At 41.2% G+C, this 142,475-nt stretch overlaps 6 protein-coding genes across 7 annotated transcripts in view; 5 read left to right on the top strand and 1 right to left on the bottom strand.

Annotated features, from left to right (window-relative positions):
• cfl2 (cofilin 2 (muscle)) overlaps positions 1-4,731 on the top strand; it is a 4,755-nt gene extending 24 nt beyond the window's left edge. Inside the window, exons 1-4 of the mRNA XM_060933095.1 lie at positions 1-176; positions 1,942-2,249; positions 2,358-2,434; positions 3,091-4,731. The exon at positions 1-176 is cut by the window's left edge and continues 24 nt beyond it. Coding sequence (XP_060789078.1) covers positions 174-176; positions 1,942-2,249; positions 2,358-2,434; positions 3,091-3,203 — 501 coding nt within the window. The 5' untranslated portion in view covers positions 1-173 and the 3' untranslated portion in view covers positions 3,204-4,731. The remainder of the gene's footprint in view (positions 177-1,941; positions 2,250-2,357; positions 2,435-3,090) is intronic.
• A 16,345-nt stretch (positions 4,732-21,076) lies between these two features.
• snx6 (sorting nexin 6) lies at positions 21,077-38,508 on the top strand. Its single transcript, XM_060934367.1, has 14 exons — positions 21,077-21,148; positions 21,289-21,339; positions 24,720-24,824; positions 25,640-25,750; positions 27,777-27,898; positions 28,001-28,124; positions 31,431-31,526; positions 31,771-31,876; positions 33,370-33,445; positions 34,752-34,791; positions 35,061-35,147; positions 37,194-37,353; positions 37,493-37,578; positions 37,674-38,508. Exons 1-14 carry the CDS (start codon positions 21,143-21,145, stop codon positions 37,725-37,727), a joined length of 1,224 nt encoding a protein of 407 aa, XP_060790350.1. The 5' UTR covers positions 21,077-21,142; the 3' UTR covers positions 37,728-38,508.
• Positions 38,509-41,226: 2,718 nt separating this feature from the next.
• On the top strand, positions 41,227-55,528 carry eapp (e2f-associated phosphoprotein). The gene is made up of 6 exons (XM_060934366.1): positions 41,227-41,382; positions 48,326-48,510; positions 48,585-48,695; positions 48,797-48,911; positions 52,382-52,507; positions 52,623-55,528. Exons 1-6 carry the CDS (start codon positions 41,312-41,314, stop codon positions 52,969-52,971), a joined length of 957 nt encoding a protein of 318 aa, XP_060790349.1. The 5' UTR covers positions 41,227-41,311; the 3' UTR covers positions 52,972-55,528.
• A 3,114-nt stretch (positions 55,529-58,642) lies between these two features.
• sptssa (serine palmitoyltransferase, small subunit A) lies at positions 58,643-73,985 on the top strand. The gene is made up of 2 exons (XM_060934365.1): positions 58,643-58,802; positions 73,244-73,985. Exons 1-2 carry the CDS (start codon positions 58,700-58,702, stop codon positions 73,345-73,347), a joined length of 207 nt encoding a protein of 68 aa, XP_060790348.1. The 5' UTR covers positions 58,643-58,699; the 3' UTR covers positions 73,348-73,985.
• Positions 73,986-88,943: 14,958 nt separating this feature from the next.
• egln3 (egl-9 family hypoxia-inducible factor 3) lies at positions 88,944-102,694 on the top strand. The gene is made up of 5 exons (XM_060934364.1): positions 88,944-89,589; positions 100,865-100,984; positions 101,081-101,217; positions 101,332-101,405; positions 101,502-102,694. The coding sequence occupies exons 1-5, from the start codon at positions 89,230-89,232 to the stop codon at positions 101,528-101,530; spliced, it is 720 nt and encodes a 239-aa protein (XP_060790347.1). The 5' UTR covers positions 88,944-89,229; the 3' UTR covers positions 101,531-102,694.
• A 38,663-nt stretch (positions 102,695-141,357) lies between these two features.
• Positions 141,358-142,475, bottom strand: part of LOC132894488 (neuronal PAS domain-containing protein 3) — a 430,383-nt gene continuing 429,265 nt past the window's right edge. For both annotated transcript variants that reach the window (XM_060934362.1, XM_060934363.1), the window contains one exon: positions 141,358-142,475. This exon is cut by the window's right edge and continues 736 nt beyond it. In XM_060934362.1, coding sequence (XP_060790345.1) covers positions 141,818-142,475 — 658 coding nt within the window. In that variant the 3' untranslated portion in view covers positions 141,358-141,817.

Below are 142,475 nucleotides of genomic sequence, written 5' to 3'. Positions count from 1 at the left end.
CTCATTCGCACTGCGACGGTGCAGTGATTAGCGCGCCCGCGTGCGCGCTCCCCTCTCTCTCTCTCCCTCCCCCCTCGTGGTCTCGGACACTCACAGTCGCGCGCTCACATTCCCCCATAGAAGTTACCAAGAAAATTCACCCATTCAGCGGCGAACAGAGCCCGGCGGACAGCATGGTGAGTGCTAAAGGCCTTTCAGTCATTACACTAAGGATATTTGATTGCTCGGCAGAAATTAGTAATACATAATATTTTAACAACTCTTAGATGATTTTTGAACTTCTGTCGCTCGCTGATCGCCGCTCAGTCCGCCGGACCGGACCGGACCGGACCGGACCGGAGCACGCGGTACCGCTATGATGACCGTTTCTCGGTTGCCGGTGTGTCGCGGTATCTGTGCGGTGTTCACTTGTGTCCCCGCACCAGTCGCTAATTAAATCAGTTCCAGTTTGGGAACGGTCAGGGCCTTGAGCCTTAGGCGGCCATTTTAACTTAATTTTAGCTCCTACTTTAAAACGCTAATCACTTTTAATCTAGGCAGCTTTTGTTTGTTTATTTATTCAGTAAACTGTCTGGAACATTTTATACCGAAAGCCAAACTGACACAGTGACTGAGCGAGAGGGATTTTCTGTCGGGTGTAAATTAAACTTTCCTACTGAACAAGCTATTTGTGGCCATGATGACTCTTGCAGGGTTTAGCTGTCCCTGTACACACACACACACACACCCCTGTACACACACACACACACCGCGCCGGCTGCTTTACTGCGAGCTAATTCATGGCTACCTCACAGACTCTTCATGGAGCGAAGTGCTGAGCTGGTCACATGTAAGAGCGGCTCTTCACTTCCAAATGAAGACTCCAGATTGATCTGAATATAAATATAGTTAATCCCTGCTAGGAACAACAATAAACCCCCCAGGCCCGTCTGTTTCCTCCCACTGTGTGTTCATGGTGCCTCAGGCAAAGTGAGTTCACTAAAGCTACAGCTAGCAATCCAGGGCTCAGTGCTAACATGAACTCTCTGAAGTGAAGGGACACAACTGAAGAGCAAGTACCAGGCTACAGGAGCAGAACAAACCATAATGAGCAGTAATTATCACTTTGTTTTTCCTTCAACATGTGATTCTTATGTCAGGTGTTTACCTGTAGCTATTACTAGATTAGATTAGATAGAACTTCCCTTTGGGAGGGTTCCCTCAGGGAAATTAAGATTCCAGCAGCATCATTACAGGATAAACAGAGAATAGAAAATTAGAATAAGATTTGGGGAAGAAAGGAAGAGGGGCCAGCAGGAGAGATATTGCACATTGTCCGGTATTGCTTATTGTCAGGCTAGGCGACTGCTCCTTCCCGTCCCTCCCAGACAGGAGTTGTACAGTCTGATGGCGTGAGGGACGAAGGAGTTTTTAAGTCTGTTCGTCCTGCACTTGGGAAGGAGCATTCTGGCTCCTCTGGTTGCTGATGACGGTGTGCAGAGGGTAACTGGCATCATCCATGATGTTCAATAGTTTGTCCATAGTCCTCTTCTCTGCCACCGTCACCAGAGAGTCCAGCTTCATGCCGGCCCACCTGATCAGTTTGTCCAGCCTGGATGTGTCCTCCTTGGATGTGCTTCCCCCCCCAGCACACCACGGTGTAAAACAGGACACTGGCGACCACGGACTGATAGAACATCCACAGGAGTTTCCTGCAGATGTTAAAGGACCGCAGCCTCCTAAGGAAGTATAGCCTGCTCTGTCCCTTCCTGTATAAGTGATTGGTGTTGCAAGTCCAGTCCAGCTTGCTTGCTATATTAACCCTTTCATCATGTCTGCACCATATCTACTCTAACATTGGGAAGAACATAAGACTCACCTCTGGAACCACCTGCTTTAGTTATGTGCAACCTTTTTATGTGAGATTTTGTATCTTACACATCACTGTCTCTACACCTGCAGGCTTCAGGAGTCACTGTTAATGATGAAGTCATTAAGGTCTTCAACGACATGAAAGTGCGAAAGTCCTCAACCTCGGACGAGGTAAAAAAGCGCAAAAAAGCAGTGCTGTTCTGCCTCAGTGATGACAAGAAGAAGATTATTGTAGAGGAGGACAAGCAAATCCTCGTTGGCGATATCGGAGAGACTGTTGATGATCCGTATGCCTGTTTTGTAAAGCTCCTACCTCTAAACGACTGCAGATATGGCTTGTATGATGCCACTTATGAAACTAAAGAGTCCAAGAAAGAAGACTTGGTATTTATATTTTGGTATGTGACCCCCTCTGTTGTCATAAGAATGAGCTCATTTTATCCATAAATTCTTAATGAATCTTGGTAAACAAAGTGTCACTGTATTTGATCTGTGTGTATATCCAGGGCCCCTGAAGGTGCGCCATTAAAAAGCAAGATGATATATGCTAGTTCTAAAGACGCCATTAAAAAGAAATTTACAGGTGAGGTCTCATCTGTGTATCTCAGTATTTTATTTAGTTATTTTTAATATATCACATAGTATGCATATATTTGATATATTGATCATTTTGAAGTGGTTCACAGTTTTGTGATGGTGAATAATTCAAATTATTCTATCCATGTTCACTGGATATGAGCAAACGTGCGCTGTGATTGGCTACAATACTAATAGGCTATCAGGTCATATACCGTGAGTAGAGAAAAACAAAATGGCTAAGCATTTTGCTGAACCGAGGATGAAATAAAAACTCTACTCGAAAACAAAAAAAAAAAATACAAAAAAGCAACAGGGTATGGAATGAAAGTATTTGATGGTAAGAACACATCATTTTTTTTTCAAGAATTATTATTGCATTTTTCACAAATTGCTACTGTCATTTCACCAGTTTAAGTGGAAATTATTTTGTCAGACATTTTGTATAAAGTTTTTATTTATTGGATTTGCAAACAATTAAAATGCTCTTTCTCAAAATCCAGTGAATGTGGATAGAATAAAACAATTATTCCACTCAATCTCGTTGTACATGGCTTAATAGCCGACTTGGCGCTACATGCCTCGTCGGCTATCCGCTTGCGTACGACTCAGTTTTGTGACGTAATTGTTAAATATTCACTGTATATGTGGCATTGTTTGCAGGTATCAAACATGAATGGCAAGTCAATGGCTTGGATGACATTCAGGACCACTCAACCCTGGCAGAAAAATTGGGAGGCAATGTGGTTGTATCGTTGGAAGGGCGACCATTGTAAACTGAATAGACACCGGCCATCTGGATTCCACTCCCTTTCCTACTTAGCACCTGTATTTTGATCCTTATGGAAGTTTTAGGTGTTCTCTCTTTTTTTTTTTTTTTTTTTAAGTTTTGTTTGTTTTTTTCCATATGAAAGTGATCTCATTAACATATTCAGTTCTAGTGGTTTATTGCCAGCTGATGTTTTCAAACCCTGGTTTTGTATGTCCCCATAAAAGTTTATCTTGGAGCACATTTTGCCTAACAGCAATGCCATGTATCAGTATTATAAGTTCAGTCCTCCTTGCACAAACATACAATGTCCAGTGTTTAACATTTTGTATCATGGAGATATTCTGTACTACTCTAACCGACATGAGAATGCTTTCTGTTAATGCTTCACAGGGTTGCATTAACCAGTTGTGAGCACTTTGCACTCTACGTTTTGACATTTATTTGAACTGTTCTACCTAATTGGCCTAATTTGACATGGCTAATATGTTGAGTACTATGCAGCTATGAAAGCACTTGCTTATACACTACAAGTTGAGACAAACCTGGGCATGGGGTCTATAGAATTGTTGTGTTTGTCACCAAATGGAAGTTACCACCGTCTTTATTCCTGCAATGCATATGGACAGCCTTATTTTCATTTGAATGAAATGTACACCACTGAATAAGGAGGAGGTGCTGCTTGGTTGTTTGTTTTTTAGACACTAAAAGAATGCATAATACCTGTGAAGATGGCAGTATCTGTTTGCAGCCTTAAACATTTTTTGAGATCTATGAAGTTGCCACTTTGCAATAAAACCTTGTGGCATTGACACAGCCTGTCTCTGGTCTGCCTGGTTTACCGTTTCACTGACGTTTACATGTTTAGGCGTACTAATAACTTGTCTTTTTTTAGATTTACTCAATTTGTAGTCCAAATAAAATGCAAGATGTGTGTTGATTCACAAACCTAAATGATATATTTTTCTTTACTATGTATAATTTACTTAAGGTAGTGCAGTAATTTAACAACAGTTGACTGCATTTATTTTTAACACTAATGTGGTTTGCCTATACTATGTACAACATACGTATATGTCTGTAGTGTAATACTCTTGCATAGTGCATACTGAACAAAATAGCACTCATTTTTATCATCAAGTTTCTGTCCTACTTGATGTTACCAGTTGTGATCTGGTCTGACACATTTTTTTGATGTTTTGCAAGTTTAAATGGACCAGCTGTCCAGGCTCATGTGCTTCAAGTGTTTCTGTGAAAATGCTATGTGTCGTCCAGTTGAACTGGGCTTAAGGCCAGGGGCTGCTTCTCCCTTTGGAGAATTTGATCTACTGGTAGCAAGCAGACCTCTGCTGCTTGGTGCTATTTATGGCCAACATGCTTTTGTGTCTTGTCATCGTTATCCACAAATGGCAAAACTGAACATGCTTCCAAAGAGCTGCGAAAGGGAAGCCTGCTTGAGCAGCCTGGGCATGGTTACAAAGAGTGTTTTTTGCACTTATGAATGGTGGCAATAAACAGTGTTGCATTTAAATTCACATCAATCTGCTTCATAATTAAAAGTCAGTGTCAGTGCTAATACTGCTTACTTGTTAAAATAAATAAGACATGATTATGTCAGCAGCAGAATTTTTCAGATCACAGGTAAAAATAGTGTGTAGGAATGAAAAACATGTAAGGCATATAGTGTTTTGATAGAGTTGCCTGGGACTGTCACTACTGGGTATCTCAGATGATCAGGAACTTTTTAGTAGTGATTATGCAACTACCCAAGCTGCACCCCAGACACATGCAGCAGGGCTGGGTCTAACCCCATGGCTTTCTGTATAAGAAGTGTTAACCCTTTTATCTGAAGCACTTTTATCACCAACTCTCGACTATTATAGTTCTTTGGTCTCTGAGTGCTTTATCCCGTGCAATGAATCAACCATAAACTTTCAAAATGGCCTTTCATCATATAAAGAGAAGAAAAATAATGTTAGAAAATAATTTTACAATACTTTTAAACCAATACTTCCAGTAAAGATATAAAGATGTTAGTGTTATATGAATACATTTAATACATAATTATTTAGGGCCTTTATGTGCTTGAAACAAAGGACCTTTTATATTAGTCCTGCATCTGTTTGAACAAGCGAGCTGAAAATAAACAAGTGACCTCTCCTTGCTCTCTCCATGCTCTGAACAAGACTGTGCCCTCTGAAAGGCTGTGCGGTGTGAGCACAAGTTGCAATAGCGGTTACAAGGTGTACAAGAATGTTAGTCATGTTCCTGAAATTCCATCTATTTTAAACAGAGATGATGAGTAAGAGGAGTAGTAAGAAGGCAACTGACGGGGTTCAGAGCAAGGATGATGGAACCTAATTAGAGATGGTGAATATTCACCTAGAACATGGTTTTCCAACGAGTCTCTCAATGGTGTTTCTTCTACAGTAGCTCTGGAACATGGCAAATAATAGCCCAACAGCTGTATGCCTACTGCTAAATGTTGCTGATTTAATCCTTCATTCTATGCATAAGTAACATGTTATGAGAATGTTTATTTGGAGAGAAACATGACCCACGCAGGGAAAATGGACACTCTAGAGTCACAAGATTAAACCCCTGCGCAAAGTTACTCAATGTGTTATTACAGAGGATGACAGCTGGGGTGAGGCTTAAATGATCTTAATGTTGTTTTGTTGCAGTTGGGTCAAGTCCGTCCCATATAAAATAGACATATGGATATTGGCTTTATTAATATTATCAAGTCAAGTAAAGTGTATTTACAACCCTAATTCCAAATAAGTTGGGATGCTGTGTAAAACAATTAAAAACAGAATGCAATGATTTGCAAATCCTTTTCAACCTACAGTACCAGTCAAACGTTTCGACATACCTGCTCAATCACAGGTTCTGTATTTGGACAATTTTGTACATTGTAGAATAGGGTGCATCAGTTGCCCTCACTTTCATAAAATCTGATGCATTTTTGTTTGGGTGTTCCTTTTCACCAATAAAGACATCCTGTACATTTTTTGACCATATTCAAAAGTCTAATGGTGGCACCATGAGGTTCATTTTTTGCCAAAAAACACTTATTTTATGTTTTCGCGTAGAGTTTGAATCACAATGTTGGACTCCATTTATTGATTTCTTGTGACCCAGAGATCATGTTAAGAACCTTTGCAAGGGATTGAGAAGCATTAATGTGATTCATAATACATTTGTATTGTTTAAAAGTAGTTGAACAATGATTCAATGAACTCCATTTCCCCTTGACAGGTGCCGGGATATATTAGGCAGCAAGAGAACAGTCAGTTCTTGAAGTTGATGTATTGGAATCAGGAAATATGGGCAAGCGTAAGGATCTGAGCGACTTTGACAAAGGCCGAATTGTGATGGCTAGATGACTGGGTCTGAACATCTCCAAAATGGTACATCTTGTGGGGTGTTCCCGGTATGCAGGGGTTAGTACCTACCAAAAGTGGTCCAAGGAAGGACAACTGGTGAACCGGTGACAGGGTCATGGGTGTCGAAGGATCACTGATTCGCATGGGGCATGACAGCTAGCCCATATGGTCCAATCCCACAGAAGAGCAACTGTAGCACAAACTGCTGAAAAAGTTAATGCTGGCTAAAACAGGAGACACTGCTGAGTTGTGTAACTCTATGATCCTCATCTGCACCAAGCTCCTTGGACTGCCCATTGTATTGCGTTTGCTCAATACAATGAATGCTGTCAAGCAACCCCTTTTTATGTTGGCACAGAGAAGCTACTAGCTGTAGTCAGTAATGATCACTAAGAGGAAGTTAGGAGGCCTTGGCATTGGCAACAACTTCTTCAATAATTCCAGTTTTACTTCTGACCTGTCAGATTCTTGGCCATGAAAGATACTAAACACAGTCTCAGAAATGTGCTGATTTTTTGTAATTTAACCCTCTTGATATCTGTTAGTTTTGAGAAAATCACTGGGATTTTTTATTATTTTGTGTAATACACCACCCATCAAACTATCTTCTGTTCTTCTAGTTTTATTGATAACCAAAGCATTTTACACTGGGTTTTGCTACACATATTTGATAAACTCCATTTTCCTTGAGCACCTAAAGAGAGAACAACAAGAAGTTTAATTTATATAGCACCTTTCACCAATCCAAGCTTACTTGAGAACATAATCAGTATTCCCTGATCAATTCCACGTCAGTGTAAGAATAAGCGAATAATAATAATAATAATAATAATAATAATAATAATAATAATAATTGCTTATTCTAATATAAGTCTATCAGGAGTTATGCTTTGTGTGTGTGTGTGTGTGTGTGTGTTGGCAGAAGCAGTGTAGTCCTATATACATAATACTTGAAATGCCGCCTAGTGGTTATACTGAAAACGCTTCATGTTGGAAGTCATGCAAACGCCCGCATCAGGCAAAACAGATACAGTGCCCTCCACAATTATTGGCACCCCTTGTAAAGATGAGGAAAAAGGGTTAGAAGAAAAATACACCTTTTGTTGAAATATCTTCATCTCACACTGAAAAAACGAGGAAAAATCCAACTTTTAATTGAAATAAATTTATTCAGAGAAAAACAAGGCGGCACGGTGGTGTAGTGGTTAGCGCTGTTGCCTCACAGCAAGAAGGTCCTGGGTTCGAGCCCCGGGGCTGGCGAGGGCCTTTCTGTGTGAAGTTTGCATGTTCTCCCCGTGTCCGCGTGGGTTTCCTCCGGGTGCTCCGGTTTCCCCCACAGTCCAAAGACATGCAGGTTAGGTTAACTGGTGACTCTAAAATTGACCGTAGGTGTGAATGTGAGTATGAATGGTTGTCTGTGTCTATGTGTCAGCCCTGTGATGACCTGGCGACTTGTCCAGGGTGTACCCCGCCTTTCGCCCGTAGTCAGCTGGGATAGGCTCCAGCTTGCCTGCGACCCTGTAGAAGGAAAAGCGGCTAGAGATAATGAGATGAGATGAGATGAGTGTGAGGTAAAGCCACTTCACCAAAAGGTGGATTTTTTCCTAGCCCTTTTTACTCATCTTTACAAGGGGTGCCAATAATTGTGGAGGGCACTTTATATACTGTAGAGGACAGGCCAAAATACTTCATACTTTTACTGTTCTATAAATAGAGATCCTTATGAGTCTGTGCTTCTTGAAACAAGCCAAATATTTCACCCAGTGTCTTTAAATGCAATCTAAGGGCAGTGTAACGTAGTAAAGGTTCTCAGCTAGTGATCACACTGTTCACCTGTAGGACTGGCAGTGTTGGAGGAGCTGCTTTGCAACTGTTACTTGTAACCTGACCAAGGCCTCAGAGAGTTCTCACTCCTCATGGTTCAGTTCTAGATAGCTAGTTCATGCTTCTCGGGAACAAAAAGCTACTCATAATTTAAAATGGCTAAACCACAGCCAAATGGCCTTTTTGATAATGTTAAAGCTACTTTGTCAAATTGAGGAAACCTGTGACAACTACACTCACCGGCCACGTTAATAGGAACCTGTTCTTGATTCGAAGATTCCTGTTCTTGGCTGGCAGGAGTGGAACCTAATGTGGTCTTCTACTGTTGCATGCTGAGATGCTTTCCTGCTCACCACGGTTGTAAAGAATTGCTATGAGTTGCTCTATCCTTCCTGGCAGCTCAAAACCAATCTGGCCATTTTCTTCTGACCTCTCTTATCAACAAGGCGTTTGTTTCCACCCACAGAACTGTCGCTCACTCAATGTTTTTTGTTTTTCGCACCATTCTGTATAAACTCTAGAGACTGTTGTGTGTGAAAACCCCAGGAGATCAGCAGTTTCTGAAATACTCAAACCAGTCCATCTGGCACCAACACTCATGCCACAGTGAGTCACAGAAATCACAATTTTTCCCATTCTGATGTTTGAAATGAACATTAACTGAAGCTCTTGATTTGTATCTGCATGATTTGATGCATTGTGCTGCTGTCAAGGGATCGGGTGATTAGATAACTGCATAAAACTGTAGGTTTTCAGTTTATTAGGTGTTCCTAATAAAGTGGCTGATGAGTGTATGACATTTTCATTTTATTATGCAGCTAATATCCATCCATCCATCCATTATCTGCAGCCGCTTATCCTGTCCTACAGGGTCGCAGGCAAGCTGGAGCCTATCCCAGCTGACTATGGGCGAGAAGCGGGGTACACCCTGGACAAGTCGCCAGGTCATCACAAGGCTAACACATAGACACAGACAACCATTCACACTCACATTCACACCTACGGTCAATTTAGAGCCACCAGTTAACCTAACCTGCATGTCTTTGGACTGTGGGGGAAACCGGAGCACCCGGAGGAAACCCACACAGACACGGGGAGAACATGCAAACTCCACACAGAAAGGCCCTCGTCGGCCACTTGGGTCGAACCCAGGACCTTCTTGCTGTGAGGTGACAGCGCTAACCACTACACCACCGTGCCGCCTGCAGCTAATATAATGCACAAAATACAATATACAGTGAGAGTAAAAAGTATTTGATCCCTTGCTGATTTTGTTGGTTTGCCCACTAATAAAGACATGATCATTCTATACTTTTAATGGTAAATGTATTCTAACATGGAGAGACAGAATATCAAAAAGAAAATCCAGAAAATAACTTTAAAGAATATATTTTAATTGATTTGTATTTCATTGAGGGAAATAAGTATGTGATCCCTCTAGCCAAAAGCACTTAATACTTGGTGGCAAAGCCTTTGTTTGCAAGCACAGCGGACAGACGTTTGTTGTAGTTAACCACAAGGTTAGCACACATATCAGGGGGAATTTTGGCCCACTCTTCTTTGCAGATCCTCTCTAAATCATTAAGGTTGGTGGGCTGTCGCTTGGCAACTCGGACCTTCAGCTCCCTCCATAGATTTTCGATTGGATTGAGGTCCGGAGACTGGCTGGGCCACTCCATGACCTTAATGTGGTTCTTCTTGAGCCACTCCTTTGTTGCCTTTGGTGTATGCTTCGGGTCGTTGTCATGTTGGAAGACCCAACCACGGCCCATTTTCAACTTCCTGGCAGAGGGGAGGAGGTTGTCCCTCAGGACTGCATGGTACATGGCTCCATCCATCTTCCCACTGATGCGGTGAAGTAGCCCTGTGCCCTTGGCAGAGAAACACCCCCAAAACATAATGCTTCTACCTCCATGCTTGACGGTGGGCACAGTGTTCCTGGGGTCATAGGCAGCATTTTTCTTCCTCTACACATGACGAGTAGAGTTTAGGCCAAATAGTTCAATTTTGGTCTCGTCTGACCACAGAACCTTCTCCCAATCACTTTGTACATCTTTGAGGTGATCATTGGCATACTTTAGGCGGGCCTCCACATGTGCCTTCTTACGCAGGGGTACCTTTCGGGCACTGCAGGATTTTAATCCATTGTGGCGCAAAGTGTTGCCAGTTGTTTTCCTGGTGACTGTGGTCCCAGCTGCCTTGAGGTCATTCACTAACTCCCGCTGTGTGGTTGCAGGCCGATTTCTCACAGTTCTCATGATCATTGCCACCCCACGAGGTGAAATCCTCTGTGGAGCACCAGACCGAGGTCTATTGATGGTCATGTTATACTTCTTAAATTTTCTCACAATTGCACCAATGGTTGTTACTTTAATACCTAGCATCTTGCTAATGTTTTTGTAGCCCATTCCAGATTTGTGCAGGTCAACAATCCTGTCTCTGAGGTCCTGAGAGAGTTCTTTGGTCTTACCCATGTTGGAGAGTTTGGAATCTGTCTGATTGTCTGATTCTGTGAACAGGTGTCTTTCATACAGGTGATTAGTTAGAACAGGTGTCTTCAATTCAGGTAACAAGTTGATTGGGAGTGTCTAACTGGTCTGTGAAAGCCAGAACTCCTAATGCATACTAGGGGATCAAATACTTATTTCCCTCAATGAAATACAAATCTCTCATCTCATCTCATTATCTGTAGCCGCTTTATCCTTCTACAGGGTCGCAGGCAAGCTGGAGCCTATCCCAGCTGACTATGGGCGAAAGGCGGGGTACACCCTGGACAAGTCGCCAGGTCATCACAGGGCTGACACATAGACACAGACAACCATTCACACTCACATTCACACCTACGGTCAATTTAGAGTCACCAGTTAACCTAACCTGCATGTCTTTGGACTGTGGGGGAAACCGGAGCACCCAGAGGAAACCCACGCAGACAACATGCAAACTCCGCGCAGAAGGGCCCTCGCCGGCCCCGGGGCTCGAACCCAGGACCTTCTTGCTGTGAGGCGACAGCGCTAACCACTACACCACCGTACCGCCCTTGAAATACAAATCAATTAATATATATTCTTTAAAGTTATTTTCTGGATTTTCGTTTTGATATTCTGTCTCTCCATGTTAGAATACATCTACCATTAAAAGTATAGAATGATCATGTCTTTATTAGTGGGCAAACCAACAAAATCAGCAAGGGATCAAATACTTTTTACTCTCACTGTACATATACAGAGAGTACAATGTCCGTAGTATTTCATTACAAATAGATTTTGCTTTTCTGTTCATAAACCAGTTCTTGTAAAAAGCAGTTAACATTATGTAAGTGTAAAACATAATAAAACTGTATGTATTTAACTATTTTTGTTTATTTTGAAAATAATTTAACTACTGGATACTCCTAAAAAAAGTGTAGTCAAGCTATTAACGTATTAGCATCACTACCTAACAATGATGCTTGAAAGGCATGTATCAGCTTTAAGTTCCTGAAGTCCCTGCATAAGAAACTGCCAAATAAATAACAAAGTAAAATAATCTACATTAAGGAAAAAGTGAAAAAAGTAGTGCACAGCCTGAGGAATATTTGAAAATGAAATCCAGATGATGCAACATTATGGGAAAGGAAAGAAGTAGTGTATGTTCATGATGATTTTGTTCAGTTTGGAACAAAGAAGTAGATTCACTGTTGTGCTCACTGACTAAGTGTTTATAACACACAAACTTTTCCTTACAGTATAAAAAACAGAGGTAATGACACTGCAGTTCTAATAATCGTAGTTCAGACGTACACCTTTATCTGAAACAATATTTCCTTATTACATGGTTCAGAGCCTCATGCAAATACAGTGTATACATAGAGTACAATAAATGCCAAAGTAGGAGGTGCACTTCATTTCTACTTCACTTAAATTACATAAATATTTCCCCTTTACACCTACCTGCCAAATATTCTGTGCTACAACAAGATAATGAGATTTGCTGCCACTGATTCATTAAAACTGAAGCACAATTATTTTCATATCATAATTATGTCATTGCAGCAGGTAGCATTGCTGCCTCACAGCTCCAGGTACTGTGTGTGGGGAGTTTCTGTGCACGTTTTCCCCTTATCCATGTGGGTTTCCTCTGGTTTCCTCCTGAAATATGTCAGTGAGTAAATTAGTTGTGCTAAATTGTGAATGCATGTGTGAATGTGTATGCATGGTGCTCTGTGATGGACTGGGGCTCTCCGATGGTCTTGTTCTCTATTACCCCTTTTCCACCAAATCAGTTCCAGGGCTGGTTCGGGGCCAGTGCTGGTGCTGGTTCACAACTCATTCAACTTGCAAGCCAGCTGAGAACCAGTTTGCTTTTCCATAGCTCGCGGTGCTAAGCGGAGCCACGTCATTAAGTCGCTGTATACGTCAGTTACGTCGCTGTATACGTCAGTTACGTTGCTGTATGCGTCAGTTATGGCGCTACGTTTACATAAACCTTGGAGCGAATATCAAAGCAAAAACAACACGGAAGAAGCAGCAGCGGCAACAACAACAACAGTAATAATAATGGATGACTTCGCGTTTGTACAGCTGCTGCTTCTCGTCGCTTAAAAATGGCGATCTTTCGCGGTCTTGTTATTGTTGTTGGTCTTAACAACCATACATTCCAGTTCAAAAATAAAATATTAAAAGAAGGGAGTATAAATAAGAAAAATAATTCCAATAGAGAAAAGGAAAAAAAAGAAAGAAAATAAAATAAATTTAAATTTGTGGGTGGCATGGTGGTGTAAGTGGTTAGCACAGTTGCCTCACAGCAAGAAGGTTCTGGGTTCAAGCTCAGCGGCTGGTGAAGCCTTTCTGTGTGGAGTTTGCATGTTTTCCCTGTGTCTGTGTGGGTTTCCTCTGGTTTCCCCCACAGTTCAAAGACATGCGGTTAGGTTAATATGGGATGGTCTTGGGCTGAGGTGCCCTTGAGTGAGGCACCTAACTCCTGATTGCTCCGCGGGTGCTGTTAGCATGGCTGCCCACTGCTCTGGGTATGTGTGTGTGTTCACTGCTTCAGATGGGTTAAATGCAGAGAGGAGTTTCACAAGTGTGTGATGAATAAAGTTGTGCTTTCTTTCTTTCTTAAAAATGGTATAAGTGACAGACATGTTCAATTAAAACAATCTGAATAGAATTTGATAACAGATAAACTTTTCTTTTATATATATTAGAGACTCAGAATAATATTTTATTTCAGTTAAAAATAAAATGATGTTTTTGATATTTTGGCTTCGTGAAAAATGTGAAATTTTCCTAACAAAATGAAAAGGTTTATAATGTTAAAAATGTTGTTATTCTGAAACACAAAACCGGAAATAATGTTTTTTCCCCTTCAATACAAATCTTTCTTGAAGTATTGTTTAAAATATAACACAAAACGAGCAATTACAAAATAAATTAAAGCCGCTAGCGGCCTTGACGGGCCCTCGCACGTGTGGTTCCGCAACCCAGGACATTCCGCCACCCAACAAAACAGTCACATGTCATATATTCATCAAATGTTCAAAGGTGATGTGCATGTTGCAAATGCCATGACTGGTTGATTGATTTGGATTGATTGCTTTATTCCGAACAGTAAAGAAGATATAAAAATAAATAAAAAAATTAAAAAAATTAAAAATGCAATCATCAAAACATCGTCATAAACAAACAGAATAGCGTAGCCACAAGGCAATAACATAATAATGTTCGGAAAGGATTAGGAAGAAGTAAATAACTTATCAAATCCTAACCCTCTATACCACCATTAATCAAACGTCACCTTCCATCATAATAAACTATATATACAGAAGAAAGCGAAATAAAAAAAAAACATACCAACATGGTATAATATCGACCAAATCAAATCATATATACAAATATTTATGTTATGCATACAATACATATATACAGTACATACCTATAACTATACACATCCATACGTACACAGACACCCATATCATAACTATGCATATTATGCTTATATATTTTATACAATTATGCATATATATATAAATACACACACACACACACACACACACACACACACACACACACACAAATACTCACTTTTTATATAATATATCCGTATGTACCCATACCCACATATATACACTTATATTATCAATAGCATGTTATTGTAATTCCTCCTCCCTATACCTCATAAAGATCTGTTCCTTATACCTTTTTTTGAACTGGTTTATAGTTGTACATTTCATGAGCTCCACATCCAAACTGTTCCATCGCTTTACTCCACAAATAGAAATACTGAACATTTTTAACATTGTCCTAGCACTGCGAATTTTAAATTTCAATTTCCCCCTAAAATTTGACAGATGAGAGATAGACGGATGAGAGATAGACAGACAAAGACTGTAAGTGTGTGTGTGTGTGTGTGTGTGTGTGTGTGTGTGTGTGTGTGTGTGTGTGTGTGTGTGTGTTTCTGTGGTGTGAAAATGTACATTTATATATGTACAAAACTATACATGTGTCTCCTCCTTATCTCTATCTCACACTGTAATCTTAAGTCATCTTAGCTTTCCTGTGTCTGCAGTGTGTGTGTGTGTGTGTGTGTACATGCAGAGTTTTCATATGTCTGCAACAAAATGCACAATGATGGCAGGTCACTATTATTGTGTGTGTCTGTTTGTCAGAGGGAGAGAGAGATAAGGAGGATACACGTATAGTTTTGTACATATGTAGTTTGAAATTCTTAAATTCAAAATGTTTAAAATTCAGGGATATTATAGAATATAAAACTGCCTTAGTAATGTACAAAGTAAGGAATTATAAAGTACCAAGGAATATCTAAATAATGTTCTTGGATAGAGAGGGGGGCTATAATTTTAGGGGGAAATTGAAATTTAAAATTCGCAGTGCTAGGACAACGTTAAAAATGTTCAGTATCTCTATTTGTGGAGTAAAGCGATGGAACAGTTTGAATGTGGAGCTCATGAAATGTACAACTATAAACCAGTTCAAAAAAAGGTATAAGGAACAGATCTTTACTAGGTATAGGGAGGAGGAATTACAATAACATGCTACTGATAATATAAGTGTATATAGAGGTTTTCGACGTGACGTCACAGGTGACATGACGCCCCGGTGTCCGCCATTTTGAAGGTCAAGCTAGCTAATGTCAACAACAGTAGCTAGTATGTTACTGTAGCAATGTTTATGTTCAGTCATTTGGATGACTGTTAAAACCTTTCAGTCTCAAGTTTTTCCTTTACTGTATTTACTAGTTTACTGAGCTAGCGCGCTAGCTCCCAGCCTGCCCGAGCGCGCTAGCTCAGTAAACTAGTAAATACAGTAAAGGAAAAACTTGAGACTGAAAGGTTTTAACAGTCATCCAAATGACGGAACGTAAACATTGCTACAGTAACATACCAGCTATGATGTTGTTGACATTAGCTAGTGCTAACAGCTAGCTGCTAGTAAACTGCTACAACACAGACACCGACCCTAATAATACAGTTCTTGGTCATTGCCTGGTAACAGCAAATTTATAACGGGCCATGTCTCAACAGACTAAGAAGTTATTTCAATGACATTTAATAACATTTTGTTTATCCTGAGGACCGAAAGTAAATGAAAATGTGAACAAACCTTAGCTGTAATAAGATGGCGACCACCGGCTCCAGGGACGACCCGCTGATGTAGGCATGTTACCCAGCCTGGTTTTTAACGACATAGGTATACAGATCATGTGGGCCAAAGTCAGGTAAAGACGAGGGCTTGGTGTACTTCCGTACGTCAGTGAACAATCCTGGTGGAAGCAGGTAAACGTCGTTCTCTAAGCCTGCTAACCTCAATTTTTGCAAATACCTCTCCCTCTGCTCGCCCTGTAAATGCCCTACGTCGCTGGATAGTGAAGGTGTTTTCTGCATCTCGCTCCTTTTTCTTTTATGTTTTTTCCCTGGTATTTCCCACACGCCTGACTGCAGGTCAGGAAGATCACCCGCGCTGCAGCGCTGCAAAGCCAGAAAAAGATAGCCTGGTAACGTGTACGGATCACGTACACCAGCATCATTGATTTTCTGGTGATATCGCTTCTTACTCGCGTCATCTAGGCTGGATAAAATACTCGACAATGAGACTTCGTCATGATCAACAGTGTATCGCTACCGGTAGTCGCCATATTTGTGACCGTCAAAATGGCGCCAGCTACTTGTTGACATGGCAACGGTCACGTGGGTCGAAAACCTCTATATGTGGGTATGAGCACATACGGATATATTATATAAAAAGTGAGTATTTGCATATGTATGTATGTATGTATAGTGCATAACTGTATATAATATATAAGCATAATATGCATAATTATGATATGGGTGTCTGTGTATGTATGGATGTGTATAGTTATAGGTATGTGTATTTGTATGTACTGTATATATGTATTGTATGTGTGTATATATGCATAGCATAAGTATTTCTATATATATGATTTGATTTGGGCGATATTATACAACCCCGATTCCAAAAAAGTTGGGACAAAGTACAAATTGTAAATAAAACCGGAATGCAATAATTTACAAATCTCAAAAACTGATATTGTATTCACAATAGAACATAGACAACATATCAAATATCGAAAGTGAGACATTTTGAAATTTCATGCCAAATATTGGCTCATTTGAAATTTCATGACAGCAACACATCTCAAAAAAGTTGGGACAGGGGCAATAAGAGGCTGGAAAAGTTAAAGGTACAAAAAAGGAACAGCTGGAGGACCAAATTGCAACTCATTAGGTCAATTGGCAATAGGTCATTAACATGACTGGGTATAAAAAGAGCATCTTGGAGTGGCAGCGGCTCTCAGAAGTAAAGATGGGAAGAGGATCACCAATCCCCCTAATTCTGCGCCGACAAATAGTGGAGCAATATCAGAAAGGAGTTCGACAGTGTAAAATTGCAAAGAGTTTGAACATATCATCATCTACAGTACATAATATCATCAAAAGATTCAGAGAATCTGGAAGAATCTCTGTGCGTAAGGGTCAAGGCCAGAAAACCATACTGGGTGCCCGTGATCTTCGGGCCCTTAGACGGCACTGCATCACATACAGGCATGCTTCTGTATTGGAAATCACAAAATGGGCTCAGGAATATTTCCAGAGAACATTATCTGTGAACACAATTCACCGTGCCATCCGCCGTTGCCAGCTAAAACTCTATAGTTCAAAGAAGAAGCCGTATCTAAACATGATCCAGAAGCGCAGACGTCTTCGCTGGACCAAGGCTCATTTAAAATGGACTGTGGCAAAGTGGAAAACTGTTCTGTGGTCAGACGAATCAAAATTTGAAGTTCTTTATGGAAATCAGGGACGCCATGTCATTCGGACTAAAGAGGAGAAGGACGACCCGAGTTGTTATCAGCGCTCAGTTCAGAAGCCTGCATCTCTGATGGTATGGGGTTGCATTAGTGCGTCTGGCATGGGCAGCTTACACATCTGGAAAGACACCATCAATGCTGAAAGGTATATCCAGGTTCTAGAGCAACATATGCTCCCATCTAGACGACGTCTCTTTCAGGGAAGACCTTGCATTTTCCAACATGACAATGCCAAACCACATACTGCATCAATTACAGCATCATGGCTGCGTAGAAGAAGGGTCCAGGTACTGAACTGGCCAGCCTGCAGTCCAGATCTTTCACCCATAGAAAACATTTGGCGCATCATAAAACGGAAGATACGACAAAAAAGACCTAAGACAGTTGAGCAACTAGAATCCTACATTAGACAAGAATGGGTTAACATTCCTATCCCTAAACTTGAGCAACTTGTCTCCTCAGTCCCCAGACGTTTACAGACTGTTGTAAAGAGAAAAGGGGATGTCTCACAGTGGTAAACATGGCCTTGTCCCAACTTTTTTTGAGATGTTTTGTTGTCATGAAATTTAAAATCACCTAATTTTTGTCTTTAAATGATACATTTTCTCAGTTTAAACATTTGATATGTCATCTATGTTCTATTCTGAATAAAATATGGAATTTTGAAACTTCCACATCATTGCATTCCATTTTTATTTAAAATTTGTACTTTGTCCCAACTTTTTTGGAATCGGGGTTGTACCATGTTAGTATGTCTTGGTATGTTGGTATGGTTTTTTTTGTTGATTTTGCTTTCTTTTGTATATATAGTTTATTATGGTGGAAAGTGACGTTTGATTAACGGTGGTATAGAGGGTTAGGATTTGATAAGTTATTTACTTCTTCCGGGGCGGCACGGTGGTGTAGTGGTTAGCGCTGTCGCCTCACAGTAAGAAGGTCCTGGGTTCGAGCCCCGGGGCCGGCAAGGGCCTTTCTGTGCGGAGTTTGCATGTTCTCCGTGTGGGTTTCCTCCGGGTGCTCTGGTTTCCCCCACAGTCCAAAGACATACAGGTTAGGTTAACTGGTGACTCTAAATTGACCATAGGTGTGAATGGTTGTCTGTGTCTATGTGTCAGCCCTGTGATGACCTAGCGACTTGTCCAGGGTGTACCCCGCCTTTCGCCCGTAGTCAGCTGGGATAGGCTCCAGCTTGCCTGCGACCCTGTAGAAGGATAAAGCGGCTAGAGATGATGAGATTTACTTCTTCCTAATCCTTTCCGAACATTATTATGTTATTGCCTTGTGGCTACGCTATTCTGTTTATGACGATGTTTTGATGATTACATTTTTTATTTTTGTTTTATATCTTCTTTACTGGCGGCACGGTGGTGTAGCGGTTAGCGCTGTCGCCTCACAGCAAGAAGGTCCGGGTTTGAGCCCCGTGGCCGGCGATGGCCTTTCTGTGTGGAGTTTGCATGTTCTCCCCGTGTCCGCGTGGGTTTCCTCCGGGTGCTCCGGTTTCCCCCACAGTCCAAAGACATGCAGGTTAGGTTAACTGGTGACTCTAAATTGACCGTAGGTGTGAATGTGAGTGTGAATGGTTGTCTGTGTCTATGTGTCAGCCCTGTGATGACCTGGCGACTTGTCCAGGGTGTACCCCGCCTTTCGCCCGTAGTCAGCTGGGATAGGCTCCAGCTTGCCTGCGACCCTGTAGAAGGATAAAGCGGCTAGAGATAATGAGATGAGATGAGATCTTCTTTACTGTTCGGAATAAAGCAATCAATCAATCAATCAATCAATCAATCAATCAAAAGGTTTTGAATGTTTTGCTTGACAGGCATCTCCTCTAGTAAGATCTTATGAAGTTGCTAGGACAACTATCATGATTCATGTCATTTGTGTCAACCTGCCCTCCATTCAAGACTTATACTTGTCCAGAGTCAGGAAACGGGCAGGTAACATCTCTGCAGACCCATCACACTCTGGTCACAATCTGTTTAACAACCAGACACAAGAACAGTTTCTTCCCTCAGGCTGTCTCTGTGATGAACAGCTAAAATACAGATTCACATATCAGTAATATCACTTGCAAAATATCTGCACACTCATACTGTCATTCTGTGCTCACTGTTACTTATATTTATACTTATTTAAATTTACTATTCATCTTTGCACTAGGGGCGGCACGGTGGTGTAGTGGTTAGCGCTGTCGCCTCACAGCAAGAAGGTCCGGGTTCGAGCCCCGTGGCCGACGAGGGCCTTTCTGTGCGGAGTTTGCATGTTCTCCCCGTGTCCGCGTGGGTTTCCTCCGGGTGCTCCGGTTTCCCCCACAGTCCAAAGACATGCAGGTTAGGTTAACTGGTGACTCTAAATTGACCGTAGGTGTGAATGTGAGTGTGAATGGTTGTCTGTGTCTATGTGTCAGCCCTGTGATGACCTGGCGACTTGTCCAGGGTGTACCCCGCCTTTCGCCCGTAGTCAGCTGGGATAGGCTCCAGCTCGCCTGCGACCCTGTAGAACAGGATAAAGCGGCTACAGATAATGAGATGAGATGAGATCTTTGCACTATGCACCATATTGCACCAAAAGGGAAATCCTTTCTGTGATAAACAGCTAAAATCCAGATTCATATATCAGTAATATCACTTGTAAAATAACTGAACACTTATACTGTCATTCTGTGCACACTGTATACTTTATATTTATTTAACTATTCCATACTTACCTGGATTACTTTGCACTATGCACCTATTTTTGTTGTTGTTTGCTTGTTTGTTTGATTTTGTGTCTACGCTTTTTTTTATCTGTTTTGTACTATGAGAGCTAAGTGAACCGGAGTCAAATTCCTCGTGTGTGTCCACATACCTGGCAATTAAAGTGTTTCTGATTCTGAGTAAGGTTCTAGCCGTATGTTCTGAAGAGTTTTGTTTCGATTAGGGGGCGCTATGAAGGCCCGGGGCCAGGCCCGGGGCCAAACGTCTGTGGTTACAATGATTGATGTGTGTATCAAATTTCATGAGTTTTCGTGCATGGGAAATGCCTCAAAACAGCCAAGCGCGACCACAAAAAAATGATAATCATAAGAATAATCCTTCGAAAAACGGTGCTCGGGCCCTAATGAACAATATCCTTTTTTTTTTTTTTTTTTCAGTTTTACAGAAAGACCATGCCATGTTTCTAAAAATCTACAAAGGTAAGCATTTGTTGGATAGATGTTATGTAAAAATTTTCAGATATAGTTCTTTAATTTTGTTTGAAATTAAAAATTTAAAAGGAACAAGCCACACCCCACGCATATGAAGTGTGCTAGCTCAAGCATTAGCAGCTAGCTCTGGTGACGCTTTTCAAGGCTCCGCCCACTGTGTTCGCGGCCTCACGTGACGTCACACCCCATCGCCGGATCTGTACTCCACCCGCAGGAGCAGCCATGATGGTGGGTTTTTCGTGACAATTTCTCTATCCTGCTCAGTGTTTTTAGTTTCTATGTTTACTCTGTATATTTCCTCAAACGTGCGCTGTCGAGAAAATGTCTAAGCGATGCATTTTGTGCTCTCTGTGCCTTCTTTTTGGCAGCAAGAAGGGCTGGATGATGGTCCCGATTTCCTCTCTGAAGAGGACAGAGGAGTAAGTTGTTTGGGTTTTTTTTTTCTTTTTAAATTTATTTTCTTGTTTACCAATCCTGAAGCGTTTTTGGATATTTCTTTTATGCATCGTTGACTGGGTAATATATTAGGTTTAGCCGTGCAAACACGTCACTCCACGGTCAGTGTCGTTCAGTGCTACAGGCTATTAGCCAGGTGCTGAGAGTCAGTTGACTTCCTGCTGCGAGTTGACTAGCTGCTATCACGGTTGGGCAACAAACGCAAACATGCCGAACCGTTAACCCAGTTAATCCTTTAACTCGTTTAATCCACTGGCAGCGGGTTTCTACAGCAGTCTGGGCCGGTTTCATATTGTTCTTTTGTGTCTACATTAGCTTGTTTTGTACCTTTAGGCTAGCAAACAAGCAGCTAGGGAACTGTTAGCAGTGCCACAGAGTGCTAACAGTAATGTTATCGAAGCTACACGGATTGATTCTCAAGTCCTTCCTCTGTCATTCTTCCACAACTTCCTCACACCAAACCTGTTTGTTTTCTTTTCGTTTTTAGTTCTAGTCGTGGTCAGGGCTGTAGTGCGTACAGAGCGTATCTTAGGAAAACTGGGCCTGAAGAGAGAATATACCTTTTATATGGTACAGAAATCCCTAACACCTTCCCACACCTGGCATGGTTTTGGGAGGTATGAGGGCGGTGGAGAACCCAGAGCAGGCCTGCAAGGAAATGGAGAGAACATGCACAGACAGTAACCCAAGCTCAGAATTGAAATGAGGAACCAAGAGCTGTAAAACAGCAATGCTACTAGTCCTGTATTTTAGTTTATTTTTTTTAAATTTGCTCTTCTGATATGCAGTACTGTGCAAATCTTAGGCATCCTATTTTTTTTTTTAGTACAAACTTTTTATTTTATGACTTTGGGCGGCACGGTGGTGTTGTGGTTAGTGCTGTCGCCTCACAGCAAGAAGGTCCGGGTTCGAGCCCTGTGGCCGGCGAGGGCCTTTCTGTGTGGAGTTTGCATGTTCTCCCCGTGTCCGCGTGGGTTTCCTCCGGGTGCTCCGGTTTCCCCCACAGTCCAAAGACATGCAGGTTAGGTTAACTGGTGACTCTAAATTGACCGTAGGTGTGAATGTGAGTGTGAATGGTTGTCTATTGGCCCTTTTCCACTACCCTTTCTCAGCTCACTTCAGCCCAACACGGCTCGCGTTTCGACTACCTCAGAACAGCACGACTCAGCTCGCTTCAGCCTTACTCAGCACCCAAAACACGCACGGTTTTGAAGTGGGGCTGAAGCGAGCCAAACCGAGCCGAGTGGGGCTAGGGGCGTGAGGAGACACTCCCCTGTGCACTGATTGGTGAGGAGGAGTGTCCTCACGCACCCCGCGAGCACGCTGGGATCTGTAAACACCGTAAACCCGGAAGAAGAAGAATTACGAGAATTTCTGAAGCCTTATGTGCCTTGCCTCATCTATACGCTCTTGCCAGTATCTGTTGGCGTTGTCGGTGACAACAAGCTACAGCACCAAGACCAGCAACACTAACGACTCCATGTCCTCCATGTTTGTTTACTCTCCGGGTCGTGAGACTACCACTTAAAAGGTCACTGATGTCACTGTTTGCGCCGCCTAACGACATCACGTGACGTCCACCCACTTTCGCTAACTCCACCCAATGTGTCCACCCACTTCCAGCCAGCACGGTTCAGCGCGGTTGTAGTCGAAATGCAACTCCAACAGCCCCACTCAGCTCGACTCAGCCGCATTGGTAGTGGAAAAGCGGCATGTGTCAGCCCTGTGATGACCTGGCGACTTGTCCAGGGTGTACCCCACCTTTCGCCTGTAGTCAGCTGGGATAGGGTCCAGCTTGCCTGCGACCCTGTAGAACAGGATAAAGCAGCTAGAGATAATGTGATGAGATATACAGTACTGTGCAAGTCTTAGGTACCCTATTATTTTTTTTAGTACAAATTTTGTATTTTTATTTTATGACTTCTACATTATTGGGCGGCACGGTGGTGTAGTGGTTAGCACGGTCACTTCACAGCAAGGAGGTTCCAGGTTCGAGCCCAGCGGCCGGTGAGGGCCTTTCTGTGTGGAGTTTGCATGTTCTCCCCGTGTCTGCGTGGGTTTCCTCCTGGTGCTCCAGTTTCCCCCATGATCCAAAGACATGCAGTTAGGTTGACGTGGGGTGGCCTTGGGCTGAGGTGCCCTTGAGCAAGGTACCTGACCACTGACTGCACCCCAGGCGCTCTGGTGTGGCTGCCCACTGCTCTGGGTGTGTGTGTGTGTGTGTTCACTGCTTCAGATGGGTTAAATGCAGAGGGTGAATTTCACTGTGCTTGAAGTGTGCATGTGACAAAGGTTTCTTTCTTATTGAGTCATCCGTTATCTGTAGCCGCTTATCCTGTTCTACACGGTCGCAGGTAAGCTGGAGCCTATCCTAACTGATGGGGTAGAGGCGGGGTACATCCTGGACAAGTCGCCAGGTTATCGCAGGGCTGACAGAGACAAACAACCATTCACATTCACGGTCAATTTAGAGCCACCAATTAGCCTAACCTGCATGTCTTTTTTGGACTGTGGGGGAAACCGGAGCACCCGGAGGAAACCCATACAGACACGGGGAGAACATGCAAACTCCACCCAGAGAGACCCTCGTCGGCCGCTGGGCTCGAACCCAGGACCTTCTTTCTGTGAGGCGACAGTGCTAACCACTACACCACCGTGCCACCTCACTCAAGCATTTCAAATTTTAAAAAGTTTTACCACATGATAGGAAATGTTACAGGAAAAAAAATTGTATGTAAAGAAAGCAATATGTTACATAAGGGACTGCTTTTCAGACAAAAACATAATGAAGGCTGCTGGCTTTTACTGCAAAAATAAGAAGCAAGTGTGGTGGTCATTGTATCCAGAAGAACTGTGACTGGTTCTGTAAAACGTACCAGCTAATGTCCTCAGAACACTGCACTCCTTGTACCTGAGACTGATTGTTTTTTTTTTTAAAGCAAAGGGTCATGGCATCAAATGTAGGCTTTGTTTCATTTATTAGTGTTTTTTATTACTTTTATAGAGTTTATTTAAATGTAAACTGTAGGTACAATTTGTGTAATGAGGAAATGAGCTAGTAAGTTTTACTCAGCATCTTGCAGAACCAGCCACAGTTCTTCTGGAGTTTGTATGCATTTTCAGTTTCAAGCCCTCAGTCCAGTGGGAGTAATTAGAGCAAAGTATCAGAACCGATACTTCAGAATAACTCTAGAAATAACAATATAAATTCTACATCGTGCACGATAAGCACACAACTCAAATATTAGGAAGACTCCTTGTAAACACTCCATGGTCCATTGTGAACTGAAGTGTGTTTGTGCGTGTGATTTTGAATAATCAAAATTTATTCAATGATTTACAGCCAAGGGCTGTTAATGTGGACCTTCAGACCGATGCTACGTTACAAGTGGACATTTCCGATGCTCTGAGTGAGAGAGACAAAGTGAAATTCACCGTCCATACAAAGGTATGCAAATGATGTGTAAAAATAAGGCTGGGTGTTAAAAATAATTTTATCATGTTACAATTTTGATTAGATGTTTACCTCACATCTGCAAACAAAAATAAACAAAGGGAGTGGGGGAGATGAATCAATCAACAGCAAACCAGAGTAAAATCCAGTCAGCTTTATGCCACTGTGAGTAGCAGAGGTACAACACTTGTGGTACTGTCAGAAATGTGTATTATGAGAGAATTTATTGCAGTGTTGTCATAGTTCGGACCCATGCAAACATACAAATTATGTTTAAACCAGGCAATAATTGTAATTCTAGACATTGTGGTCAATTCTTCAGCAGAGAGGCCAAAACTATGAAATTAAGATTGCCTTAACTTGTCAGCTCAGTGATATTGCTAAAGTATGGAATCCGAGGCAAAATGTACTGAAAACCAGATTTAAAAATCACCTCAATTACAACAGTGTTGCTTCAGAGAAATCTCGGTTTGAATTTTAAGAAATGAAAGTTCAGTTTTTTTCTGACGTAATTCTGTAACTGACTTTTCTTTCCTCATAAAAGCTGTTGCGTTCAGAGTTAAACAGCCAACTTTTCTATGCTTTTTTTTTTTTGGAGTCAAAAGATATCTCGTACAGTGTGAGACTTTTGTTTAATACCATTATCTTGAGTACTGAAACTAAGTCACCACATTTTGCTGTGAATGTAATTCTGTTATTGAAGACCTACCCTTATACAGTACCAATTCTGATGATAAATAGTCTTTTTGGATTAAACGTTTAACTTTTTTTTTTTTTTTTTTTTCCCCCCCTTTGTCATGATTTTCTAGAGCACTCTTCCCAACTTCAAGCAGAATGAGTTCTCTGTGGTGAGACAACATGAAGAGTTCATCTGGCTTCATGACTCCTTTGTGGAGAATGAGGAATATGCTGGGTTTATTGTAAGTACAGCAAAAATGTAGAACAGACATTTTCAAGTTGGGCCCTAGAAGCCTGCAGTTTCAAAGTTTACCTGCTTCAAATGAACCTGATCCAGTTCACAAGCTTAAAGTGCCATTCCACCATTGGATGTATTCTTTGGCATAAAATACAATATATTTTGACAACATATATAAATGGTATCACTAGATAGAGAAGGCGGCACGGTGGTGTAGTGGTTAGCGCTGTCGCCTCACAGCAAGAAGGTCCTGAGTTCGAGCCCCGGGGCCGGCGAGGGCCTTTCTGTGCGGAGTTTGCATGTTCTCCCCGTGTCCGCGTGGGTTTCCTCCGGGTGCTCCGGTTTCCCCCACAGTCCAAAGACATGCAGGTTAGGTTAACTGGTGGCTCTAAATTGACCGTAGGTGTGAATGTGAGTGTGAATGGTTGTCTGTGTCTATGTGTCAGCCCTGTGATGACCTGGCGACTTGTCCAGGGTGTACCCCGCCTTTCGCCCGTAGTCAGCTGGGATAGGCTCCAGCTTGCCTGCGACCCTGTAGAAGGATAAAGCGGCTAGAGATAATGAGATGACATGAGACTAGATAGAGAAATCTTTTAGCTTCAAAATGATATATCAAACATAATTTTTTGACAGCGACAAGTGTATTAATTTTGCGACCAAAGTCACCTACCCTTTTAATTTCCGCACGTGATGTCATCGGCAGGTTCCCCTTCTTGTGTACCACGTGACGTGGCACATATTATCAGCAATGGCGGATAGAACGCGATAAAAATAATACCAATAAATCTAGCTAATACCAATAAATCTAGCTAACTGAAAGATTAACTCAATTTTTCGCAATTTTTTTGGCCCCCATATACGAGGAGAAATGACTCTCACTTTGGGGGTTTCCTGGTCTAAAAATAGACTGACATGTGGTACACAAGAAGGGGAACCTGACGATGACATCACGTTTCACTACCGCGCGGAAATTAAAAGGGTAGGTGACTTTGGTTGCAAAATTAATATACTTGTCATTGTCAAAAAATTATGTTTGATATATCATTTTGAAGCTAAAAGATTTCTCTGTCTAGTCATGTTGTCATAAAATATCTTGTATTTTATGCGAAAGAATACATCCAATGGTGGAATGGCACTTTAAGTTCAAGTGTGTTTTGTGATTAGAGAAAACATAAAACTGTGCAGGGCAGTGGGCAAAATGTAGACCATCTCATATGTCTGACTACGTTTTTCAGAGAATACAACCGTGTGTGTTTTTTTGACGACTAGTCTGAACATATAGTGGTTATAATTATGAGAGTTTTAGTTATTGACTTAAATTGAAGTTCTGTTCAGTATATGTCAGGATGGTGCAGAAAGCTCTATGGTGCGCTGTCCTAGGAGTGAATTTATATCGTGTTGAACTTTGGTGTATCAGGAAAAAATGATAAAAATGACTGTCTCAGTTTTCCAAAAGCATCACAGAGTGGCCTGTAAAGAGGCAGAGCAACAACTTTTCCAACAGAGCCATTATCTGCTAATAGAATTTAATTTACTTGGCTTCAGATTTATTTTAATTAAGTTAATGGGTATATTTTTTTTGGGGGGGGGATGAGAGAAAACTGTCTACATTGTTTACTCTTTGACGCAAGTAAGCGCTTAACTACGCTGTGATTTGATCTGCATCATTGAATCAGTGCACATGGTGTGCTTCTGAAAGAGAATCTGTTGGGTGTGACACAGAATTAGCTGCTCAGTCATGTGTCTTGGCATTGGTTAATATTCTGGCTCGCTCTTTTGCTGTCTGATTTATTTCATTCGATATTTACTTTGGACCCCGACTTCTCTGCATAGAAATCTATATAATACCTCTCAAATGAATTATTCATAGCACTTACCAGATGCACTGTTTGCTCTGTGCATTTAAAGTGACACAGTGACCACTGATGTCATTAGTGTGAGTGCTCCATTAGCGTTACTCTCCGATAGTCAAAAGGCAAACCGGTTTTGAACGCAAGGAAGATGATAAATGTTGGCAAATTTGTTGCCAGATCCCACCTGCTCCTCCGAGACCAGACTTTGATGCCTCACGAGAGAAGCTGCAGAAGCTGGGTGAGGGTGAAGGCTCCATGACCAAGGAGGAATTCACTAAAATGAAACAGGAACTTGAGGCGTGAGTCACTTTCACTTGCACACCTGGCAAAATGGTTCACTCAGTTATAGTATTGCGTTGTTTGAGTTGGTATCAGTGGTACTAATGCATATTGTGTTTCAGCGAATACTTGGCCATCTTCAAGAAGACTGTGGCGATGCACGAGGTCTTCCTCTGCCGTGTTGCTGCACATCCTGTCCTACGGAAAGACTTAAACTTTCATGTTTTCTTAGAGTACAACCAAGATGTAAGTGTGTGTTTTTTGAAGTGTGCATCAGATTTCCTGCCCTGTTTTATAACCAGGAATAATTAATATTTATGTATTGAATCGAGGCACATACAGTCCTCCAGGCTAGAAATTCATCAGTTATATCATATATCTAAGTAAATATTGATATCATATAGCCAGTTTTTCTAAGTGTAACACTGAGAACATGTAAGCTACTGCATGTTGGTCCCTTCTTACATTTTCTTAGTGTGGTAACTTTAACTCTTAAAGGGGAACTGAAGTCATTTTTAAACTTTTATTTCTTGAATAACACGTTAATTAATTATGTTTTCAGTTTTAGTTTATTTAGTTTATTATAGTTAATTGACTTTATATTGTGACTCGTCTTGGCAACTAATTGCAATTAACTATTATACTTATCGGCCTATTCGGTTTTTAGCCATGTTGAATTTAGTTTGTCTGGTCCACGGCAGGCGTCGCTTATCCGCACTATCTTCATGAGACTTGTGCGAGACTTCAAAACGTGAAGTGTCAGCACCGCCATTTTGAAAACTTTTCCAAACGAAATACTGCACAAAAACGAGTTTAAATGACGATTACTGCCTACTTTTTTTTTCAAACTTTCCTGATTGCGATCAAAACAAACAAAACTTCCAGCTTGATTACATCAGGATTTGAAAGAGGGCACGCACGTCTTTTGACAACCCCGGTGTCCGAAATCACTCCCTACTCACCATATAGGGCACTATATAGTGGGGACGCCATTTTGTAGTTCTGTCTGGACTGAAAGAAATCAAATTAAAAGTCTCAAATTTGATTTAATAAAAGGCAGCAGCAAAGAAGAAAGTATTCAGCCTTCTCATCTCATTATCTCTAGCCGCTTTATCCTTCTACAGGGTCGCAGGCAAGCTGGAGCCTATCCCAGCTGACTACGGGCGAAAGGCGGGGTACACCCTGGACAAGTCGCCAGGTCATCACAGGGCTGACACATAGACACAGACAACCATTCACCCTCACACCTACGGTCAATTTAGAGTCACCAGTTAACCTAACCTGCATGTCTTTGGACTGTGGGGGAAACCGGAGCACCCGGAGGAAACCCACGTGGACACGGGGAGAACATGCAAACTCCACACAGAAAGGCCCTCGCCGGCCCCGGGGCTCGAATCCAGGACCTTCTTGCTGTGAGGCGACAGCGCTAACCACTACACCACCGTGCCGCCCGTATTCAGCCTTGATTTAAAAAAAAAAGATGCAGGTACTTTGTATTTATTAATGTGGGAAATACACTCAGTATGATATGTATTTATCACAAACACATGCATGTATTTATTTTTGAAAACCCACCAGCTGACTGACCTGGCACGTTGTGTGTGTGACAGTAATGTTGTAAATACTGGTGTGATGGACTAGTGTCCAAAAGCAGTTTTTCATTTTACCAATGAGCTCACTATATAGTAATTCCTTATATAGTGAGTAGTGAACAAGTGAGCAATTTCGCACACAGGGAACGTTGGCAGATGTTGGTCATTTTTATTTCTGTTGTACATTTTACTTCCGTCCTACGATGTCTTGCACAGGTCTCAATGAATCTTGTTTACGGCCATTGCTTTGACATGGACTGATTCATTACAGAGCATATTTCAAACACTCATAACTTGCTATAGAGGATATCGGCCTACGTCATTGTTTCCATAGCGACAATATTTAAGCTGCCATTTTGACGGTCACAAATATGGCGACTACCGGTAGCGATACACTGTTGATCATGACGAAGTCTCATTGTCGAGTATTTTATCTGGCCTAGATGACGCGAGTAAGAAGCGATATGACCAGAAAATCAATGATGCTGGTGTACGTGATCCGTACACGTTACCAGGCTATCTTTTTCTGGCTTTGCAGCGCGGGTGATCTTCCTGACCTGCAGTCAGGCGTGTGGGAAATACCAGGGAAAAAACATAAAAGAAAAAGGAGCGAGATGCAGAAAACACCTTCACTATCCAGCGACGTAGGGCATTTACAGGGCGAGCAGAGGGAGAGGTATTTGCAAAAATTGAGGTTAGCAGGCTTAGAGAACGACGTTTACCTGCTTCCACCAGGATTGTTCACTGACGTACAGAAGTACACGAAGCCCTCGTCTTTACCTGACTTCGGCCCACATGATCTGTATACCTATGTCGTTAAAAACCAGGCTGGGTAACATGCCTACATCAGCGGGTCGTCCCTGGAGCCGGTGGTCGCCATCTTATTACAGCTAAGGTTTGTTCACATTTTCATTTACTTTCGGTCCTCAGGATAAACAAAATGTTATTAAATGTCATTGAAATAACTTTTTAGTCTGTTGAGACATGGCCTGTTATAAATTTGCTGTTACCAGGCAATGACCAAGAACTGTATTATTAGGGTCGGTGTAGTTGTAGCAGTGCACTAGCAGCTAGCTGTTAGCACTAGCTAATGTCAACAACATAGTAGCTAGTATGTTACTGTAGCAATGTTTACGTTCAGTCATTTGAATGACTGTTAAAACCTTTCAGTCTCAAGTTTTTCCTTTACTGTATTTACTAGTTTACTGAGCTAGCGCGCTCGCTCCCAGCCTGCCCGAGCTAGCGCGCTCAGTAAACTAGTAAATACAGTAAAGGAAAAACTTGAGACTGAAAGGTTTTAACAGTCATCCAAATGACTGAACGTAAACATTGCTACAGTAACATACCAGCTACTATGTTGTTAACATTAGCTAGCTTGACCTTCAAAATGGCGGACACCGGGGCGTCACATCGAAATCCTCTATAGCAGTGACAAAATGGCTATCAAAAATGCATTCCTATATTTAATAAAATGAGAAATAGAATTCTGATAAATTTGCCTTCGGTTTCCCTTTAATTAGTTATGAATATTTTTGCCTTGATTGTTAATTACTGCCTTGTTAAAGTAATGTATATATTTTCCTATCTCCTAATAGTATTTCTGTAGTTGTTTAAATAGCGTATTTTATCCTTTTAATAAGAAGGGGTTGGGTCACAATTGGGATGAAAGTTCTGTTCCTTTCACTTTTTTTGGGGGGGGGTTTAGATGCATGTGACCATGTTTGGTATCTTTAGTTTCTCATGTCTTATTGTAAATTTGTGATGAAGCCATGTGTGAACCATTCCATGTTCAGCTGATTGTCAGCTATTTGAAGCAAAAATCCTCATTCTTTGCTCAAGAACAATTTCCTGGCATACTTCTACCACTTGTGAAAATACTGAGCTTGGTAAAACGTATGAGTAGTGGGACATGCTATTTTAATTTCACTCCCACCATTTTGCTTGTGTCTGACAACGGCAGCTAAGTGTACGAGGCAAAAACAAGAAAGAGAAACTGGAGGACTTTTTCAAGAATGTGGTGAAGTCTGCAGATGGAGTACTAGTGGCAGGTGTGAAGGTGAGTCATTTTGTTTGAATATGATGTGACTATCATGTGGTTTGAGTGGACATGTCATAGGAAATGATTTACCAAAGGCTGCTTGGAATTCATTTGTTCCTAATGTGTTTATGAATAACCATTTTATGCATGAACAGTTGTTTTGATAATTAGCTCCTGAATTATTCATGTGAAAACGTGACTTCTAACATGTGACTGGGTTTATTTTTCACTTATACCGGTCACTCTGTCTGTCTGAATACAGGATGTAGATGACTTCTTTGAACACGAGAAGACATTCCTCTTAGAGTACCATAACCGCGTCAAGGATGCCTCCATCAAGTCTGACAGAATGATCAGGTCTCACAAAAGTATGTTTAATTTTCATAATATTTTTACTTTTCATTTACACAATTTATAATCGCAGCACAGTATTTTATTTAACATTGCGCGTGTGTATAGTTTTAGCATGAGTAAGCAATGATTACTTGGACTGTTAACTACACTACCGTTCAAAAGTTTGGGGTCACTTTGACATTTCCTTATTTTTGAAAGAAAAGCACTGTTGTTTTCAATGAAGATCACTTTAAACTAATCAGAAATCCACTCTATACATTGCTAATGTGGTAAATGACTATTCTAGCTGCAAATGTCTGGTTTTTGGTGCAATATCTCCATAGGTGTATAGAGGCCCATTTCCAGCAACTCTCACTCCAGTGTTCTAATGGTACAATGTGTTTGCTCATTGCCTCAGAAGGCTAATGGATGATTAGAAAACCCTTGTACAATCATGTTAGCACAGCTGAAAACAGTTGAGCTCTTTAGAGAAGCTATAAAACTGACCTTCCTTTGAGCAGATTGAGTTTCTGGAGCATCACATTTGTGGGGTCGATTAAATGCTCAAAATGGCCAGAAAAATGTCTTGACTATATTTTCTATTCATTTTACAACTTATGGTGGTAAATAAAAGTGTGACTTTTCATGGAAAACACAATTGTCTGGGTGACCCCAAACTTTTGAACGGTAGTGTACCTAAGCCTGCATGAAAGAGAAAAAAAATTGCCATTAACATGACTCGGCCTTCTTGTTTTATGTTAACTTATGAAAGCATTCTTAATGATCTTGGGAGACGACTTCATTTTCTTAGGTAGTCCTACACAATTATGTAGTGAACTGTTTAGCAGACACCAAATAAATGTCTACAAGTGTAATTTTAACTTTCTTCATTTGATCATGTATTTCTGCTGAAATAAACATTGACAGTTGTACATTCAGATACAATGCCACAAAGGAGCAAAATATCTTGAGACAGTATATCATTACACATCCTTACGTTTCATAATGGTCATAAACTTGGTGAGCACACGACAAAGACCAGAACAATTTCTGTATGCCTCCTGACAGCATGTTGTGCTTCCACTCTGCGAGAACCGCGGGGCCAACCCGATTAATTCTGTGTGCGATATTCAATATTGAATGTACAATATTCCACTGTGCAGTCATCTTATTACCGGCTTTCTTTCAATGCCTTAATTTGCACACAAATGTGGAAAGCAAAAATTGGGCTTTCGCTGAGAGAAAGCACTGCATGAAAAAGAAAAACAGACTTGACTGATTACATGCTGCTCATGGCTGAGTCATCTCTCTGTTGACATGCTGTTCATTGTGTGAACCACAAATCTGAGTGAGTTGCTTATTCTGTTTTTCATGTCAGTTTAGCATGAGTCACAGAAGTGAAGTTTTTAGTTTGAGTGAAAAGATGACTGAGTCAGTGCGTGAATGAGCACTGGCAGTGAGTGTTTTTCAGAGCAAACCCTGCTGCAGGAATAGCTGTGTAACAGAAGCTTTTTTTCTTCTTCTTCAGGTGCTGCAGAAGACATCAACAGAATTGCCTCCACACTGTACGCTTTAGGGACCCAGGACTCAACGGACATGTGCAAGTATGTCTCTGGTACTGTTTTCATACTCAAAGTCCAGGATGGTATCAGCATATTGTTCCAGTAACGCTCTCATGTCACTGTAGTTATGTTTTTTAAATCTGCCACATCTGAAGGCGGGTCATTGCATGAATTGTCACTAAGGAGTCAAACCCCCACCCACCCCCAAAAAAAGCTATACGGTATATGGAGATCTTGCAGTCACATGACCGGAAAGTACACAGCTGCCATTTTGTCGGTAAAAAACACCGCTGAATACTGCCGCACTCGTGTACAAAATGGATAAATTTCAACCGACGGACTACACGGCTCATTTTTCTAATGAACAGATAATTAGATACATGTCTAAAATAAACGACCTACGGATTAGTGACCCTTATGGCTTACCGAACGTAGTTTTCACGACCGTGTCAGTGATTGCTCTTCTTCCCTGAAAGACAGAAATATACTGACTAGTGGCAATTGAGCACGAGGAATTTGATTTGATACTTATGAAGTTATCTATCTCTACATGTGACCCCTAAAAGTGTAAAATAATTTTATATCTAGAGACTACATTGATTGTCACACCACTAAAGACCCAATCCGCCGCCCCCGCCCCAAGCCTTTTCTCAGGTTCCCACTTCCCGGAATTTTTTATTAGAGCAAGTCATAAACTTGTGTTGCGAATAACCACATGGATATACTGAAATAAATACATGGCGAACCTGAGATGAAATGGTCACTGCACAGGCGCCAGTGATCGTTCTTTCCAGTCGGTTCCCATGCCTTGTTCTTGTTTGCATCGGCCTGGCCGATAGCAGCAATCCACTTTGCACGCCTGTCAGGGTCCTGTGGCAGCCTATGAAACTTTCTTCCCGATTTCTGACCTCTCCTGTTGTGGCATTTATATGCCATACAACTCTCAGGCATTGTGGCACGGTAATATTTGAAGATTTGGGCAAAAAAAAAAAAAAGTGTTGGAAAGACGGCGGAAATATGGCGTTTGACCGACAAAATGGCTACTGCTTACAATCTGGAGCGGATGTGACGTCACGTGCAAGATCTCTATTGCTGATTGTTCAGACATGCTAATTTCCCAGGAATTGTGTCTCCTCCTGCTTGACTGCTGTCAGTCTTCCTGTCCTTTTGACTCTAGGCTTATATCTTCCCAACTAATTGTGAGAAATGCTGTTCGATGAAGGGGGTTTTGATTTGTTCTGTTTATTTCCAGTAAATAGGCCCGTGTGTGTATAAGTGCACTCTTTAATGTTAATGAGCTTCCTACAATATAGGCTAATTCTGTATTCTGTTTTTTCCCCCCTTGTAGATTTTTCTTGAAAGTGTCCGAGCTTTTTGAGAAAACGCGGGTATGTGAATTTCTCAATTTGCTACAGGTTCTTTAGTAAGAGCAGCAGCTTCTCAGGCTTTGTGATGTAATGAGAGATTGCCTTAACTGATTTAACTCCTTAAAATGTTTTTCTTTAACTGCGGGGAAACTGTTCAATGCTCAGTCAACCTCAGCAGTTTTACACCACCACAAGGTTGTAGTAATGAAGCACACAGTGTCAGGGGTCATAAGGTCACCTGTTTGTTTCCTGGTAGTCCATTATATGCCGTATGTCTGTTTCCTGTGTAGAAAATCGAAGCACGAGTTGCTGCTGATGAGGACCTAAAACTTGCTGACTTGTTGAAGTATTACCTCCGGGAGTCACAAGCTGCCAAGGTACACTGTGGCCCTTCAGCATATCGTAAACATAGTCAGATCCAGAATTATTGGCATCCTTGGTGAAGATGGATAAAGAACAGTTATGGAAAAATATCTTTGTTTAATAAGCTAACTGTCCCACTGGAAATGAGAGGACTCTAACATTTTAATTGGTTAAGTTTTTTTGAAGAAAAAATATGAAATATTTTTTAAACAAAAGCATGTCACAAGTATTGGCAACCCTGCATGTAGTACATTTTTGCAAACTCCCTTTGCACAGAGTCTTCTGGTCATACTTGAGATTAGAGGATACAGTGCAGGAATCTATGATCATTCCTCAATATGGATTTCCTCCAGGGTCTGAGGTTCTCCCTTCTCGACTCTGGTCTTAAGCTCACCCTACAGGTTTTCAACAGAGTTTAGGTTAAGAGACTGGTATGGCTGTATAAAAAGCTTGATTCTGTGATCATTAAAACATTTTTTTGTGTGGATTTATACTTTGTCATTGAGCCTCATGCAATAACATTTTCATATCTTAAATTCTTTTTTTTTCTGGGGGGGACGGTGAGCTTGTACGAGTTTACCACGTCAGATTCAGCAAATGCTCCTCAGTTTAGATGACCATGTAAACATAATGACTGCCACCTGTGTGTAATTCAGTGCATCTTGATGAGAATTGTAAATTAGCATAATTGGCCCCCCAGTAATACCATGTAAGGCTGTCCATCCTACCCCATATGTCCGGATATGTTTATTCATGAAAATGGCATAAAAGAAGAACTTTGAGTTCAGAAATTGAAGTCCTCTTGTCGGAGATCCAATTAACCTTAAATTACTGCATAGTTTAAGTTGTTTTGCAGTTTGAGATGTTCACATTAATATGAAAATGTTAAAAATGGCATCAGTAGCCAATTTCAGTTAATGATATTGTGGGCTATTTGAATAAATTTCAAATTGGATTATAATTTGAATTGTAGGATCAAACAGGATGGTGTCAACATCCATTATGAAGTGTATATTAGGTTTTCAAACTTAAAATTACTTGAGTAATGAAATATACAATCCATTAGTGAGAAATGTAGGTTTAGATGACAGCAGACTAATTGCACATGACTCCTACAGTCACTCTTGAATTCAAAATGCGTGAAGACTGGTGAATGCAGGAGGTTCTCTTAAATTACTTGTACAAGCCACTTAAACACATCTGTGTATAAGTGGTTTTTGCATGAGGCCCGTTGTCATGTTTGTACATCCAATCATGACTTGGTAGTTTCTTCTTGGCAGAAAGATTTTCAGTTAAAATCCTCTCGGTATTCATGGAGCCACATCTGTTAAGTTTCCCATTGCCTTGGGAGGACAAACACCCCACAGATCCTCCAGCTTGGGTTCGGGGGGGGTCCACCCCCCCCAACCAAAGTTTTGTTTTTGTCTCATTTTACCATGGCACCCGGTTCCAGTGAACTCCAGACATTTAATGAAAGAAAAGGCTCTTTACTAAACTAGTTGACACACCAAATAGTTTGACATAGAGGTAGCATGTAATTATGGATTAGGCGTCTTTGTGACCAAGTTATTTCCTCCTCCTTCAAATCTCCAACTGTGATCCTTATGTTGGTGAACGAAGGGGAATTTGGCTTCTGTTATCTCTTATGAAACAATTCATGAATGATTTACTTATGATTCCTTGCTTCAGTTACATTCTGTTCATAAGAATTTCTAGGAGTGCCAATAATTGTGATGTGATTTTTGTAAAAAATAAAGGCCTTTCATTTTTCTGAATGTACCTAATTAAAATTTTGATTTGTCTTAAATTGTCAGTGTGATTTTATAATAAACCAGATTTTTTCCCCCTCTTTCCATAAAATATATATATATATATATATATATATTAAAAAAGGGGTGCCAATAACACTGGAGTTGACCATGCAAGTGTTTGTGTTTTTGTTTTTTTTACAGTAATACTGCTCCTATAATGCAGCATGGAAATTACAAGTTTAGCATTTCAAGTGTAGTTATTGATTGTGTTTGTGCTGACTGCTGAGAAATGCTATCTCTGCCCTTCAGGACCTGCTCTACAGACGAGGAAGGGCATTAGTTGATTATGAGAATGCAAACAAAGCTCTGGACAAAGCCAGGGCTAAAAACAAAGATGTCCTTCAGGCAGAAACCACCCAGCAGGTTTGCTGTCAGAAGTTTGAGAAAATCTCAGAATCGGCTAAACAAGGTATTTGTTGTCGTTTGTCGTCTTCTGTCACGCTGAACAGCCTCTCACTGTGATTGTGATTGCATTTATCTAAAATCGTACTGCTATTGTGCAAAATGTGTGTTCGGTTAACAAATGTCCTGTTTTCTTTGCCCTGCAGAACTGGTAGATTTCAAAACAAGAAGAGTAGCAGCCTTCAGAAAGAACTTGGTAGAACTTGCTGAGCTTGAACTCAAACATGCTAAGGTAACTATAAATTATTTGAAAATTTCATAAGAGGTGGAAAAAAAAATCAAATTCAATTGCCTTGGTATTCACTGTTCACTCACCTCTATTTTCAGGGTAATCTCCAGCTGTTGCAAAGCTGCTTGGCCGTTCTAAAAGGGGACACTTAAGACCCTAAACTGAGGTTCACTAGGGCTTTCCCTGTTTGGTCCTGTCTTATTGGGAGGATGGAGGAGAAGAGAGCGTATACTTGGGGTCTGTTTATCAAGAAACAGTACGTATCACTGTTTGTATCACTACCTGAGACATCATACTCCCTCCACTACCCCCTTAAACTGACATGGCCCACTGTGGAAGATTCCCCAAGTCCACACAGCACAAGAATCTACAACTTCATCTAATCATGTCTTGTTACTTCTGATTTTTTTTTTTTAAGTTTTTCATGGGAGTCGCTACATCAGCATATACACAGTGATGTCTACTTGTTTTTCTATCTCTTGTTCATTTTTTTGCTTATTGTAATCTTTAGTTTGGATAATCCTTTTGTATGGATGATGCTCAGTTGACTTGTTCAAATCGAGCTAATCATATAATTAAACCGTATGTTCACTCAAAGCCTTGTACATGTTGTATTAGTTTCCATTGTACTGCTATTGATCAGCTTAATCTGACTTTTTTTTTTATCCTCCTATCGCAAATTCAAATCATTTATTCTTTTTCATTCCTGATCGTTGTTTGCCTTAATATATATACACTAATGTCATATTGTTAAAATTTAAAACTGAAAACATTTTCCCCCAGGCTTTTTTAGTGCACTGTATATGAATGTGTATTTTTCACAGTATGTGACCAAAGCTTCCATTTATTCTGATGGAGGAACGTTGACAGAAATGGTAATACAGATGCTACAGTGGTGGACATGAGAAAAAAACAAATAAACTGTTTACCTTATGATCGACTTGATTCCATGTGAGTGAAAGAAGAGAATTTTCCTCAGATTTCTAAAGTGTACTCTCACCAGTTACAATAAATCTGATACAAGAATGTAACTTGCTATGCATGATGCTGTTCATTTTTATCCCCACTGGCCAAAAGGCCCGAAGGGGGATTGTTATGGCGACGCCCATCTGTCCTGGGAAGGGTGCTCACCTTCTGAAATCAACTTCTCTCTCAATTTGTGGAGGAATTTCACGAAACTTGAGGCATTATCGGTAGTACGCATATTGTAATTTTGTTAAATTGGGTCACATTTTACCAGAGTTACAGCCCTTGATTAACAAAATTATACTTTTGACAATTTCATGAGTGTTTTACTTCTGAAATCAACTCCTCTCACAATTTTGTGGAGGAATTTCATGAAACTTGACAGGATTCATTATACAGCGGGGAGATGTGTATATAATCTATTTTGTTCAATTCGGTTGCATTTTACCAGAGTTGTGGCCCTTGATTAACAACCTTGTACTTTCACAATTTCATGAAGGTGTGCTTACCTTCTGACATCAACTCTCACAATTTTTGGATGAATTTCTCAAAGCTTGGCAAAAGGCCTTGTTATATGACAGTAATACATATATTTCAATTTAATTTCATTTGTGAAAATTTTACCAGAGTTTTGACTCTTGATTAAATAATTGACAATTTCATGAGGGTGTACATTCTTCTGAAATCAACTCCTCTCACAATTTGTGGAGGAATTTTTCACCAAACTTGGCAAAAGGCTTTGTTCTAGGACAGTTATATGCATATTGAAATTTTGTTTAATTTGGGTAAATTTTACCAGTTATGCCCTTGATTATTAACAAACTTTGGCAATTTCATCAAGGTGTGCTTGCTTTCTGAAATCAACTTCCTTCACAATTTTATCCCCCACTGGCTGAAAGTCCAGAAGGGGGATTATGTCGTGACAATATCTGTCTGTTCGTCCCAGGAAGGGTACTCACTTTCTGAAATTAACTCCTCTCACAATTTGTGGAGGAATTTCACGCAACTTGACAGGATTCTTTGTGTCGATAATGTGCATATTGCAATTTTGTTCAATTCAGTCGTATTTTACCAGAGTTATGGCATAGTTGCCAGTGTGGATATTGTGCTCTCAGAGCACTCTTGTTATCATGGGTACTAGAAGTGTGTAACAAAACTGGGACCCCATGGGGCAGCAGTAGGCAGTGCTCTGACCTACACAGTGCTACACATTTAGTGTTCATTTATTGATCTGTGGGAAATCCTTTATCCTGGTCAGTGTTTGCAGTAGCTTACAGTACTAATTTGTATTATTATTACTAGAACCAACTAGGCTTGATAGAAAAAAAACTGCTTGATCAAAGCTTCTGCAAGAGTAGGTAGAAGAAGAAACCTTTATTTGTCACATGCACACTTCAAGCACAGTGAAATTCATCATCTGCATTTAACCCATCTGAAGCAGTGAACACACGCGCGTGCACCCAGAGCAGTGGGCAGCCACACTAAAGTGCCCGGGGAGCAGTCAGGGGTTAGGTACCTTGCTCAAGGGCACTTCAGCCCAAGGCCACCCCACGTTAACCTAACCGCATGTCTTTGGACTGTGGGGGAAACCCATGCAGACACGGGGAGAACATGCAAACTCCACACAGAAAGGTCCCTGACAGCCGCTGGATTCAAACCCAGAACCTTCTTGCTGTGAGGCGACAGTGCTAACCACTACACCACTGTGCAGTATTCAGTAGGGAATGGAGGAATTAGTCAGAATTCCTTTCAGGAATGAGGGTGGATTCTGAATGTTAGGAGTGAGTGGGATTCTTCAGTATTAATTAGGGAATAGGGTATTGATCAGAATTTTGAGACCAGCAGGGATTGGTCAGAATAATTTTGGGGTGGGTAGCACTGGTTTAAAAAAAGATTATTTGGGAGCAGGTGGGATTGACAAGAATTCCTTCGAATTCTGTACAGCTGTAATAGGGGCTATCTATGCAAAGGGATCCTGGTGATCTTCCAGAGTACACAGTTGGATAATTTCCCTGCTGATAATTCATTATGGGTGGCACGGTGGTGTAGTGGTTAGCACTGTCGCCTCACAGCAAGAAGGTCCGGGTTCGAGCCCCGTGGCCGGCGAGGGCCTTTCTGTGCAGAAGTTGCATGTTCTCCCCGTGTCCGCGTGGGTTTCCTCTGGGTGCTCCGGTTTCCCCCACAGTCCAAAGACATGCAGGTTAGGTTAACTGGTGACTCTAAATTGACCGTAGGTGTGAATGTGAGTGTGAATGGTTGTCTGTGTCTATGTGTCAGCCCTGTGATGACCTGGCGACTTGTCCAGGGTGTACCCCGCCTTTCGCCCGTAGTCAGCTGGGATAGGCTCCAGCTTGCCTGCGACCCTGTAGAACAGGATAAAGCGGCTACAGATAATGAGATGAGAATGGATGAGATGAGATAATTCATTATCCCACCATCCCTGAGTTGCAGCAGAGGTGTTAGTGTTTTTTTTTGTGTGTGTGTGTGGGGGGGGGGGATTGTATAGGTCAGTGAGCCATCATCAGCAGGTGTTTTGTTCTATACAAAATCGAGATGCAAATATTCACACGCGAGTTTTCGAGTAAATCAGTTTATCTTCTGCTGAATCATTGATCGACTTTTATTTTGAAACATCACGTGCAAGAGGAGGAGGAGGGACTTGACCCGGAAACACTTAGCGGTCTGGTCACGACATCCTGCGTACTTCCGTGGTGTAGAGTACAGCAACGTTTGTAATATTTCTGTATTTTTCTCTGGATTAAAGCAAGTAATGAACCGAAGAGAAGAGTATGATTCTTATGAGATTGAGGAACCAAGTGATGAAGACAGAGCATGTAGCAGGTAACTGCATTTGGGGAAAAAATGTGGGAGGTTTAATGCAATTATCAACCGAGCTGAATGTGTGAACAGACAGTAAACCGTATTGTATTCTAACTAAATAATTTGTTTAAAAGTGGAGATGGCGAATCTCATCTCTACCTTTCGAGTTCATCACTGCAGCTTTGCTACAGTTAAGTGTAATACATTTAAAAATAGATAAAACATTTTCATACCGTGATAATTAACATTTTATCGCGGTTTACGATTAGGAAAAAAAAGTCTGCTTATCCCAGTCCTATAATAATGAAAATCCTGGCTATAAGCTGGACAGCTAACTCACATTTGTAAATGTTACTCCCAGTTCATGGTCATGATTTTGTCTGAAATAATAGACCTGTTCATCTCTGCCTGAAATGTTGCCTCTTGAAGAACCCTGTGTCCAGAATCTTTTTTTTTTAACATTTTTTTATTATTATTATATAAATCCTTTCATTTACAATATACAGTACATCAGACAATATTATCAAACATATGAACAGAACAAACAAACATGAAATGCGGATATACAGCGCCAGGGGTTACTGTAAACAAAACACAAACTATAAATGGTGCAAACGTGTAAAAAAAAAATAAATAAATAAAAAAAATATATATATATATATATATATATGTATACACACATGTATAAATTACAAAAATACATGAAATTTGGAGCACATACTTAATGTTTTAATGGCTTTCTTATTGGGAGAGGTTGATATTGTTTTTATGTAGAATTCAATTTCTTTTTGAATGTACAAAAAGAGGGTCTGATTTTCAACACCTTACATTTATGGATATAAAATTTGGCCAGCAATATAATGAGATTAGCAAGAAAAAATTCACTGTCCAATTCTCTCTGATAATCTATAAATCCAAACAATACATTGTGCAAACATAGTACAAAGGTCTCATGAATATGGTCCAAAATAAAACGACAAATGCCTTGCCATAGATTCCGAGTGTGTTCACAAGTCCAGAATAAGTGGAAGACAGTCTCTGGGTGCACGTTACAGAAAGTACAGGATACATCAATGTCTTTAATGAACCTCACTAAGAATGTTTTGACAGGATAGCAACGATGAATGATTTTAAAAGAAATTTCTTTAACTTTTGCCGCTTTTCCACTACAAACGCGGCTGAGTCGGGCTGAGCCGTGCCGTGCTGAGTCGAGCTGAGCAGGACTGTTGGAGTTGCATTTCGACTACAACCGCGCTGAACCGTGCTGGCTGGAAGTGGGTGGACACATTGGGTGGAGTTAGTGAAAGTGGGTGGACGTTGCGTGATGTCGTTAAGCAGCGCAAACAGTGACATCAGTGAGCTTTTAAGCGGTAGTCTCACGACCCGGATAGTAAACAATAAACATGGAGGACATGAAGTCGTTAGTGTTGCTGGTCTTGGTGCTGTGGCTTGTTGTCACCGACAACGCCAACAGATACTGGCAAGAGCGTATAGATGAGGCGAGGCGCATAAGGCTTCAGAAATTCTCGTAATTATTCTCCTTCCGGGTTTACGGTGTTTACAGATCCCAGCGCGCTCGCGGGGCGTGTGTGGGCATGTGAGGACACGCCTCCTCACCAATCAGTGCACAGGGGAGTGTCTGCTCACGCCCCCAACCTCACTCGGCACGGCTTGGCTCGCTTCAGCCCCACTCCAAAACGGTGCGAGTTTTAGGGGCTAAGCAGGGCTGAAGCGAGCTGAGTCGTGCTGGTTTTTGGTAGTCGAAACGCGAGCCGTGTCGGGCTGAAGCGAGCTGAAGTGAGCTGAAAAAGGCTAGTGGAAAAGGGCCATTTGTTAACCAGTAGGTGTCTATTAGGAAGGGTCCATATTTTTCCCGTGTCCAGAATCACTCACTATAGAGGGCTACCGCGTGACGTCACCGTACCGTGAGATTTTGTTTGGGCGCCATATTGGAAGACCAAGTACGTACATGCATGCCTACTCACAATATAAAACAAACTACGAGCGAGAGTGAAGTGACACGATGGATGATAATTCTGGTTATGTGAGTACATTACCAGCTGCAGAAAGGGCACGGTATGTGGAGAAACTGGCTGTGATTGATGGGTTTGACCCATATGTTAAGACTCGGGGCAAGGGAGAATGAGGACCTGACACCAATTCTGCCATCTGTTTGCTACCCAGACATTGTAAACATTCATATAATAATCAGTGCAGATTAAATGAAATTCTCCACTATCATGTTAAAAAAATTATAGCACTTGACCACTATTGCAATCTGTATTCATGCTGTTATGGATTTTTTTTAATTTCATAATTTATTTTTAATTTACTACTTATCTGTTTTTATTTATATATCTTTGAATTATTTGGACATGGGGGGGAAAAACTATATTTAAAATCCAAAGAGGGATGGAGGGAGGAAAATTAAAACAAAAGAAAGAAATGAAATATATAACATAAATGTGATTAAATTAAGGATGTTTTTATTCAGTAAACATTTAAAAAAGTGTTCTACAACACTCTAGCCTAGTGACTTACCAGTAACAAAATGGTCTGAACATATTCTGTACTGTTGTAGACTTTGAAGTATTCAGATCCGCTCTGCATAAAGCAGCTAAATACTCTCTCTGTCTCCTGGCAGAAAGCTCCTTGGTTTGCTCCCCTTGTGTCTCAATCACAGCTGGTATTCTGTAGAAAGACTTCTTTTCACCTTTCCCATCAGCTTTGTTAGAACACCCTAACACAGCACAAAAGTTTACCATTGTAGATTTTTGATGAACTAAGTGCCTTGTCGGTTCACATACCGCGCGCTGCCATTATTTCCCCCTAATCACGAGTTTGTTGGTCTTCCAATATGGCGCAGGGTTTGTTTACTTCCGGTTTTGGGTGACGTCAGTGCAAGGGGTCTATAGGAATGGAGTCTGTCCTTCCATCCGTCTGTCCATTTCAATAGCACGGTCACCTCACAGCAAGAAGGTTCTGGGTTCGAACCCAGCGGCCGGCGAGGGCCTTTCTGTGTGGAGTTTGCATGTTCTCCTCGTGTCTGCGTGGGTTTCCTCCGGGTGCTCCGGTTTCCCTCACAGTCCAAAGACATGCAGTTAGGTTAATATGGGACAGCCTTGGGCTGAGGTGCCCTTGAGCGAGGCACCTAACTCCCAACTGCTCCCTGGGCGCTGTTAGCATGGCTGCCCACTGCTGTGGTTATGTGTGTGTGCTCATTGCTTGCGTGCGTGTTCACTGCTTCAGATGGGTTAAATGCAGAGAGGGAATTTCACAAGTGTGTGATGAATAAAGTTGTGCTTTCTTCTTTAATCTGGACAAGTTTTCTCTGAAACTACATAAGCTACATCACTGAAACTCTGCGTGCTCATATTACTATTCATGATCTAAGTTGAGTTCGAAAATCTTTTACGATTAATTGTTATTTTCAGAGTTACGGCCCTTGATTTATGTTATTGGACTTTGTACAAGTGGATTCAATCTGGACAAGTTTTCTCAGAAACTACATCAGTGAAACTTTGCATGCCCATACTACTGAAAAAAGCTGGGTAGCGTTTTGTGAAGGTGTCATAGCACTTACAATATCATAAGTCAATATTAAAGGGGAACTGAAGTCACAGCAAGGCTCAACAGTGACTGTACTTTCTGAGGAGGCTGAGGAAGTTTGGTATGTCGGCCAAGATCCTCAGCAACTTCTACAGCTGTGTGATTGAGAGCATCCTGACCACCTGCATCACTGTGTGGTACGGCAGCGCTACAGCTATGGACCGCAAACGCCTGCAGAGAGTGGTGAAGACTGCTGAGAGCATCACCAAAACTCCAGTGCCCTCTCTGCAGAGCATCTACCACCGCAGAGTCCACAGGAGAGCTGCCTCCATCCTCAAAGACCCCACCCACCCCCAGCACGGACTGTTCACACTTCTACCCTCAGGCCGGAGGTACAGAAGTGTGAAATGTAAGACTGTCAGACTAAAGAACTCTTTTTCTTTCCCACCGCCATCAGACTCCTGAACAGCTGACAGGAGTCTATAACCATGGACTACCTCCCTGTAAACTGTCCTTGACTGTTTGCATTTGTTTGCACATTACTGCCCTTTTTGCTGCTGTTTCCTTGACTGTTTACATCTGGTTACATTGTTTGCACATATTTGCACATTACTGCCCTTTTTGCTGCTACGTCCGATCATTGCCTTATTTTTGTATTACACTACCTATTTTGCACTATGTTTACCTTTATTTTGTGCTATACTGGGTGGTTTTTTTTTTTTTTGCTTTTATTTTGTATTATATTGCCTTTACTTTTTATTTCTTCCACCTATTTATTTATTTGCAATTGGTAGTCATGGTGTACAGCAAGCTAAACATGTAATTGTGCAAGAGGACATGGCCTTACTGTGCATATGACAAACACTTTGAATTTGAACTTTGAACTTGATTTTTAAACTTGCTTTATTTCTTAATTAATGTGTTATTCAATTACGTTTTCGGTTTTATTAACCTTATATCGTGACTCGTATTGGCATATTATATTACACTTATCGGCCTTTTCGGTTTTTAGCCATGTCGAATGTAGTTCGTTTGGTCCATGGCAGGCGTCGCTAATCCGTGTGATCTTCACGAGACTTGTGCGAGACTTCAAACGTGAAGTGTCAGCGCTGCCATTTTGAAAACTGTTTACACAGCGGCCAGATCGCCATATGGGCAATTCCATGTAAATGTCAACCTCACCATGCAAAATTAAAGCAACATGTAATACATCAAAACCACTCCCAGAGATATCACCTAGGCCTGTATTTTACAGATGTGAATAAGTTGAACCAATTTGTAACCAACCTAATATGTCACTGTCAGTCTTTCTTTCTTATAATGTAAAACCCAAGCTAAAATCAACTTTGATCATGTACAATTCTATATTATTGCCACAAGCCACAGAAATGTATGCTAAAATCCACAAAACAGCAAAACAATAGCCATCCTAAATATTATTTAAGAACTTTGATAGTTTTAGCTGATATTTAGAGAGTTTTTCAAAGGGTTATGGTGGTTAAATTGCTGATTTTCTAAACATATGCCATGTCTATTTCAGACGCGTCACATCCATAACGGAATTTCGTCACATCCATAACGCTGACTTTTCCTTCCGAAACTCTGCATGAAATACAAAATATTTTAAACAAAGATTTTTTAATATTCACCTTGGACCCCTTTATCAAATGGATATCTCCATTTCGACATTAGGTTTACAATTTCACAGAGTTTGATAAAAATGTACAGTCACCCAAGAAAAGTGATACTTTTTCTGTCACATCCATAACGCATCTTTTATTGGCACTTTCTGGCATGCCCTAGATGTACTATGGGAATTGTTCTTGTTCTATCACTTCTCCAGTATGGTACAGCCTTAAAATATGCAACACCTGTTTAAATACTGGGAGACAGTAAAACATGCACTGGGTCATTTGTTGCCATTTTGAGTTCAAGTGTCACGTCCATAACGCTGGAATTGCTGATATCATTCCAATTTAGATTCATTTCAAGATTTGCCAGCTTCATCAGTGATTAGAGTGTCAGTCCTGCATGCACCTGAAGGCATGCCTCAGGCTGCGTGCCCACCGAGTGGACTCCAGCATGCGCGCCGTGAACAAGGCACACCTGAGCTCAATTAAGGAACTATGTGTTTGCCTATTTAAAGACTGTGCTGATGCATTTGCATCGCGAAGTATTACGATACGCATGTACGCATTACTGAACCTTTCTACCCGTTGTCTTGATTTCCTGTTTCATGATCCTTGTGCCTGTTTCTTGTTCTTGTCCTCGCTTAGCCTTTGATGTCCTTTTTGCGCCTCGACCGACCCTTTTGCCTGTATTCTCGTTTTTGATCTCGCCTGCCGTTTTGGATTGTTTGCCTGTGTATATATTGTCTCACTGTATACATATTGTGCACTTTATTAAACTGTATACTTCTGCACATACATCCGCCTCCCTCGCATACGTGACATGGAGGTTATTCCATACGACTTCGAACCAACGTGGAGTAGAGAAGAGTTGGAAAGACGACAGGGTAAGGATTAGTCCGTTGCGCTGGTATTTACGTCATTACTGTCGCACAATTAAAACTTGCCAGATCAGGCGGCTGGTGGGTTTTTAAAATAATAAATACATGCATGTATTTTTGTGATAAATACATATTATACTGGGCGCATTTCCCACATAATCCTCACTAAGCTTTCGGACAGCACTACAAAATGTTGTCCCCACTATAATAGTGCCCTATATGGTGAGTAGGGAGCGATTTCGGATACAGGGAAAACTTCCGGCTTGATTACGTCAGCATTCAAAGGAGGGCGCGCGCATCTTTTGACAACGTTGGCAGATGTTGGTCACTTTGATTTCCGCTGTATGTTTTACTTCCGTCCTACGATGTCTCGCACAGGTCTCAGTGAATCTCGTTTACGACCATTGCTTTGACATATGGACTGATATATTACATGGCATATTTCAAACACTCATAACTTGCTATAGCAGTGACAAAATAGCTATCAGAAATGTGTTCCTATATTTAATAAAATGAGACAAATAGAATTTTGATGATTAAAAAATTTGCCTTCAGGGGGCGTCGTGGCTCAGGTGGATAAGGTGCCATACCATACTGTAAATCCGGGGACCCGGGTTCGATTCCGGCCCGAGGTCATTTCCCGATCCCTCCCCGTCTCTCTCTCCCGCTCATTTCCTGTCTCTACACTGTCCTGTCCAATAAAGGTGCAAAAAGCCCCAAAAAAAATCTTTAAAAAAATTTGCCTTCAGTTCCCCTTTAAAGCAATGGGCTTATAAGGGCATAAGTGTTAAGAAGTCTTCATAAGATGCTTGTGGCAGGGGATAGTGATGACCCTGTCTTCTTGTTTGAAGAGCATTGTCCTTTCTCCAAATGAACACATTGTGCTGGCCTGTTTTGCCTCCATAGTTCTGAGGATGAGCTCGATATTCTTCTTAATGGAACCCCAGATCAGAAGAAGAAGCTCATCCGAGAGTACCTGACAGGCGAAAGTGAGTCATCCAGTGGGGATGAGTTTGAGAAAGAGATGGAGGCAGAACTAAGCAGCACCATTAAATCTATGGAGTGCAACTGGACAAATCCGTCCCCTCAAGGTTAGTGCTACAGCAAGTGTCAGGTGTTTGCAGTGTTGATCTTGGTGTATTTGCATCACTGTGTTATTTTTAAGGTGAGACATCTCAGGTTGGCGGCAATACACAAAGCACAGGCAGGATGCAGCAATCTCAGCAATATGACAGCATATACTTTGACTCCGATTCTGATGAAGAAAGCCAAGCTGGTAAGATGGCCATGAAGGGACTGCAGCAATGTTATATGTTGCTGATTATATACGTGCATCAGTATTAATATTTGGTTTGTGTTGATTCTGTTCTTGTTCAGGTGTCTCCCAGATCCAGCGAAGAAAGCAGCGCAATGTACTTACAAATGACGAGTTATTATATGACCCAGATGAAGATGATCGGGATCAGGCATGGGTAGACGCCAAGAGAAGAGAGTGAGTACTGAAGAGCAGCTAGAGCACTGACCTAATCAAATAAGAAGTTTAAAAAGTGCAACAGTTGTTTCATGGTGTGTGTGTGTGTGATTTTTATATGAAGTTATCAACTGTTCACTGAAAACTTAGTGGAAGACTGTTTGTGTCAGTTTCAGTCCTAAAGTTATCATGGCAATTGTAGTCCTAAGCCATTGTGGGAAAACTGTATTTCAAAGCCGCTGTTTTTTTTTGTTTTTTTTTTAGATTTTTTGGGGGGGCTTTTTCCACCTTTATTGGATAGGACAGTGTAGAGACAGGAAATGAGTGAGAGAAAGATGGGGAGGGATCGGGAAATGACCTCGGGTCGGAATTGAACCCAGGTCCCCGGATTTATGGTATGGCGCCTTATCCACCTGAGCCACGACGCCGCCGTTTCTAAGTGCATCTTTAGGCTGTCCATATGCGGCCATCCTCAGCCATCCAACCTGAATTCTGCCAGATGTTTGTTGATGGCTACATTTAACCAAGTATTAGGTGTGCTGATTGTATAATTTTGACCCTGTGTTGATTTCAGAAAACCCAAAATAAATTAAAACATGCACCAAATTCTTTTTTTTTTTCTATTAGAGATGTACAATTATTCTGCCACAGAAAAAGAACAGTTCAAAGAAATCATTGAGAGCCTAATATTGCCATGACATTCATGTCCGGGTTTCTTATCGCATCATTGTTTAATTGTTTAGCCTCATTGCTAGCCCTAACTTTCACCCATTCCAACTTTTTTTTTTTAATCTTTTTTATTTATTTATTTATTTTTTTTATGGACATGTTAGAGGCCTGAAATGCAGGAATGGATGTATATTAACAAATGAAAAGAAGTTGACCAGACAAAACATGATCTATCTTGGGTTCATACTTCATCTCATCTCATTATCTCTAGCGGCTTTATCCTGTTCTACAGGGTCGCAGGCAAGCTGGAGCCTATCCCAGCTGACTACGGGCGAAAGGCGGGGTACACCCTGGACAAGTCGCCAGGTCATCACAGGGCTGACACATAGACACAGACAACCATTCACACTCACATTCACACCTACGGTCAATTTAGAGTCACCAGTTAACCTAACCTGCATGTGTTTGGACTGTGGGGGAAACCGGAGCACCAGGAGGAAACCCACGCGGACACGGGGAGAACATGCAAACTCCACACAGAAAGGCCCTCGCCGGCCCCGGGGCTCGAACCCGGACCTTCTTGCTGTGAGGCGACAGCGCTAACCACTACACCACCATGCCGCCCACAATGAAATACAAGTCAAAATAAATTTAGAAATCACTGCTTTCTTTTTTTAATTTGCATTTTTATTATTGGCCCAACTGTTTCTGATTTGGGTTTATAGTAATGATTGTTTCAGTGAGTCTTTCTGTCAGGAGATATTTATTTAACATTTCTGAAAGCAGTCGCAAGCGTCAGTGTTTTATAACAGTAAGTTTTCCTGTACAGGAAAATCCTAAGGATAGAGGACTTTGTGTTTTCAGGTTTCTTTGTAACAACATAAGCTTGAGAGAGGAAAAATGAGTCTGGTGAGGGAATGACTGTTTCTAACTGTTACGCTAGACTTGTCTTGTGGATATTTCAGAACAGTAAATTACTGATGAGTCTATAAATGATTAAAAAGCGCAAAATGTGCCTTCGTTAATAAAGTAAAAATGTATATAATTGGCAAATCGCTGTGGTATAAGAGTAACAAAACACTTTGGGATTTAGTGTTCTACACATCATTAACTTCAGGGCATCACTCAATAAAAGATCGGATACAGGTCACATATGGGTGAAAAAATCGGATTTGAGTCACTTCAGCCTGCAGTGTGAACATAGTGTAAATGGCTTGCCATTATCGCCCATTTCATTTAGCCAAGCCCATCTCCACTTATTCTTTACCGTTTTGTCGATGTCTGACACGTGTGCCTTCATTTAAAAGAAGCGCGTCCATGCTGGCAAAACCAAAAGTAATTTGACGCGCTCTAGTGATGGAAATCGAAGGGCCTATGTCAGGTGAAATATGGCCTTATACGCAGTACTCGAGTTGAGGGGGGGGATGTGAGGGGAGGCATCCCCCTTCTGAAATAAAAATCTCAAATCATCCCCCTTATAAAACGGCCATCCCCCCATCACATCCCTTGTGCCATTTTACCAATTAATGTGGAAATTAGCCTACTATTATTTTAACAAATATTACTACCATTTCAACATTAGAGACTTTGCGCAGTGATGGCCTACATGTAGCCAGATTAAAAAAAGATGCATATTTATTTATTCGGTTGCACCTCTCATTCATACCTATACGGAGGTTTCAGTCACTGAAAACAGCTACTTTTGCAAACTCTGGGCAGAGTGGAGATTTCTGAAAACTCCATCTTCAGACACGCGTGTAAATCGGGAAAACGAAGCAACAGTGGGCGAGAGGGCGCGCGCGAATATAATGAGTCATGGGTGTGAATCTTTCACCGAATGCCAATTGTCCCGGTTCTTCATGAAATCGCACGCACAAATTCATTAGGTTAACTTTCAAATAACTGTTCTTGTGCACTTGCGACACCGGAGTCACTTTCCTGAATTTTGAGCTTCAGAGTATTGGCTTCCATTGTTTTCTGACCTTTTGTGCTTAGTGAATGAGACACTTCATTACACTCCACTGACCGACTTCCAATTCCGGACTTTTTTGAAAATGTAAAACATAGGCCTACGAGATTTTTTTTTTTTGGGGACTTAATTCGCGTTGGTCCTTCACTATTAATTTTTGAGACTGACGAGGCACTAAATACTGTGGAATTATTTTCTCCTTACTATGAAGTTTGGCATCTTAAACAAGTGTCGGGAAATCTTGCAGCCTCCAATGTTTAAGCGAACTGCTGAAACCATAATGTTTAAAGATTAAATCGTAGGCTAATCAAACCAAAGAAAAACACAGCCTTTCCAGGACGTTGTCTGCCGAAGCCTACAAAAGGCTTAATAGCAAAGGTCTTGCTGCGGCTTCAACTTTTTCACCTGATCACCTTTCAGTAGGCAAATATCATTATTACTACTACTACAAAAGGCCTAGTATTAGTAGTAGACAAGTAACCTAGTTGCCTAGTAGTAGGATAGCCAAATAGTTTCATCAGTGGCCTACGCCGAGCCTCCCCGGGACTAGACAGTAGCGTAGGCTGTATTTATTTATTTATGCCTATCTAGCGCAACAACTTGTTTCTTTACATATACTCAAACATAGCACAAGAAAGGGTTCAACAACAGGCAATCACAGCAGCTTGGTGACGTTCTAAATCACATCGGTGTCAGACCTATGGGCCTCCTCCTCCCCCCCCCCCCCCCCCCCCCCCCCCTTTTTTCTTCCTCGGATCTGCATCAATCTCATTATTGACCTTTAGCGCTCCCAGTTGACGGAAATCCGTCGTAGCGACGGAAAACTTTAATCCATGCATGTATATTTGGATAGGTACAGGAGCCGGAGACGACCAGCGTCATCTGCACAGAGAAGAAACCAGTCTCTGCCTCTTCCAAGCAGTGATGCCATCCTCAATTGTCCTGCGTGTATGACCACACTATGTCTGGACTGTCAGAGGTGAGGTCACAATCACTCTCACTGTGGTTTGTCACAGCCTCTATCATACTGCATTTCTATAATATAGCCATTTGTAAATTTGTCTTAATTATAAAGATCTTCTTTTCGTACACAGACATGAGAAATACAGGACGCAGTACAGAGCCATGTTTGTGATGAACTGTACAGTGAATAAGGATGAAGTTCTGAGGTATAAAGCAGCAAAACAGAAGAAGCAGCGCAGGAAGAAGAGTCATCAGCACCACACGGCCACATCAGCAGGAGCAAAGCCCGAGGCAGGAGCAAAGCCCGAGGCAGGAGCAAAGCCCGAGGCAGGAGCAGGTCTGACCGACTCCAGATTGGGTGGGATGGATGAGGAAGATGTCTATCACCCAGTCAAGTGTACAGAGTGTTCGACTGAAGTGGCTGTATATGATAAGGATGAAGTCTATCACTTCTTCAACATTCTTGCAAGCCATTGCTGACCAGATACAAAGGACTTCAACACTGAGCGAAGAATTCAAGCAGCTCTCGCTTGTTAATGAAACACGGTTAAGAATAAGGATGTTCTGAAAAAGGACTTAATGTCTTTATGTTCATGCACAGTGATGTAAAATATCTGTAAAAATTCTCATTTTGTTACCCATGTTTTAAAAATGTGTCTGTGTGTGTTTAACTGGCCTGATGCAGGACTAACATTTGCTCTTTCCTAAACCTAATTGTAAAGTGTTATTACTAGCTCACAGATGGTTCAAGCATGTTTATTCTTGCATTATTTGAATAAATCTTTTTTGAGTCTGTTGTTTTATATGCTCTGTTCTGCAGTAGTATAATGATAATAGAATTAATATGTTCTGGAAACAAATTTCTGGAGTAGCAACTTGATTTCTGGCTCAGTTTAGGACACCTTTGATTTAAATGTGTGAAGCTATTTCTGTTATGGGTTGTTTTACAATCAGGGTACAAAGTTTGTGTCACAGGGGTCCAAAATTCAGATTGATTCAAATTGGTTCTTGTACCAGTTTTTAAGTGAAGGACAAGTTAAAGAACAGATAGGCATGTGTAATAGTTTGTATTATAACAAGATTAAGTGTAGCTTTAAGCAGGGCTGGGAGAAACAAATGAAGTGATTCTTGGAGAGGACAATTTTTTGACAATTCAGAATCCACATAGTGCTTTTAAATATAAGGCTGTAAGCTTTGTGTTAGTTGTCTCTAATCTTTATGTCCCAATACCTTGACCACATTTTAGGATGAAAATAATCATTTTAGATATGTTAGTTCATATTGAAAAATTAGCTGTCTCGGAGAGGACATTTTTTTGACACAATTACATACTAATTTGATCAAAATAGTCTGAAAACTTGCTGGCATTCAACATTAAAACTTAACTATGTTTCCAATGATATGGAACCAAATATTTGTTTTATGGTATAAAGAATGATGTAAGTGCATCCCTTTTGGAGCTACCTGTGGTCAAAAAAGCACTTTTTCTAAATGACACGAGTAATTTTGCTAAATATGACATATATTGCCATACATTCACCAAAAAAAATGTTATCACCAAAATTTTTGTTTTTGTATGGTAAATAGAGCTATCACAGGGCTACAATAAACAACCAAGTTTATTTAGTCAAGCCTTTTGATATTGAAGATAAGTGTTAAATGTGATTTTTAGCTTGCGTACCCTGATTGTAAAACAACCCTTATATCTGTTGACCAATTGTTATTGATTTAACAGGGATTGTAAATCGCATATCTCCTAATATGTATTTCGTAAGGACATTTTAATCTGTGACTTGAGTATGACGACGTGTCCTACTCCAGCTCTTACTCCATAGCACTATCAGTAGATGTGCTATGGATTAGTATTGTGAATATTCATTAATAGTAATGCCTAATTCTTATGTATTAATTACTGTCGTCATATTGTGCCCATATAGAAAACAGAATACCCAATATAGAATATTTACCTGTAGCCGGTGATGCTTACTGTCCCCATTGACTGAAATTGTTTGCTCTCAAAACAGCCTCAGGTCTTTGTGGCAAAGGTATACACTTGTTTGTAATACCTGGTGAGAATATGTTCACCCCTTCTCCTTTAAAAGTCTTTTTGTTGTGTGGTCTTTTGTAATCAACAACAACAAAAAAAATCTTGCAAAAAATAATTATTCTCAATTCTTAGTTTTGCAGGTTAATTTTACATAGAAAAGGAATCATGTCTGTCAAAACGTGTATTTTATTAGGCAGATACATTTTTGCACATTTCTTGTTTACACAATGATTTGAAAAACTTACAATATAAGGTATTTTGTATAAGTCTAAGCGATTTGGTCTTTTAGTGTTTTTTTTTTAATTTTGATTTTTATATACAAATTCACCAGATATACTTCCCCATACCTATGATCAGACACCAGCCCCCCCCCCCCCCCCTTTTTTTACTGATCATACAAAAACATGAGTTATACAATCAGAAACAGGAAAAAAAATTATATATATATATATATATATATATATATATATATATATATGGGCGGCACGGTCGCCTCACAGCAAGAAGGTTCTGGGTTCGAGCCCAGCGGCCGGCAGGGGCCTTTCTGTGCGGAGTTTGCATGTTCTCCCCGTGTCTGTGTGGGTTTCCTCCGGGTGCTCCGGTTTCCCCCACAGTCCAAAGACATGCAGGTTAGGTTAGGTTAATATGGGACGGCTTTGAACGAGGCACCTAACTCCCAACTGCTCCTCAGGTGCTGTTAGTATGGCTGCCCACTGCTCTGGGTATGTGTGTGTGCTCATTGCTCACGTGTGTGTGCATGTGTTCACTGCTTCAGATGGGTTAAATGCAGAGAGGAATTTCACAAGTGTGTGATGAGTAAAGTTGTGCTTTAAATATATATATACAGGTCCGTCTCAGAAACTGGTCTCTCATTTGGGACATTATGGTCAAAAAATAAATTTTCTAATTTGACTATTTTTTTTGCATTTACCTAACACTCAATGTTTCTTTTGTCATGTTTAATAAGAATAAAGATAGTATCTTGCTTCATCTGGCCTCCACTGTGGAATTTTTTTTTTTGCTTACAATTCAAATGCTTTTGTAAAATTGATTTCCATATAAAATAACTCCGGGCGGCACGGTGGTGTAGTGGTTAGCGCTGTCGCCTCACAGCAAGAAGGTCCGGGTTCGAGCCCCGTGGCCGGCGAGGGCCTTTCTGTGTGGAGTTTGCATGTTCTCCCCGTGTCCGCGTGGGTTTCCTCTGGGTGCTCCGGTTTCCCCCACAGTCCAAAGACATGCAGGTTAGGTTAACTGGTGACTCTAAATTGACCGTAGGTGTGAATGTGAGTGTGAATGGTTGTCTGTGTCTATGTGTCAGCCCTGTGATGACCTGGCGACTTGTCCAGGGTGTACCCCGCCTTTCGCCCGTAGTCAGCTGGGATAGGCTCCAGCTTGCCTGCGACCCTGTAGAAGGATAAAGCGGCTAGAGATAATGCGATGTGATGTGTGATGTAAAATGCTTTTGTAAAATTGATTTCCATATAAAATAACTCCGGGCGGCATGGTGGTGTAGTGGTTAGTGCTGTCGCCTCACAGCAAGAAGGTCCGGGTTCGAGCCCCGTGGCCGGCGAGGGCCTTTCTGTGTGGAGTTTGCATGTTCTCCCCGTGTCCGCGTGGGTTTCCTCTGGGTGCTCCGGTTTCCCCCACAGTCCAAAGACATGCAGGTTAGGTTAACTGGTGACTCTAAATTGACCGTAGGTGTGAATGTGAGTGTGAATGGTTGTCTGTGTCTATGTGTCAGCCCTGTGATGACCTGGCGACTTGTCCAGGGTGTACCCCGCCTTTCGCCCGTAGTCAGCTGGGATAGGCTCCAGCTTGCCTGCGACCCTGTAGAACAGGATAAAGCGGCTAGAGATAATGAGATAAAATAACTCCATCATGAAGAATTAAAGCCCCTCCTTCACAGAGGAGTGAAAATATTGAATAAATTTCCTCTTTTTAATTGCTTGGGTTAAAAATGCCAAGTTATGATGACTGAATTGATTATTCACTTAAATATGAATAATATGATACATTTTGGGTATTTGATATGGCGAAATAGGACACGATGGAAAAATCAAGAACACACCGGAAAGATGAGAATAACGGCGGTGGTAAAAGAACAGCGACTGTACCGGCTGAAGGTCGCGCGGGTCTCTGCTGCAGCGCGCGAGCAACGGGACATCACTACCGCACCGGACGGAGCGCGAGGCGGGGGCGGGGCAAAATGACTGGCCGTAGATTCTATCAAAAGTTCGATCTAAATTGACCGTGGTTGCAAAATATTGGCCAAAAATACGCAAACACTATGAAATATGAAAGTAAGATGAAAAAGAAACATTCTATTGCCTTATACTGCAAAACTAAAACAAAATAAAACTGTCAAAACTCACCTTTTCAGTGATAACGTCCGAACAGATCACCCGCGTAACAGAGAGACCGCAAATGGAAGCACGATCAACTTCTAACTGTTGGAGTGGAAAATTCCATTCTACACATGCAAATTGTTAATGTGTGTCCTTCCCCGCACACAAATAACACGCTACGGTAAAAAATAGACCACAACTCATTTTATAGCTCAGAAATTCATACAAGACCAGCTACCATCGTAACATATTCTGTAAGAAACATATTCTATACCTAACTTTCAGCTTTCGTTTTAAAAAACAAAATCGCAGATTTATAACTAAATGTTTATATGGCGTAGTGATTTTAAGTTACTACTTTTGGTGAGGTAGTGACCTTGACCCTGAGGCTTTCCGTTTAGATCGAAACACACGATCGTATTGGTTTTGGGTTTGCGGAAAATGGAGTTACGACGGTGATCAAATATTTTGCATGATGTTTTATTACGGTTATGATTATTCTGTGAGCGCACCAATCCTTAGGTGTATAAAGTTACAACTTAAAATACAATTAGTGATAACTGTAGACTTTTCAGTGGACTACAACCTTTTTAAGGGAATGCAATGTAGTCAACCATTTATCATGTCCCAGATCAAGCCGCCATTTTTCCACAAATTTGCAGAATTTTTGCCAAATTCTGAACAGTGTATTCACATCAAAGATTTAGTTTTATCTGTATTATTTCTTTCATCATTTTATTTCAAATTAAAACCATCACCATTCAAAACCGAATAGTTTATTGACTGTGAGTATATTTAGTGGGGTACCCCCACAGTACCCAGTTTCTGAGACAGACCCATATACATATAAAGAAAAAAAAAACAGGTATATACACTACCGTTCAAAAGTTTGGGGTCACTTTGAAATTTCCTTATTTTTGAAAGAAAAGCACTGTTCTTTTCAATGAAGATCACTTTAAACTAATGAGAAATACACTCTATACATTGCTAATGTGGTAAATGACTATTCTAGCTGCAAATGTCTGGTTTTTGGTGCAATATCTCCATAGGTGTATAGAGGCCCATTTCCAGCAACTCTCACTCCAGTGTTCTAATGGTACAATGTGTTTGCTCATTGCCTCAGAAGGCTAATGGATGATTAGAAAACCCTTGTACAATCATGTTAGCACAGCTGAAAACAGTTGAGCTCTTTAGAGAAGCTATAAAACTGACCTTCCTTTGAGCAGATTGAGTTTCTGGAGCATCACATTTGTGGGGTCGATTAAATGCTCAAAATGGCCAGAAAAATGTCTTGACTATATTTTCTATTCATTTTACAACTTATGGTGGTAAATAAAAGTGTGACTTTTCATGGAAAACACAAAATTGTTTGGGTGACCCCAAACTTTTGAACGGTAGTGTACATATTTAATTAAAAAGAGGATTTTAAGGCATTGTAAATCATCATTGTCTTTAAATTATTAAACTGTCTTGATAGATTCCTGGTTTGTTCGTCCTTGCAGTGTTTCAAAGCAAATCTTCATTTCACTCTGGAACCGGTGAATTTTTGGGTTTCTTTTCAGAGCATTTGCATTTATGGATATAAAACTTGCCAGACAAAATAATATTTAAAATAAGCGTGGCTTCTGTTCAAGTCATTTTTCCATAAAAAATATAAATCTCTTTTCTGTAAATTAATTTGTTCTACATAAGCCTTATGACGCACATGACAGCAGCTCAGCTCATCCCTACGTCACAAAAGATTTCCACCAATCAGCTCCCGTTACAGAAACCGGAAGGGAGTGAAGAACCGAGACGAAGAAGACAGGCTGACAACATGGCGTTAGGAGATGCGTGGAAACAAATATCTTGGTTTTACTACCAATATCTTCTTGTCACGGCACTGTACATGTTGGAGCCTTGGGAGCGAACTGTCTTCAGTATCCTTTCCAGAAAATATGTTTTTCGTTTTGTCACAAAACTGCAACGCTAAAGTTAACGGCGTTAACCTGATTAGCAAGTAGCCGAGTTAGCTCACTGTGCAACAAGTTAGCGGAATTATAAACGTTTACTAGATTAGTATAGTGGTGTATTTCCCACTAAAACACTCGTGTGTCATATAAAATATAGACACGATTGTTTTACTGGGAAATACACCACGCGTAAAGTTATGTATGTGAACAATATATTTATCTAATGGACAATAGACATTACACAGTATAAATAAATATGCAATCTACGATAACTATTATAGCTATTATATACAATATACATAATATACAAGACCTATATTATACATAGTATGTCTAAAATATCTGTATTTACAATATAATCTAAACATGCATAATATACAATATATGCATACAGTATTTGTCAATAATAGACTAATATACAGTATAATATATGCTATCAAGAATATGCAGGATATTTACAGACAATACACAATATGCAAAAAAATATATTGAATTGAATGCCTTTATTGTCATTGCACAGCTGTACAACGAAATTTCAGTGCAACTCTTCAAGTGGTACATCCAATATAAAAATAAAAGTCTAATATAAAATAAGTATATAATATAACACCACACGTTTTAAATTTTAAAAAAGGCTAAGATAAAATAAGTGTAATATAAAACAGCACACATCACTTATTTATTTTTGCGGTCCAAATCCTGCTCTCTGATTGGCTGGCGAGCGGGTCCATATCCTACAGTACGGACCCCGGTTACGGACCTCTGACAACTCGCTTGTTCACAACAACAAACAACATAGTAGCATTTTTTGTCAACATTTATCTTTTTTTTTAAAATTAGATTTATTTATAAGATTATCAAAAATCTTAAATTTTTGCCAGCATTTCTCAGGAGAATATAATTAATTTTACATCATGGATAGCGATAACGACAGTGTTCACAGCGAAAGCGAGTTTTACTACCCTGAGGAAGAAGAAATAAAATAAAACATTTCAGGAGAAAGCTAAAAACCTGTAATTTGCTAATAGCCCAAGAGCATTAGCTCAAAATTGAGTCCAACCCGGAACAAATTAGTAACGAGCTGAATTTTTCAGAATATGTTCAGAATACCCTTAGGAATAACATACTAAAAGTCCCCAGGAATCCACCTTGTGCTCTCTGTGAAATTCAAGATGGCGTCCAAAATGGCCGCCAATTGGAGATTTTTCAATATCTCAGGGATAAAACATAATATAAATGCAATTAAAATGTTAAATTATATGTTATCTCATACAAGCAATGCAAATTCACCATTGTCACACTGTTAAAATTAACCAAGATTACAAGGTCATTAATGTGGAAATTACATGGAATTTGATGGTTGACATGATTGACAGATTAGCTTAGTAGGCTACCTACATACATGAACATAATGTAAGACAACAATTAGACATCAATTTCCTTAAAGGAAAAGGCAACTTTTGTACAAAACCAGGTGTGTAATAGGAGAAAAACATATACGTAATCAATTCCGTTAATTATTTCCATTATATATCGAACATGAAAAAATATTTTTAACTTTGAAATCATGAATTGACACAGAGGAGTCGAAGTTGGAGGAGTCAGCCATTTTGAGATTGTGGACAACTATAAACCAATCAGAATCTTTTGTTAATGCGCCTCCCTCTGATCTGTGACGTCACTGGGCCCATGAAAAGTGTTTACAAGCAGATCACTGTGATTAGGAGTCCCGGCGGGTGGCTTGTATTCGATTCGTTTATATCCCGACCTTGTCAGCTGTCAGATTTATGTTCATGGACCCGGTAAGCTGGTAAATAATATTTATTTTTTTCTTTACCAAATTCTAACAGAAACCGAGAGCGCCCGAAAGGGAAAACCGAGCCGAGCCGCTTCGCGCATGCGCAGTAGGCTTGGTAGGACAAATCCAAATAGGAGTCATTCAGGATTCAGCCATGATTTTGCTCCATGTTTTTACTCAACCAAAGTTATACAGTATTATGAGCTTTAAGTTGCATAAATAAAACCATTTGGTGAAACTTTGAAGAAGTGATTGTACTGGTTTTTTACCTTATTACCATGAAGCACTGAAGAGTTCTTTTCAGTGGTGGGCCGCATGACATCACGCAGTAGATCAATATGGCGGAACGCATCTTTGCTGAGCTCAGCGCAAGCCCATATTATTAAAAGTTAAAAGATACTGTTATGCCGTCTGTTCTTTCTCTATAAATTCCATGATCGATTACTTTATATATTTATCTATCTATTTGTGGTGATTTTGTACAAAAGTTGCCTTTTCCTTTAATATTTAGTGCATCTTTAAGCTTTGATAAAATATTAAAGGGAAATTAAATTTGAGAACTCTGTCTTCTAAAACTACAATGGCAAGCTGTTTCAGTACACTTCAACATTCCGGCGACTTTCATGACAAAAAGGTCTGCCTCAATAAAAGCTCTTGCTTATAAACAATGAGTAGACTTAAACACTTCTCAGTGCCTCAGTTGTAATGCTTGGACCTTTGTTGTACCATCAATGAAGTAGGGAATTTATTCAAGCTTGTTTAAGGGTGGAAAAAAATTAATCTTTGAGTTTCTAGCGCCAGTCTTTACTACTAGCAATGCCAGTTTGTTCGGACAAAAAATGACTAAACTCAGCATGACCTTTTAAAAATGACTGAACTCAGCATGACCTTTTAACATGCCATTTTTCATTTTACACCACCAATTTAATTAATATTAATGAAAATAAGTGCTCCAACCCCTAGTAATTGTGTTTTGTGAACAGAATAGGATGATATGGAGTGAACGAGTAACCAATGGATCCACACTCTATAATCGGTAGTGTACATTAAATAGCACATGTATAGATTTACAATTATAAGTCTGTAATTATTAGTCCTAAACATTAAGAACTGAAGCCATTTCAAAAACATATGAGAGGTGATCATGATACCATAACGATTATTTTGTCATAACAGTCATTGTTATTTCTTCTTGGATGTGAATTTATGGGCCAGGGCGTTTCAAGATTGATACTTGATTCAAGGATCGGACTGGATGAAACCTACACACATTCATAGTACTGTGCACATTCATAAATGTGAACTGGTGAAGTGCCAAAAATATGACAATCTAACCAGACATGGCAAGCGAACACATTATACACAAATATACTGTTATAATAATGTGTACATTGTTATTATATAATGTTAATACACAGTGTAATTAATACACACATGTTGGAATTTACTCTCCTACCCTACAAAACATATATTCTGACCTTTTAATTGCATTAATATTTTGTTTTGGGCCTGAGATATGGGCAGATCTCCATTTGGCGGCCATTTTGGACGCCATCTTGAATTTCTCAGAGAGCACAAGGGGGATTTCCGGGGACTTTTAGTATGTTATTCCTAAAGGTATTCTGAACATATTCTGAAATTTTCAGTTTGTTACTAATTTGTTCCGGGTATAACCCTATTACTCCTGGGCTATAACGCCGAGCAAAAACATGGCTGAATCCCGAATGACTCAATTTGGTATAAATAGGGGACTACATAGGCGGCAAAATGTAGTTGTTTTCCTGCCATGGAAGTGCACTTGTATACTGAGGAGGAAGCCATTTGCATTACAGCCGTGAATGAGGATTCAAAATGGCATTAATTTTACAGCATGGATAGTGATGACGACAGTGTTCACAGCGAAAGCGAGTTTTACTACCCTGAGGAAGACAAAATAAAAGAAAGCATTTCAGGAGAAAGCTAAAAACCTCTAACTTGCTCACAGTTTGATCTCATTAGTTAAAGGGATAGTTCGGGATTTTTGACATGAATCTGTATGGCATCCCCATCAATAGTGTCGTGCAAACACACTGACTTACCCTTGACAGCATCCTGTGAGCCCAGTTCTTGTCCAGTTTTGGTCCAGACGAAAGTAGTCCGGCAAGTTTGTTGGGGTCACGAAAGTAAAACGTTTTTCATCTCAAAACAGTACGTGTTCAAAAGAGTGATATATTTGCATCACAAAACCGTTGCCAAATAAAAAGTCAGACCTCGAAATCGCTTGGCACTATTTTCTCTCCCTCGGTATCACTGCGCGCTGCCGCCAGGTGACAGCCACGGCTGTTTCGTTCATTGTTTTAGTGATGGGAATTTCAGCTCTTTTTCGGGAGCCGGCTCTTTTGGCTCTTCTTACTATAAGGAGCCGGCTCTTTCGGCTCCCAAACGGCTCCTGAGATTTTATTTTTGATTTAATTGCTGCAATTAACTAGTTAATTAATTACATTATTTATATTTTATCAATAGGATGTTTTCCATTTTATTTTTTAGTTTTTGTAGCCATTGTAAAGCTTTGTAAAGTATAGCAGTGTAACAATGTTCTAGCTATAGAAATAAAACTTACTTACCAATTAATAAATTATTTTCTCACAAACATAATGCAAAACTGTGTTATATTACCAATATAAAATACACAGAAGACATCAACTGTTTATCCTTTATGGCTTTATTTCACACTCGACCTTGAACAAAATGCCACAAAATAAATTATGAAGTATAAATCAGGCCTAAGAAACTATGAAGCAAAGTTGGAAATTATTTTAACAAACAGAACAATGTGCAACAAAATATGTGGCACCTTGAGCGCATGTAAAAAGAGAAAAAAGTGCCGCACTCTGCTCCACCAGTAATGAGAAGCCGCTGGAACAGCAAATATGCTCCTGTTATAATGACTGCTGTCTCGTTGTATACCGCAGATTAATCTGGCCATGCCAAGGCGGTTGCCGACCGAACCTGTCAATTTATGATCGACAATTTATATCATGAGCTTTAGGAATTCACGGCAACAAAACAATGATCATGGTTGTCAAATAGACAATCATCCTTCAGCTGAGCTGAACTCTCTCTCTCTCTCTCTCTCTCTCTGAGGCACCTAAGGACAAAAAACTAATTCGGCTCCCCAATTCGGCTCCCACCGAAGAGCCGGCTCCCGTCGTTCACTTCAAAGAGCCGGCTCTTTGAACCGGATCGTTCGCGACCGACACATCACTACATTGTTTACTGCTAGCAAAGTTAGCGACAACATGTCTGACTACGACGGTGAAATGTGTGCAGAGATTCAGCCACATCTTTGTTGCTACAGCCTGGATAGTCGCAAGTGCGCACCATTTTCACAAATATATTATTGTATAGGTTATAGAAGGTGATAAATTTGTCGCTGTTCTTGCTCTCAAATTAGCTTGTTAGCGCCGCTGATCTGAACTCCTAATCACTGGCAAACAATGGGAAAGGTGTTGATTCCTGCGCAGATGTCAACATGACAGCGCGCAGTGATACCGAGGGAGAGAAAATAGTGCCAAGCGATTTCGAGGTCTGACTTTTTATTTGGCAACGGTTTTGTGATGCAAATATATCACTCTTTTGAACACATACTGTTTTGAGACGAAAAACGTTTTACTTTCGTGACCCCAACAAACTTGCCGGACTACTTTTGTCTGGACCAAAACTGGACAAGAACTGGACTCACAGGATGCTGTCAGGGGTAAGTCAGTGTGTTTGCACGACACTATTGATGGGGATGCCATACAGATTCATGTCAAAAATCCCGAACTACCCCTTTAAAGTGTTTTCAAAATTTCTACTTTCCTGATGTTGCATTTGGTGAACTTTTACTCATATATTTCTTTTTTGAAGTTATTTTTATTGGGTCATGCAAAAACCTCCCGCACCCAACATCACCTCACTTTTGATAAATACATGTATATTAAATAAATAAATCATGATTATAAAATAAATTCATTAAAAGATGTGTAAAGTACTTTTACATAACAATAAATTGCTTAACAATTGTTGTAATTATAATTGTTAATTAATACAAATTCAATTGTTGTAATTATAATTGTTAATTAATGCAAATTTAATAATTAAATTTGTATTAATTAACAATTATTATTACAACAATTGTTAAGCAATTTATTGTTATAAAAGTACTTTACACATCTTTCAATGAATTTATTTTATAATCATGATTTATTCATTTAATATACATGTATTTATCAAAAGTGAGGTGATGTTGGGTGCGGGAGGTTTTTGCATGACCCAATAAAAATAACTTCAAAAAAGAAATATATGAGTAAAAGTTCACCAAATGCAACATCAGGAAAGTAGAAATTTTGAAAACACTTTCACAGTCATAACCCTAACCTATAGCGCCTTCCAGAAGGCAGCAGCATAAAAAGGCTGTTTTCTGGGTGAGAACAGTCCTTAATGATGTTTTCTGCATGGCGCAAGCATCTGCAGTCCAAACTGTGCAAATTCCACACAGTGAACGTATACAGAGTGCAGTGAGGTATTGCAAACATGAGAATGTTACAGGAGGTACAAGTGGTGGTCGTCGTCACTGCCGAACCTGAACCAGGCTTGAGGTGAGCCATATTTGGTTGGCTTGTCCAGAATTGCAGCAGTAGGGTGGCCAGTTCCTTTCTGCACACTCACATTCACAGCTATGGGCAATTTAGAGTAGCCAGTTAACCTAACTGCATGTCTTTGGACTGTAGAGGGAAACCCACACAGGGAGAACATGCAAACTCCACACAGAAAGGGCCCCATTGGCCACTGAGCTTGAACCCAGAACCTTATTGCTGTGAGGCAACAGTGCTAACCACTACACCACTGTGCTGCTGGTACAAGTGGTACAATAGTATAATGGCAAGAATGGTTCAGGTCAGCTCTTCATGAGGTTGATGGTATAGGGAAAGAATCTGCTCTTATGTCTGATGGTTCTGGTTTGCGGTGCTCTATAGCACCTGCTAGAGGGGAGGAGTTGGAAAAGGTTGTGACCAGGGTGCGCAGAGTCCTTAATGATTTTCTCTGCCCGCTTCCTGGTTCATGGAATGTACAAATCCTGGAGACTGGGCACGGGAGTACCGATAATCCTTTCTGCTGATTTAACCATTCGCTGCAGTCTGTTCCTGTCCTGTTTTGTGGCTGCTCCGAACCAGACTGTGATGGATATGCACAGGACAGATTCAGTGACAGCAGTGTAGGACTGTGTCAGCAGCTCCTGTGACAGACCATACTTCCTGAGTTGCTGCAGAAAGTACATCCTCTGCTGGGCTTTTTTAAGTGTGGAGTTGATGTTGGAGTCCCATTTCACAAAATGCAGTGTTTTGTGAAATGGTAGTTCCCAGGAACTTGAAGGTCTCCACAGTTGGCACAGGGCTGCTGGATATTGTGAGGGGAAGCATCGCAGAGGGGTATCTCCTGAAGTCCACTGTCATCACTGTTTTGAGCGTGTTTAGGTCCAGGTTATTCTGACTGCACCAGAGCACCAACCGTTCAACCTCCCGCCTGTATGCAGACTCGTTGCCATGTTGGATGAGGCCTATGACCGTAGTGTCTTCTGCAAATTTCAGGAATTTTACAGTTGGGTCCATGGAGGTGTAGTCATTGGTGTAAAGGGAGAAGAGCAGTGGGGAGAGGACACATCCCTGAGGAGCACCAGTGCTGAGTGACCACATGCCAGAAGTGACTGCCCCCAGCCTTACAGTTCCCTGCTTGTCAGGAAGCTGGTGATCCACTGACATATGGCAGGTGAGACATTGAGCTGGAACAATTTGGAGGAGTGGATTTCTGGAATTATGGTGTTGAACACCGAGCTGAAGTCTACAAACAGGATTCTTGCATAGGTTGTGTTTTGTGTGTGGTGGTGGTGGAGAGAATGTGTCCATGTAATACAAAGAACGTTAAACAGTTGTGTGAATATATGAAGTTTATCATTACCTCTCCAAGGACGGAGTCCCCCAGGGGGCGAGGTATTGTTTTTGGTGGGGTTTGTTTGTTTGTTAGCAACATTACGGGAAAATGGCTGGACCAATCTTCATGAAACTTTCAGGATGGATGGTAATTGGTCTCACATAGAACCTCCAACATTTTGAGGGTCATCTGGGCAAGGTCATGGTCACCAAAAAGGTCAAAGTTGTTTTTTTTTTCAAGATATCTTCCTTCATCTTCATCATATTTACTTCAAACCAATTCCAAAATGTTCATCTTTCAATTCTGCTTCCATTGATATGCTACATGATGGGGTATCTCTCATAGTTTTCATAGCGGTTGGGGGTCAAATGTTGGGGGAGGGGTCAAGGTCTCGTCTCTCGTCTCGTCTCGTCTTCTTCCGCTTATCCAGGACCGGGTCGCGGAGGCAGCAGTCTAAGCATAGAAGCCCAAACTTCCCTTTCCCCAGACACCTTGGCCAGCTCCTCGGGAAGAACACCGAGGCGTTCCCAGGCCAGCCGAGAGACATAGTCCCTCCAGCGTGTCCTGGGTCTTCCCCGGGGCCTCCTCCCGGGGGGACATGCCTGGAACACCTCCCCAGGGAGGCGTCCAGGAGGCATCCGAAAAAGATGCCCGAGCCACCTCAGCTGGTTCCTCTCGATGTGGAGGAGCAGCGGCTCTACTCCGAGCTCCTCCCGAGTGACTGTGCTTCTCACCCTATCTCTAAGGGAGCGCCCAGCCACCCTGCGAAGGAAACTCATTTCAGCCGCTTGTATCCGCGATCTTGTTCTTTCTGTCATTACCCAAAGCTCATGACCATAGGTGAGAGTCGGAACGTAGATCGACCGGTAAATTGAGAGCTTCGCCTTTTGGCTCAGCTCCTTCTTCACCACGACGGACCGGTAAAGCGACCGCATCACTGCGGAGGCTGCACCGATCCGCCTGTCGATCTCACGCTCCATCCTTCCCTCACTCGTGAACAAGATCCCGAGATACTTAAACTCCTCCACTTGAGGTAGGACTTCTCCACCAACCTGGAGAGGGCAAGCCACCCTTTTCCGGTCGAGAACCATGGCCTCGGACTTGGAGGTGCTGATTCTCATCCCAGCCGCTTCACACTCGACTGCAAACCGCCCCAGTGCATGCTGAAGGTCCTGGTTTGAAGAAGCCAACAGGACAACATCATCCGCAAAAAGCAGAGATGAAATCCTGTGGTTCCCAAACAGGATTCCTTCCGGCCCCTGGCTGCGCCTAGAAATTCTGTCCATAAAAATTATGAACAGAACCGGTGACAAAGGGCAGCCCTGACGGAGTCCAACATGCACTGGGAACAGGTCTGACTTACTGCCGGCAATGCGAACCAGACTCCTGCTCCGTTCGTACAGGGACCGGACAGCCCTTAGCAAAGAGCCCCGAACCCCATACTCCCGAAGCACCCCCCACAGAATACCACGGGGGACACGGTCGAATGCCTTCTCCAGATCCACAAAGCACATGTGGACTGGTTGGGCAAACTCCCATGAACCCTCGAGCACCCTATGAAGGGTATAGAGGTGGTCCAGTGTTCCGCGACCAGGACGAAAACCGCATTGTTCCTCCTGGATCCGAGGTTCGACTATTGGTCGAATTCTCCTCTCCAGTACCCTGGAGTAAACTTTCCCTGGGAGGCTGAGAAGTGTGATTCCCCTATAATTGGAGCACACTCTCCGGTCCCCTTTCTTAAAAAGAGGGACCACCACCCCAGTCTGCCACTCCAGAGGCACTGTCCCTGACCGCCACGCGATGTTGCAGAGGCGTGTCAACCAAGACAGCCCCACAACATCCAGAGACTTGAGATACTCAGGGCGGATCTCATCCACCCCCGGTGCCTTGCCACCGAGGAGCTTGCAAACCACCTCAGTGACTTCGGCTTGGGTAATGGACGAGTCCACCTCTGAGTCATCAGCCTCAGTCTCCTCAGTGGAAGACATGACGGTGGGATTGAGGAGGTCCTCAAAGTATTCCTTCCACCGCCCGACAATGTCCCCAGTCGAGGTCAACAGCTCCCCACCCGCACTGTAAACAGTGTTGGCAGAGTACTGCTTCCCCCTCCTGAGGCGCCGGACGGTTTGCCAGAATTTCTTCGAGGCCGACCGATAGTCCTTCTCCATGGCCTCCCCGAACTCCTCCCAGTTCCGAGTTTTTGCCTCCGCAACTGCCCGAGCTGCAGCACGCCTGGCCTGCCGATACCCGTCGGCTGCCTCAGGAGTCCCGGAGGTCAACATGGCCCGATAGGACTCCTTCTTCAGCTTGACGGCATCCCTTACTTCCGGTGTCCACCACCGGGTTCGGGGATTGCCGCCACGACAGGCACCGGAGACCTTGCGGCCACAGCTCCGAACAGCTGCGTCCACAATGGAGGTAGAGAACATGGTCCACTCAGACTCAATGTCCCCCGCCTCCCTCGGAAGCTGGGAAAAGCTCTCCCGGAGGTGGGAGTTAAAGACCTCCCCAACAGAGTGCTCGGCCAGACGTTCCCAGCAGACCCTCACCATACGTTTGGGCCTGCCAGGTCTGTCCAGCTTCCTCCTCCGCCAGCGGATCCAACTCACCACCAGGTGGTGATCAGTTGACAACTCAGCCCCTCTCTTCACCCGAGTGTCCAAGACATAGGGTCGGAGATCAGATGACACGACTACAAAGTCGATCATCGACCTCCGACCTAAGGTGTCCTGGTGCCACGTGCACTTATGGACACCCCTATGCTCGAACATGGTGTTCGTTATGGACAAACTGTGACTAGCACAGAAGTCCAATAACAAAACACCACTCGGGTTCAGATCGGGGAGGCCGTTCCTCCCAACCACGCCCCTCCAGGTGTCACTGTCATCGCCCACGTGAGCATTGAAGTCCCCCAGTAGCACAATGGAGTCCCCAGTCTGAGCACCCCTCAGTACCTCTCCCAGGGACTCCAAGAAGGCCGGATACTCTATACTGCTATTTGGCCCGTAGGCACAAACAACAGCAAGAGCCCTCTCCCCAATCCGAAGGCGCAGAGAGGCGACCCTCTCGTTCACTGGGGTAAACTCCAACACATGGCGGCTGAGCTGGGGAGCTATAAGGAAGCCCACACCAGCCCGCCGCCGCTCACCACGGGCGACTCCAGAGAAGTGGAAAGTCCAGCCCCTCTCGAGGAGCTGGGTTCCAGAGCCCAAGCTGTGCGTGGAGGTGAGCCCGACTATCTCTAGCCGGTACCTCTCAACCTCCCGCACAAGCTCAGGCTCCTTCCCCCCCAGCGAAGTGACATTCCATGTCCCAACAGCCAGCCGCTGTGTCCGGGGATCAGGTCGTCGAGGCCCCTGCCTTCGACTGCCACCCAATCCACACTGCACCAAACCCCTACTGCTACCTCTGTGGGTGGTGAACCCACAGGAGGTCGGGCCCACGTCACCTCTTCGGGCTGAGCCCGGCCGGGCCCCATGGGCAAAGGCCCGGCCACCAAGCGCTCGCATACGAGCCCCAACCCCGGGCCTGGCTCCAGGGTGGGGCCCCGGCTGCGTCCTACCGGGCGACGTCACGGTCCTGGATTTTTTCTCCATAGGGTTTTTTTTTGGTGAACTGCTCTTGGTCTGGCCTGTCACCTAGGACCTGTCTGCCTTGGGAAACCCTAACAGGGGCATAATGCCCCCGACAACATAGCTCCTAGGATCGTTCAAGCACACAAACCCCTCCACCACAATAAGGTGGCAGTTCTAGGAGGTCATTGCTAAATTTTGCTTTTCCATTATAACTCAGGCGGCACGGTGGTGTAGTGGTTAGTGCTGTCGCCTCACAGCAAGAAGGTCCTGGGTTCGAGCCCCGGGGCCGGCGAGGGCCTTTCTGTGTGGAGTTTGCATGTTCTCCCCGTGTCCGCGTGGGTTTCCTCCGGGTGCTCCGGTTTCCCCCACAGTCCAAAGACATGCAGGTTAGGTTAACTGGTGACTCTAAATTGACCGTAGGTGTGAATGTGAGTGTGAATGGTTGTCTGTGTCTATGTGTCAGCCCTGTGATGACCTGGCGACTTGTCCAGGGTGTACCCCGCCTTTCGCCCGTAGTCAGCTGGGATAGGCTCCAGCTTGCCTGCGACCCTGTAGAAGGATAAAGCGGCTAGAGATAATGAGATGAGATTATAACTCAAATGGTTAGAGACGTTTATCATTATCAACATATAGGAAGTCATATATGGGCTTTCATTTGGCACCATGACCTTTTGACCTTGTTTGCTTGTATGTGTCTGTCTGTCTGTTAACAATTTAGCGTCTAGACGGTTGCACCGTTTGATTTCAAATTTTCAGGGTAGGTGGGCAATGGTCCGTAGATTACCTGATTAAATTTTGGGGGTAATTAAGTCAAGGTGAAGGTCAAGGTCACCGGAAAGGTCAACCTTTCGGTCAAAATAACATTTTCCATTATTATTCAAAAACGGTTGCCTATAGACAAATGTTTGCTATTATGAGCATATAGGAACTCCCATATCGTCTTTCATTTGGCACCATGATCTTTGACCTTGAGTGACCCTGAAAGGTCAAACTCAAGGTCACGGATTTTCAGAGGGCTGTAACTTTTAAACGGTTGATGGTAGACAGATATTTACCATTATCAACTTCTAGGAAGTGCTATATGGGCTTTCATTTGGCACCATGACCTTTGACCTTGAATGTCTTTGAAATGTCACACTCAAGGTCATGGATTTTCATAGGACTATAACCTGACAGCTGATGACTGAGAAATATTGCCATTATCAACATATAGGTATAAAATAAGTGCTGCCCGGCGAGATTTGTTTTGCCTGGCAACACTTGTCATATTGAAAATATGTTCACCACATGATGATTGAACTTCATATCTTTGTGCAACCGTGTTTGTCTATAAGCTTACAAAGTAGTTGTTACAGCTGTTACATATAGTTTTTGAACTAGTAGCACAGAATATTCGAAAAGCAGGGTGTAAATTACCAGTGGTAGTCACAGTTTCCATCTGTACGTTGACTCGGAGGAGTAACCTGCTACATTTATCTCTCCAATACATAGCACGTAATTTCAGCATTACTTTTTAAATTTTTTATCAGGGTGCTCATCTGTCAATAAAATAATTATCCATGTCTTCATTTTATTAATATCTGAAAGGGTATTATTATAATATTTAACATGGGCAGTGCAGTGGTTAGCACTGTCACCTCACAGCAAGCAGGTTCTGAGTTTGAACCTGCCAGTTGACTGCGGCCTTTCTGTGGGGTTCATGTGCATTTTCTCCTCGTGCCTGCGTGGGTTACCTCCGGGTGCTCTGGTTTCCTCCCACAGTCCGATCATGACATGCAGTTTAGGTCAGTTAGCTACTCTGTTGCCCATAGGTGTGAATATGAGTGTGAATGACTGTGTGTGTGTGTCTGTGTTCGCCCTGCCATAGATTGACAACCCGTCCAGGGTGTACTCCGCCTCTCCCCCAATGCCAGCTGGGATTGGTTCTAGCTCATCTGTGAGCTGCAATGGATCAGCAGTATAGAAAAATGAATGATTATTCACTCTAATCAAGAAAAGCATATTAATAATAATATGAACACATTATTGTTAATATTTTATTAATATAATTATTTCTACTACTATTTACTTTATATTCAATCGAAATATCTTTATGAATGGAAAAAAAAATACTCTTCTTTTGTCCTTCAGTCTTGATGCACTCATTTTATAGCCTAGTAAACTAGACCCACCCGCCTAGCGGCCAAAAATATTTTTGCCTGCGAGTGGGTCTAGCCTCGCACCATATCAACAAAACACCCTGGGCATCAAATCGTGCCCGCCAATCACAACGCAAGGTTTTTGTTTGGATTCTTTGGGCGGGCTTTTGCAGGAGTGACGACAAAGCTGGGAGAAAGCGCAACAGGAAAGATGGCTACCGCTAGTGAACAGCGCACGTTTGACTCCACTTTGGAATCAGTTTTAGAAGAATTAGACTTGGAGTTTTCGTTGAAACATGAGCAGGAAGAGGCTCTCCACTCATTCCTTTTCAAGAAGGACGTTTTCGCTGTTTTGCCGACCGGCTATGGCAAAAGTCTGATCTACCAGCTAGCTCCGCTCGTAGCCAAAAGGATGGGCTAGTTTGTGCAGTACGAAGAATTAATAAACATCTTTGAAACATTACTTTTTGATTGTTTCTTATTTTCCCGTTATTTTAAATTTAAGGGAAATTATTTCACCAAACACCACTAAATAAAAACACTCAAAAACAGTTTAAGCAAACCCTTGAAAAACACTTGGAAAAAAATAAGTGTATGTTAAGTATGTGGTACAGACTCCAAACTTGTGGTCATTATCTCCAAACTTCTTAATATCTAGAACCTGTTTATTAATTAATACGCATTTTGAAAAATTATTTATTTCAAGGCCTCCCCCACTGCTTTCTGTCGCTCTGACTACGTCACAGTCACTGTTGCGCTGATTGGTCAGAGCGTTGGCCTATACGCACAGAGACAGTTTGAAAGACAGCGGGTTGTTCCACCCCCACCCTTCGGAAATGTCTACGAGCGAGGCCAGACTAAATATCTACATTTAGTCTAGCTTGCCAGGCTACTCATTTTAATCATGTTGGCCCTTTTGAAATTTTGAATTCTTTAACCCAATGTCAGATTCTCTCCTGATCTCTGTAGCAGCTATGGCTGTATACACTGGCTTCGTGTTTATGCCGCAGCACATCATGGCCATTTTGCACTACTTTGAAGTGATCCAGTGAGCAGCTCCTCAACCCTTCAGACTGCCCTGTGGTTTCCCCCTGCTGGTTTGAAACAGGAGTTCTCCTGTAAGGCTTTTTTTCTCTTTGCCTTTGAAGACAGGAATCATTAAGCATTTGATGACCTGAAACTGGGGAAATCCACTGATGAGCAAGCAGAGGAATCCTCTAAACCAGTCCATTGTCATGTCTGTGGCTTTGGGCCTTGTAAAAGTGCACAGCCTCTAAGACTAAGCACATACTGCCCTGTTAGTAAATGGTGCCCTACTAGTCAGCAATCATTGGATATATAATGCTGCAGTTTTTATAGTATTTTTTTTTTTTTTGCTTTGAGGGCAGTGGTTTATTGAGAACGCTAAATATTTTGTGATAATAAATGTGTATATTTCAATGTATACATATTTGTAACTGTTTTATAGAGATTTATTTTGACTGGTGATTAAATGATTTTGTTTGCCACGGTGGAACATTGTATGCATTGTATAGAACTTTTTTCCTTTTTCTTGATCTGTGTGAGTTAATGCAGAGTTCTGGCTGTACAGGCTGCTATTTTAAAACTATACTTGTTGGTAACAGTCTGGCTCTTTCCCATGTATATTATTAAAAAAAAAACTAATATAGTAAAACCCTTTTTCACTTTATGCTGAGCCTACATTTTCTTTTAGGTGCCTTTACAGAAGTGTTTTACAAAAAAATTATATTTATCTTCATGGAGAGTTTTGTATGTTCTTTGTAGTGTGTGACTCATTTCGCCTGAAAGGCAACTGAAGTCTCTTTGGAAATGTTGAACCTCCCAAATCTCAAGGTCAATGATCTTACACACGGTAAAAAAAAAAGGGAGTTTGTTTTTGATGTGGTTATCAGCCAGGAAACTATAGTTTAGTCTGTGAGGACCAAAATTCCTACAGGATGCTTGACTAAACATACTTTATAATCTTCATGATATGATAAAATGCTCTGCTTCATTGTTCTGGCCTTGTCAGTAACCTGCATGAAATAATTGCATGGGAAAAAATAAGGCTAAGTATAAGGAGAGTTGCATAATATGTGAACTTGTGACACGACCTGCCAAATGTACAGAGAGCCTTCTGAAGATATTATGTTAAAGCTGCAGAGCCCATGTTTCAGTCATATTTCAATATGCATTTGGATCCTTGTACTAATCTAAAATAAACTAAGAAAGCTGAAGAATTCAGTTTCTTGGCAGAGACCGCCAGTGTGCTCTGGAAGTCATTTGATATTTACAGTTAATATTCTTCAGAAATGTAATGTGCAAGAATACATAATAGGCAGTACGTGCACGGACTTACCACCTGCAAGACCTTCTGTGGGAGGGCTCTTACAGACCAACCAATGACATTCCAGTCTGGTTCTCAGATTCATTTCTCTGGAATGAAGTCAGAAAGAAAATAGCAGCTGGTTACTGTTTAAACTGCAGGATGAGGATGTTCTCACGTACATGCTCAAGGGTTGCCTAGACCTCAGATAGAGTGCAAATAGAATGACCTGCCAACTTTGCAACTTCACTGGGTTCAAAAAACTGCCTGAGGTGTTTGTAAACAGGATCAAGTCACCTTTTATGGTATAAAGACCAGCTGTATGAACTGTCCATGCCTGCCAGTGCTGAGTTCACTCACTGGATCTTCATAAGTTACCATGAAACTGGTGCTAATGTAGTAATTATGACATTAGAATTGACATTTTGCCAATACACAGTCCTATCCAAAAATATTGGAACAGCAAGGCCAGTTCTTTTGTTTTTGCTCTCCACTGAAGACGTTTAGGTTTGAAATCAAAAGATGAATATGAGACAATAGATCTGAATTTCAGCTTTTGTTTCCTGATATTAACATCAAGATGTATTAAACAACTTCAAACATGTCACCTTTTGTGGCAGACCACACAATTTTTATGTGAACAAAAGTAAATAACAGTATTTGGTTGCATATCTCTTGCTTACAATAACAGCATCGTCAACCCAATAACATCACCAAACTGTTGCATTTTTCTTTTTTGATGCTTTTCCAGGCTTGCACTTCAGCTTCTTTCAGTTGTTGTTTGCTTTGCTTTGTTTTTTTTTCCCCAATGAAGTCTTTTGTTGTGTTGGCAATGTGTTTTGGGTCATTGTCTTGCTGCATGTTGGAGTTCTTTCCAATTAGATCGGATGCATTTCTCTGTAAATTGGCAGACAGAATGTTTATGTAGACTTCATTTATTGAATTATACACTGAATTCATTCTCCAGCTACCATTATGAGATACATCATCAATAAAGATTAGTGAGCCCATTACAGAAGCAGCTGTGCAAGCCCAAGCCATGACACTACCTCCACTCATTGTGCCCTTCACCCCTGCTCTGTGGAGGTTGTTGTTGATGTCACCGACTATTGTTGTTCTTCACAGCTCTCACAATGTTTCTGTCATCAGCTGCTGCAGTTTTCTTTGCCTGAGCTGTTCAGTGTCTGGTTGTTAGTACACCCGTGATTTCTTTCTTTTTCGGGACATTCCAGATTGTTGTACTGGCTAAGACCAATGCTTGTGCAATAGCTCTGATTGATTTTCTCTTTTCTCGGCATCAAATTGACTTGCTTTTCTCCTGTAGACAACTCTCTGCTCTTGTTGGTTTATCCTTTTATAACATCCCAGCAGGGATTTTGGTATATCTTTTTTTTTTTTTTACAATAAATGCAGTGTTTATGGGTGAAACCCAGGGTTCAAAGAAAGAGTAAATATTCAAATCTACCCATCATTTAAACAATGTAACAGGGCACACCTGGCAACAAGAAACACGAGGAAGTTCCAGTATTTTTGCTCACTCGAACAATGGGTGGGTTCACACAAAAGGTCCCATGCCCTAAGTTGTTTAAACACATCCGTATGTAATATGTAACTTTATCAGAACATGAAAGCTGAAATTCTGATCCATCATGTAATATTCAGCTTTTCGTCTCAAACCCACGTGTCTTCAGTGCATAGCAAAAACAAAAGAATTGGCCTATATGTTCCAGTACTTCCAGAGGAGACTGTAATGTGTGGCAATATCCATTATAATAACGCAGAGGCACATTGTAGTGGTTTCCTTGCTCTAACACGTCCACTTCAGTTCAAGAAGGCCTGTTAGTAAGCTGATTAGTAGAAACAGGTGCATTGGGAGCAGGAACACACTGATAGGTGCAGAACAGGGTGTACTCTGAGGTTGGAAACCTGTGTACTAGTTATTTCCTGATAGATGCATTTTTCAATATGCTATCAGCAGATATTTATGGTGCCTCTCCGAGAACTTACCCAGTTTATGAACACTTGGTCTAAAGTAAACATGGTAAGGTTGGCCTTCTAAGTTCATAGTAATTCTACCATGATATAACAATTAAAGGCAGATGTATGAGTGTAATCATCATATGAGACATCTTCCATAAATGTTGTATTACTTTACTTTTATAAAGACGTGAATACTGTTGAATGTCCATAACATTTTATGGGTATGATTTTATAAACTGAAAAACAATGTACTTGATTTTAAAGTTGTGCAAAGTGATAGGCTAGTCATCTCTCTTGTGTTTGGAGGTGATTTGTGAAAAACTTAAACAATGAAAATATTAATTCAAGATTGAACTAATGATAAAAGGAACACACTGATACAGTTGTGGTCAAAAGTTTACATACAGTGACACGAATGTCATCTTGGATATGAATGTCATGGCAATATTTGGGCTTTCAGTAATTTCTTTGAACTATTCTTTTTCTGTGGCAGAATTATTGTACAGTCTGCATCTTTAATTAAAAAAAAAACACTAGAATTTGGTGCACAAGTTTTAATTTTCTCTGGGTTTTCTGAAATCTACACAGGGTCAAAATTATACATACAGGGTCAAAAATTTACATACGCTCACTTAAATTATTAATTCAGAGGTGCTGAAACTTCCAAAATGTCTTTTACTGTATCTTGCCAAGGCCGAGGTCCCTTAACTTCCTGTTAGTGATCGTGATTGACTACAGCTGGTAGCTTCTCTGTGCCTTCATAAAAAGGGTTTGTTTACAGCACTCATTGGATTGACCAACACACAGTAAAATGGGAAAGTCCAAGGAGCTCAGTGCAGATCTGAGAAAGAGGCTCGCAGATATACATAACTCTGGAATGTCTCTTGGAGCCATTTCTAAACAACTGCAAATTCCAAGATCAGTTCAAACAATTGTATCAAAAGTTATTGTGAGGTGTAGTCACTTTGCCAAGCCACTTTACTTCAAGAAAACACAAAATGTCACCCTCAGCTGAAAGGAAATTGGTTTGGATGGTCAGAAACAACCTGGGAACCACCATGGCACAGCCCTGCCATGAACTGGAAGCTGATGGATTATTGTCTACAGTTCAGATCACCATGAACTAAGAGGCTGCTATCCAAGAAATAACCCCCTGCCCCAAAATTGACACCTTCAAGCTTAACTAAAGTTTGAAGCTGACCACACAGACCAAAAAAAAAAAAGCCTTCTGGAGGATAGCTGTATGGTCAGATGAGACAAAGACTGAGTTGTTTGGCCACAATGACCACCATGTACAGAGGGACACTGTACCAGCTGATGGTGGTAGGATCATCATGCTCTGGGGCTGTTTTGCTGCCAGTGGAACTGGTTCATTGCACAAAGTGGATGGAATAATGAAGAAGGAGGACTACCTCAGAATTCTTCAGCATAAACCATCAGAAACTTGAACACGACTTAGGACTTACAACAGGACAATGAACCCAAACATGCATCAGAGCTGGTTGTGGAGGATAAAGAAGGCTAATATTAAGCTTAAAACAAGTCCTGACTTCAACCCTATTGAAAATATATGGACCATGCTTATAAGTTGAGTCCATGCCAAGAAAAAAAAAAATTGAATTCTACCAATTCTACCATGAAGAGTCATGAAATATCCAACCAGAATTCTGCCAGAAGCTTGTTCATGGTAAACAAAAATGTTTGGTCAAGGTGAATCTTGCGAAGAGACATTTTACCTAAATATGAGGTGTGCTGTATGTATATTTTTGACCGTGTTCATTTCAGAAAACCCAAAGAAAATTAAAACTTGTGCACCAAATTCTAGTGTTTTTTTTTAATTAAAGATGTATGCTGTACAATCATTCTGCCACAGAAAAGAACAGTTCAAAGAAATTATTGAAAGCCCAAATATTGCCATGACCTTCATATCCAAGATGACATTCATGTCACTATATGTAAACTTCTGACCACAACTGTATGTGCAGAACAAGTAGTGTACTTCATTCTATAATGTGTTCATCGGTCCTGAATATACAGACCATTGCCAATACTGCAAAAAGAAATGGTACAAGGAATATGCTACAACAAATAAGTGCAATAAAATGTCTTGGTAAGTATATGGAAGCTACAGGTCTATTTTAATGGACTGAGGCCTGGTCACGTTTATGCAAATGTATTTAAAAAATAAAAGGTTAAAGCTCAGGTCTCACACATAAACATGTTTAATTATTAATGATAAGATTGAGTTATGCACCAGTTAACCAATTACCACACAGCCTGCCTACGCATTTTGTTTTGAGCCAGCTAGATTCAGAAAGTGCTATACAGCGGTGCTTGAAAGTTTGTGAACCCTTTAGAATTTTCTATATTTTTTACATAAATATGACCTAAAACATCATCAGATTTTCACACAAGTCCTAAAAGTACATAAAGAGAACCCAGTTAAACAAATGAGACAAAAAGATTATATTTGGTCATTTATTTATTGAGGAAAATGATCCAATATTACATATCCGTGAGTGGCAAAAGTATGTGAACCTTTGCTTTCAGTATCTGGTGTGACCCCCTTGTGCAGCAATAACTGCAACTAAACGTTTGCGGTAACTGTTGATCAGTCCTGCACACCGGCTTGGAGGAATTTTAGCCCGTTCCTCCATACAGAACAGCTTCAACTCTGGGATGTTGGTGGGTTTCCTCACATGAACAGCCCGTTTCAGGTCCTTCCACAATATTTCGACTGGATTAAGGTCAGGACTTTGACTTGGCCATTCCAAAACTTTAACTTTATTCTTCTTTAACCATTCTTTGGTAGAACGACTTATGTGCTTAGGGTCGTTGTCTTGCTGCATGACCCACCTTCTCTTGAGATTCAGTTCATGGACAGATGTCCTGAGATTTTCCTTTTGAATTCGCTGGTATAATTCAGAATTCATTATTCCATCAATGATGGCAAGCCGTCCTGGCCCAGATGCAGCAAAACAGGCCCAAACCATGATACTACCACCACCACGTTTCACAGATGGGATAAGGTGTTTTCCTTTCTCCAAACATAACAGTTCTCATTTAAACCAAAAAGTTCTATTTTGGTCTCATCTGTCCACAAAACAATTTTCCAATAGTCTTCTGGCTTGTCCACGTGATCTTTAGCAAACTGCAAATGAGCAGCAATGTTCTTTTTGGACAGCAGTGGCTTTCTCCTTGCAACCCTGCCATGCACACTATTGTTGTTCAGTGTTCTCCTGATGGTGGACTCATGAACATTAACATTAGCCAATGTGAGAGAGGCCTTCAGTTGCTTAGAAGTTACCCTGGGGTTGTTTGTGACCTTGCTGACTATTACACGCCTTGCTCTTGGAGTGATCTTTGTTGGTTGACCACTCCTGGAGAGGGTAACAATGGTCTTGAATTTCCTCCATTTGTACACAATCTGTCTGACTGTGGATTGGTGGAGTCCAAACTACTTAGAGATGGTTTTGTAACCTTTTCCAGCCTGATGAGCATCAACAACGCTTTTCTGAGGTCCTCAGAAATCTCCTTTGTTCGTGTCATGATACACTTCCACAAACATGTGTTGTGAAGATCAGACTTTGATAGATCCCTGTTCTTTAAATAAAACAGAGTGCCCACTCACACCTGATTGTCATCAACACCTGAGATGTGTAATATTGGATCATTTTCCTCAATAAATAAATGACCAAGTATAATATTTTTGTCTCATTTGTTTAACTGGGTTCTCTTTATCTACCTTTAGGACTTGTGTGAAAATCTGATGATGTTTTAGGTCATATTTATGCAGAAATATAGAAAATTCTAAAGGGTTCACAAACTTTCAAGCGCACTGTGAGTCTATGGGGAAATGGTGAGCCTTGTTCCGCGTGAGCGATGCAGTCGGTGCTGGTCACGTAGCGCAGGACAGAAGGCGCGCGCGCCCGTCAACTGAGGATGATCACAAGCACGCGGGGGCTTTACGGTACCGGTGAATGGCGGAACGCAGCGCGGAACAGCTCCCAGAACAAGAGCCGAGCTCGACTCGAAATGCTCCTGCTGAGATGGAGAAGGATCCCGGAGAGAGAAGGACTGAGCACAGACCCCCGAGCACGAGCCGCCACTGCGCGGACAGAAGGAGCGCGCAATCCGCGTGCACCGGGAACAGCGCTCTGCCGCGCGAGCTCCGAAAACCGCGCAGCAACCGGCCGAAATCCAAAGAGCGCAAACGACTCAACACTCAGAGACTTGTACTGCAATACATCGCGCCTTGTATGAACTCATACGGTTTGTGTATCGTAGACAACTTTCTGGGAGACAAGCTCGGAAACCGGATTCTGCAGGAGGTGAAGCGCGTGCACGAGGACGGGAACATGCAGGACGGACAGCTCGCGTGCCAAATACTGAGCCAAACTAAAGCGATCCGCGGGGATAAAATCGCCTGGGTGGAGGGCATTGAAACGGGCTGCCACGGTATCGGCGCTCTGCTGTCAAGAATCGATAAACTGATCACATTCGCTGACGGCAAACTTGGGAGCTATAAAATTAGAGGGAGACACAAGGTGAGAGCTGCTTTTTACAGTAAAGTTTGGATCATTGGGTGGTGTAGTGGTTAGCACTGTCACCTCACAGCAAGAAGGTCCTGGGTTCGAGCCCAGTGACCGATGGGGCCTTTCTGTGCGGAGTTTGCATGTTCTGTCCGTGTCTGTGTGGGTTTCCTCCGGGTGCTCCGGTTTCCCTAACAGTCCAAAGACATGCAGGTTAGGTTAATTGGTGGCTGTAAATTGACCGTAGGTGTGAATGTGAGTGTGAATGGTTGTTTGTCTCTGTGTGTCAGCCCTGGCAACTTGTCCACGGTGACATGGGTACTGGCCCATAGTCAGCTGGGATAGGCTCCAGCTTGCCTGTAGAACAGGATAAGCAACGACAGATAATGGATGGATGGATGGATGGATGGATAGGGCAGTACAGTGGTGTAGTAGTTAGCACTGTCACCTCACAGCAAGAAGGTCCTGGGTTCGAGCCCTGTTGCCGGCGAGGGCCTTTCTGTATGGAGTTTGCATGTTCTCCCTGTGTCTGCGTGGGTTTCCTCCAGGTGCTCCGGTTTCCCAAAGACATGCAGGTTAGGTTGACTGGTGGCTGTAAATTGACCGTAGGTGTGAATGTGAGTGCGAATGGTTGTTTGTCTCTGTGTGTCCGCCCTGTGATAACCTGGCGACTTGTCCCGGGTGACATGGGTACTGGCCCATAGTCAGCTGGGATAGGCTCCAGCTTGCCTGTAGAACAGGATAAGCAACGACAGATAATAGATGGATGGATGGATGGATGGATATATAGGGCAGTACAGTGGTGTAGTGGTTAGCACTGTCACCTCACAGCAAGAAGGTCCTGGGTTCGAGCCCTGTTGCCGGCGAGGGCCTTTCTGTATGGAGTTTGCATGTTCTCCCTATGTCTGCGTGGGTTTCCTCTGGGTGCTCCGGTTTCCCAAAGACATGCAGGTTAGGTTAATTGGTGGCTGTAAATTGACCGTACGTGTGAATGTGAGTGTGAATGGTTGTCTGTGTCTATGTGTCGGCCCTGTGATGACCTGGCGACTTGTCCAGGGTGTACCCCGCCTTTTGCCCATAGTCAGCTGGGATAGGCTCCAGCTTGCCTGCGACCCTGTAGAAGGATAAAGCGGCTAGAGATAATGAGATGAGATGAGATGCAGGTTAGGTTAATTGGTGGCTGTAAATTGACCGTAGGTGTGAATATGAGTGTGAATGGTTGTTTGTCTCTGTGTGTCAGCCCTGTGATAACCTGGCGACTTGTCCCGGGTGACATGGGTACTGGCCCATAGTCAGCTGGGATAGGCTCCAGCTTGTCTGTAGAACAGGATAAGCAACGACAGATAATAGATGGATGGATGGATGGATGGATATATAGGGCGGTACAGTGGTGTAGTGGTTAGCACTGTCACCTCACAGCAAGAAGGTCCTGGGTTCGAGCCCTGTTGCTGGCGAGGGCCTTTCTGTATGGAGTTTGCATGTTCTCCCTGTGTCTGCGTGGGTTTCCTCCAGGTGCTCCGGTTTCCCAAAGACATGCAGGTTAGGTTAACTGGTGACTGTAAATTGACCGTAGGTGTGAATGTGAGTGTGAATGGTTGTTTGTCTCTATGTGTCAGCCCTGTGATGACCTGGCGACTTGTCCCGGGTGACATGGGTACTGGCCCATAGTCAGCTGGGATAGGCTCCAGCTTGCCTGTAAAACAGGATAAGCAACTACAGATAATAGATGGATGGATGGATGGATGGATGGATATATAGGGTGGCACGGTGGTGTAGTGGTTAACACTGTCACCTCACAGCAAGAAGGTCCTGGGTTCGAGTCCAATGACCGATGGGGGCCTTTCTGCGTGGAGTTTGCATGTTCTGCCCGTGTCTGTGTGGGTTTCCTCCGGGTACTCCAGTTTCCCTAACAGTCCAAAGACATGCAGGTTAGGTTAATTGGTGGCTGTAAATTGACAGTAGTGAATGTGGGTGTGAATGGTTGTTTGTCTTTGTGTGTCAGCCCTGGCGACTTGTCCCGGGTGACATGGGTACTGGCCCATAGTCAGCTGGGATAGGCTCCAGCTTGCCTGTAGAACAGAATAAGCAACTACAGCAGTACGGTGGTGTAGTGGTCAGCACTGTCAGCTCACAGCAAGAAGGTCCTGGGTTCGAGCCCAGTGACTGATGGGGCCTTTCTGTGTGGAGTTTGCATGTTCTGCCCGTGTCTTTGTGGGTTTCCTCCGGTTTCCTCAACAGTCCAAAGACATGCAGGTTAGGTTAATCAGTGGCTGTAAATTGACCGTAGTGAATGTGAGTGTGAATGGTTGTTTGTCTCTGTGTGTCAGCCCTGTGATAACCTGGCGACTTGTCCCGGGTGACATGGGTACTGGCCCATAGTCAGCTGGGATAGGCTCCAGCTTGCCTGTAGAACAGGATAAGCAACGACAGATAATAGATGGATGGATGGATGGATGGATGGATGGATGGATGGATGGATATATAGGGCGGTACAGTGGTGTAGTGGTTAGCACTGTCACCTCACAGCAAGAAGGTCCTGGGTTTGAGCCCAGTGACCGATGGGGGCCTTTCTGTGTGAAGTTTGCATGTTCTGCCCGTGTCTGTGTGGGTTTCCTCCGGGTGCTCCGGTTTCCCTAACAGTCCAAAGACATGCAGGTTAGGTTAATTGGTGGCTCTAAATTGACCGTAGGTGTGAATGTGAGTGTGAATGGTTGTTTGTCTCTGTGTGTCAGCCCTGTGATGACCTGGCGACTTGTTCAGGGTGACATGGGTACTGGCCCATAGTCAGCTGGGATAGGCTCCAGCTTGCCTGTAGAACAGGATAAGCAACTACAGATAATAGATGGATGGATGGATATATAGGGGCGGTACGGTGGTGTAGTGGTTAGCACTGTCACCTCACAGCAAGAAGGTCCTGGGTTCGAGCCCAGTGGCCGGCGAGGGCCTTTCTGTGTGGAGTTTGCATGTTCTGCCCGTGTCTTTGTGGGTTTCCTCCGGGTGCTCTGGTTTCCCCCACAGTCCAAAGACATGCAGGTTAGGTTAATTGGTGGCTGTAAATTGACCGTAGGTGTGAGTGTGAATGGTTGTTTGTCTTTATGTGTCAGCTCTGTGATAACCTGGTGACTTGTCCAGGGTGACATGGGTGACATACTCAGCTGGGATAGGCTCCAGCTTGCCAGCGACCCTGTAGAACAGGATAAGCGACTACAGATAATGGATGGATATATAGGGGTGGCACAGTCGTGTAGTGGTTAGCACTGTTGCCTCACAGCAAGAAGGTCCTGGGTTTGAGCCCAGCAGCCAGCGAGGGCCTTTCTGTGTGGAGTTTGCATGTTCTCCAGGTGCTCCAGTTTATGGGTGGCTCTAAATTGACCGCAGGTGTGAGTGTGAATGGTTGTTTGTCTCTGTGTCAGCCCTGTGATAACCTGGCGACTTGTCCAGGGTGTACCCCCTGTCGAACAGGATAAGCAGTGATGGATGGATGGATATATATATATATATATATATATATATATATATACACACACGAGTAGCCTAGTGGTTAGCGTGTCTGCCTCTTGATCGGGAAATCACGAGCAGGGCTGTAGCCAGCATTTTAAAATCACTGAGGTCCGTGATGCGCTCGCAAAGCGCGCGCCGAAAAATTTTCGACATATTTAAATGAGGGGGGTGAATTACACATCACACAAGAGACCTATTCCAGAAATTACTTTTAATGGTGTTTGAATATCATCAGTTTTGAAAAAAAAAAATCATGTATGTGGCAAGAGTAAAAATAATTTAAGCTTGTTTAATGGTTTGAGCCGGCCCAAGCAATGAGGACAAAACTGCGCTGCTTCGAAAATGTAAATTTAACAGCTTCATGAAAGTGCGCTGATGGTTACCATGAAAAAAACATGTCTACTGCACTGTGTTCCTCCCCCGAGTTGCGCACTCATTCGCTTTTGTGTTCTTGGTCTTAGAACCACACGCATGAAACAGACACAGAAGACAGAATCAACGTTTAACATAATTAACAATGCACTTTTTACAGAGACGTTTTAATGTTATTCTTTATTTTTTTATCCAGTTGAATATTTAGTGTACAAATGTATTTTCAGCTCTTAAAAATGACCGAGGTCCAGACCTCGGTGGCCTCATAGCTGGCTACGGCCATGATCGCGAATTCTACTCATGGTCGGGTCATACCAAAGACCATCGTAAAAATGGTACCTACTGCCATCTGGCAAGGCATGCTGCAATACAGATGCGAGTGGGGAGTCAAACTCTTGCGGTTACCAGAGGACTAGCCCCCCACTGTAACCGTAGCTATGTAATAGGCGAGAGGCCGAGGGCTACAGAAACAGAGATCGGCGTCGCCCTATGTGCCACATGGTGTGAGAAGGACTTATATCCTCCTGGGAATCAAGAAAAAAATGTGTCTCTCAATTTCTCTTTTGTTGTGATTTCCTTACTAGGAATTTCCCAGCAACCCTCCTAGTCACATGATATATCACTGGAAAGCTCAGGATGTACTCTTTACAAGACACCAGGATTCAAGGGAATAGTAAGAGGGTGTGCACGTAAAACAAATGTCAATTACAGAGGACACAAGTCTATGGGTTGGTTCTCAGGAGGGAATATATATCATGCAAAGATGAGTGCAAAGATCTCATCTCATCTCATTATCTCTAGCCGCTTTATCCTGTTCTACAGGGTCGCAGGCAAGCTGGAGCCTATCCCAGCTGACTACGGGCGAAAGGCAGGGTACACCCTGGACAAGTCGCCAGGTCATCACAGGGCTGACACATAGACACAGACAACCATTCACACTCACATTCACACCTACGGTGAATTTAGAGTCACCAGTTAACCTAACCTGCATGTCTTTGGACTGTGGGGGAAACTGGAGCACCTGGAGGAAACCCACGCGGACACTGGGAGAACATGCAAACTCCACACAGAAAGGCCCTCACCGGCCACGGGGCTCGAACCCGGACCTTCTTGCTGTGAGGCGACAGCGCTAACCACTACACCACCGTGCCACCCATATATATATATCAGGGCCGGTTCTGCCCTAATCTGGACCCGGGTGCAACATCACGCAACACCCCCCCCCCCAAAAAAAAAACAAAAAAAAACAAACACACACATACACCAGTCTAAATCAGGACAACCATCACATAACTATAAACATTTTACATCAACTATTTTAACTAAATGGGCTATAATAAATGAGCCTGCAGCCACGGCGGGCTGCCTTAAAAAGTAACCATTTGTCCTACCTTAAAACTCGTTTTGCATTTTCTGCTTCCTTTTTTGTATTTTCGACCCTGCATTTTTCTTTCCTTTTCTGAAAACCCGATTTGTGTCCAGACATTTTGTTCTGCTACCAACGAACTAACTCGTCAGGTCTCGTCTCTCGAGCCCGCGATGATTCCCGTGGGAGGGGCAACAATTGATACATTTTTACAAACAACCAATAAACAGCCAATAGGGAGGCTGCAACGTTCAGGCTCTCCTTTGCTCAGAGACACTCAGTAATGCACTTATTCAGGAACAGAGAGAACTCTTTATTTTGTCTTATTTTTTGGGGCCCCTCTCCACACCAGTCCCGGGTGCAAATGCTACCGTTGCTACCCCTCCAGAACCGGCCCTGATATATATATATATATATATATATATATATATATATATATATATATATATACAAAAAAAACCCGATTCCAAAAAAGTTGGAACAAAGTACAAATTGTAAATAAAACTGGAATGCAATAATTTACAAATCTCAAAAACTGATATTGTATTCACAATAGAACATAGACAACATATCAAATGTCGAAAGTGAGACATTTTGAAATTTCATGCCAAATATTGGCTCATTTAAAATTTCATGACAGCATCACATCTCAAAAAAGTTAGGACAGGGGCAATAAGAGGCTGGAAAAGTTAAAGTTACAAAAAAGGAACAGCTGGAGGACCAAATTGCAACTCATTAGGTCAATTGGCAATAGGTCATTAACATGACTGGGTATAAAAAGAGCATCTTGGAGTGGCAGCGGCTCTCAGAAGTAAAGATACGAAGAGGGTCACCAATCCCCCTAATTCTGCGCCAACAAATAGTGGAGCAATATCAGAAAGGAGTTTGACAGTGTAAAATTGCAAAGAGTTTGAACATATCATCATCCACAGTGCATAATATCATCAAAAGATTCAGAGAGTCTGCAAGAATCTCTGCGCGTAAGGGTCAAGGCCGGAAAACCATACTGGGTGCCCGTGATCTTCGGGCCCTTAGACGGCACTGCATCACATACAAGCATGCTTCTGTATTGGAAATCACAAAATGGGCTCAGAAATTTTTCCAGAGAACATTATCTGTGAACACAATTCACCGTGCCATCCGCCGTTGCCAGCTAAAACTCTATAGTTCAAAGAAGAAGCCATATCTAAACATGATCCAGAAGCGCAGACGTCTTCTCTGGGCCAAGGCTCATTTAAAATGGACTGTGGCAAAGTGGAAAACTGTTCTGTGGTCAGACGAATCAAAATTTGAAGTTCTTTATGGAAATCAGGGACGCCGTGTCATTCGGACTAAAGAGGAGAAGGACGACCCAAGTTGTTATCAGCGCTCAGTTCAGAAGCCTGCATCTCTGATGGTATGGGGTTGCATTAGTGCGTGTGGCATGGACAGCTTACACATCTGGAAAGACACCATCAATGCTGAAAGGTATATCCAGGTTCTAGAGCAACATATGATCCCATCCAGACGACGTCTCTTTCAGGGAAGACCTTGCATTTTCCAACATGACAATGCCAAACCAAATACTGCATCAATTACAGCATCATGGCTGCGTAGAAGAAGGGTCCGGGTACTGAACTGGCCAGCCTGCAGTCCAGATCTTTCACCCATAGAAAACATTTGGCGCATCATAAAACGGAAGATACGACAAAAAAGACCTAAGACAGTTGAGCAACTAGAATCCTACATTAGACAAGAATGGGTTAACATTCCTATCCCTAAACTTGAGCAACTTGTCTCCTCAGTCCCCAGACGTTTACAGACTGCTGTAAAGAGAAAAGGGGATGTCTCACAGTGGTAAACATGGCCTTGTCCCAACTTTTTTGAGATGTGTTGTTGTCATGAAATTTAAAATTACCTAATTTTTCTCTTTAAATGAGACATTTTCTCAGTTTAAACATTTGATATGTCATCTATGTTCTATTCTGAATAAAATACGGGATTTTGAAACTTCCACATCATTGCATTCCGTTTTTATTTACAATTTGTACTTTGTCCCAACTTTTTTGGAATCGGGGTTGTGTATATATATAAGCATACCTACTGATATATGTGACTTCTGCAGGATAACACTTTATGTCCAGGATCTTTCTGCTACTCCACGGTTTCTCCACACATTGGATCTATACAAATGAAGCAGAATGGAATGATATACCTCGCTTACTCTGTGGGTCTAATTTCACACGCGAAACATGTAAAAGAGTCTTACAAGATGCGCGCCTGCGCTTTGTGATGTTTGCGCGTTCACGGACGCAGCGCTGCTGCCTACATGCGCGCGCCGCAACCCTCAATGGCGGCTGTGTGCGCTTCACGCGCAGTTTCTGACGCTCTGTCTCACTCTGAATTCCAGATGTGCTTAAAACAACAACAGCAACAACAACATCTCTTAAGGACATAGTTGTCCGTTCGTAAACGAAATAACTTTGAATGCGAATAATGAAAGAAAAACAACATTAAGATGACATTTGCCTTTTTTCCTTGAAAGAGTATCGGTTACTGTGCTTCTCATTTGCGGGTCACTTGGCGATACACAGCCACGTGTTCCGGAAGCATAATAAAGTAATCAGTTTAGGATGGACACGTGCTGCCGGGCCGCGGTCCAAACAAAGGCCAAACAAACGGAATGGGCGGGATTGATGAAGCCACGCCCCCTGAGAGCTACTCTAAGATCTGCACGTTCCACACGAGCAGTAGGTGTGTGAAAGAACGTCGAGAAGTTGAGAGAGAAACCTGCAGCTGAGCCTGGCTCAGTCTTTTTGCTGGGGCTGGAACGAGAGTCTTCAGACTTGTCAGCTGCAGCAGAATAAATCTCAGCACCATGCCGTTTCTCCAGCATCTCACAGACTCACAGCTGGAACAGCTGGCTCTGGAGCACATTGTACCAGCTCTGCTGGAGCGCGGCTTCTTCTACGTGGACCATTTCCTTGGTGAAGCAGTTGGTCGTAAGGTCTTGGGCCAAGTGCAACAGATTCGTCGTTCTGGCATGTTGAGTAACGGGCAGCTCGCTGGTCGAGGCTCAGGGGTGTGTAAAAGTCATATTAGGGGAGATAAAATAGCATGGCGCAGCGGCAGCGAGAGAGGATGTGAAGCTGTAGGCTTCTTACTGAAACAGACTGACAAACTGATCTCTCTGTGTACTGGGAGACTGGGCAAAAACACAGTCCGGGAGCGCTCCAAGGTAAGAGGAACACATCTGCATCACTCATTTGGTAGAAGCTTCAGTTCAGTCCAAAACGATTTACAAGTGAGAGTCTAATGGACCACAGGGCTGACCAAGAGTCCTGGGATTTCATCTCATAGTTTTTGAGTCACCAGCAGTTTAACCACTGATCCACCACCACCTTACATAACTCTTATACAATCCATGACTTTTATTTTGTGCAGTTTAACAACAACAACGTTTCACATAAGGCTTACACCAGCTTTATTATAGATGCTCATCAACTTTACACCTTCTAGAGATCAGAGCTTGTCATCATGTTTACACCGATTATAGAGCTAGGTTCTTATAAGGTTTACACGGACGTTTATGTAGTGCCCAGGTTCCCACAATGTTGACACCGTCCACAGTTCCTGTAGGTTCTTATAATGTTTATATTAACTATAGATCCTTTTTCTAATTTTTTTTTTCTCACAGACATTGTCTTAGCTTCTCTTAGTGTTTTTAACAATTTTAGATTCTAGATCTATATAATGTATAATAAATGTGCGTGTGTGTGTGTGTTCCGTTTCTGTTATTTGGTTCATGGTAATAACTATTAGGTTGTAGTCACACAACAACAACTACAAAGTTCTTCCCGAACAGATTAGACACGCAAAGCAAATTCTATTTTTAGCCTCTGAAAAGTACACATTTCCTAGTACTTTTAGTGGTCCAATAAATTTGGAGTGGGTGTGTGGGGGGGAGGGGGAGGGCCTGCTTATTGTTTAATAAGGGCAATTCCATGTAAATGTCAACCTCACCATGCAAAAATAAAGCAACATGTAATACATCAAAACCACTCCCAGAGATATCACCTAGGCCTGTATTTTACAGATGTGAATAAGTTGAACCAATTTGTAACCAACCTAATATGTCACAGTCAGTCTTTCTTTCTTATAATGTAAAACCCAAGCTAAAATCAACTTTGATCATGTACAATTCTATATTATTGCCACAAGCCACAGAAATGTATGATAAAATCCACAAAACAGCAAAACAATAGCCATCCTAAATATTATTTAAGAACTTTGATAGTTTTAGCTGATATTTAGAGAGTTTTTCAAAGGGTTATGGTGGTTAAATTGCTGATTTTCTAAACATATGCCATGTCTATTTCAGACGCGTCACATCCATAACGGAATTTTGTCACATCCATAACGCTGACTTTTCCTTCCGAAACTCTGCATGAAATACAAAATATTTTAAACAAAGATTTTTTAATATTCACCTTGGACCCCTCTATCAAACGGATATCTCCATTTCGACATTAGGTTTACGATTTCACAGAGTTTGATAAAAATGTACAGTCACCCAAGAAAAGTGATACTTTTTCTGTCACATCCATAACGCATCTTTTATTGGCGTTTTCTGGCATGCCCTAGATGTACTATGGGAATTGTTCTTGTTCTATCACTTCTCCAGTATGGTACAGCCTTAAAATATGCAACACCTGTTTAAATACTGGGAGACAATAAAACATGTACTGGGTCATTTGTTGCCATTTTGAGTTCAAGTGTCACGTCCATAATGCTGGAATTGCTCATAAGCAGTCTTCCAAATTGTTGGACAGAAACAAAGGAGTTACGTTACGACATGTTTACATGTGTTTTATACTGTGCGTCCTCATAAACGAAGTACTATATGTATGAGTATTTACTTGTTTTTAACGCTTTATTCATTACTCACTAAACTTTTACCTGCTTTGTATCTGTTGGCAACAAATATCTTTATTTAACCAATGAAAGTGATCAAAACTACTAAATGATGGATAAAACTAGAAGACTATTTTCTATCATAGTATTCATTAGTACTCATAATCCATCCATCCATCCATTATCTGTAGCCGATTATCCTGTTCTACAGGGTCGCAGGGAAGCTGGAGCCTATCCCAGCTGACTATGGGTGAGAGGCGGGGTACACCCTGGACAAGTCACCAGGTCATCACAGGGTTAACACGTAGACACAAACAACCATTCACACCTACGGTCAATTTAGAGTCACCAGTTAGCCTAACCTGCATGTCTTTGGACTGTGGGGGAAACCGGAGCACCCGGAGGAAACCCACGGGGAGAACATGCAAACTCCACACAGAAAGGCCCTCGTCGGCCACTGGGCTTGAACCCAGGACCATCTTGCTGTGAGGTGACACTGCTAACCACTACACCACCGTGCTGGCTAGTACTCATAATGATATGCTTAAATAATGCAGTGTAAAATGGCAAACTTGCCTTTGTCTATAGTTTCACGATGGAAGTTCATAATACAATACGGTTAATTAGTTCAGTTGAGAAGATTCTTTAAATTGTTGCACAAAAAAAAATTAAAACTATAAACTGTTAAAAGTATTATTTGCACTACGGTCTGTAAGTCAGCATTAAAGAGTAAGAACTGTGACTGTAATGTATAGAGAACAGTTGTTAATTACTGTAGTTGCCTAGTATCTTACTATATTTGTATTGTATTTATGGTGGTATTGCGCTCTACAGTAATATAATCGGTGCTGTAATTTGCTTATGACTATATCTACTATAGAGGTTTGCTGTAAATGTTTTTGAAATTAAACAAGCAACAATATTGTAATTTAGTGACCATGATCATTTAATTTTTAGTTTTGTGTATCATCACAAAATGGTGATGGTGTATCATCATTTTAATAATGAAAATAATTACAGCCACCTTATCACAAGTTAAGCAGAAATATATTTTTTTAAAGTGTATAGGCCACATATCTCAGACTGGTTTGGGGTACAGAACATTGTAAAAGACAAAATTACAACAAAAACTTGTTATTAGCCAAAATTAACAATATTAACAATATTCCCACTATTGTTGTTTTAAGCATTTAATTGTAAACTTTAGCTAGCTACTCAGAGCATACTGTAATTTTAAATAAAATGTTTCCTGCTGTAATTTTGGATTTATGTTATGTAAAATTCACATAATGCAGTACATAATTATGGTTTTGTATTGTATGATAAAATATATGGGATTATACAGGTAATTAAACAGTAGTTAACAGTGTTGTTGCGTAGTACAGATTTGTACACAAGTATGTACACCATCTGTGAAAGCTTAAACTATATATGAAACAGTGGTTATTTAATCCAGAAATAATCTGTAATTATTATAAAACTTGAATTTTAACATTGTTTTTTGTTCAACACTGACAAAATCCTAGAGTGCATCATAGATTCACAGCATAACAAAATAAAAAATAAACAGACTGCATAGTTCTTATCAGTTTAGTGAGGAGTATGAAAAACCGATTAGAGTGAATATAGCTATGATAATGCAGTTCCTGTTTCCCGGTCCTTTAAATAGTGCAAGAAATGAGAATGGTAGTAAATATGGGTCTGAGGACTGGACTGGAGTTTTCCTATTTTCATTTATGAGACATATCCTTTTTTTTTTGTAATTCAAGTTTTATTGTTTACACATTTACACAGGTACATTGCAGCAACCTATACATTAGGCTTTCCTCTCATATATTAAATAGAAAAAATTATACAAAATAAAACTGAGAGGAAGACTTAAAAACAAACAAATCCATGTACTCAATTAAACAAAATATAATATTGATTCCCATAGGGGCACAAAGGCTTGCCCGTATGGTCCAATCCCACAGAAGAGATACTGTAGCACAAATTGCTGAAAAAGTTAATGCTGACACCTTTCTGTTTTAGCCAGCATTAACTTTTTCAGCAGTTTGTGCTACAGGAGCTCTTCTGTGGGATTGGACCATATGGGCTCGCCTCCGTGTCCCATGCGAATCAGTGAGCCTTCGACACCCATGACCCTGTCACCGGTACACCAGTTGTCCTTCCTTGGACCACTTTTGGTAGGTACTAATCACTGCATACCGGGAACACCCCACAAGATGTGCCATTTTGGAGATGCTCAGACCCTATCAACTAGCCATCACAATTTGGCCCTTGTCAAAGTCACTGAGATCATTACGCTTGCCAATTTTTCCTGCCTCCAACACATCCACTTCAAGAACTGACTGTTCTCATGCTGCCGAATATCTCCCACCCCTTGACAGGTGCCACTGTAATGAGATAGTGTTATTCACTTCACCTGTCAGTGGTCATAATGTTATAGTTGATTGGTGAATATAGAAAAAAAGTACAGAAGAGAGAAGGGAGTGTTCTGCTGAGTGAATATACTGTGGAAATGTGTGGGCTATTAAACTCAGCAAGCAGGGTCACAGGCCACATGACTTTTCTTTATACATGACGTGTACAGTGACGACATGAAGCAGATGCAGAGGTAAGAGTTATATAACCTATAATGTTCTCTCACTATAAACTAAGAAATGAAAACAGCACGGTGGTGTAAGTGGTTAGCACGGTTGCCTCACAGCAAGAAGGTTCTGGGTTTGAGCCCAGCAGCCGGCGAGGGCCTTTCTGTGTGGAGTTTGCATGTTCTCCCCTTGCCTGCGTGGGTTTCCTCCGGGTGCTCCGGTTTCCCCCACAGTCCAAAGACATGCAGTTAGGTTAATATGGGATGGCCTTGGGCTGAGGTGCCCTTGAGCGAGACACCTAACTCCCAACTGCTCCCCGGGCGCTGTTAGCATGGCTGCCCACTGCTCTGGGTATGTGTGTGTGCTCATTGCTCACGTGTGTATTCACTGCTTCAGATGGGTTAAATGCAGAGAGGAATTTCACAAGTGTGTGATGAATAAAGTTGTTCTTTCTTTCTTTCTTTCTTTCTTTCTTTCTTTCTTTCTTTCTTTCTTTCTTTCTTTCTTAAAACTTTGCTCAGACATTAAATAAACAGATAAACATACTTGTACATAAGATTAAAATTCCTTTGTTTGTACATATGCATAATGTGTGTGCATATATAGTGAATAAAATGTATCTAACAAAAATAAAATTACAAGAACATGAGTGTAAAGCTTGTTTTGGCATCATTTGGGTCAGACAAATGTATTGAAAAAGCGGCCAAAACCATGTAAATCATACAACGTTTTATGTAATGCATGCAGTACCTGAGGATGACAGGTACTCAGTAGATGTGGGTGTTAAATATTATGTGATTCTTTTATAAGTCACACAAACAACTAAAAATCATATTCAGCCAAGTCATTAAACCTCACAACTACCAATACTGCATGAGTTATCTATGTATAACAGAAAAAATAAAGCCTTTAAAAATCTCTTAAAGGCTTGGAATTTATCAAGCTTATGACTTTACTCCATCAGCAATAAAAAAAATAGACATTGTGCTAGGTAAAAAAATGTTAAAAAAAAAAAGTAAATCCAAAAATCTAATCCAGCATTAGTATTAACCAACAATACAAGTTGAGGCTTGTTTGTGTTGCTTTTGCAATGCAGTTTTCAGGAAGGAAATACATGGCTGAGAAATAAGGGTGGAAGGTCATCTAAAGTTTTTTTTTTTTTTTTAATTTAGGATGGGACTTTGGTAAGAGATTTAATACTGGTTTAGGCCAGTCTGAATGAATGAATGAATGAATGAACTCTTATTAGTTCCCCACCACTCATCAACAGTAGACTCAGTAATGTCAGTTGGAATTGTGTGCTTGATTCTGATAATGTCAATATCATCTGGTCTAATTTTAAAACTATGTTTGTCAATGTAATTGACTCTCTTGCTCCTATGAAGGAAGTACGGTTTAAACAGCATACTGAATCATGGTTTGATATAATTTTGGCAAAGATAAAAAATCAGGATCAGCCATTTTCAGACTTCAAGAAAATTAAAGATGAGTCAAAATTTAATCAGTATAAAAAAGCTAGAAATTTTACCCAAAGGCTGATCAATAAATCTAAAACAGAATTATTCCGAAACAAGCTGGGAGAGGAGAAAAATCATCCTAAAAAACTTTGGAAAACTCTAAAAGATCTTGGCTCTTCCATCAAAGTAAAACTATCAACTAGTAATATTGGTCTTGACATTGATGGTGAAATTCTTTTTGATAAATCTAAGGTCACACATGAATTTAATAAGTTTCTCACTACAGTGGCATCAAACCTGGTACAGAAATGTCCAGTCGTTACAGGTAAATTTGGCATAAGCAAAGTGGAACAGTTTTATGCTGATAAAGGTGTATCACATAATATATTTTCTTTCAATCAGGTAACAGAAGAAAATGTTTGTAAATTGCTCAGAAATATAAATTATTTCAAAGCTACTGGACTTGATAACATTCCAGCAAAATTTGTAAAAGATTCTGCGGAAATTATTGCTGCTTCACTCACTCATATGATAAATTTATCTATATTACATGGTGTTGTACCAGATGATCTCAAATATGCTGGAGTTGTTCCATTGTATAAAAAGAATAGTAAAACCAGTGAAGCTGTGTCTATTCTTAATGTGATATCTAAAATATTTGAAAGAGTGATACATGGCCAACTGTATGTCTATTTGCATGAGTCAAATTTGTTATATGAATTTCAGTCTGGATTTCGAAAATCTTATTCTACTGATACATTTTTATTGCATTTAACTGATTATATTAGGCTATAAATGGACAAGGGTAACTATGTAGGAATGGTGTTGCTTGATTTACAGAAAGCTTTCGACATGGTTAATCATGAGATTTTGCTTGGTAAATTGAGGTGTATGGGTTTGTCTGACTCTGCTGTAAATTGGTTCAAGCCATATTTATTAAATCGTAAACAACTTGTTGATCTTTCAGGTGTTAAATCTAATCTTGAAAATATCCCATGTGGGGTGCCGCAAGGATCAATCCTTGGGCCCTTATTGTTCTTGATGTATGTTAACGATATGGAAATGGCTGTGAAATGTAAGTTATTGTTGTATGCTGATGATTCTGCATTTTTAATACCTGGTCACAATTTAGTCACTGTACAAAATCAACTTGGTGAAGAATTATCATCTGTTAGTGATTGGCTAGTGGATAACAGGTTATCTTTACATCTTGGAAAAACTGAATCTATACTGTTTGGCTCTTAAAGTAACTTGAAGAAAAATTCGAATTTGGACATTGTGTGCAAAGGTATTGAAATCAAATATTACTCAAAAGTTAAATATTTAGGTGCAGAGTTGGACCAATCCTTAGATGGAGAGGCAATGGCCGAAAAGGTACTGAATAAGATATATGCCAGATTAAAATTTTTATATCGGAAATCAAAATTTTTAGATTTAAGAACCAAGAAACTGTTAGCATCAGCACTGGTACAAAGTCATTATGATTATGCCTGCTCTTTTTGGTACTCTAGTTTGACTAAGAAAACAAAAACAAAACTGCAGTTTTCTCAGAATAAATTCGTTTTACTCTAAATTTACAGCCAAGAACATCATTATTTACTGAACACTTCAAAATCTTAGGGTGGCTCCCTATCCAATATAGAGTAGAGCAATTAAAACTAAATCATATGTACCAAGTGCTTGATAGGATGTCTCCTAAGTACCTTTCTGACCAATTCCTTTCCATCTCAAGAAGACATTCTTATAATACTCGTTCTAGTCAACATTCGCTTGTCATTCCTCATTTTGGCGCTTTTGGTAAGTTTTCATTTTGTATCACTGGTGTTCAGTTATGGGTCTTCCTTCTACTTTAGTCAATTCTAGTCAATCTTTGTTAAATTTTAAGAAAATATTAAGTCTTATATGTATAACGTTGGGCGGCACGGTGGTGTAGTGCCGCCTAACATTACACATATGTCGCCTCACAGCAAGAAGGTCTGGGTTTGAGCCCCGTGGCCGGCGAAGGCCTTTCTGTGCGGAGTTTGCATGTAATAAATAATCTGGAGAAAATTTCATTAGTTATTTTTATTTTTTATTTTATTTTGAACTGAGTAAATAAAATATTTTTGGTAGTACTTTTGGATCCCAGTCTCAACAGGACTGCAGAATGCTGCTGAATTTTGGGTTCCTGCCAAAACTGGTAAAAAAAAAAAAAAAAGATAATTTCCAGCTAACGTTGGTCTGTGCCCGACATTCTTTTATCTAACAAGCTGTGTCATCATCTTCCTTTATTTTGAATGCACAGTACAATTACAGTAGCTGTTTATTGTGATGTAGTATGGTTGGTGATGAATGCCACAGATAGGCTGTCAGAGCTAGCCATGCGAGAGCTGATCATGAGTAGTACGTGACTCTTCCCACAGCTTCCCTTTCACAGGAAGCACAGACTGAGGCAACAGGAAGTAAGTAAGTGAGGGTTGTTTTTTTTTAACTTCACAGCCTGTGCCATTTTCTGATTTATCTCTGTCGGGTCATGGTGAATTTGTCTAGCTCAGGTTCAAACTCGGAATAAAGATCCAGAGCCTGTTGTCCAAAAGTAGCCTTAAGTTTAGTAGGAGTGGCGTGGAAACGAGCTGGATCTGCTAGCTATCTGACTCGGGGGGGGGGGTGTTGCACCAGAGCTGAATACTGTGTCTCTGTACGAAGCAGCACACTCACGCTCAACACGTAGCACTGTCATTAAACCTTCACAGTCTTGGCAGCCAGCCAGGCTTGCACTCTCTCTCTCTTTCTTTCTTTCTGTTTTTCATTCCCCCCCACACACATGCACGTCCTTCCAGATCTCCTCATAGGTGTTTGCATTGGGATATGACGGCAAACCTACGTGTGTGCCCTTATTGTGGGAAGGAGACCATGATAAATCTATGTTTGCAGAAATGTAAACATGTGCTAGTGAATGGTGACTGCAGCATTTGAGCCGTGTGGTCTCTAGAGACAGTAAATTTAGGAAAATTGGGTTATGTTTTGGAACTGGTTAGCTTTTATTTTATGTTTGTGACATTTAATGATAAGTTTTATGAGACAACAACAAAAAACCCAACAGAATATAATTTATTATTATTATTATTATTATTATTATTATTATTATTATTATTATTGTCAGGGCTGATTACCTTTTTGAAAGTGCAGTCACTTTCGCAATATACAGGCTCGCATAGAAAACTTAATAAATTAATTTTCTTGAGTTAAAGCAGAATTTAGTTGTGCAATTCCAAAGACAAAGAACCTGATACTTTGATAAACCAGCACCTCAGTGAGTGGACACACTGGCTGTAGTTAGTAAATAAAATGTATTAGATTATCTTGCGTGTAATACTTTGTTTTAGATAAGCATGTGAACAAATGTACTATACTGGAAAAATATATTGTGAAGATTTCCCCTGCACTATTTGACTTCATAGAGATGTGAATGAAAATGTATTGCAGTAACTTTAAAAATGTGAAATCTTTCTGCTGGTGCCTAAAAGGTCTTTTATAAACTATTCTCATTACTTATAGAACAGGAATCCCCGAATTATTCAAAGGTATGATTTTCAAAATTATTTCCTACAGCCCCTCCCCCATATTCTGAATGCTCACTGAATTGGATAAAAGGCATCTATGAACTGAACAATCGTAAATGTATAAGCATGAGCATTTGATTTTTGACCCCTTTAATAAGAATGCATACGTGCATGTGCTGTGGTAGTGCAGGGTATATTGCGTGCTAAATTATGTGCAAGAGCAGAAGGTCACGAGGGGTTTGAAGTGATATGGAGGGGGTTTTACTTCCCGTTTTATTGTGAGAATAAGGCGTGTTGCTATTGTACTGTGCACCCTCACACAATCCAGGACCTGTTGAGCTCTGGCTGCCAAACCTTTTCAGCTTTCTACGGAGCTTTCTATTGATAGATGGGAAGAGTCACCAAAGAGCTATATAAGCAAAGGAAGCCAGCTTGCATGGAATACAAGATTACCGAGAAGCACTGTTATCATTTAAGACTATATTTTGGGCTAAACAATAGGCTTTGGGTGCAGTAACACTTCATAATACATTGCTCATCAGGATACAGTAGTCATGCATATTAGCATCTGGTCTGTTAGCAGGAAGGTTGATGTGTAAGGAATAAAACATGCTGTCATAGGAAAATAATCAAGAGTAGGTGATTACCAAATTATCATTACTCAGACCATTACAACTAGAAGTGTTTTATTCTTCTTATACCATAGGAATTCTGCAACAATTACAACATTTCATTTGAACCATTTATAGCAACATTTGTTGTCAGACGTTGGTGTCGGTGAGTCAAGTTAATTCCCAAGAAGTTGGGACAGTGTGTAAAACATCAATAAAAACAGAATGCGATGATTTGCAAATCATGGAAACTCTATATTTCATCGAAAATAGTACAAGGACTACTGATTTCCACTAAAGAATCATGTTTATTTTTAATGTTTCTTAATGCCTGAAGGCCTGAAGATCACGGCCATCCCGTGTTGGTTTTCAGCCTTGTCTCTTGCATACAGAGATTTCTCTGGATTCTCTGAATCTTTTAATGATATTATGTATCATAGATGATGTGATCCCCAAATTCTTTGCAGTTTTACATTGAGGAAGGTTATTCTTAAATTGTTGCACTGTTTTCCTACATAGTCTTTCAGAGAGCGGTGAACCCCTTCCCATCTTTACTTCTGAGAGACTCAGCCTCTCTGGGATGCTCTTTTTATACCCAATCATGTTACTGACCTGTTGCCAATTAGCCAAATTAGTGGGTGGTGGTGGGGGGGTGGGGGTTAACATTACACAGATCATCACAGTATGTTTTTTATTTATATTGTACACAGCGTTCCAACGTTTTTGGACTTGGGGTTGTAAAATAAGCAATGCTATTTTTCAGTAATTTTTTAAAGGCGGTATTTGATAAGTAATTACCAAACAGAATATTACCATTTTTATCTGAAATACATGTGGAACACATGGACACACACACACACACACACACACACACACACACACACACACACACATATATATCTATCTATATATATAAATTTTTTTCAAACATTCTAACTTGATATTTGTATTATTTTAAATGTATCCTATTTAATTTTATTTATTTCTTTATTTGTATGTTTTAGTGATTTGTGTTAATTTTTAACAAACGAATAAATATATAACCAACCACCCTTGCTCCTGCCTTGAATATAGCCCTTGATGTTGGCATGGTGTTAAAAATTAAACACTGAACCTAACCCAATGAAACAAGCAACTAAAGAAAATGTGACCCAGAAACTGTAAATTTCAAACTCTTTTCTGAAACTTTCTGTTGGAAAACTTACTGAAGGTTGTAAAACAGTGACACTTGAGACTCCTTCCATAAATGTCAAATAAACAAATTCTTACAGAAACCTACACCATATCAATTATTACATATTTTTATTCATTAAATATCAGTGGTTTTTAATTTGTGACTACTTATGGATTGCCTTATTGTTTTTTAATTTATTTTTTGTGTGTGTTTGTCTGTTTCAGGCAATGGTAGCATGCTATCCAGGCAATGGTGCAGGTTATGTGAAACATGTAGATAACCCTAACGCAGATGGCCGCTGCGTCACCTGCATCTATTACCTGAATAAAAACTGGAGTGCCAAGGTAGGCTGGATATTAATAGCATGTGTATTATGAATGGCACTCTGAGTGCAGCAGGTATGCACTTAATTTATCATGTCATTTTTTTTTTTCGCTCAGGAGCACGGAGGAGTTCTGCGCATTTTTCCTGAAGGAAAATCATATGTTGCTGATATCGAACCTCTGTTTGATCGACTCCTGCTTTTCTGGTCAGATCGTAGGAACCCTCATGAAGTACAGCCATCATTTGCTACCAGGTGTGTGTGTGTGTGTGAGAGAGTGAGTGTATGCATAAGTAAATGAAAAATAAATGAATATGCCTTCTTTGCTACAAGGAGAGTTGAATGATATGCAGTGAATTTCTGTTGTAGGTATGCAATCACTGTGTGGTACTTTGATTCAGAGGAAAGGGCTGAAGCGAAAAGAAGATTCAGGGACTCAACAGGTTTGTGTTTGCTAATTCTCAGTGTTGGCTTAGTTCTTGATTTATATCGAGTCACTTGAGTAACTCGACCTTATTATATTTATTTTTACATTACAGCCTCTTCACAAAGCAGCACCACATCTTAGCAGAAGAGCTTGAGACAAACCTTTCTCCAATGAGAAGATTTGTGTGTGTGTGTGTGTGTGTGTGTGTGTGTGTGTGTGTGTGTGTGTGTGTGTGTGTGTTCGTTTTGACCCTTTTGCACTTAAGGTACCTGTGCTTCCTCCTCAGCCATATCTTTTGCATTGCAATTTTTTTGAAACTCAGACTCTATGTAACTCTGATTTGTGTTGATGTATCCAGGAACATTATGCTTCTGTTAAAAAAATAATACTTAATCAGCAATGAATTCATATGTTTATAGAACAAGAATGACACAATAATTCACTACTTTCCAGGAGATATGGATGAAGCGAAAGCTATTTTCATTATTCTTTTGATAAATGTTTGTCTGTATTTGAAATATGCCCAGTTTCTAGTGCTTCTCTATTTTGCTACGTGAGAGGAGCTATTTTGATATTGTTGTCCTTTAAAATTGTGATGTTAACCGTAAAGCACATGGTTAAAATCATAATGAAATTGTCACCTGATGATTTGTATGGCCTGTGTGGCCCTAACCACTTATACAGTTGAAATTATTTTTCAGAACAAATATTAATAGTTTTCCAGTGAAATGTTTCTAACACTATAGCATTCTTAACATCTTTAGAGTGTGTGTGTGTGTGTATGGGTGTTTTCTCTTTATTAGAATGTAATTGTTATTTTGGTTTGCTACATTACATTATAACATGAGTTGCACATCATATAGGCAAAAGAATAATATTTTTCTGGTAGTTTAAAGCAGTATTTAACTGCGTGAATATTCAGAAGGTAAACACTTCAGAGGCTCCCATAATGCTTTAAATTAAATCTACTTAAATGGAATGAAATAATATTAATTGTAATGGCAAACCTCTTTTTACAAAACAAAAATAAGTGATGTCCTTGATACTAGCAAGTCACACTGGTTTATAGGACAGCACTAGTAGTCATTAACTGGAAGTTTCAAAAGTCTGTCATTATTTATAAGCAGCTGTGCTGTATTGAACTAAACAGACGTCTGAGTATAATGTCTTCAGTGAATGCTTGAATGAATGTGTCATAATGTAAAATGGATTGAAAATGGTATTTCACTTTAACACTTTGCGAAGGCTGGCTACATGTAGATTTCCTTTCTCTGTGGCTCATCTGTAAATAAATAAGTGAATGAATTTTCTGTGCTCATGATTTATTCATTGTCCGCTGAACTATTAATGTGTTAAGTGACCATGAACTTTTAAGTATTTGTTGTAAAAACTTTTTTTCTTTGTTTTGTGAGATTTGCTACATTAGAACAACTCATTCTGTTGAGGTCTAACATTTTCCTTTCAGAAACGTAAACCTTTGCATAAACAATAATTTAAAAAAATTGCTATTATGCAAAATTACATTTTGGATGACAACTCAATATTTAATAATAATGCTTCTATTAGTGTTTCTCCATATAGTGTTTCTCCATATGATGGAATTTGTATCTAATATTTGCATCATATACAAGTTTCCAACTTTATTTACAACTTACCAAATATTAATTCATTCATTCATTCATTCATTCATGTTCAGTAATTGCTTTATCCTGGTCAGGGTCATGGTGAATTTATCACCAATTTCCAAAACTGCTTTCTTTTTACAGTTCGCACTTGAGCTGGCATGGACTCCACAAGTTTGTGTAAAAACCTGATGATTCATATTGGAACTAAGCCATGGGTGTGTCACCTAATCGCATTTTTCAGTGGAAGGGCTGGAAGATAGCCTGGCAAGCCAGACTAAATGTGAATATTTACTCGTAGGCAAAAATATTTTTGGCCGCTAGGCGGGTGGGTCTAGTTTACTAGGCTAGCTGGAAGGGATAATGTGGAAGGAACAGCTCATCTTTCTTACAAAGAAGTTACAAATTTCAAAAATGTCATACGTTTGCTGATAACAAAACTTAAACAATGACCAACAAACCTTCAATATGTATGATTTGGAATGCCATTTCCTATGCTTTAATTATCTCATCTCATTCATCTCATTATCTCTAGCCGCTTTATCCTGTTCTACAGGGTTGCAGGCAAGCTGGAGCCTATCCCAGCTGACTACGGGTGAAAGGCGGGGTACACCCTGGACAAGTTGCCAGGTCATCACAGGGCCGACACATAGACGCAGACAACCATTCACACTCACATCTACGGTCAATTTAGAGTCGCCAGTTAACCTAACCTGCATGTCTTTGGACTGTGGGGGAAACCGGAGCACCCGGAGGAAACCCACGCGGACATGGGGAGAACATGCAAACTCCACACAGAAAGGCCCTCACCGGCCACGGGGCTCGAACCCGGACCTTCTTGCTGTGGGGCGACAGCGCTAACCACTACACCACCGTGCCGCCCTGCTTTAATTATTTTCATTTAAACCTTTTGTTTCTTTCCAGTTATAAATAACTATATATTAGTGTGTGTGCGTGTCTATGCGTGCGTGTGGTTGTGTGTATATACCAGTCAAAAGTTTGACCGTACTCAAACTTTTTCAAAAGCATTCATTTGTAGGTTTTTCTGTATTTTGAATTTTCTACATTTTAGAATAATACTGAAGACAACAAAACTATGAAATAACATATAGAACATACTGTCTATGGAATTATGTGGTAAACAAAAAAGTGTTTAAAAAACCCCTAAAATGCTTCATATTTTAGATTCTTCAAAGTAGCCACTGTTTACCTTGTTACTTTTCAATTAACAGGTGTGCCTCGTCAAAAGTTAGTGCAATTTCTTGCCTTCTTAATGTGTTTGAGATCAAACAGTAAATAGTAAATAATAAAAATACAATAAACAGTCCTATTCCACAACTGTAGTAATCCATATTATGTCAAGAACTGCTCAACTAAAAGAGAAATTATATCCATCATTACTTTAAGACATGAAGTGTCTTGTAATGAATAAAAATAAATAAAAATAATTGAATTAGGTGTGTCCAAACTTTGATTGGTACTGTATATACATGCATGAATACATACTTACATACATATAGGTTAGCAAGTTAGCGTCTGGTGATTTCTGTGGGTTCCCGACCTCAGGCAGTCATTGACTGCAAAGGATTTGTCACCAAGTATTAAAAATGACAATTTAACTCATGATTGATGACACATGGTGCTGTAATTCCTCCATTTCCCCCAGTTTCAGTGTAAATAACACTCATTCTTCAAATATAACTCCAATATAATGTAGTAGGCAGCTAAAATAACAATAGCTTTGTCAATGTGCAAATATTTATGGCCTTGACTGTAGAACTAAAATCTTGGGGTGGAGGAAAAACATTATGATTTTCTGATGGACCTTTACCTTTTTCTATAGTAATACACTATATTAGCAGCTTTAGCTTTTTAAACATATACAAATATACAACATAGAGAGCTTATACATAATGGTTAACATAAATTATAGACATATATGCTAGACAGAACCAGCAGTTTCTTGACGTTAAGTTAACTTAGCAGTGTAAAGTAAGGAAGTTACATCACCCTTACAGCAGTTATGCTATTAACACAATCATGTTGGAATATTTCAGAGATTTTCAACTCAGGTCCTGGTGACCTCCTGCAGTTATACAGTTATACTGACTTCTTCCATCAGCTAACAAACTCCAACTGAATGGAAAGGAGTTTAAGATAACTGAGTTTCTTCCAGGGGAAAACGGTGAGTTCGCAAGATCATGTTAAAAACTAGACTAGAAAAGCACTCTGAGAGCGCAGACCTCCGCCAAGAATCCTTTAAAAAAATCCGGGATCCAGAAGGTGATCCAGATCACCACCAAAATTTAATGGATTGTCACTTGTGCCCAGTCACACCTCTGGAAAAAAATTCAGTGCAATCCGTTCATTACTTTTTCCGTAATGTTGCTAACAGACAAACCAACAAACAAATGCTACCGAAAACATAACCTCCTTGGCGGAGGTAATAATAATAACTAGAATGCATTTCCAGAGAAAATGCGAAAGTGTGCTTGCTCAGGTGCGCCGCCATGGCAACCCAGCAAGAGAGGTGACCGCATGCCCACACGACAAGTTTTGTGTCAACACGCGAAAGTTTGGCCAAGACACAAGGCGGATTCTCATACGGAGATGACAGGCTGGCAAGGTTCTTTACAGGGACATCCCAGAGCATCACTAACATGAAAATGTAGATGTAATTCTAAATCCGTAAAGAGATATGACCCAAAACACGTTTTTGGTCATTGTGGTGCCCACTAGTGGCCAAATGACACCAAATTTGATGAGGGAACATGAACTGGTGGTGAAAGTCATCTCAACAAATATGGTCTTGATACGTCAAAGCATTTCTGAGATATGAGCCAAAATACATTTTTGCTAATTGTGACGCCCCCTAGTGGCCAAATGACACCATATTTGATGAGGGTAGTTTGGATGGTGTCCAAAGTCATGCCACTAAATATGGTCTTGATATATCAAAGCGTTTCCGTGATATGAGCTCACTTCCTGTTTGGTGGCTTCGCCATTGATTTTGATTGGCTGCCACGGGCGAACGCTTCGACGTATGAGAGCGAAACGAATGTCATTCATGAGGCATGGACTGGAGATCATGTGTGCCAAGTTTCGTGATGATCGGACAAAACATGCGGCCAGGGTCACTCTACCTTCACTTTGGACAAAATTCAAAATGGCGGAAAATCTAATGAGGCGGAGAATGACGTCATATGGTGCGTTGGAATCGTCTAGCTCCAAGGATTCCAACAGCACCAAACTTATGAAAATCGGACATACGGATCAAAAGTCACGTGCATGAACGCATGTAAGACTGTGATCAGTTGGTGGCGCTAGAGCGTGAGATGTACCAATATGAAACTTGATGAAATCTATCAGGGTCCACTCCTCTATCAGTGTACCAAGTTTCATGACTTTACACCTTATGGTTTGGTCTACAGAAGGAAAAAATCTGTTTTTTGCGTCACACGCCCATTTGTTTCAATGTGGAAAAAATTAATCCTTTAAAAAAATCTGGGATCCAGAAGGTGATCCGGATCACCGCCAACATTTAATGGATTGTTACTTGTGCCCAGTCACACCTCTGGAAAAAAATTTCAGAGCAATCCGTTCATTACTTTTTCCGTAATGTTGCTAACAGACAAACAAACAAACAAACAAACAAACACTACCGAAAACATAACCTCCTTGGTGGAGGTAACAGTGAGTTTGTACAGAGGTTAGTGATAAAAGTTTGCTCATCCACTTTGCTCACTTTCATTCTTCTGCACACTTACTAAGAATTATTGAGAAATACACTATCTCATGGTGCATTATCGCTGGCGCAATATGTCTTATTTAGGACGTCATTTGGGCTGGGGGAGTTACAACACATTGACAGTGTCCAGTGATGTTTATATGAGACATTCTGTACAGTGATTGCATTTAAACTTTTTTTTTTAAGTTTCCATAAAGACAGAATTATTATGAACTCTATTTACACCCTTGTGATAAAATATAATCTATAAAACCTAAAATAAGTATTATCATATACTATCATGAACTTGGGTTAAAATACATATTTACAGTTCAAAACAAATGTCTACTCAATTTTACCAATTACGTTTGAGATTTACACGCTGCTAATTCATTTCTTGTTTGATTGTCCTAGAACTTTTCAAACATAACACTGCTGGTCGAAGTAAATTAAATGATAACTTCGCTCTTACTACACTATATTCGCTGTACTGCACTATATTCCAGCTGTTTCTTCTCTGACATTTAAACGTGATGTCCAAGGTGATTAATTTATTTAAGTTTTGCTCAAATTTGAAATGTCACAAGACTGCAGGAAAACAACTCAGTAATTTCTAATTCTTATAAACTTTTACTGCTTTTATTGCACATAAAATCGTGAGTTCTTGCTGTATAAATTTCTCAAGAAAAAATAATCCAGAATTTTGAAAACCTTTAATTATTCTTCAAACTGAACCTTTATAATCCTTATAAACAATTTAATAATTTGTAAAAGACATTGTACATATCACGAATGGGTCCCAAAACCAAGGCCTGGAAAAATATTTCTGTTCAGATCCTATGTCGCAGGCAAGCTGGAGCCTATCCCAGCTGACTATGGGTGAGAGGCGGGGTACACCCTGGACAAGTCACCAGGTCATCACAGGGCTGATACACAGACACAAACAACCATTCACACTCACATTCACACCTACGGTCAATTTAGAGCCACCAGTTAACCTAACCTGCATGCCTTTGGACTGTGGGGGAAACCGGAGCACCCAGAGGAAACCCCATGCAGATATGGGGAGAACATGCAAACTCTGCACAGAAAGGCCCTCGTTGGCCACTGGGCTGAAACCCAGGACCTTCTTGCTGTGAGGCGACAGTGCTAACCACTACCCCACCGTGCCGCCCTTGATAAATATATCTCTCTAAAATCCCAATATATGCCCCAATATATCAATGGTACCTTCACACACATGTGGACTCATTTGACCGCAGCACACATTTCCACTGTCTTTCGGTTCATCTGAGATGAGTTCGGGCCCCAAAAAATAGGCGGCGTCTCTGCATAGAATTGATGAATGGCTTCCTGTTTGTGTAATACAGTTTCAGGTTGAATTTCTGCATTCCACATACTGTATTAAGTGACAACCGTTTTCCGAAGTACTCCCGAGCCCATGTGGCTATATTTGTTACATTAGCATGACGGTTTCTCAGGCAGTGCCATCTGAGGGCTCAAAGGTCACACACAGTCAACAGTGGTTTCCAACCTTGCCTTTTACACACTGAGATGTCTGCGCATTCCCGGAATCTTTTCACAATATTATGTACTGTAGATTTTGAGAGATTTAAAATCTTGCATTGAGAAATGTTCTTTTTGAACTGACTAACAATTCTCTCACAAATTTTGGCACAAATGGGTGAGCCATGACCCATCCTTGCTTGCAAAGACTGAGCCTTTGGTGCATGCTCCTTTTATACCCAATCATGTTACCAATTAACCTGCTTATTGTGGAATTTTCCAAAATGGTGTTACTTGTACACTACCGTTCAAAAGTTTGGGATCACTTTGACATTTCCTTATTTTTGAAAGAAAAGCACTGTTCTTTTCAATGAAGATCACTTTAAACTAATGAGAAATCCACTCTATACATTGCTAATGTGGTAAATGACTATTCTAGCTGCAAATGTCTGGTTTTTGGTGCAATATCTCCATAGGTGTGTAGAGGCCCATTTCCAGCAACTATCACTCCAGTGTTCTAATGGTACAATGTGTTTGCTCATTGCCTCAGAAGGCTAACGGATGATTAGAAAACCCTTGTACAATCATGTTAGCACAGCTGAAAACAGTCGAGCTCTTTAGAGAAGCTATAAAACTGACCTTCCTTTGAGCAGATTGAGTTTCTGGAGCATCACATTTGTGGGGTCGATTAAATGCTCAAAATGGCCAGAAAAATGTCTTGACTATATTTTCTATTCATTTTACAACTTATGGTGGTAAATAAAAGTGTGACTTTTCATGGAAAACACAAAATTGTCTGGGTGACCCCAAACTTTTGAACGGTAGTGTATATCCTACAAACCTTTCAGTCTTATTTTGCCTCTGTGGCAACTTTTTGTGGCACTTTGTGGCAGGCATCAAATTCTAACTTTGTTTATATTGATAAAATACAATTAAGTTGGTCAGTAAAACTACTGAAAATCATTTCATTGTACTTTGTCAATTAAATAAAGGTTCACATTAATTAACAAATCACAGATTTTTGTTTTTGTTGCATTTTGGAAAATATCCCAACTTTTCTGGAAATTGTTTGATGTATGCCTATTAAGCATACAAAGTGCCAATAGCCTTCTGTTTTTTTCCTTCATACAAAAATGGACATAGTTTTGAGAGATATTTTGCCTATAGCAAAAAATGTCCATTTCAGGATTACATTTTTTTTGCCCCAGCATCTCCATTAATACTGAATTACTGTGTCAAAGAAATTGTAAGAAATAAAGGATAAATATGTTTTCAGTATGTTCACTGGAATAGGTAGAGCGCATTTGAGATGGGAAATGTGTCCTTGGTAAGGTTCTGAATATTAAAAATAAGTGAAATATACTAATAAAATCTCTGGTACAATGAGGAATAATTGGTATCCTTAATGGCCCTCTCAAGCTCCAGTGGGAGTATCTAAATGTGTTTCCACATAAAAGGATGGATGTGTTTATAACCTACATATAATTTTACAGCGTGTATGGTAGAAAGTTTTACACACACACACACACACACACACTGCTCCTTAGTAAAAAGGGTTTGAAAAAATCCACCTTTTGGTGAAGTAGTTTAATCTCACACTGAAAAAATGAGAAAAATCCAGCCTTTAAGTGAAATAAATTTATTCAGAGAAAAACAAATCTCTCATCAAGCAATAATTATTTTCAACAAAAACGTGTCACTATTATTGCCACCCATGCATTTCATACTTTGTCCAACCTCTCTTTGCCAGTAAAACAGCTCTGAGTCTTCTCCTATAACATTTTATAAGGTTGGAGATACAGAGCAGGGCATCTGAGCCCATTCCTCTTTACACAATCTCTCCAGATCATCCAGGGTCCGAGGCCCTCTCTTGTGCTCTTTCCTCTTCAGCTCAGCCCTCAGGTTTTCAATGGGGTTCAGGTCAGGGGACTGAGATGGCCAGGGCAGAAGCTTGATTCTGTGGTCTGCTAACCATTTTTGTGTTGATTTGGACATATGCTTCAGATCATTGTCCTGCTGGAAGAGCCAGTGACGACCCTGGCAGAAGCAGCCAGATTTTGATTTCATATGTCCTGATATTTTATGGAGTTAACAGTGGCGGCTTCAGAAATTTTTCCTTAGGGTGGCAAAGGAGGGGCATAGGTTCCAGGAGGGGGGCATAGGTTGTCGATGTAGCAGTTTATGTAAATCGTAGCAATCATTTTTACTTATGCTGAAGAAAGACTCACAATCAAGTCTCATCTCATCTCATTATCTCTAGCCGCTTTATCCTTCTACAGGGTCGCAGGCAAGCTGGAGCCTATCCCAGCTGACTAAGGGCGAAAGGCGGGGTACACCCTGGACAAGTCGCCAGGTCATCACAGGGCTGACACATAGACACAGACAACCATTCACACTCACATTCACACCTACGGTCAATTTAGAGTCACCAGTTAACCTAACCTGCATGTCTTTGGACTGTGGGGAAAACCGGAGCACCCGGAGGAAACCCACGCGGACACGGGGAGAATATGCAAACTCCGCACAGAAAGGCCCTCGCCGGCCACGGGGCTCGAACCCAGGACCTTCTTGCTGTGAGGCGACAGCGCTAACCACTACACCACCGTGCCGCCCTCACAATCAAGTCATCTTGTCAAATATGTATTGAGCTATTGTACCATCAAGAAAAACAGATTCAACCATCTAAACCATCTTTTCTGAAAGTATATTCCCAAGCAATGAATGGAACTATTCTGCCCTAGCGATGTATCAAAAAATAGACAGATAGTGAACGGTTTAGATTGTGGATCTTTACTGAAGACTTCAAACTTATACAGATGTGTTCATCCTCGATTTCCATAAAACTAAAAGAAACAAATTATCACTAAACTGAATAGCACACAGGCGAAAACGTGAGCTAGGCTGACCTGCTAGTAATGCTAACACACAACACACAAGTTGTTTATTTTCTAAAGCCTATCACATCACATCACATCACATTATCTCTAGCCGCTTTATCCTTCTACAGGGTCGCAGGCAAGCTGGAGCCTATCCCAGCTGACTACGGGCGAAAGGCGGGGTACACCCTGGACAAGTCGCCAGGTCATCACAGGGCTGACACATAGACACAGACAACCATTCACACCTACGGTCAATTTAGAGTCACCAGTTAACCTAACCTGCATGTCTTTGGACTGTGGGGGAAACCGGAGCACCCGGAGGAAACCCACGCGGACACGGGGAGAACATGCAAACTCCGCACAGAAAGGCCCTCGCCGGCCCCGGGGCTCGAACCCAGGACCTTCTTGCTGTGAGGCGACAGCGCTAACCACTACACCACCGTGCCGCCCTCTAAAGCCTATCACTTTACAAAACTATTAGCTTTCATTTCATTTCCTAGCATACACAGAAAGTAAAACATAACTTACAGTAAATTGCTCCAGCACGTTGCCTCATCAGAAGTCGAGCATTCAGAAGAATCATAACAGAAGAATGTCTCTCTGGGTGAAATCATTTCAAAATTCCGGGGGTGGGGTGGGGTGGGGTGTGAAATAATGTAAATAACGGTAGGTAGAGATGAGATGAGGGCTTAGTATCTCTGTAGATAGATAATTGAATTTCAAAAATGTGTTTTAATAAATAATTCTTTTTAAAATAGGGGGGCAACTGTGGTGGCAAGACATATTTTTACAGTGGCAACTGCCACCTTTTGCCACCCCTTAAAACCACACCTGGGAGTCAATGATGATATATACCTTAATGTTTCCAGGGCTTCTGGAGGAAAAACAGGCCCAAAACATCACAGAATTTCCATCATATTTTACAGCTGGTACAGGGTTCTGTTTATTATAACCATCCTTCTTTTTACACCAAACCCACCTTGAGTGTTTATTGCCAAAAAGCTTCATTTTTGTTACAACCCCGATTCCAAAAAAGTTGGGACAAAGTAAATAAAAATGGAATGCAATAATTTACAAATCTCAAAAACTGATATTGTATTCACAATAGAACATAGACAACATATCAAATGTCAAAAGTGAGACATTTTGAAATTTCATGGCAAATATTGGCTCATTTGAAATTTCATGACAGCAACACATCTCAAAAAAGTTGGGACGGGGCAATAAGAGGCTGGAAAAGTTAAAGTTACAAAAAAGGAACAGCTGGAGGACCAAATTGCAACTCATTAGGTCAATTGGCAATAGGTCATTAACATGACTGGGTATAAAAAGAGCATCTTGGAGTGGCAGCGGCTCTCAGAAGTAAAGATGGGAAGAGGATCACCAATCCCCCTAATTCTGCGCCGACAAATAGTGGAGCAATATCAGAAGGGAGTTCGACAGTGTAAAATTGCAAAGAGTTTGAACATATCATCATCTACAGTGCATAATATCTTCAAAAGATTCAGAGAATCTGGAAGAATCTCTGTGCATAAGGGTCAAGGCCGGAAAACCATACTGGGTGCCCGTGATCTTCGGGCCCTTAGACGGCACTGCATCACATACAGGCATGCTTCTGTATTGGAAATCACAAACTGGGCTCAGGAATATTTCCAGAGAGCATTATCTGTGAACACAATTCACCATGCCATCCGCCGTTGCCAGCTAAAACTCTATAGTTCAAAGAAGAAGCCGTATCTAAACATGATCCAGAAGTGCAGACGTCTTCTCTGGGCCAAGGCTCATTTAAAATGGACTGTGGCAAAGTGGAAAACTGTTCTGTGGTCAGCCGAATCAAAATTTGAAGTTCTTTATGGAAATCAGGGACTCCGTGTCATTCGGACTAAAGAGGAGAAGGACGACCCGAGTTGTCATCAGCGCTCAGTTCAGAAGCCTGCATCTCTGATGGTATGGGGTTGCATTAGTGCGTGTGGCATGGGCAGCTTACACATCTGGAAAGACACCATCAATGCTGAAAGGTATATCCAGGTTCTAGAGCAACATATGCTCCCATCCAGACGACGTCTCTTTCAGGGAAGACCTTGCATTTTCCAACATGACAATGCCAAACCATATACTGCATCAATTACAGCATCATGGCTGTGTAGAAGAAGGGTCCGGGTACTGAACTGGCCAGCCTGCAGTCCAGATCTTTCACCCATAGAAAACATTTGGCGCATCATAAAACGGAAGATACGACAAAAAAGACCTAAGACAGTTGAGCAACTAGAATCCTACATTAGACAAGAATGGGTTAACATTCCTATCCCTAAACTTGAGCAACTTGTCTCCTCAGTCCCCAGATGTTTACAGACTGTTGTAAAGAGAAAAGGGGATGTCTCACAGTGGTAAACATGGCTGTGTCCCAACTTTTTTGAGATGTGTTGTTGTCATGAAATTTAAAATCACCTAATTTTTCTCTTTAAATGATACATTTTCTCAGTTTAAACATTTGATATGTCATCTATGTTTTATTCTGAATAAAATATGGAATTTTGAAACTTCCACATCATTGCATTCCGTTTTTATTTACAATTTGTACTTTGTCCCAACTTTTTTGGAATCGGGGTTGTACATCAGACCATAGAACACAGTTCCAGTCAAAGTTGTAGTATCCATCCATTCTCTGTAACCACTTATCCTATGCAGGGTCGCAGGCAAGCTGGAGCCTTTCCCAGATGACTATGGATGAGAGGCGGGGTACACCCTGGACAAGTCGCCAAATCAGCACAGGGCTGACACATACTGTAGACACAAACAACCATTACACCTACGGTCAATTTAGAGCCACCAGTTAGCATAACCTGCATGTCTTTGGACTGTGGGGGAAACCGGAGCACCCGGAGGAAACCCACGTAGACACGGGGAGAACATGCAAACTCCACACAGAAAGGCCCTCGCCAGCTGCTGGGCTCGAACCCAAAACCTTCTTGCTGTGAGGCGACAGTGTTAACCACTACACCACCATACATCAACGTATTAATGTCCAAACATGGTTCCCAGAAGGCGTTTTTGAGAGTGAAAATGTAAAAAATATCAAGGGTCAAAAATATAAAAACAATGGAACTGAACAATTTTCTTTTTACAAGCCTTCGTATAGGGACAATAACATTATACAAACAAACTATGAATAAAATCTGAAACTACTGCAAACAGATTCGTGGATTTTCTTTGATTTGACACGGAATAACCCCACAGGATGTTTTGGAGATGTATATGTTATTTACCAGCTGGGAGGTCCGTATCTTGAAATACCGTGACCGAGGTCTTGAAAGTACTGAGCGAGGCCCTCTGGGCCGAGGTCAGTATTTAAGGCCAAGGTCACGGTATTTCACCATACGGACCGACCTCAAGCTGGTAAATAATATTTTTATTTTTTTCTTTACCAAATTCTAACAGAAAACGAGAGCGCCCGAAAGGGAAAACCGAGCTGAGCCGCCATTTTGAATCCTCATTCACAGCTGTAATGCAAACTGCTTTCTCCTCGGTATACAAGTGCACTTCCATGGCAGGAAAAAAAACTACATTTTGCCGCTTATGTAGTCCCCCATTTATACAAATAGGAGTCATTCAGGATTCAGCCATGTTTTTGCTCGGTGTTAGCAAATTACAGGTTTTTAGCTTTCTCCTGAAATGTTTTATTTTATTTCTTCTTCCTCAGGGTAGTAAAACTCGCTTTTGCTGTGAACACTGTCGTTATCGCTATCCATGCTGTAAAATTAATGCTATTCTCCTGAGAAATGCTGGCAAAAATTTACAAGATTTTTGATAATCTTATAAATAAATCTTATAAAAAAGATAAATGTTGACAAAAATGCTACTATGTTTGCTGTTGTTGTGAACGAGCGATGCCAGAGGTCCGTAACTGGAGTCCGTAACTGGGGTCTGTACCGTAGGATACGGACCCGCTCGTCAGCCAATCAGAGTGCAGGATTTGGACCGCGAAAAAATAATAACATTTACCATTCTCTAATGGTCACCACATTTGTAGGATTATATTTAAAGGGACCCTAGTCTTTTTTGAACTGCTTGCACAAGCCACTAGCTTCCCTAGCTAATTCTTCTCAACAAAATGTCTCCAACGTCCAAAAAAAAACCAGACTGTGTAGGCAAACGTTGTTTCTCCTTTCCTCTAGGAGAAACAACGTTTGCCTACACAGTCTGTTAACTGTCCCAGTTATGGACCAAACAGCTCAGAAGTCTGTAGCCTCTCTTGCGGTGTCCTCCTTTCACACTCGTTGAATCAGAGTGCACACATACTCCAGGGTGCTTCAGCTAATGTACCTGATATACTGCCTAACTAGTTTAACGTACACATACACCTTAAAGGGCATATTCTGGACCAATTTCGTTTTTTTAAAAATATGTCCCTTTACACACTCATCCAGAAGGGTAATTTTGCACAAGGCCATCTGTCTACAGCAGGAAAAAATAAAATAACAAAACGCGTCTGGAAAAATCCCAAGGGAGTCTGGAGCCAGATTCGTGACGTTACCTGCGGAGGCGCCAGCAGGCTGCGAGAGCTTGCACGGTTTCAGTGCACAGCCTGTGTAGACCAAGCGCTCCCATTTCTCTCTTATGGCCCTTTTCCACTACCCTTTTTCAGCTCACTTCAGCTCGCTTCAGCTCACTTCAGCCCGACACGGCTCGCGTTTCGACTACCAAAAACCAGCACGACTCAGCTCGTTTCAGCCCTGCTTAGCCCCTAAAACTCGCACCGTTTTGGAGTGGGGCTGAAGCGAGCCAAACCGTGCCGACTGAGGTTGGGGGCGTGAGCAGACACTCCCCTGTGCACTGATTGGTGAGGAGGCGTGTCCTCACATGCCCACACACGCCCCGCGAGCGCGCTGGGATCTGTAAACACCGCAAACCCGGAAGGAGAATAATTACGAATTACGAGAATTTCTGAAGCCTTATGCGCCTCGCCTCATCTATACGCTCTTGCCAGTATCTGTCCGCGTTGTCGGTGACAACAAGCCACAGCACCAAGACCAGCAACACTAACGACTCCATGTCCTCCATGTTTATTGTTTACTATCCGGGTCGTGAGACTACCGCTTAAAAGCTCACTGAATCAGTGACATACAGAGCATCGTGGATGAGTTCGCGGAGCGCAAGGCTCGTCATATGCCCTTCAAATAATGCGCGCAGTAGGCTATTGATGTTTTATTATGAGCCATGTACAGTATGTCACCTAATGTTTTTTTGTTTCTGAGTTACATGTTCGTTTGAAGGACTTAATGTACAAAATAACATAGTTGCACCCCGTAGTGTTGAAATTGGTAAACACAGTGCATTCAGTGAGGTTTGCACCGCCCTCCTTTTATTTCTGACTCTTCCTGTCACCGTTGCAACCTCTGAGCGCTCATTCGTATGCCCTTCAAATAATGTGCGCAGTATAGGCTATTGATGTTTTATTATGAGCCATGTACAGTATCCTAATGTTTTTTGTTTCTGAGTTACATGTTCGTTTGAAGGACTTGATGTACTAAATAACATAGTTGCACCCGGTAGTGTTGAAATTGGTAAACACCGCAGTTGCGGACATTTTGTAGCCTAAAATGATGTTATGATAAGCTTTAATAAAGGGCCCGGTCATTTGCCCCGCCCCCGGCCCGGCTCTGACTTGTTCCGCCACTGTCACTGATGTCACTGTTTGCGCTGCTTAACGACATCACGTGATGTCCACCCACTTTCGCTAACTCCACCCAATGTGTCCACCCACTTCCAGCCAGCACGGTTCAGCGCGGTTGTAGTCGAAATGCAACTCCAACAGCCCCGCTCAGCTCGACTCAGCTCGGCACGGCACGGCTCAGCCGCGTTTGTAGTGGAAAAGCGGCATTATTGTCCGGTCTTTTGGAAAACGATGAGTACTAATCCCATCAAGATTGGTGTTGCTACACCCTCCTACGATACAGCTGTTAACCATTTTAATAATTATGTGATAATGTTGAAGAAATTTGCAGAAAACCACCAGGTCGTTTTCTCATAAACAAACCAGCGCTGACGTAGGATTCAGAGGGAGGCGTCCCGCACGTGACGTCAGGAAAATCAATGTTTCCCGGGAAATCCAAATGCCAAGTTTTTTCAGAGGCGGACCAATTCGCCTCAAATGGCTTGATTTCAACTGAATTTTTCTGGTCTTGTGCAAGGTAAAAAAAATTGCACAAAATGCAAACTGTGACAGATATTTGGCCAAAGTTTAATATAAAATAGGAGAATTACATTGATCTTGCTCCTGAATTTACCCGTGATATGCACTTTAAACTTAACATCCACAGCAACCTAAATGAAACTGTCACAAATAACTGACTTTTACTGAACTGAATCAGACTAATTGACCACTGTTACAGTGTGGCTCCACAACATGTCTATGTTACAGTTTCATTAACTTTTCCTCCCCTCTGTTTTTCTGTGAGACGTTAACTGCTTAACTGATTTTTAAAAAATGTTGCTCGTCCCCCCAAGACTGACATCAACCGTCCCATGTAAAAAAGTGTCATAGCATTCTGTCCCGTTACATATTCTCACCGCTGAATCCTGCCATACGTGTGACCTCCCTGCATCCACAGGCGTCTGTAACAAAACACAACACATGTTGCCAGGCAAAACAAGCCTCGCCCGGTAGCGGTTATGATGAATATGAAGGAAGATAACGCGAAAAAAGTAGGTCCCCTATGGATACATGTGGCTACTGATTATAAATAAACTTGTTTTCTCATACCATGTCCATGTAGTATATATATATATATATATATATATATATATATATATATATATATATATATATATATATATATATATATACATACTCTCTGAGGCAGTAGCCACAAAAATGAAGCGTAATCCAAAAATGAACAATTTAAAAATCACAGAAGTAAAATATACCAAGTGTCTGTACTTTATATTATTCTACTCTTACCTCTTACAGTTTTCGAAACTGAAACCTCCGAACCGAGGCTGACATACACACGCTGTCACCATGACCAAAACTCTTATTTCCCGGAAAAGGCCCGGCGCTAGAGCTCAATGGAACACACTTTCCCTCTGTAATAAGCATAAACATGTCTGAAAGCGATTTCTTTAGTCTAGTCCATTTATTTTGAATGGTGAACTAAATTGTATACACTCACCGGCCATTTTAATCAGAACACATGTATGCACATACACTGCACAATCATTACACTTTTACATTCTTACAGCAAGATGATGTAGTGGCTAGTGCCTCTATATGAGGCAGTAGACACAACAAAAAATTATTTTGACCTTTTTGGTGACCTTGACCGGATGACCCTCAAAATGTTGGAGGTTCTATTTGAGACCAATGCCCATCTATCCTGAAAGTTTCATGAAGATTGATCCAGCCGTTTTCTCATAATATTGTTTACAAAAAAAACCAAAGAAATAAAAAAACCCGACCAAAAACAATACCTCGTCCTGCTTACTCTGTAGTGGGCGAGGTAATAAATATATTAATGCAGCTACTAACAAAGTAGCATATCAAAGTCTCATAACAACCCATACGATTCAAAGCAGGTTTCATCTAATTTCTAAAAGTAGACAAATGAGCACAAAACCATGAATTTCTTGGACATCTTATTAAACACTCATTCACAGTTTGTAACACATTCTTAGTTTATAACATAGTCATTTCTGTACCTTGTGGGCATTATACTTCTGGTGCTTCTAAAAGGGTGCTTAGGCCACTGATTACTGTCTGATTCATCTGCCTCCACTACATCACTTGACTCATGCATACTTTCTGGCTTACCTACATTTCTTGTTTCATTTAACCCCATATCTCCCTCTCACCAATAGTCCCTAAATTCATCTCAGTTACATGTGTAGTGTTTGGAACAATAAAGATACGCCCATACTCAGAGTCAGATTCCAAATGGTCATATGGTCTATGTTTAGGCATACGTATATGTTCGTGGTGTCTCAAATATACAGTGCTTTAACTGATCTCTGTGGACAACTTTTGAAGGATCCCCATGCTCTGGGCACATGGTGTATACTGGTACGGTATGTCTGAATTATTTTGTTTCACTACTATGTAGGAAGCACATTCCCAGGCATCCTGTATCTTGTTCCTATCCCTGTGTTTGTGGTTATGCAGTAGCACCTGGTCTCCCGGACAGACAAGGGCACCTCTGGACTTGCGGGCATATATCCTCTTTCGCCTTCTTGATGTGACTTCTGCCATTGCTTTTGCTACATCCACAGCAGTTTTCAGTCATTCGTGGTGGCTGTTTACCCATTTATCCAGTTCAATGATCCCATCCTCCTCTCGATCTCTGCCTCCAAGTACATCCATTGGTAACCTGGCATCCCTCCCAAACATCAAATAGAAGGGTGAATAGCCTGTTCATGAATAAACATAGCTGTTGTAGGCAAGCACTAACTCCGGTAAGTGCTCCTCCATTTTCTTTTCTTTGCCGGTAGTAGTGTCTTCAGCATTTCATGCATTGTCCTGTTAAACCTCTCACGCCTAGAGTTGCCTTGTGAGTGATATGGAGTGGTTCTGCTCTTTCCAATACTGTTGGTTTTACAGATCTGTTATGCAGCTGTTGTGCACCAAAAGTCCCTTTTTGACATTTGCTCAGGGTGTAGACACCTTACACAAGCTTTTGATTATTTCTCGCTGTGTGGAGGAAAGACAGCAGGCTGTCAGCCTGCAACCTGAACATATCCAATCATACCATCTGGGCCTGCTAATTCAACCTCTTCCTTGGCTCTAGCCAGCACTCGGTGGATACCAGCTTCCGGTGTGTGTGGGCACTATCTACCCATTTTTTTCATGCCCAGTCCTGTTGGCATGGTTGCAAGGTTATTAATCACATTTGCTCCCACAATACCTGGAAGTCCATTCATTCTCTGTGCATCTGGATAGCTATCTTTCAGTACAAATACACACATTCAACAAACTGGCTTCCCAGTTTCTAATCCATTGCTGTAGTCAGTTCCACCCAGTGAGCAGACACCAGCTCCTTTCCTCCAGTGTACTTTTTAAATGTGCAATTTGCAAGAATTGGGAACCTGGCGATTTCATACTCCAAAGTCTAAACAAATAGGGGGCAGTATATCACCAGAAAGTTGGGGTGTTCACCCCTATTATAAGAAACAAGGAAACGCACAGTCCTTCCTCGTCCCCTTTGCCCCCAACTTTACAGTCCTTAACTTTACAGTCCTTAGCTTTACTACTCTAAATTGTCCATTGATCAAGCTTGGAGAGGGATCAATATATAACAAACTACTAACTAACAGCAGGGCAAAAATATGCAAAGTTCAACCAAACTGCTGAAACTTAGAGCAGGTAAAAATAACACTGCTATCTTATGAACTTCATGTGTGCTGTCAGATTTTACAGTTTACATTACAGCTTGCTTATCTCAGTTTGTAGCAAGAAAACAGCCACATCTGCTTGTGTGTCAATAGTACATGAGACCACTAAGGCTCGTGACAAGGCAGATATTTAACCTTTTTATTAATAATGCGACTGATTAAACACACTGCCTATGACTCAATAAAATAACCACATACAGTCATGTGAAAAAATAAGTACATCACATGGAAACTGTAGACTTTTCTCAACATATTTAAACAAGCAAACATTTCACCCTTTTGATACAGTGCCGACAGATAAAGGTGATATATTTGAACAAAACACCAAGGAAAATTGGGTCTTTCAATCATTTATTCAACAAAAATATCAATAGATGTAATATCCTTCTGTGGAGAAAGTAAGTACACCCTTGGCTTCAGAAACTAGTATTGCCCCTTTAGCAGAAATAACTTCTTGTAGGCATTTTGCGTAACTGTCCACCAGTCTTTTACATCATCTCATCTCATCTCATCTCATCTCATTATCTCTAGCCGCTTTATCCTTCTACAGGGTCGCAGGCAAGCTGGAGCCTATCCCAGCTGACTACGGGCAAAAGGCGGGGTACACCCTGGACAAGTCGCCAGGTCATCACAGGGCTGACACATAGACACAGACAACCATTCACACTCACATTCACACCTACGGTCAATTTAGAGTCACCAGTTAACCTAACCTGCATGTCTTTGGACTGTGGGGGAAACCGGAGCACCCGGAGGAAACCCACGCGGACACGGGGAGAACATGCAAACTCCACACAGAAAGGCCCTCGCCGGCCCCGGGGCTCGAACCCAGGACCTTCTTGCTGTGAGGCGACAGCGCTAACCACTACACCACCGTGCCGCCTCTTTTACATCAGCTTGCTGAATTTTTTTGACCGCTCTTCCATGCAAAATTCCTTCAGTTTCAAGATGTTTGAGGGTTTTCTTGCATGTACAGCCCTTTTCAAATCTCCCCACAACATTTCAATGGGGATCAAATCTGGGCTTTAGTCCATTCCATAACCCTCCATTTCTTCTTTTTGAGTCATTCCTTGGTGGATTTGTTCGTGTGCTTAGGATCATTATCTTATTGAAAGGTCCACCTCCGGTTCAACTTCAACTTTTGAACAGATGGCCTCACGTTCTCTTCAAGCACTCATAGTTGAATCAGTAACTGCAAGCTGCCCAGTCCCTGAGGCAGTGATGCAACCCCAAACCATAACATTTCCACCACAGTGCTTCACAGTTGGTATGAGGTTCTCCTCCTGAAAAGCCGTCTTTGGTCTGTGCCAAAAGTGTGTGCTTACTGTGGCCAAACAACTCTACCTTTGATTCGTCTGTCCAGAGCACGTTATTCATTGGCAATCGTAGTCTTGCTTGAATGTTCCTTTTGGACAGCAAAGGCTTTTTCCTGACATGCCCCCATGCAGATCAAATTTGTCCAATTCCTTGCTGATTGTAGATGTATGCACTTTCACACCAGCAGCTGCAAGAGTTACCTGCAGATCCAGTGACATAATTTTGGGGTTCTTGGAGACTTCTTCTTTTAGCATCAAATGATCTACTCTTGGGCTGAATTTGCTGGGGCAGCCAGTCCTGTACAAATTGGCAGTTGTTTGAAATCTAAACCACTTGTAGATGATTTTCTTTACAGTGGAATGATTTTATTTCTCATAATTTAGAGATCTTTTTAAATCCTTTGCCTGATTCATAGGCATCCACAATGTTTTTTCTGAGGTCCTCAGAGAGCTTTTTAGATCTCGACATGATGACATCACACACTTCAATAGCAAAGAGAACACCAGACCCCAGATGTCAGGTTTAAATAAGACCAGTTTCACCTGTACATCCATCTGCAGGAGATTCGAATCAATGGCACCTCCTCTGCAACACCTGATTCCAATTTTATGTACTTTAAAGTGTGATAAATGTAAGCGTGTACTTACTTTTTCCAGGGTGTCCTTATTTTTTTGACTGATTTTTTTATTTAAATTATGAAAATGTCTACAAAATGTCAAGTTTATGTATCGTTTGTTGGAGTATATCACCTTTACCTGTAGGCCTTGCATCAAAGAGAGTAAATGTTAACTTGTTTAAATATGTTAAAAAAAGTTTACAATTTCCATGGGATGTACTTATTTTTTCACATGACTGTAGCTGAATGTTTATGAATGATATGTTTGGTTGTGGGGCGGCACGGTGGTGTAGTGGTTAGCGCTGTCGCCTCACAGCAAGAAGGTCCGGGTTCGAGCCCCGTGGCCGGCGAGGGTCTTTCTGTGTGGAGTTTGCATGTTCTCCCCGTGTCCGCGTGGGTTTCCTCCGGGTGCTCCGGTTTCCCCCACAGTCCAAAGACATGCAGGTTAGGTTAACTGGTGACTCTAAATTGACCGTAGGTGTGAATGTGAGTGTGAATGGTTGTCTGTGTCTCTGTGTCAGCCCTGTGATGACCTGGCGACTTGTCCAGGGTGTACCCCGCCTTTCGCCCGTAGTCAGCTGGGATAGGCTCCAACTTGCCTGCGACCCTGTAGAAGGATAAAGCGGCTAGAGATAATGAGATGAGATGAGATGTTTGGTTGTTTGGTTGAGGGCAGCACGGTGGTGTAGTGGTTAGCACTGTCGCCTCACAGCAAGAAGGTCCGGGTTCGAGCCCCGTGGCCGGCGAGGGCCTTTCTGTGCGGAGTTTGCATGTTCTCCCCGTGGGTTTCCTCCGGGTGCTCCGGTTTCCCCCACAGTCCAAAGACATGCAGGTTAGGTTAACTGGTGACTCTAAATTGACCGTAGGTGTGAATGTGAGTGTGAATGGTTGTCTGTGTCTATGTGTCAGCCCTGTGATGACCTGGCGACTTGTCCAGGGTGTACCCCGCCTTTCGCCCATAGTCAGCTGGGATAGGCTCCAGCTTGCCTGCGACCCTGTAGGACAGGATAAAGCGGCTAGAGATAATGAGATGAGATGAGATGTTTGGTTGAATAATTGGGCCAAAAAGAAGAGTGCCATCTTACCTTTATGAGGATGTGCTCTCGCAGTTGTCGGCTTGTTAATTTGCAGATCTTCCACATAGCCACTAAAAAATCTGTTCACAAGCTTCGAGGGGTCTGTAACTTTTAAACTCACACAAAGTGTATGCACCCAGTCCAAAAATGAGATTACAATGTCCGGACATGTCATCGTAGGCTCTTTAATCCAGTGTCTCACTGGTGTTTAGTGTTTTCATTGCAGTTCAGGCTCCCTTTTCTTTCTCTATCCCCTCCTCCAAAAATATAATATACTGACACACAACATGGTAACTGTAGATCCATGTTTCAGTGCCTAGGGTCCAGTAGGTGCTGTGAATTTCAGCAACCCATTTGGCAAACTTTTCTTTAGTTTTCGGCAGTCTGAACTCAGAGACTAAGGCCCTGTCCACACGGCAACGGATTCAGGTGAATCTGATAAAATTGTTTATCGTTTCGGCCTGGCGTCCACACGGCACCGGCTTTTTGGGTGCCCCAAAACAAAATCTTTTGAGAACGGGTTCCAGAGTGGAAAAATCTGGCAATGGCCCCGTTGCGAAGTCGTCTGGATGAGTAGAACAGATTTGTTTACGATGACGTCACAACCACATGACTGTCAGTGCTTCACGCCGGGTAGAAGTGTAACGAACTCGATGCGAGTTGTCAACAAATCCTATAACTTGGTTCATGAAACGCGCCTACAAAATATTTTCACTGTGAATATTTATTGTGTAATGGTGCAAAGTGAGAGAGAGAGAGAGAGAGAGAGAGAGAGAGAGAGAGAGAGAATAGCCCTTAGGGCAGAGTCTTTAGTCCAAACACTGCGGAAGCAGTACCAAACCGTGCACTGCCCGTGCGCTTTCCAAAAACAAAAACAATCCCGCCAGCAAAAATAGGAAAAAAAAAGGGGCGATCTCACCTCTTCAGATGTTGGTTTAAGTCCGACAATACATTCCTCAAAAAGGGCGTAGAAGAACAAAGTAATCCATCAACGTGTAGCATTCAATTTATTCCAGACCATTAAAGAATTCTGGAGGATATCAGAATGTTGGTGTACCGGCTTCCATCTACCCCCATTCATTCCTCTTTCCGCGTCTTTCGTTTTATGCTACTGATTAATAATCAAAACTTTATGTGGCTGATGCTACAGAAGAAGGGGTTTATGCGCATGCGTCTACTTCTATTGTTCTGGTGTCTCCGATGGGACCGTCTTACAGCGCACGTAGAGGTGTGGCATGTGTATTGCATCGTTTTCAGCAAGCGTTGCGTTGCCATATGTACCTGATATTTTACTGATCCGTTGCCCATGTGGTTGCGATATTTAAAAAAAAAAAATCTCGTTGCCGTTGTCGTGTGGATGTAGCCTAACATGTATGTCGTCACTAGTGAAGCGCAATGTCTTCTCCTCTCATTTTGGACTGAGTGCAGACTGAACACTACAGTGACTCACTATTGTTTCTTGAGGTAGAAAGTGATAATACAAGATAGGCAGTGTGTCCTGTCTCGGGGCGAGCTAGTTAGCATGCTAACTTCAGGAGATATCTCTGCAACACAATACTTAGATGTCTTTGCCAGAATGTCAATGCTGTTAACGCTTCACATTGTGTTGATAATATTAGTTAATTTTCTGAATGTTTTAAACAATTAAAAAAAAAAAATTCTTATACATATCCCCTTTAAGGATGCATGATGTGTCTGATCATGTGCAATTCTTTTATATGGATGGTGCTGAAGCTTTTGGCTTCACATACACTGAGGTAAATTAATTATCTTAATTCATATATTTTCTAAAACAGTGAAAAAAAGAAAACTCTGAATGATTTTTATAGTGTAAATTTGGATATTCGAGTCCTAGCTTCTAGTTACAAGGACAAGCACTAGATGGCAGTAGTGAATAAGAAATAGTGGTAGCAGTGAAAACAATGTAAATAATATATAACTGCATTTCTTCAAATTTAATGAGGTTTCATTTGATTCTGTTAAATGTAGCACATCTGGCGTATTTTGCATCATTAGTTTTCAAAAGTGTTGTTCATTTATAGAGCCTAAATTAAATTGTAAATTATAAATCACAATGTGATATATATATATATATATATATATATATATATATATATATATATATATATATATATATATATATATATATATATCCACCACAATATATATTTGTCCACCACAACCAACCGGACATAGTGGTGGTGGACAAAGAGCAGAAGAGGGTGGTGGTGATAGATGTGGCGATCCCAGCTGACGCCAACATCAGGAAGAAGGAACATGAGAAACTTGAGAAGTATCAAGGGTTGAAAGAGCAGCTGGAACGGATGTGGAAGGTCAAGGGCTGCGTGGTCCCCGTGGTAGTGGGGGCACTTGGGGCAGTAACCCCCAAACTGGGAGAGTGGCTCCAGCAAATCCCAGGAACAACATCTGAAGCCTCAGTCCAGAAGAGCGCAGTACTAGGAACATTGAAGATACTGTGCAGAACCCTCAAACTCCCAGGCCTCTGGTAGAGGACCCGAGCTTGAGGATGACATGGATACCCCCCCCCACCCCCCCACCCCCGCCGGGGGTGAGAAGGATATATATATATATATTAAACCCAATAGCTCTGTATGAGTTATTGCGCAGGAAAATGGGGACTGCGATAGTGAGGTGAGAAAGAGAGTGCAGGCAGGGTGGAGCAGTTGGAGAAGGATTTTGGGAGTAATTTGTGATAGGAAAGTCCCAGCAAAAGTGAAAGGTAAGATGTATAAGACAGTAGTGAGACCAGCTGTGATGTATGGATTGGAGACCGGACCCTTAACGAAGAGACAGGAGGTGAAGTTGGAGGTGGCGGAGTTGAGGATGTTAAGGTTTGCAATGGGAGGTTGGACAGGATAAGGAACGAGCACATCAGAGGGTCAGCACATGTGGAGAGCTTGGGAATTAAGCTAAGAGAGATGAGACTGAGATGGTATGGGCACATCCTGAGAAGAGATGCAGAGCATGTTGGAAGGAGAATCAAATCAAGTTTATTTGTATAGCGCTTTTAACAATAAACATTGTCGCAAAGCAGCTTTACAGAATTTGAACGACTTAAAACATGAGCTAATTTTATCCCTAATCTATCCCCAATGAGCAAGCCTGTGGCGACGGTGGCAAGGAAAAACTCCCTCAGACGACATGAGGAAGAAACCTCGAGAGGAACCAGACTCAAAAGGGAACCCATCCTCATTTGGGCAACAACAGACAGCCTGACTATAATATTAACAGTTTTAACAGGTATAACCCTCAACTGTCCTCATGGGGCCGTCCTTCACAGGAGCGGTGCGATAAAACTCCGACCAGACACAGGGCACCAGGATGGATCAAGCAGGTCCGAGGGGCAGAAGAGGCCAGCATCTCAATCCCAGGATCAACATGTAACTCAGAGGGACAGATGGGGGGGGGGGGGAGAAAACACGTTATGAATGTTGAGGATGGAGCTGCCAGGCACACGAAAACGAGGAAGGCCAAAGAGGAGATACATGGATGTGGTGAGAGAGGACATGAAAGTGGCAGGTGTGGTAGAGAAGGATATGGAAGACAGGGAGCAATGGAGACGAAAGATCCGCTGTGGCGACCCCTAATCGGGAGCAGCCAAAAGAAGAAGAAGCTCTGTATGAGTTATATGATTAAAAATCATGAAGCTGTTTTTGGAAGTTTGAAATTTTATATATAGAGAGAAAATTAGATATTAAGAAACATGAAATAGCATTGATGATTTGTGAGCATAAACTCTTAATGGCCAACCTAAACTGCATGTCAGCATCTGAACCACAAGGCAGCAAATCAGCCACATCATCATGTCTCCAAATTCAAAATATACCAAGATTGCCAAAGGTGGGATAACCTGCTGCTGTTTGCTGCGATAGCCTACAGCATTTTCTTGTCTGTTCTACTGGCTCTGCAAACTAGAGGCATGTATTATACCACTAAATTTCTTCTTGACCCAAAACCAATAAGAAATATCAAGAATAGTTTACAGACACTTTATAAATCATTTTGTGTTCATAAAATAAGAAATTTGGGCATGTGGGCATATCAGGAACTATGTGAAATAAACGGAGTCTTTTCTCTATCTGGATCATATTTAATTACAAAAATAAGCCATACCACTTATTCTCTTGTTCATCACTGCCTGCCTGCCTGCTTGACTCTTTCTTTCACTCTCTCTCTCTCTCTCTCTCTCTCAACCAGCACCCAGAGTGAGATGATGTAAGGGGCAGTACAATTCTACAACAGCTTATTTTTCATCTTCAGACTGACAAAAAAAAAAAAAAAACTAATACACCCCTGACATATCACTGTAAAACATTTCAGCCTTATTTAGTTATGTCCACTTACTTTTTCTCTTTAAATCAATGAGCTCTGAAAAGTGTTTTAATTTGAACTAATCTGTGCAAGTTTTCAAAGGTTAGACTTGAATTACTTAGTTGTCTTGACTAATTGAGACTTTTTCTGAGTTGAAACAAAGATAATCATCAAATTGAGTTAACTTGCATTTTCAAGGCAGCAGGTGAACTTGCATTTCCAAGTTAAACCAATTTGAAATGTTTTACAGTGATTAAGTTCTATTTTTAAAAGAAATGTTAGGCTAGAGGATGGCACAGTGATGTATAGTGGTTACCACTGTCACCTCACAGCAAGAAGGTTCTGGGTTTGAGCCCAGGAGCCGACGAGGGCCTTTCTGTGTGGAGTTTGCATGTTCTCCCCGTGTCTGCGTGGGTTTCCTCCGGGTGTTCTGGTTTCCCCCACAGTCCAAAGACATGCAGGTTAGGTTAACTGGTGACTCTAAATTGACCGTAGGTGTGAATGTGAGTGTGAATGGTTGTCTGTGTCTATGTGTCAGCCCTGTGATGACCTGGCGACTTGTCCAGGGTGTACCCCGCCTTTCGCCCGTAGTCAGCTGGGATAGGCTCCAGCTTGCCTGTGACCCTGTACAGGATAAGTGGTTATGGATGGATGTTAGGACAGAATGTGTCTATCACTGTATCCATCCATCCCTCATGCAGATTACTTCCAAAATTTTCTGATTACAAAAAAAAAAAAGGCGACTGCTAAAAGCAAAAACAGTGACAATGTCAGGTTTTCTCTATTTAAACCAGATTCTCTATTTACACCTATTGCTTATTTTTCGGTTGTTTACCCATCCCTTCAGACCAGTGGCGGCTGGTAGTCTTTCAAACAGGGGAGGCTGGTCGGTTACAATATTTCCAGATTTTAAAAGAAAAAAGAAAAAAACACATCAATTTTGCCCATACTCTTGCCTCTGATCTGGCTGATTGTTGGCAGCGTCACAAACTGTGAAATAACAGGTTCTTTTGGCCCATTAGCCTACTGTCCAATATACATGATGGTGGTGTTGGGGGGTTATATTTTAACATTTTATATTTTAAAATTGTGGCATGTTGTTTAAAAATTGATCATTATTAAAAGCATCTCTTTGTCAGGAACCTCAGCAGTAACAGCAGAGTGTTCTGGAATAGGCACAAGCACTGACCTTGGGGAGCCAAACATAGAGCTGGGTGCCACACATTTCATTCAATGACACTTTCCCTATATTTTACTTATTTTGACTGAGAAATGTTTTACTGACAATTTTGATAACCCTTCACTTTTAATCCAGGTCTGTAGTGTGAAATGCTCTCGACTGTGTTTTTGTTTAAAAATGTTTTCCAAATTGTAGCTGTGTTTAATTCATATCCAGAAAAATATATATTCCAATATAATATACTCAGCATAAACATTTTAAATAGATTCTATATTTTTGGTCCATCCATGACATATTACTAAAGTAGCCTATTTACTGTTGTTGATGTGGGTCACTTGCTGTTAGCCAATTCACTTTCTCGTACCAGGAGAGCTGAAAGGAACGAGTATTATGCTGCGTTCATGTGCTATGGGAAGATGATATTTTCCAGTTGGGCAGTGGTATTTACCAGTGTGTTGTGTTCACATGCTTTTGTTGTTGTTGACAAATTAAAGATGGTGGACCAGATTCAGAATCAGGCCTGTTATTTGGCTAAAACAATTATAGATTGCCTTGTTCATCAGCTGCAGCAGGAATATGAGTTATCAAAAGTCAAAAAGTAAATAATGCTGAATATTTCCTGATCATGACAAGTAGAGATTTTCTTAACACATTGAATGCCACGCAGTTTTTGGAAATTTGGCTGTAGCCACAATGAGAGTAGCCAGTATCTAGATCATTGTTGGCGTTCTTTGGACAGCCACAGAATATTTTGTATTAGGCTATAATATACATATTATAATAATATAATATACATAACATGACTCGTTTAAAAAGTGAGAGAAAGCTTTCCGTAAGTGAAAACCACTTCTTTCTTGGTTCATAAGCTAGTCTTGTACCGCTCGCCGCCATGTTGAAAAGGTTAAAGTTCATCTCATCTCGGCAACTCGTGTATCAAAATTTTCTACAAGTTGCCCAGTGGAAAATACCACAAGAGGGGGCGTTCATGTGTGCTTTCCATGTCGGCGTTTGGTATTTACCATAATTCCCATAGCACATGAACGCACCATTATTCCCTACCTTTTTCACCAAGTCAATTTGAGGCGTTGGTCTACCCTGCTCTTTAATTTTAATTTTTTCCTTGAAAGGAAGACTGGCAAATGGCTTCACCAAAATTAAATCAGCAATGCTTGGCATCCGTGCGCAGCTTTCTTGCTAGCTGACTAGCCCCCTCAAGTTCAAGTTCAGTCACTCAAATAAACGAAATTTCTGGAACTAAGATAGCAAACTTGACAACACTATATTTACACTTTATTTACAATGAAAATATATACAAACTAAAAAAGCTGGTAGAAACCGTATGTAATGAATGAAATCGAAATGTAAGCTGATCTCTTACAATACACCACAGCACTTGCGAATCCGCATGGGACTGAACTGAAATTCACCGCTGCCTGTCTATATTTGAAACGAGCTGTCAATCAAAGAAAATATCCGTCCGCTTTCACCAATCACCAGTCTCCTCGCGGAAACTGCCATGTCCCTTCCACTGTGAGGCTGGGAGTCCGGTGGGCGGGCGTTTTCGCAGTATTTGTCCAATAACCGTCTTGCATTTTGATATTGAAAGCGCATAGCTCCCAAATGCCATTGAAGTCCACTGAGGCTGGGAGTCTGGTGGGCGGGCGGTTTCGCAGTATTTGTCCAATAATTGTCCTGCATTTTGATATTGAAAAGCGCATCGCTCCCAAATGCCATTGAAGTCCACTGAGGCTGGGCTGCATCGCGCTGTCACGAAGGGGAAAAACTCACGCGCACATTAGGTGAACTGGGGAAAGTTATAACGGAATGATTTCGCACTGTAGTGGGTTGAGCACATATATTTCTATGATTCTGAATCTGAAATAGCAATGTTATAAGGTCGGCTATAACATAAGCCTAGCGCAATTCATCCTACACGATGTTCGTCATTTTTAGAGGAGGCTGAGCCTCCCTCGTTGTCTTAGAGCAATCGCCCATGCTTCAGACCTCCTTTTAAGTGCACATGGAGAATCAGTGTTGTTATCGTTGGTCATTTTAAGAGCATCTGGTCTTATGGTGGTTTTGTTTCAAAAAGCGGTCATTAATTGATGTTGATCAAGATGTATTGAAAGAGAATTTCAAAATGACAGTGTCCATTAAGTTGTGGTAGTATTTATTTATAAAATGTGCAGGCAGGGAGCTGCTTTAAATTAAACACTAATTAGCTTAGAACATTTTTTATCCAATTATTGAAATTTCCTTTTGGCATGAATGGACATTGACAAACTTTTCTCTGTCTTAGGTTCCTTTAACAAAATTGACACCTGAGATGGTCTTCTCCACTGTGAGTTCCTCGGAGTTCAGCAAGTGATGTCAAATCAACATGGCTGCACACAGCATTAGCAGTAAACAAAGCAGTACTTCTTAGCTTTAAATAAATGAGACTGTACTGTATATTCTACTGTTCACTTTAGATCACTCAACATAGACTTTTTAGCTTATTAAATCGATTACACTATCTATACAGAATGCTGTTTTGAGGAGGAAAATATGCATCATTCTTCACAGTTAGCTTGCTAGCTTGTTGTTAACAAAAGATGAACATGGAGCGTCCATGTTTGTTCCCCCCAAGATTTGTATCTTCGATAGACAGAGGGTGAAAAAGAAGTCATTCCAAGCCTCAAATTCCCACTTTTGAGGCAAGTTGAATGCACGATAAATGTGTTCAAAATACTGTACACTCACCGGCCACTTTAATAGGAACTTGTTCTTGATTCTAAGATCCTGTTCTTGGCTGGCAGGAGTGGAGTCCAGTGTGCTCTTCTGCTGTTGCATGCTGAGATGCTTTTCTGCTCACCACAGTTGTAAAGCGTTGCTATGAGTTACTGTACCCTTCCTGGCAGCTCAAAACCAATCTGGCCATTTTCCTCTGACCTCTCTTATCCACAAGGTATTTGTTTCCACCCACAGGACTGTTGCTCACTCAACTTTTTTTTTGTTTTTCGCACCATTCTGTGTAAACTCTAGAGACTGTTGTGTGTGAAAACCCCAGGAGATCAGCAGTTTCTGAAATACTCAAACCAGTCCATCTGGCTCCAGCCAACACCCATGCCACCGTGAAAGTCACACTTTGAGATCACAAATTTTCCCCATTCTGATGTCTGAAGTGAACATTAACTGAAGCTCTTGATTTTCATCTGCATGATTTTATGCATTGTGCTGCTGTCAAGGGATCGGCTGATTAAACAACTGCATAAAACAGCAAGCAGACAGGTGTTCCTAATAAAGTGTCTGGTGAATGTATATACAGTGGTACTTGAAAGTTTGTGAACCCTTTAGAATTTTCTATATTTCTGCATAAATATGACCTAAAACATCATCAGATTTTCACACAAGTCCTAAAGGTAGATAAAGAGAACCCAGTTAAACAAATGAGACAAAAATATTATACTTTGCCATTTATTTATTGAAGAAAATGATCCAATATTACATTTCTGTGAGTGGCAAAAATATGTGACCCTTTGCTTTCAGTATCTGGTGTGACCCCCTTGTGCAGCAATAACTGCAACTAAACGTTTCCGGTAACTGTTGATCAGTCCTGCACACCGGCTTGGAGGAATTTTAGCCCATTCCTCTGTACAGAACAGCTTCAACTCTGGGATGTTGGTGGGTTTCCTCACATGAACTGCTTGCTTCAGGTCCTTCCACAACATTTCGATTGGATTAAGGTCAGGACTTTGACTTGGCCATTCCAAAACATTAATTTTATTCTTCTTTAACCATTCTTTGGTAGAACGACTTGTGTGCTTAGGGTCATTGTCTGCTGCATGACCCGCCTTCTCTTGAGATTCAGTTCATGGACAGATGTCCTGACATTTTCCTTTAGAATTCGCTGGTATAATTCAGAATTCATTGTTCCATCAATGATGGCAAGCCGTCCTGGCCCAGATGCAGCAAAACAGGCCCAAACCATGAAACTACCACCACCATATTTCACAGATGGGATAAGGTTCTTATGCTGGAATGCAGTGTTTTCCTTTCTCCAAACATAACGCTTCTCATTTACGAGTAAACCAAAAAGTTCTATTTTGGTCTCATCCGTCCACAACACATTTTTCCAATAGCCTTCTGGCTTGTCCATGTGATCTTTAGCAAACTGCAGATGAGGAGCAATGTTCTTTTTGGAGAGCAGTGACTTTCTCCTTGCAACCCTGCCATGCACACCATTGTTGTTCAGTGTTCTCCTGATGTTGGACTCATGAACATTAACATTAGCCAAATGTGAGAGAGGTCTTCAGTTGCTTAGAAGTTACCCTGGGGTCCTTTGTGACCTCGCCAACTATTACACGCCTTGCTCTTGGAGTGATTGTTGTTGGTCGACCACTCCTGGGGAGGGTAACAATGGTCTTGAATTTCCTCCATTTGTACACAATCTGTCTGACTGTGGATTGGTGGAGTCCAAACTCTTTAGAGATGTTTTTGTAACCTTTTCTAACCTGATGATCATCAACAATGCCTTTTCTAAGATCCTCAGAAATCTCCTTTGTTTGTGCCATGATACACTTCCACAAACATGTGTTGTGAAGATCAGACTTTGATAGATTCCTGTTCTTTAAATAAAACAGGGTGCCCACTCACACCTGATTGTCATCCCATTGATTGGAAACACCTGCCTCTAATTTCACCTTCAAATTAACTGCTAATCCTAGAGGTTCACTTTTGCCGCTCACAGATATGGAATATTGGATCATTTTCCTCAATAAATAAATGACCAAGTATAATATTTTTGTCTCATTTGTTTAACTGGGTTCTCTTTATCTACTTTTAGGACTTGTGTGAAAATCTGATGATGTTTTAGGTCATATTTATGCAGAAATATAGAAAATTCTAAAGAGTTCACAAACTTTCAAGCACCACTGTAGTATGTCATTGTTCTTACAAACATCCATAAACTAACTGTGAAATCTATGAAAGCTATGATGTCAGATTGAACTGGGGCAATTCTGCTCCTGAGGTCTACAGTTTCGTTGACGTGATCACGCAGGCCTCCAAGAGCTCAGTTAACAAACTCTACTTGAGCTAACAAATTATGGGAATAGAACTGAAGATGGTGATGGGGAAATGGGAGAAGGGTATGTTGAAACTGTAATGAAACAGGACCATGCAGAAGCTCTGGATGAAAGTTTGCACTGTTGATTGGGAGTATTACTCATAGATAGAGAGAGAGACTTATGGGAGACATGTGTATTCATTCTAACCACCCTCTACCAGTCATCTAAGCCTGTAGTTAAGCTCAGTTACTCTTCAGGAGTAAATAAGTCTGGAGGATGAGCATGCAAACACAAACAGGTGTCAACTCATTTTCTGCTGTAATGTAAGCAGTGAGGTTTGATGGCATAAAGGAACAATGCTTTATTCGTCACCTTAATTCTTTAACAAGTTTTTGCCTGTAAAGCTGCATTAGTCATTTTGGGTACACTGCCATACAGTTTTATCAGGAAATCAACCAGTAGATTGTTCTAATACTGTTCTAAAATGAATCTGCCACACTTCTTCAGTATACTTTGCAGTGCCCAGACAGCATTGATAAGGTTTTTAACCTGAAAAATGGCCTTTTATGTAATATCATACTTTAAAAAAATCATATACAAATACATTTCTTACAACATTTATTTACTGTTTTGGATTTCTTGGAACTCTAAACATTGCACACTAATGCAGAATGCATTAAAAAAAAACAAAACATATAGGATGAATTCTATATTTAAATTGTAGTGTGTCTTCAGTCCTTTGCAAAGTATTGTAGATAAGCTTTACTGTAGCCATATACACTCACTGGGCACTTTATAAGGAGTGCTATACTAATCCTGGATAGGGCCTCCCTTTGCTCTCAAATTCTTCATGGCATGGATTCCACAAGATGGTGGAAACATTGCTTTGAGATTCTGGTCCATGCTGATATGATTGCATCATACAATTCCTGCAGATTTTTCAGGTGCACTTTCATGATGCAAATCTCCCATTCTACCACATCCCAAAGATGTTCTATTAAATTCAGATCCGGTGACTGAGAAGACCACTGAAGGACATAAAACTCATTGTCATGTTCATGAAACCAGTTTGAGACGACTTTTGCTTTGTGACATGGTGGAAGTAGCCATTAGATGATGAGTAAATTGTGGACATGAAAACTGTGAAATTGTGGGCATTCAGGTGATGATTAGGACTAACAGGCCCAAAATGTGCCAAGAAAACATTTCCCACATCATTACACCACCTCCACCAGCCTGGACTGTTGACACAAAGCAGGTTGGGGCCATGGATTCATACTGCTGGTGCCAAATTCTAACCCTACTATCTGTGTGCCTTAATAGAAATGGAGATTCATCAGACCACTCTACATTTATTCCAGTCTTCAACTATCCTGCTTTGGTGAGTCTGTGATCACTGCAGCCTTAGCTTTCTGTTCTTGGCTGAAAGAAATGGAACCCATTGTGATCTTCTGCTGTCATAGCCCATCCACCTCAAGGTTTGACGTGTTGTGCATTCTGAGATGCTCACCACAATTATACGGAGTGGTTATCTGAGTTACTGTAGCCTTTTTGTCAGCCTGAACAATCAACAAGGCTTTCCCATCTGCAAGATGTTTTTGCTTCATTGCATCATTCTGAGTAACTCTAGAGACTGTTGTGTGTGAAAATCCCAGCAGATCAGCAGTTATAGAAATAATCATACCAGCCCAACTGGCACCAACACCAATGATTACCATGGTCAAAATCACTGAGATCACATTTTCCCCCCTTCTGATATTTGATGTGAACATTACCCGAAGCTGCTGGACAGTCTCTGCATGATTTTATGCATTGCATTGCTGCCACACATTTGGCTAATTAAATAATTGCATGAATGTGTAGGTGTACTGGTGTTTCTAATAAAGTACTCAGTGAGTATATTTCTAGATATGTAGAAGTTTGCAGTGGCACGGTGGTGTAGTGGTTAGCACTGTCGCCTCACAGCAAGAAGGTCTGGGTTCGAGCCCAGTGGCCGACGAGGGCCTTTCTGTGTGGAGTTTGCATGTTCTCCTCATGTCTGCGTGGGTTTCCTCCGGGTGCTCCGGTTTCCAGTCCAAAGGTATGCAGGTTAGGCTAATTGGTGGCTCTAAATTGACCGTGAGTGTGAATGGTTGTCTGTGTCTATGTGTCAGCCCTGCGATGACCTGGCGACTTGTCCAGGGTGTACCCTGCCTCTCACCCATAGTCAGCTGGGATAGGCTCCAGCTTGCCTGCGACCCTGTAGGACAGGATAAGCGGCTACAGATGATGGATGGATGGATAGAAGTTTGCAGGTAGACCATGACTAACTGGACAATCTTGGCACACTAGATGTCACTCTTGCCACACAGTAAATTTGCTCCTTCACCACCATGATTTATGGCTAGCCATTGTAACCCTAAGAATCATTATCTACTATTGTTTTAAAAAACAAATTTGTCTGTGATTATGTCCTCTTTTGAAACATTTGATAAACCTGATTGTATTCATCTGTAAAGAGTTTAGGAGTGCTTATATGCTCATAGTGTGTAAGTGCATTTTATCATAGCCCTAACAGGGTTTATGTGAACAGTTAGGAGACTAGTAATATAATATTCCATATCAAAAAGAAATATTTTTCTTATTCTTTCTATGATGCAACGTGTAAAACGCAACATACTGTATATTCTTAAGCAGAATACTGTTAGTTGGTAATGTGCCCTAAACATCATTTCCCAATGTATTTTTGAAATATATTAAACATAGTATTAGATCAGCAAAGGGATAAAACTGCAACAGCTGCCTGTGATTTTGTGGTTATAAACTTGCCTTATATTCAAAAATTTCCATGTGTGCAAGGATTCACTCGTTAAAATCTTTAAGTAAAGGGCAGCAAATTTGGGCTTTCCAAGCTTTCTAAAAAAAAAAAAAGTATATACCACAGAGAAATTTGTGTATTTCATTAAAGAAAGTGCCAAATTACTTAAAAGGCCACTGTTCCTATTAAAAAACTTGATTGAGGCTGTCTAGGCACTGGAGAGCCAGTGTGCTGTGGCAGATTATTAAAGATGCTTAAAACAATGTACCGGGCGGCACGGTGGTGTAGTGGTTAGCGCTGTCGGCTCACAGCAAGAAGGTCCTGGGTTCGAGCCCCGGGGCCGGCGAGGCCCTTTCTGTGCGGAGTTTGCATGTTCTCCCCGTGTCCGCGTGGGTTTCCTCCGGGTACTCCGGTTTCCCCCACAGTCCAAAGACATGCAGGTTAGGTTAACTGGTGACTCTAAATTGACCGTAGGTGTGAATGTGAGTGTGAATGGTTGTCTGTGTCTATGTGTCAGCCCTGTGATGCCCTGGCGACTTGTCCAGGGTGTACCCCGCCTTTCGCCCGTAGTCAGCTGGGATAGGCTCCAGCTTGCCTGCGACCCTGTAGAAGGATAAAACGGCTTGAGATAATGAGATGAGATGAGAAAACAATGTACCAGTCGATTTCCTTATAAAACTGTAGAGCAATGTACCTACAAGAAATGATTCAGTTTAAAAGGAAAACGAGAATCATAGTAAATGTTGTTTTGTTATAGTGTATTACAGTTTACTTCTCTGCACAGTTTACTGTTGCTTTACATGATTTCATTACATGTACATAGGAATGTATAAAATGTGTAAAGGTGTGGTAATTGTAAGATAACAATTGTTTCTGTGTAAGAGCTCTCAAGGTACTGTTCAGGTTGCAGGTATATGAGCAAAGATCCAACAATCTGATTCCCAATAAAGACAGGATGAGGAGATGGACAGCTTGTGGTCATTAGAGAGGTTTCAGGTCTAAGCTTATTTTTCGCTGCCTCTCTCTCCTGTGATCTATCATTCATGGCCTTCATTTAAAATTACGTGAAATATTTAAAGTTGGCTGGAGTTTTTTTGCTGGGCTTTGCCTGTGACGACCTCTCAGAGCCTCGAGTCAGGCGGCAGTGGGGGGATGGAGTTCAGGGAAACGCGGATGGAGGTCGAACGAGATGATGGAGAGTCAGAGGCAGAGAGGAGGAGGGTGAGAGTCAGAAAAAGAGAAACTGAGAGAAAGTAACTGGCTTTGCAGCTTTGAAAGGTGTAACACTTTGTTCAAAGCATGGTAACAGAGTAGCGTTGACCTGTTCCAGGTATCAACTAGTAAAGCAACAGTTATTGTTCAAAATAAAAATAGTTCTAAATAAATTATAAAATAAAACACTATTAAAATGAACGTTTTCCCAATTTATTCAGCTTTTTGCTGTTATAATTACAGTGAGATCAGTATGGCAGAACGGACAGCACAGTTTTGATTACCTGCTAATTAAAAACCCAAATTGAATGATATTGTGAGGTACGATAAAGTATCACATATACCCATGAGTGCTTATTTAACAACTAGGTATCTGAGTGCACTGCATTGCCAACAGCCCTGGAGAGTAAAAGTGAGCACTGAGCTGCAGAAACACACTTCGGTGCAGTTTATGGACACGTCAGGATGAGAACGAGACCTGTGATCTCATCAGTTCCCCTGTGAGTTGTGAATCCTTCTATGACATGAACAAATGACATATCGGCCAGATATCTGGAAATGTAAAAAAAACCAACCAAACAAAAAAAACAAACAAACAAAAAGAAATAAACGAGGAAAGTCAGTGATGTGTGATATTCACTAAGGATGAACTGAATGAGAAAGAAATGATGCCAGATAGTAACAAATCTGAGAGAAGTTTATTATGAATATGGCACCTGTAAGATGGTAAAAAACCGTTACAGAAAGACAACCATGTATGACATGTTTGCTTAAACTGATGAGACCCTACAAAAGTATAAAAGAACCCTGTTGTAAAATGAAGTATGTACATTTTTGAATTGCAGCATTATTTATGGTAAATGAAAAAAGATGTTTTTCCATAAAAAAAGACAAGCCAGGCACTCAGTTAGCTTTAGTTAGTTGTTTCTTTTTTTGAAAAACAAACAAACAAACAAACAAACAAACAAAAACAAAACAAAAATAAAATAAAAAAGTACCATAGTTTTCTCTTTTTAATATTTTAATTTGTTTGTATTTAGAATTTATAACACTGTTAACATTGATACTAAGAGAATCCCTTTCTCCCGTATTCATCTACTTGGCACCAAGTTCCTCATAAAAGAATCTGTATAATTGTACAAGAAATAGTTAAAAACACAGACACAGTTTTCACAGGTAATGAAGTGATTTATCATATTGTAATTTTTAAACACTATTTATCTGACAGCAGCTGAGATTAGTTTAAGATTAAATCACCAGCAATCATTTTGACACAACACAGAAACACTGAGACAGCTCAGTCAGCTGTTCTGTTTGTAACATGTGGGTGTATTTCCTGGTCCACAGTGTTTTTTTTTTTTGAGCCACCCTCTGTACAGCACAATTTTTTGTAATGTAAAAAAGCTAAGACTCTAGGATCTAAGATGCTAAGCTCCAGTGGTGACGCAAAGCTCTCCTGCAACGGCCCCGACAGCAGCTATCGGTTTTTAAAAACATTAATATCATAACCTGGGTTTGAGTAACAACATATTTTCACAGAAACCACAGAGACGAGTTTCCTGATGTAGGGGAGCAGCCTGATTCAGTAAAAAGACGAAAAGGCTCTCCCTTTGCCTTGTTGGACAGACTAAAAAACACTAAACGCTGGCAAAGCTGCTGGACCAAACGAAATCAGGTAAACCAAACGATCAACTTGGTAAACATGCATTTCCAAAACACCTATAAAAATAGATTTTATAGTGTGATTTTTTTCTTTTCTCATTAGAAATCCTTAAAATTGTTTATTGTCCTGAAATACTGTCATTTTTTTTAACTTCCTGTGAGTTGCAGGGTCCTTGAAGTCAACTGGTTGGTGGAAACCAATGAAATACACCCAATGCACATGAGAAGCACAAGGGACTCTGGGAATGTTTCACAACTTAGGCCTTTGAGGTTCCAGACGTTACATCTAAATGCTACTTTTTTCCTTATCAGTTTTGAGGTGGAGACCGCAATCCCAGAATACCCCAGTGGCAAAAAAATGGCTCCTTAAACCTTTGAGCTAGTTAAGAGTCTTTTATCTCTGAGAGGAAGAGAGAGGTCTGTAGACTACACGACAGCAAAGCAATAGCAGGAACAGAAAAGTAATACAGACAGAAAAGAAGCAGCAAAAAGGTGACACTACATTGGAAGGCCACCACACAAAATCCACTAACCTCCACTGGTTCACTAAGACTGTAGAGGGGAAGGAGAGGGAGAACAAGGGTTTCCCCTGTCCAAGCCCACACTAGCACAGAGAGGACAAAGGACGAAACAGCTACATCAGCTCGGTATATACTGCATATAGTAACACACACTGAAATCGCTATGAGGACTGACAGCCAATGACACTTACACATTGTACACGTTTACGCTTATCACGCTTGGTAATAGATGACGTGATGGATGGCTGCCAAAAGATGAAGCGACAGTTTTCTTCCTTTTTATTACTTTCTTTTTTTTTCCAAACAAATTCACAGTGTCTTGACACCAAACTGTGACGGTAATTTTTTTTGGCAATAGTGAAAAAAATTAGGAATGTGATTTCTTGAAACACATTTCTGATTGAAAATGCATGTCCTTATTACAATCTTGTTGATATGTGGTTTTCAGAGTTCATGAAGGAGTGGAGGGAAACTGATTTTGGGAGACTAATGGGAAAAGCTACTCGGCTTCAAATATGAGAAGGGAGAGTAAAAAAAAAAAACTGAGAGAAGCCTGTTAAGAGTTTCACATTCATCCTCAAGTTTATGCTGTAAAAATTAGCCTCAGTTACACTGAGGGGTAAGAAATGATTCACAGCCTGGTCCAAATCCCTTTTCTGACTCAATCAGATTGAGCCACAGCCAAACCCTTCTCCACTCTCTGCAGGGGATAAACACAAGAAAAATGAACTTGTCTGTTAGTGGTTTGAGTTTTCAGTAGAAAATCTCTCAAGCCATCATTTGTTGAGCTCTGAAACAATACCTACGTCAGCCAGCTGAGTGAGGGTTAGTTGATGATAGCACCATGGATCTGCAAAAGGAAGATGGAACTGGAGGAATCTCACACTGACCTGTTCCAAAGTCCTGGGAGTTTGTAGTAACATTCGGATCAGGTCAATACCCGGCTAAAATTGCTTTTAAAATGCATGATTTGTAAGTTAAATCTGAGCTATAAAAAACGAAGAAAAGCATTATTTCTAAAATACTATTCCCTCGTTAAGAAAGAACCATAAAACCCTTTCAACTATGTCAAACAGGGTAACATCCTTTTGTCAGTGTCAACCTTGATCACATCAAGATATGGATAAAAAACGAACAGTTTCTTTTTATCTCCTTTGTGAATTGCCTTTAAATACACAAGACATCCTAATAAGGATGCACTGTAATGAAGTCAAAAAAGCATTTTATTTCACCATGGAGAAACCACACACCTGAGTGGTGAGTTCTCTGTGGCTCAAAGAAAGTCTGAATTAGAGATGAGCCTGTTTAGTTTGTTGAAAGAAAATGTCATTGGCTCTAGAGAAGGGAGGAAGGAAGAGGAAGAAGAGAAAAGAAATGGGGAAAGACACAGGAAGAGAAACCTTTTTTTTTCAATTACACAAGCTTAACTGCTTGAAATTCAAAGTGCTAGAACAATTAATTCCCACCCCCAACTTGAAACACAGTCATAGGCCTCGAAAGAGTCACTTGATTTATATTGAACACAGTAATATGGTCTCAGTGTTTTGCTTCAATCCTCTTTGCGCTCGAGAGTCTGTGTTGTGTGGATGCCATTGCTGTAGACGGGGAAGGGAAGTGTCGAGAAGAGTCCCTCCGCTGTGGTGAAGACATTGGCAGTGGGCATCTGTGCGAGACTGGCTCCAGTGCCTGCACCACCAAATGGACCCGACATGTTGAGCCGGTGCACATGGTGGTAGAGCATTTCCATAGGTGTTTTGGCATCAATACCAAAGCCAGGCCCATTCATGTCCACAAAGTTGACTGCAGCATGGCCACTGGGTAGCAGGTTGCCCTGCACAGCCAGCGTGACATCAGCGGGTGCGTAGCGAATGGTGCCTGCCGTGTAGACGCGTGGTGCCGCTGCTGTGCTGGTTGCAGCCAGTGTGCCTGCAACACGCTGCACCAGGGGGAGCACCACGTTGCCCGTCTGTAGCCGCTGTAGGGCCTCCAGGTCGCCGCTGTACAACAGGGAATTCTGGGAGGTGGGTGTGCCCTGCTGCTTATCACGTGGTGAGGCTGAAAGTGGAGGTGATAGGGGGTCAGAAGTTGAGGAGTTAGACAGTGGGGGTGCCAGGCCGGCTGAGGTGGGGGCACTGTTACTGCTACTACTGCTGCTGTTGGTGAAGTTGGGCTTCCTGATGCCTGCCCCTCCTTCAGTACCCGGTGGA

Source organism: Neoarius graeffei, chromosome 11, assembly GCF_027579695.1.
Source record: "Neoarius graeffei isolate fNeoGra1 chromosome 11, fNeoGra1.pri, whole genome shotgun sequence".
Taxonomy (NCBI): Eukaryota; Metazoa; Chordata; class Actinopteri; order Siluriformes; family Ariidae; genus Neoarius; species Neoarius graeffei.
Note: the sequence above shows the minus strand (reverse complement) of the source record. Positions and strands in the feature narration are given on the sequence as shown.

Excerpts from the sequence above, each read along its gene's own strand:
- snx6 (XM_060934367.1), top strand. Across the intron at positions 25,751-27,776 it reads AGGAATATGCTGGGTTTATT|ATCCCACCTGCTCCTCCGAG; the intron begins GTAAGTACAGCA and ends ATTTGTTGCCAG. Across the intron at positions 31,877-33,369 it reads AATGATCAGGTCTCACAAAA|GTGCTGCAGAAGACATCAAC; the intron begins GTATGTTTAATT and ends CTTCTTCTTCAG.
- eapp (XM_060934366.1), top strand. The coding sequence starts at position 41,312 with ATGAACCGAAGAGAAGAGTATGATTCTTATGAGATTGAGGAACCAAGT. Across the intron at positions 48,511-48,584 it reads GACAAATCCGTCCCCTCAAG|GTGAGACATCTCAGGTTGGC; the intron begins GTTAGTGCTACA and ends GTTATTTTTAAG. Across the intron at positions 48,912-52,381 it reads GTAGACGCCAAGAGAAGAGA|GTACAGGAGCCGGAGACGAC; the intron begins GTGAGTACTGAA and ends ATATTTGGATAG.
- sptssa (XM_060934365.1), top strand. The coding sequence starts at position 58,700 with ATGGCGTTAGGAGATGCGTGGAAACAAATATCTTGGTTTTACTACCAA. Across the intron at positions 58,803-73,243 it reads TTGGGAGCGAACTGTCTTCA|ATTCTCTCCTGATCTCTGTA; the intron begins GTATCCTTTCCA and ends ACCCAATGTCAG.
- egln3 (XM_060934364.1), top strand. The coding sequence starts at position 89,230 with ATGCCGTTTCTCCAGCATCTCACAGACTCACAGCTGGAACAGCTGGCT. Across the intron at positions 89,590-100,864 it reads CAGTCCGGGAGCGCTCCAAG|GCAATGGTAGCATGCTATCC; the intron begins GTAAGAGGAACA and ends TGTCTGTTTCAG. Across the intron at positions 100,985-101,080 it reads ATAAAAACTGGAGTGCCAAG|GAGCACGGAGGAGTTCTGCG; the intron begins GTAGGCTGGATA and ends TTTTTCGCTCAG.